This window comes from Grampus griseus (genome assembly GCF_964374135.1).
Source record: "Grampus griseus genome assembly, chromosome: 19".
NCBI classification, from domain to species: domain Eukaryota; kingdom Metazoa; phylum Chordata; class Mammalia; order Artiodactyla; family Delphinidae; genus Grampus; species Grampus griseus.
The window spans coordinates 9,353,531-9,483,917 of record NC_139013.1 but is presented as its reverse complement, the minus strand read 5'-3'; the positions used below and the strand labels follow the sequence as shown (position 1 = coordinate 9,483,917).

Here is a 130,387-nt window from a genome sequence, read left to right as displayed (position 1 = left end):
TCGTTTATGATTGCTTTCATGCTATCATGGCAGAGTTGAGTAGTGGCAACAGAGAACATATGGCCTGCAAAGCCTAAAATACTCATTATCTGGCCCTTTATGGAAAAAGTTTGCTGACCTCTGCAGTATATATGGTCCCTCTAAATTCAGGCAATACCACAGACACCACTAAATCACCATTTACTTCATAACCCTGTAGACACCATTCAAGATCTAGACAGCCTCCAAACATCCACAGATCCCAGAAACAGAAAGTCCTAATCCTAAAAATCCTTGCCCCCCATAATCCCCAATCCCACCTACCCCAATACTTACAGCCCCTGCCGAAATGCCAGTTTCTTGCTTAAAACAACAACAACAACAAAAATGCCACACAGCCCCTAAAACCTACAGAAGGCTAAGTTTACCAACCACCAACACATCTAAAATGTCCAGGAATAGAAGCTACCACATCAAAGGCCATTCACTCTCTATAGATGCAAATGAATCCTGACTAACATATCCAGACCCTCTCAAATCCTGCTTTAAACTTCCAAACCTAAAAATATCCCCTCCAGCACAGAAAGCCTCAATCTCAACGAACCCCTCACAGATTCCCATGCCTAACCAAGAACTCGAACACACACAGCAATTTCCCAACCTCACAGATGACCTGAAAGACCAGTTTCCTGAAATCCTATACTCACCTCAAACTCTTTCTAAACCTCCACATGTATTCCCTAATTCCACAGAAGCCCCCCAACCGCAAAACAACTCACTAAAGCATAAAATCTCCGTAACACATAAAACTAATCCCAAACCAGATATTTCTCAAAAGCCAAAAGGACCTCCAAAATACTCCCAAAGAAACCTTACAAAATGTTAATAAGCAGACATGAGCTTATGGCATGCTCGCTGGCAGTTTTACTGGGTACTGTTCTAACAACTCCTGCTAATCCTCCCCCGTCCCTAGGAAGCAGGTAGTGTTATCAGTCCCTGTTTCCAGATGAGGCACAGAAAGGTTAAATCCCGTGTCCGGAGACAATCAGGTAGGAAGTCGGGAGAGCCGAAAGCCCACGCGTTCTGGGTCCAGAATTGGTACTCTTGGACTCTTTTCTTTGCTTCTCAGTCTCTCCGTGGCTCCCCACATCCTATACCCACCAAACACCCCAATCCACACGGGAGATCCCCTACAACACAACCGAACCTTCCATACTACAACAGAACGGAAACCAGAATCCCAAGGTGCCCCCTAAACTCAAGGGAACCCCAAAGTATCCCCACACGCAAGCAAGAATATCCCCAAGCCCCCAAATATAGCCTCCCCGGAATCCGCCAACCCCTGGGGCTACCCTCGAAACCGAGACACGCCCCCAAAGCGCCCCCACCGGCGAGCCCCGCCCCCTATGGCGGGAGAAAGTGGCTGCACACACGCGTGCGCACGAGTGGGAAGAGGGCCCGCCCCCTCGCTCCTTCCCTCCGGCTGTCGCGCGGGCGGGTACCCGACTAGTTTCCCTCCGCCTCTTTGTTGACAGACGCGCGCGTGAGGCCCCCAGCCAATGAGCGGCGGCCGTTCGGGGCCATGCCCAAATAAGGAAGGCCTTGGCGAAGGGGCCCAACTTCGAAGAGGGAGGAGTAGGCGAGAGGTGACGAAGGGGGGTGTGGAAACAGCCGAGTGCAAGAGAGCGTGGAACAACTCCCAACTTCCTGCTAAACGGAGGGACAAGGCCAGGACCGAGGCCACGGCATTCAAGGAGAGGTTTATTACGACGTTTCCTCTAAACAGGAGCCTTGATTGACAGTTGAGATTTAAAGGCCCAAGCAGTTTAGGGATTGAGACTCCAGGGCGGAAGGAAGGGGGTCTAAAAGCTTTGGTAGGGAGCCCTGGGGGGCTAGATTTCCTGCGGGGGAAACTGGGCAGCGGGATCACCTAACCCTGAAAAACAAATGGGCAGAACCCTGCGATGGCTCCCGCGGCACTGAGTCTAAGCCTCTGGGCCTGGCATTCAAGGCTCAGGCCTTGTGGCCAAAAGGACCTCTCTGGCCAGCCCTTCCAACCAGGCGCCGCAAATCTGACTCTGAGTTGGTACAATAAAAGACTATGAAATACCTCAATAATGTTTTTTTAATATTGATTACCTGTTAAAATGATACTATTTAGGATATAATTGAGTTAAAATACTTAAAATTAACTTCTCTCCTTCCTTTGACTTTTTAAATGTGGCTACTAGAAGATTTTAAATTGCACGTAAGGCTCACTTTATATTTCTCTTGAACAGCACTGGACTAGATCCTTTCAGTGCCAGGCGGACTCAAGAGACACTCAAAGGTGGCCCCACTGCAGGCATCTGTCCATCCCCACCACCCTGCCTACTACCAACCATCCCACACATCAGAGCCAGAAGGGTCTTCTAAAAGTATAAACCTGACCTTGTCCCTACCCTTCTCAGAACCTACCATAACTCCCCAGTGCCCTTGGGAAAAAGCCCAGATACCCCACTGGTCCAGCCTCGTCCTTCCCCACTCTTCCACACCCCCAGTGGACCCAGGTAAGCACATGATCTGGCATACAGAGTAGTTAGGATACTGGGGCCCTGTCTGATCCTCGATAGGAGCTGTTATCTCCATTGTATAGATGAAGAAATTGAGGCAGGACAGGTTGCCTAACTAGCCCAAGGTCACACATAACTGGTGTGACTTCGAGTAGAGGTATGAACCCAGGGAATCTGATTCTAGATTGCTGTGCTCTATTGTTTAATTATATATTCTCTGGGGTCTCAGCTCAGCCATCCCCTGCTCCAGGAAGCTAACCTCCCAGGCTGGGTCAGGCTCCACCTCTGGGCTCCCACACTGGCCTCCTTGATATCTATTTCTCAGAGTCAGCAAGCTCTTTCCTTCCATGGTCTTCGCATCTGCTGTTTCCTCTGACTGGAATGCTTTGTCCCCAGATCTCCACATGGTTCAATCCCTTCTATCATTTGGGTCTTTGCTCAAATGTAACTTTAATGGGCCTGTATCTTTAACAGAGAGGCCTTCCCCGAGCTCCCTTCCTGGAAACCTCCCAACTGCCCAGAGGGGGACCTCTGGGTTCCCAAGTCCCAGCCCTGCCCACTCTTGAGTCATCACTGTCTAGAGATGGATCTGTCTCCTCCACTGGAGAGTGAACCCCCGGGAGGAGAGGAGGGAGGAAGGGTCAGAGGTATCATGCTCATCATGGTGACCCCAGCAACACTGCCCAGCATGGGACTGAATGGATCAAAGCTCCTTTTCCAGAGGCTCCATGTCGTAAACCCCATGAAGCCTGACAGTGTAAATTCTGTTTCACACCCAAGTATTCTATCTGTGTCCGAGGTCACTGGGGCAGAATTTTCTAACTTCCACACACTGAGCCCAGCACAAAGCCCTACGCTAAGACAGCTTTTAGAGAATGCTCCGTGAAGCTCCATTTATTGTAAAACATCAGAAGCCAGAAAGACTGAAAATAAAAAGATGGGAAAAGACGGACCAGGCAAATATGAACCAAGAGTCAAGGAGAGGAGTGACATTGCTGTTTAAAAAAGCAGTAACAACTGACAAAAGCAAAAGGTATTATCAGGGACAAAGATGGTGACAAAACAAACTGACCCATTATACACAAAAGTTCTCAACATACGTGCTCCTAATACTATGGCCTCAAAATATACAAAGCAAAAAACAACAGAATGACACACAGTTTGGCAAATCCACAAATGTAATGGGACACCTTAATATATCTCTCCATAAGACATTGGTTGAAAAGATAAAATCAGTAAGGACCTGAACCCCACAACCAGCACCCTTGCTGGAATGCCCCCGACAATTAGAGAATCCAGTTTTATATCCCTCATCTGACATTCAGAGGTCCTCCCATGTGCTGGCCCTGGGTTGGATGCTGGGGATACAGAGATGACACTGAGTTCACCAGAAAGAGCTCATGGGAAAGGGGGCAGACATCCAAATAAACAATCATGGCCAACATGAATATATTACAGAGCAAATGATCACAACAGCAGTGAACACTGGAGCACTCACCGTGAGCCAGGCTTTGCTGTGAGTACTTTACAAATATTAGCTCATTTAATTCTCACATCATCTTACTATTTTTCATCTCGTTTCAGGGATTAGGAAGTGGAGGCACAGAAGGGCTAAGTAATTGCTGTCGGACGCAGCTCTGTGGCTGAGCTTTGACTCCGAGAGTCTGGCTGACTCCAGAGTGCAAGCAGCTCATTCATTGAGTATACGGAGCACTTTTCCTGGATCATCTTGTTCCTGGATCATCTTGTTCAGTCCACAAGGCCTTTGCACTCTCTGTTCCCTATGCCTAGAATACTCTTCCCCAGGTATTCACAGGGCTCACCCCCTCCTCAGATCACCTTCATGGGACCTTCCTTTTTTTTTTTTTTTACCTTATTTTATTGAAGTATAGTTGATTTACAATGTTGTGTTAATTTCTACTGTACAGCAAAGTGATCCAGTTATACATATATACATATTCTTTTTTCATATTCTTTTCCATTATGGTTGATCACAGGATATTGAATAGAGTTCCTTGTGCTATACAGTAGGACCTTATTGTTCACAAGACCCTCCTTGATTGAAAACTGCAGCCCCTGCCACAGACAGACATACACACTCTCCTTCCCTGATTTACTTTTCTCTTTTAGCATGTGTTACTATCTAATACACTATAAACTTCATAAAGTTTATTGTCCGCTCCCCTCACTAAAATGAAAGCTCCCCCAAGGCTGATACTTTTGCCTAGTTTTTTTTTCACTGCTGTGTCGCCAGCTTTTAGAACAGCGCCAAGCGGTTGGCTACCATTAGTGTGGTCCCCAGAGCGGCAGCCGCTGGGAGTGTGTTAGAAATGCAGTCTTGGGCTCTGCCCTACACCCAATGAATCAGAATGTGCACTTCAACAAGCTCTCTGGGGGATTGCAAGCACAATTAAGTGTGAGAAGCAACGCCCAAGCACATCACAGGTGTGCAGTGCACATTTGTTTGAACAAACCCCTAACACTGCCATACTGTCTGCCTTCTGCACAGTTGCTACTGGGGACCTCTTGTGAAAAACTAGCTGGTCCAGCCGAGTCCACCGGTGGAAATCCTGTGCCCAGGACCAAGGTAGGATGCCACCTCCTCCAGGAGCTGTGCTGGTGCCATCCTAAGCTACACAGGATCTCTTCCTCCTCAGGCCTCCTCTGGCAGCACCTGTCACCTGCCCTCGCTGAATGACAATGACCTGGGTGAGGGCCTCTCTCCCCTTCATCCTCTGGATTTCCGGAAGGCTGGGACCTCTCCTCAAAGGTACAGCTGCTCCAGCCTCCGCACGTGGCTCCCTGGCCTGGTTTAGCATTTCCGGCTCCATCCTTTCCATGGTAGCCAGAGAGAGCTTTCCAAACACAAATCAGACCACAGCACTCCCCTGTTTAAAATTCTTCCATGAGAGGTGCAAGTTGGCAAAACAAAATGAACAAACAAACGAACAAAACATGGCCAGGAACCGTTTCTCAGAAAGCTACTGGAGGATTTGCTTCACCACAGGAAGGAACAAACCAAGAAAAAGGAAGCTATCAGATCAAAGAAATAAGATCTAGCCCAGAAAAAGGCAAAAGGAAGGAATCCCCAGATGAAGGTAAAGGGAGCTCCAAGGAGGACAGCTGTGCAGCATGTGGAGGGAGAAGCTGCTTCTGGCAATGCACAGAGAAAGGAGAAAGGCTGACAGTTAACAAGCTGAGCCTGCGACTTGAGAAGCTGGAAACAGTAGCAACCACAGAATAAGCCAAAGAAGGAAGGAAAGGATAAAAAGCAGATGCCTGACTCCCCCACGCTGAGTCAGGGGATACCCCCTCCCCCCACCTTGGGGTACCTCCATCCCATGGTCCAGGAGGTCAGGGTCGTGCCAGCACAGGACTGGGCACAGAGTGGTGCCCAGGGAACGCACTTGCCCACTGCCAAACAGGCATCGGTGGCAGGACCCCGGGGCTCTGCTCCTGGCCCTGCTCTTTCTATCCTCCACTGTCTCTACCCCGTCACCCCCATTACTACTTTGTCCGCAACCCTGATCCATCCATGTCCCGTTATTGGCTTTGTGGACTCAGGGTCTGCTGGTCTCTCTCCCCCTCTCAAATTTCCCTTTCTGACTAACAGCTGATGGTAGGAATCACCCGAATCCTCAGGAGCTAGAGATCCAGGGTGCAGACAGAATCCAGACAGGGCCTCCGAGCACCCCAGCTTTCCCACTTCTAGGGGTGTGACCGTAGGCAGGGTTTTTATCCCTCTGTGCCTTGGTTTCCCCCACTGAAAAATACAGATAATCACAGTACCCACCCATGGGTTGGCTGCTGATTCACTGAGACCAACCCAGTAGAGCGCTCACTGCCAGCGAGGCACCAAGGAGAGGTTCAATACAAAGGCACCAGGATTATTAAGAAAAGGTGAGACAGAGAATTCCCTGGCAGTCCGGTGGTTAGGACTCCCCGCTTCCATTGCACGGGACACAGGTTCAATCCCTGGTCGGGGAACTAAGATCCCGCAAGCTGCACAGTGCAGCCAAAAAAAAAAAAAAAAAAAGTGAGACTGTTGAAGGGTTATCACTGATGGAGCCAAAGACATCTCTCTTTATTTCACACTCTGAAATGAAACCGATCCTTGTCCCCCACAATAATCAAAATATGGCCATGCCTTTCTTACTGTTGGGTATTGGGTCTCACCTAGTAATTACACAGAATTTACAGAGCAGCTACTGGGTGCCAGACACTGTTCCAAGCATCGGGGACATGCAGGGCACAGGAGACAGAATTCCTTGTCCTTACGGATTGGAGAGAGGGCACAAGGAATAGATAGTAATTTTCAAGGTGCTACAGGGAAACAAATATACCAAGTGAGAGGGATGAGGAGCGTAAAGCAGGGGTTATGATCTTAACTGAGGCGTCAGGAGCAGGTGACAAGCCAAGTCTTTGAGAAAACCTGTGCTTTTAGGAATAACGCAGCTTTACCAGAGCCGCTCGATATATACCATTCGCAATGATAAAAAAAAAATCATTTTGTATGAGTAAGCTTCAGATAAGCACAGGCTGAAAACACACTTAAGATTTGAAGAAAAGGCAAAATAACTTGGAAAGGAGAAACATTTTCTATGAGAAACAAATAAAGGGGGAAAAAGGTGTCACATCACCCCGGGGCACCCAGATGTGACAAACTGGTACAGGGAAAAGTAAGAGGTTGGCAACTTTTCCCCAAACTAACAGGAGACGTGGAGACAAAAATGTACCTGGTACAGGCCCTGGCACATAGTAGGTGCTCTATCAACATGGTGGACTACTCAAGGGATGAACCCCCATTTTCCAGAAGAGGAAACTGAGGTCCAGAGGGGTTAAGTGACTTGTCCAAAGTCACACAGCTGGTGGGTGATGGAGCCAGGATTAAAATCTGGGTGTTCTGGTTCCGGAGCACATGTTCAATAAATTTTTCTTGAAAGAATAAAATTAATCAAAATACTTCACACTTATTAAGAGCTTAATATGCACTAGGCGTTTTATACATGTGACCTCATCAACTGCTTACAAGAGCCTGACGGCTGGAATGTGGCCCCATTTTACATATGAGAAAACCGAGGCCCAGAGGCGGAAAGCAACTTGGCCAAGGACACACAGCAGCAGAGGTGCGGGACAGGAACGTGGTCCTATCTGACGCTGATGCTATTAACCATAAGCTTTCCTATCAGGGTCAGAAAATTTATGGGATAAACTCCGGAAGCCTCAAGACAAATGAACCAAACTGTTTCAAAATGACTGACAAAGTTGCCAAACTGCCCAGTGAGGTCCTAATGACCAAAAAGTTGGGAGAAAAAAAGCACACAGTTGTTAGAAATATTTCATATTCACAGAAATACCTGCAGTTGGGCCAGGCTGGGCATTGGCAAGTGAAATATTTATATTTGGCTGGGGCTAGGAATGGGAATGGGGACAGACTGACTTTCTGAGCACCCCCTCGGGGAGTCACCCTTGGGCTTGGGTGCCCAGGGGTAGAGGGTGGGTAACTACAAGAGTCAGGATATGGGAGGAACCTGGGAGAGAAAGGAAAGGCAGCCTGGCTGATGTCTCCCGCACTGGTCCTTCTCTACTGCCCTCTCTCAGGTCTGTGTTTCCCATTCCCATTCCAAAAAAACGACAACTCAGGTGTATAAAGCACTTACTCCAAGCACTTCACGTGCCTACCTGCCCGAACCCTCTAACCTTCCTAGGGGTTCTGATCCCATTTTATAATTGAGGAGAGGCCAGAAGACTTGCCCAAGGTCACACAGCAAGTAAATGGCAGAACTAAAATTCAAACTGAGGACTGCTTCAGTTCTCAAGTCTCTGCCCTACTCATGACATCGTACGTCAGTACAAGGAGAGGGGACTAAATTACAGTGGGGAGAGCACAGATTCTGAGCCAGGATGTCTAGGTTGGAATCCTGAGTCTATCGTTTAATGCTGGATGACCTTGGGAAAGTTGCTGAACCTCTCTGTGCCTCTGCTTCCTTTCTGTAGAATGGAGAAAACAACAGAACCTACAACTTAGGGGTGTTGTCAGAATTAAAGGACTTAATACATACAAGTAGCTAAGAACAGGGCCAGGCACTTCCTAAACAATAAGTGTTAGCTGGAATCGACTGTGGGGAAGCCCCCCCTCCCGCCCCCGCATGTCTCTGAGCTGAGGTGTGCCCAGCTCAGTGCCGGGGTTTGATATAACGCCCCTGGGGCTGGACTAAAAAGAAGGGAATACATTAGCACCTGTGACCCAGTCACATTCCTGGGGTGGGGAACTTCCCACCAACAGCTCTTAGACTAAGGACTTACCCCGAGCCGGGATGACGATCTTAGGAAGCCTCCTCTCTTCTCAGTGGCATGTTGTTCCCACAATAGATAAGGGCACTGAGTTTCAGAGAGGGGACACTTGCCCAGGTCACAAAGGAGTAGCAGAAGAAAAGATCTGAATGCTGGAATGTCCATACACATAATCCGCTACCCTTTTCTAATTCCATTGGAGAAACGAGAGTGCAAAAGGTCGTCTTTATGGCCCCTGCTGGCCATATTATCCTACAGTTCTGTGACTGTCCAGTTTATCGGGAGTCTCTGGCTGGACTAAGCAAACTATCGCTACAGGCAGGCCCCTCATCTCATGCTCCGCACTCCACCCACAGTTCTGTATCCTAACCTACACACCACTCTATCACTGATTTCTCTCTTCCACCATCTCAGCTTGCCCTCCTGTCCCCAATCCGATCCAGAAGCTCCAACCCACCGCATCCACAGCTGGCCTTTCCCTCGGAGCCTCCAGACCCCCTCATTCATCTAGCACTGACTCCCATGCCTTTCCACATCCCCTACGCTAAACCCCTCGAAATTGCCCCCTTCAGGGCCTCTGCCAGGACGCCCAGCCCCTTCTCCAACTCGGGACTCATTTCCCCAGCTCTGAGCTCCCTCACAATCAATCCCAAAGCTCGACTCTCTCCCCACCTTCAAGACCCATCCCCAGCCCCCATTCTTCTACTATTCCCTCCGGCTCCCATTTCTCCCAAACCCCTCCCCCAAGCGATCTCCCCTCACCCAGTCCCTTCTTTAGCCCCTGCCTCTTCCCTCTCGCCACAGGGTCCCGAACCCCCGCCCGGGTTCTCAAGCGCCCCCGGCCCCGTCTCGGGGTTCTCACCATCTCCCCGCGCTGCAGCTCCCTCGGCTACGCGGGTTTCCCCCACTCGCTCCTCTCCAGCCTCCCCTTCCGGGTTCCCGCCCCGAAGCCCGCTGGGAATTGGAGTCCGGGCGGCCACGGACTACAACTCCCAGAAGGCAGCACGGTCAAGCTTGGAGGTGGGGAAGGAAGCAAACTGGGCGGGCTGAGGAAAAGAACGACTCTAACTCCCAAGCGGTAGAGAGGGGGCCTGATAGCGCAGGCGCACAGAGCGCCCCCGCCAGGCGCACTGGGAGTTGGAGTGCAACCTCCTCCATTTTGGCCCGGGGCCCTTGGAAAAGGGGTTGAGAAAACTGCAAAGGGGCAGTTTTTGTGAGGGGTGGAGAGGTGGGAAGAGCAAGTTTACCGATTTACTTAAACTGATTAACATAATAATTAACAGTGCCTTGTACTTTCTCACTTTCCCATCCATTTTTCCCCCTGGTTTTCTTACCACCACCTCCTAATTTACAAATAAGGAAATTAGCCTTAAGCTTTAGGAGGGAGGATAGCTCCACGCACTAGAAATTTGTACATATCATAGTTAGAAGATTCACGAAGACAGGCACCTTTTTGTATCTTGTTCAAGCACACAGAAGAGTGTAAATAAATGTTGAGTAAATATCTATTGTATGTTAATTATATGCCAGACACTCTGCACAGAACCCAAGAATTATCCCAAATTTATAAAAACTAAGGCAGAAAGAGATTGAAGTTCTTCTCCAGGGCAACACAGCAATAAAGTGATATGAACTGAAATGTGTTGGACTCCAGGGCCTCTGCTCTCCACTAGGTTGCTAGATCGTCTCCCCTTAAGCTATATTTTCCTGTCCATCCTCCTCACGGGCCATGAGAGTGAACTTTCTAAAATGGAAAGTTTGCTATATTAAGGAACATAACTTCATGAGGGGAACTGCTATTAAGGCTCGATTCCAATGGCCCTCCTCTGAATCTTTTCTCAATTTATCTCTCTTTAATGCGACTGTGCCTCACTAGATTCTCACGGTCTGTGAGCCTTCCCAACTGCACTGGGAAGACTTTGGCTAAATTCCCAACTTGTAGCATAGCGCTTGGCATAGGCCCTCATTAGACATGCGCTAAAAAGAAAAGTTGGCAATGGGACACCAGAGGTTGGGAAGGGAGACTGGTCACATCTCCTTTGCTTCCGGAGAATTGGCACTTAGGGAGACTCCGCCTCCTCATTAGGCTCCACTGGCTCAGGACCTCAGAAGAGGTCTGGGGGCGTGGCCTGAGGGGGCGGCACCTGCCGAAAAGGCGGGCAGCTGAGCGAGCGCTGATTGGTTGGCACTTTGGCGCGCACCGGAAAAGACTGTGTCAGGAGGCGCGAGGCCAGGCTAGCTCTGTGGTGGAAGACAGGGCCTTCCCCAGGCGCGCGTGCGCACGGCCACTTGAAGCCTGCCAGTCTCGCACCCAGCACATCTTGGCAGGAACTGCTGAGGGCGTGGCCTCGCCTCAGGAGTTCGCTCTGCTCTCCTCCTCAGGCCTGGCGCAGGAGCCTCGCGCCAAAGGGGATTCGCGTCCGCCTCACGCTTGGAACGTGGTGGCTGAGGCCGGCCTGAGGTTCGCGCACGCAACCAGCCTACCGGGACCAGCACGAGACGCTGTCTGATCAGGCTCCCAAGTGTGGGGCTGGCGCAAAACCAGAAGGGCGCCATTGTGCACGTCCTGAGGCGGGTGCTGGAGGCCAAGGGGAACGGGTCGGGTGACTAGCCGGCCAGAGGGGAGCCTGGGGTCCACTTCGTGGTCGTGGCCTCCCTCTGGGAGTTTCAGGCAGACGGGAGGGCGGTTGTGCCTTGGGTGCCCGGGCCTTGGGGGAGGCAGGACCCGAGCAGCAGAGCCGGAGTTTGGGTTTGAGGCTGGGCCTGGGTTTGGGGATCCACGCTCAGGTTTGAGATACGAAGTCTCTGAATAGCGTTGGGGATTTGGGGGTCACAAGTTAGGATCTGGGGTCTCGGGATTTGTGTCTGGAGAGAACTCGTTTTGGAGATCTGAAGGTCTTGGGTTTTGTGGCTGGAAGCTTTCCTGTTGGAATCAGAGATCCTAGTCTGGGGATCTGGAAGTCTAGAATAGCATTTTGGGGGTGCGGGGTCTAATTTGGGAGGATTGAAGCTTCAGTGTCGAGTATGAGGTATGAGATTTAGGGTCTGGGCTCACAGTTTGGAGCTTGGAGAATTGTTAGGGCCTGCAGTCCCCCACATTGAGTATGAGGCTTCAGTTTTAGAGTTTGGGTTTCAGAGTGGAACTCACGGGTGAGATCTCAGTTTAGGGTTGAGGGTCACAATTTGAGGGTCTGAAGTGACAGTCTGGGGATCTAGAGGTCTTTGTTTTAGGATCTGAGGTCAATTTGGGGGACTGAGGTTTGCTTTGGGGAGATTGGATTTCTTACTTTAGGGTTTGGGTTCTCAATATTAAAGTTTGTGGTCTGTGTTTTTTTCTTTTTTTAATTAATTTATTTTTATTTTTGGCTGCGTTGGGTCTTCGTTGCTGCACGTGGGCTTTCTCTAGTGGCGGGGAGCGGGGGCTACTCTCCGTTGCGGTGCGTGGGCTTCTCATTGTAGTGGCCTCTCTTGTTGCGGAGCACGGGCTCTAGGCGTGCGGGCTGCAGTAGTTGTGGCTCACGGACTTAGGTGCTCCAGAGCATGTGGGATCTTCCCAGACCAGGGCTTGAACCCGTGTCCCCTGCACTGGCAGGCGGATTCTTAACCACTGAGCCACCAGGGAAGCCCTGGTCTGTGTTCTTAATACTAGGATTGGGTTCATATTTGGAGATCAGAAATTAACAGTTTGGGGGTCTAGAGCATCTCAGTATTAGAATTTAGGGCGTTTAGGTTTGGGAAGGGCTCCTTTTTATGTTCTAGGTCCTCACTTTAGGAGTTTAAAGACATAGTTTTAGTACCTTAATATCACAGTTTAGAGATCTCAAGCCACAGTTTTCAGATGTGGTTCCCATTGCAGGATCTGACATTTCACTGTTAAGACTGAAGTTCTGAAGTCAAAGTTTGGGAATCTGCTCCTTTTAGTTTTAGGTCTGGATCGTGATTTACGGGCCCCAATTTGCAATTTGAGATTCATGGACTTCAGTTCAGAGTTTGGTCATTTTAATTTGGTCTCTTGACCTGTGTTTATGGGGACTGGGGACTTATTTTGGGATCTCTGAGTGCTCAAAGGAGTATGATGGGGGAAATGAGGCTGCCCATCAAGCTGTGCATTCCTCCTGGAATCCCAGAGGTCACTAATAATTCTTTCTTTTCCCCTCTTTGCAGATGTGGAATTCTAGCAAGCACTTGTGTTTCCCTGAACAGCCCAGGACCAACTTCCTGGGTCCCAGGAACAGGTAAGTGTTCCCCCGGCCCACCTCCCTCACAGCTCCAGCCACTCTGGTTGAATAATAGTAACAGTAGTGTTTACTGAGCATTTACTAGTTTGCCAGACTTTTTGCTAAGGCTTTTGTTTGTATAAAATCCTTTAATCCTTACAACAACTCCACGAGGAAGTAGGTGCGAATATTACCGCCATTTCAAGATGAGAGAACTCTGAGGTAGTTGGCAAAGATCATCTCTAAGCCCTTGCAGGTTTTGACATCCTGATTTTCTTAAATGCCCTTCCTTCCTTTCTTTAATTCACATATTCATTTTGCCATCAAGCACCTACCAAGTGTCAGGAATCGTACAGAGGGGATTTTCCTAGCAGATTGAGGGTTGGATCAGATTTCTCCCTTCCTCCAAAGTCTGGATAAAGAAGAGAGCCAGAGTTCATCTTATTCCCCACTGTCTTCCCCAGTGACTTCCCGCCCACCTATGTCTTCATTTATTAACTCCAAAAATAAGTGTCTGCTTTGTTCAGGTTCTCTACTTAGGTACTGTGCTCAGAAGGGACAAATGAAGAAAATGAAGAATGCCTCTCTCGCTTGCCTTTTCCTCCTGGAATTCCAGAGGTCACCAACAATGCATTCTCTTTCCCCCCTTTCTAGATGTGGGGTCTCTCTTAGTTGCAATTAACAGAAACCTAGCTAAAACTGGCTTACGCGTAAAAGGGGATTTATTGGATCCTTTAAACAAAAAATTCCGGGGCATCAGGCTTGGCTGGTTCTAGTTGAGGAGTTAAATGATATGGCCAGGAATCTGCCTCTCTTTGCTCTGCTCTTGTCTGTGTTGGCTCTCCATTTGTGAGGGCAAGATGGCTCCCAGCCACTCCAGGTCCATATCCTGCCAACTTGACAAGCCTAGCAGAGAGTCTCTTTCCAAGATCCGTTGACTCTGATTGGTCAAGCCTAGGTTACAACCGCAGTCCTGAATCAATCACTTGACTTCTTGGCTAGACCTTGCTTCAGTGCTCCCTAGTGGAAGGGGAGGTTGGGGTCAGCTTCTCTGAACCATATGGACTGAGAGTGGGGAGGGATCATTCCCCAAAGGAAACTATTACCAGAAAAGGGAGGAATTGGATGTCGGTCAACCAAAAACAACAGTTTTATCAACAGTAGTCATCCAGTACAATACCCCCACCCCATTCTCCAACATCCCTTATCCCTAAATCGTTCCAACAAATGACTGTCTACCTTCTGTCTTGAACTAACATTTCGTGAGCGCTCCCTATGTGCTAAACACCTTCTGGACAAGATCACACTTTCCAGCCACCTCCATTTTGTAAATGAATTATAAACAGGCTCAGAGAGATGAAAGCACTTGCCCAAAGTCACACAGCAAGTGGCAGAGCTGGGATTTCAACCAGATCTGTTTGCTTCAAAAGCTGAACCTTGTAACCAACTATTATGCTGCTTCTTGGGACTGCCCCCTGCTTTGTCCCACTTCGGGACAGCTCCTACTCTTAAGTTCCTGCACATGTTAAAGCAAATTAGGGTCTGGGCCTTGGTTTTCCCATAGCTAATGTGAGAAATTTGGACTGGCTCTTGATTAAGGCTTCTTCCAGCTCCTGCATTAAAAACACATTAAGGGACTTCCCTGGTGGTGCAGTGGTTAAGGCTCTGTGCTCCCAATGCAGTGGACCTGGGTTCAATCGCTGGTCAGGGAACTAGATCCCACAGGCCGCAACTAAGAGTTTGCATGCCACAACTAAGGAGCTGGCAAGCTGCAACTAAGGAGACCACGTGCCACAAAAGACCCAGAGCAACCAAATAAATAAATAAAATATTTTTAAAAACACATTAAAAATTATAGTTTATGACAGCACTGGTATAAATATGAATATAATCCAAGTTGAATTATATTCATTTATTTCTCTTCTGGTTTTAAAAGAAATTAAAACATTCGCAAAGCCCCTAAAAGTAGCACCAGCCCTAGGCACTGTGCTTACACTACCTGATGGATAAGTCAGTCCGGGATATAACAATAAATAAAAGAGACAGGGCTTCCCTGGTGGCTCAGTGGTTGGGAGTCCATCTGCCGATGCGGGGGACGCGGGTTTGTGCCGTGGAGCGGCTGGGCCCATGAGCCATGGCCGCTGGGCCTGAGCATCCGGAGCCTGTGCTCCGCGGCGGGAGAGGCCACGGCGGTGGGAGGCCTGCGTACTGCAAAAAAAACAAAAAGAGACAAAAATCCCTCTCCTTATGTTTATATTTATAAGAAAGAAAGAGAGAGAGAGAGAAGGAGAGGAAGGAAGGAAGGGAGGGAGGAAGGAAGGAAAGAAGGAAGGGAAGGAAGAAAGCAAGAAAGATTTCAGATGCTGATAAAGGATATGGGGATGTGACCAAGAATGTGCTTATTTAGATCAGGTAGTCAGGAAAGGCCTCTAGGGAGATTACATTTAAGCTAAGCGCGGAATGGCAAGAAATCAGCCGTGTAAAAATCGGGGCAAAAGAACATTCCAGGTGGAGGCAATGGTAAAGGCCCTAAGGCAGAAATAAACTTGGCAGTTGAAAGAAGCAGAAAAAGACCCATGTGGCCGGAGCTGGCCTGTTCCCCACAGAATCAGAGGGCAGAGCTGGGATTAGTGGGTGAAAATTAAACAGACTCTGAGGAAAGAACTTGGCTGAAACCAAAACCATCCAGCCAGGAAAGGAGCAGCCTTGAGAGCGAGTGCCCAGTTCCCTGAGGCCCCTGTGAGCAGAGCCCCAGGTCACACCTCTTCAGGACCGCTGCCCAAGAGCGGCCAAGATTTTGCATTTCCTAGTCACCCTTTTTCTCCCTCCAATTTTTTTTTTTTTCCCCTGGAACTCCTGTGTTTGTGCAGAAGGCTCGCTCAGTGCTTTGCAAAACCCAGAGGAAACACCCAGGGACTAGTTGATATGAAACCCTTTTTCTCAAACATGGTCAAATAGCACCTTGAACTTAAATAGACCTGGATACTTTTTCTTCCTGGCTTTCTGTGCTGTTTCTCTTTGGAGTTTCTAGGGAGTCCTCTAGAACAGCAGGAAAGTTGCATGCAGAAAATAAATATCAGGCCAGGCAAGACGTTAGAGGTTAGCCTACGCAGTGTTTCTCCACGGACAGAAACCCAGCACCCACCCTTGCCCCTCGAAATTATGGTTTCCATCAGGAAAGAACTAGAGACCAATTGGTGGTTTCGCTTTTCTTTCATTCCTTCATTCAGCTGACTAATACGTATAGTCTCCTGTACCCGTGGTGGTTCTGGGAGGGTGCACTAGAAATGCCATCCCCTGCAGAAAACACGTTAATGCTTCTCGTTGGGCTTCAGATAAAGGCAAAACTTCATACTGTGAGCCTGTAAGACCCATAAGACCCTGCGTCATCTGGCCCCTACCTCGTCCTCCAGCCTCATCTCACCCCACAGGACTCCTTGCTTTCTGTGCTCCAGACACTTCAGCTTTATTTCCTCTGACTTCTCCATGCTCCCTCTGTCTGAAACATTCCCTCTCCCCCTCCACTGCTGCAGCTCCACTCATCCTTCAGAGCAGCTTCTGGCCAGGTTTCCTTCCTCTGGAAAAACCTCATAGGTTAGATCAAAACCACCTATCACAAGTTTCCATAACACCGAGCAGCACCTCTCCTTTGTCCCCAGGAGGGACATGTGATCCATGCAGTCACAGAGCCCTGAGCTTAGAAGAGCCCAATGCTTGGTTTAATGCTCTGCTCTCACCATCTTGAAATTCGTCACTTTTTTTTTTGGCCAGGCCGTGCGGCTTGCGGGATTTTAGTTCCCGGACCAGGGACTGAAGCCGGGTCCTCAGCAGTGAAAGTGCGGCGTCCTAACCACTGGACCACCAGGGAATTCCCAGAATTCTTAATTTCTGAACAAGGGGACCCACAGTTTCATTTGCAATGCCCCCACCCCCAGCAAATTATACAGCTGGTTCTGGTCCTAGTTGCCATTTTATGTTTATTTGTGTGACAATTTGATGAATGACTTTATCCCCGACTGCATTGTAGGCTCTAGAAGGGGCTGTAGTTGTTTTATAGTCTTCTGTCCCTGTCACCGATCACACTTCCTGGCACATAGTAGGGGCTTAATAAGTAATTGCTGAATGAATGAGCGAGAACGATTCTTTCAGGACTTCAGAGTTGGGTTAGGGAGATAAGTGTCTCCCACACTGCTCCCCCATGTCCTCGAGGGCAGAACAGTGATTCCTCTCCCTTTCCACAGTGTCCAGCACAGGGCCTGGCAAAGAGGGGGTGCCAGTTCGTGGGTCTGAGTAGGAACCAAAGATACATCTGTAATCAAGGAAGTGTTTTGGGCTGGGCAGTGCTGCAGGTGACACAAAGTGTTGTGGACATTCAGAGTCGGGGAGAAAAACAAGGGAGGTTGGGGGAGGCTTCCTCCGGTGGCAGTTGAATCAGGCCCTGAAGGAAGGTGAGATAAGGTTTGGTGGAGACGAGGTGTTTGGGCCTTCCCAAAGAAGTAGCAGGAGTAGTGGCAGCGGTGTGTAATTTGGGAGAGAGACTCCAACGTCTTTGTGTCTCCATCCGTCAGGAGAGAGGGGTACAGGTGTGCGTACATGGATATATTATGAATTATGGATTCAGGGATTAGATCCTGGAAGTTCTGCATCTGCTCAGGAGTCAACTTCTTTCATGCCCTTATTTATTCAATCATTCAGCAAATAGGCGATGACTTCCCGCAGTGTGCCAGACCCTGTTCTAGGTGCTGGAGATACAGCGGTGCCCCCTACTCAGCTCTCCCCCAACTGCAGGGACCAGAGAAATGCATGAGCACAGGGGCAGGGGGACCTGAGCAGAGATACCTCACCTGGCCTGTGGAGTTGGGGTCCATTGACGGGAGAGAACGAAAGGAAGTAAGAGATGAGACCAGAAGGGTCAGGCGGGCCAGGCCATGGGGGGCATTATAAGCCATGTTAAGTAAGGGTTTAAACTTGATCCTTCATAATGGGATGGCATTGAGAGGTTTGAAGTGCTTATTAAGTAACTGATGTATTCAGTCCTATTGGTAGCCCTCTGCCTCTGAAAGAATATCCTCATTCCTTTTGCACAGATGAGAAAACCATAGGCAGGTTTGTGTTTCAGAAAGATCACCGTGACTCTTGTAGAGAGTGTGGCTTGGAGGAAGCCAGATGGAAGGCTGGGAGAACTATGTCAGCACATGGACTAGGGCAGGAGCGAGGGGATGGAGAGAAGGGATTGGAGGAGGAATGGGCAAGATTTGGTGACTGATTGGACCAGGGGATGGGGGAGAGCGAGCAGTGCAGACAATGCCCAGGCTTCTGTCTTGGGTGCCTGGGGCAGGGAGCTTCTCTGAGCTGGGGAACACTGAGACAAGCGGTCTGGGGGGTCAGATGCCAAATTCCATTTCGGATGTCCTAACCCACACCAGCTCTTGCCCCAAAACAGGAGGGCGAGTAAAAACCACACCAACAAACTGCAAGAGCTGGCATTGCTGCTACCTGTGGCCCTGAGGACCAGTACCAAGAAGTTCACCAAGGTAAGGGGGCTGAAGGAGATGAGGTGGATTTGGGAGGCAGATCTGAACATATCAGTGATCGGGTTGACCTCCCTTGTCCTAGGAAACCTAGACAGATCCACCCAGTGACAGCACTGACATGGCAATGGTCCTGACTGGGAATTTCTGGGAGTCTGTGATCCCATGACTAGAAGCCTGGGGGATTCTTTCCTGCAAAGGAGGCAGGGGGAATTGGGAGGGGAAAAATAGGCAAGGTGCCGGGTCAAGGTCATCCCTCTGGGGGTCACGCAGCCTGCATTTGAGCCCTCCAGCCCCACACCTGCAGAACTCTGGGCAGCTCGCTCAGGTTATCAGCCTCTCAAGCCTCAGGTTTCCCAGCTATAAAACAAGAAAAAAATAACTCCTCCTACTCAGCGATATTGTGAGACCAAAGTGACATGATAGCCATGACAGGGCCTGAATAAATGTCGGTTCCCTTTCCGGGTGCCTTCTTTTGTGACTTTGTGGGGATCGTCTCCATGAGGTAGGGATAAAGCTTCTCGGTGCCTCCCCAGTGGCCACTCAATAAATGTCTATAGTGCTGAGCTAACACTTGCTCCCAGGACGAACAACTTAATATGAGACTCAGAGATCTGGAAGGTTTGGTGTGATGTTTTCTTGCTATAGTTTCTCTCATTCAGTCCCTCATTCATTCATTCATCAGCCATTTATGGAAAGATTGTCAGATGTCAGAAGCTGTTCTGCCGGCAACAAGGGGAAGCAAAGAAATTTGAAACCCAGCCCTCCTCCTCTGAGAACTTAGAATCTGGTCAAGAAGATAAAGATTTAGGGACTTCCCAGGTGGTCCAGTGGTTAGGACTTGGTGCTTCCACTGCTGGGGCCCGGGTTCGATCCCTGGTTCAGGGAACTGGGACCCTGCAAGCTGTGTGGCACGGCCAGAAAGAAAAAAAAGAGGAAGATTTGAACGCACAATAACTGATCCAACCTAGAATGTTATACTTGCCTTCAGAGAGGTTCAGGGCAGCGGGTGTTTGGGAGAGATTTGCCCGACCCTAACCCTATCCTTCTCCCTGCCAGCCACAGCCCATCCATCACCAGATCACGCTGCTTGTCTCTCCTAAATCCCTCTCAATTGTAGGTGCTTGTATCAGTTTCCTGTGGCTGCTCTAATAGATTACCACAAACTTAGTGGCTTAAAACAACACAACTTTGTTCTCTCAGAGTGCTGAGGTCAGAAATCCTAAATCAGTCCCACTGGACTAAAGTCACGGTGTCAGCAGGAGGGTCCAGGGGAGCATCCATTTCCTCTCCCTCTGCCAACTTCTAGAGGCCGCCTATGGTCCTTGGCTCACAGCCCCTTCCAAGCCAGCAGCGTAGCATCTTCTAGTCTCTCCTCTACCTCTGCTTTTGTCGTCATTCGCCTTCTCTGCCTTTGACCCTCCAACCTCCTGCTCATAAGGACGCTTGTGATTACACTGGGCCCACTCAGACAATCCAGCATAACCTCCCCATCTCAAGATCCTTAACTTCATCACATCTGCAAAGTCCCCTTTGTCACACATGGCAACATATTCACAGGTCCCGGGGACTAGGACGTGGATGCCTTTGGGGGAGGCATTATGCAGAGCACCACAGTGCTCAAAAAATATCTGGGGGATTTTGCCCTCTGTCCTCCAACATTTGAGTATCTGGTGTGCGTAGGCACTATAAGTTCTTGTCGGGCAAGGCAGAGATGATTGGGACACAGCCTCTGCCCTGGAGGAATGACAGTTGAGTCAGGGCACAGGCAGCATTTCATCACTGACTAGATGACCACATCTCTTCGTGGAATCCTCCCCAGGCCTCAGCCCACTTTCTTTACCATTGATTCTCTGCTGTCTTAATAATCCCACTTCTTCCCCGTCTTCATCCTCCCTTAAATTCATTCCTGGGCCCCCGGCTCCATGTACAACCAGTGTCCCACTCAGTCCCCAGCCTGCCTGACATGCATCATCACAGCTCGTCCAAGGGCTGTGTGACGTGCTCAGTCCACTGCTGAATAAACCGTGGGAGCTATTATGCGTTGTTTTGCCCGTGTTTGAGATTTAGACTTCAGCTTAGGTCCGTGGTATCCTTCCTCACCATCCTGGCTGATTAAGTGCCCCTGCCCCATGTGGTCCGTGGCTTCCCATCCCTCTGACCATCACGGCCCTCTGCACATTACTGTGATTGTTTCCATTTCTCTGATTCCCTTTATCTTATTTTATTTTTGGCTGCATTGGGTCTTTGTTGCTGCGCGTGGGCTTTCTCTAGTTGCAGCGAACGGGGGCTACTCTTCGTTGCAGTGCGCGGGCTTCTCATTGCAGTGGCTTCTTTTGTTGCGGAGCATGGGCTTTAGGCACGTGAGCTTCAGTAGTTGTGGCGTGCGGGCTTAGTAGTTGTGGCTTGCGGGCTTAGTTGCTCCGCGGCATGTGGGGTCTTCCTGGGCCAGGGCTCGAACCCGTGTCCCCTCCATTGACAGGTGGATTCTTAACCACTGCGCCACCAGGGAAGTCCCTCTCTGACTCCCTTTAGATGAAGGGTTCTGCAAAGGTAAAAACCATAATAGATGAATCTCTGTCCCCAGCACCCCAGGGCAGATAACAATAACAGTTGCTCCCCATTGACTGAGAGTTCTATGTGTCAGACAGTGGATGCCAAGCTTCTTAGATACATTTTCTCTCTCTCTCTTTTTTTTTTTTTGAGATGGCTACTTTATTTATTTATTGGCCATGGCATGAGGCATGCAGGATCTCAGTTCCCCAACCAGAGATGGAACCCGCGCCCCCTGCAGTGGAAGCGCTGGAGTCTTAACCCCCGGACTGCCAGGGAAATCCCTACATTTTCTCATTTAATCCTCCCCGCAAGGCTTGTGAGATGAGTATGAGTATGCTCATTTTTTGGTTCGAGGAAACAGGAGCACAGAGGGGTCATATTGTCCAGAGAGGCACAGCTGGCTAATGGCAGAGTGAGTCAGATGTGTCTCATTCCAAAGGCCCACACCCTCCACCACTCTGTCACTCGATGCTCGATAGATGTTTGCTGAATGAATGAATGAATGAATTTCCCTCTGTTGAGACAGTTATAGTTTGCATCGATCTTACCTTCAGGAAGTCTCTGGGATTTGAACCTCTGGTGTAGCCCCTGAGCTAACCTTCCCAAAGTTTCAATTACCAAGCTTTCTTTCTGTCCTGAAATCTGAGTTGATGCCCAGTTGCCTTCTGCATAAAATCTTTGTGCTAGTAATAATAAGTGACACTTTATATTGCTTTACAGTTTACAGAGAATTAGCTTAGTGAATGCCCACCATGTGCCAAGCCTGGTGTTGGAGATACTAAGCTAAAAAGACAGGATTTGCTTTTGAAAAACTCATGGTCTATTTATACAAAGATAGAAAAGGTCTTTTTTTTTTTTTTTAGTAAATTTATTTTATTTATTTATTCTTGGCTGCATTGGGTCTTCGTTGCTGTGCACAGGCTTTCTCTTCTTGGGGAGAGCAGGGCTACTCTTCGTTGCGGTGAGCGGGCTTCTCATTGTGGTGGCTTCTCTCATTGTGGAGCACGGGCTCTAGGCACGTGGGCTTCAGTAGTTGCAGCACGCGGGCTCGGTAGTGTGGGTCGCGGGCTCAGGAGTTGTGGGTCACAGGCTCTGTAGTTGTGGGTCGCGGGCGCTAGAGCACAGGCTCAGTAGTTGTGACACACGGGCTTAGCTGCTCCGTGGCACTTGGGATCTTCCCGGACCAGGGCTCGAACCCGTGTCCCCTGCATTGGCAGGCGGATTCTCAACCACTGTGCCACCAGGGAAGCCCCCAAAGGTTTCTATTTAATCCCTTGAGAAGCCGATGAAGGTGTTCTTTCTCATCCAGATATCAACTAAGCATTTATTGGACAACTGATTTATCAGGCTCTGTGCTGGGCGATTTCACACACACTAATTTATTTCGTCCTAATGATAATCCTCTGAGGCTGAATGAATATCCTCGTTACCATTGCACAGATGAGAAAACCGAGGCCCAGAGAAGTAAAATGACCCGCTCCCAGTGCACAGCCAGTAAGTGGCAGGTTGGAGCCAGGCCCCAAACCAATAATCTCTTGGCTGTGTCACGTTATTCCTTAGTTAGATTATAGCTTCCTTCCCTGGATCAGGTTAAATAAGTTCAGTGACTGTATTATATTTTATGGAACGATTTCACATAAGTCACCTCATGAGACCATCCTTTTTTAAAATTAATTTTTATTGGAGTATAGTTGATTTACAATGTTGCGTTAGTTTCTGCTGTACAGCACAGTGAATCAGTTATACATATACATATATCCACTCTTTTAGATTCTTTTCCCATAAAGGCCATTACAGAGCATTGAGTAGAGTCCCCTGTGCTATACAGTTGGTCCTTATTAGTTATCTACTTTATATATAGTAGTGTGTATATGTCAGTCCCAGTCTCCCAATGTATCCCCCACCCCCCCAGACCATGTTTCCTGATTTGGGGTTGGAAGATTCCTGCTAACGGTTTTGTTGTTATTCTGGGGATCCAGTTCAATCCAAAAAATATGTATGGGTGTTCTTCCTTCACCAGGCTAACTCCTTTCAGTCTTCAGTTTAAATGCTGCCACTTCAGAGAGGCCTTTCTGGACACCCAAGTCTAATTTCAGAGTCACCTGTTATGCTCTTTTATTCATAATGCTTATCACACACTTGATCATTTTTTATGAATTATGAGTTTATTAAGGTCCGCTGCCCTCCCTGGATTGTAAGTTCCATGAAGGCAAACAAAAGTATGTCTAGTTCACCCCTCCACATGGCTCTTAGTGGGTAGTATCTTTTTTAGCTTAGTGTCTCCAATACCGGCCCAGCCGGTATCTGGTGGCCGGTTGGGGGATGCCCGCTGATGCTGTGGGGAAGAGGCGTTCCTTCAGTGATAACTGACTAAGTCACCTCTCGATTCTGTGTGCTTGGGATCCAGAAATCAATTAGCTACAGTCTCTACCCTCAGCCAGTTCAAGGTCAATGGGAGAGAATGATACCTAAACAGATAATTATAAAACACTGTGGCAAGTGCCTTGGTGGAAACAGGCCCAGGGTTTTACAAGAATGCAGAGGAGGGACATCTGACCCAGCCTGGGTGAGGGGTCAGGAGGGCAGGAAAGCTTCCAGAAGGGGAGAACACTGTGCTGAGGCTCAAAGGAGGAGAAGCCAGGGAGGGAGTCTGTGGGGAGAAGAGGAGGGCTTTGCGTGTGCCAAGGGCCAGGGGTGGGAAGCTGAGCAGTGTGTGTCCCCAAAACTGGACCAGGAGGTGAGCAGGCCTGGGTTCAGATCCCAGCTCTGCCACTTCCTCTCTGTAACCCAGCAAGTCCCTTTAACGCTCTGGGCCTCCGTTTCCTTAGCTGTAACCGCCGGCTTACTGGGCCACAGTGAGGACTAAAGAGCAGAATAGGAACCTCTCTGCCAATGGGGGGATTGTTGGGGCAGGGTCCCCGGTCCCCAGCAGCCTCACATCATCTCAGGCCCCTGCTCAACCCTGTCTTTCTTTTGGGGGCAGAAGGAGATTCTGCTGCACGTCCTGTACTACATTCACTACCTCCAGAGAAAAATCGATGCGGCCAAGGCCTTGCTCGAATTCCACACCACCGATGGGAACGGTGGACTGGGGGGTAAGTAAGTTCAGCCGACGTTTCCCAGCGCCTGCTACGTGCCAAGCATTGTCCTGGCTGTCAGGGACGCTGAGTGACTTAGACTGGTCCAGTCCTTCCTGGATCTCACAGCCTGTCTCACGGAACAAGTCAGAGGGATGTCCAAAGTGCTGTGACCCCAGAGGAGGGTGTCTGGGAAGACTGTGGTGGGAGGGGCCTCGGAGCTGGGCCTTCGAGGACAGGGAAGGGGGAACCATGCCAGGCAGAAGAAACAAGGTGAACAAGAGTCTGAAGGCACGAGAAGACACCTGTGGGACGTCCGGGGACAGGCAAGCAGTTGGGTACGACTGGAGGGGTTGTGTAGCACCCAGATGATGTGCGCAGACTCCTGAGCCAGGTCCCAACTCAGGCACAGTCCTATCAGCTTCTGATAGGGACGTGGGATTCCAGAAACCTGCGGGTGACCTACACTGCTCTGTGGCTCAGTTTCCTCACCTGCAAAATGGACCCATACCCCCTTTCTGTGTTTGTTGTGAGGATTTAATGAGTTAATACATGTAAAGGGTGCTGTAACACGGCGCCTGGAACAAGCCAGTCATCCCATGCCGTGTGTGCCGGCTGCTGTGGTTACTGGTGGGAGGAATACACGGGCAAGAGGGGTAGAAGATGAGGCAGGGACGAGATTCTGAAGGGCCTCAAGCGCCTGGCGGAGGAGGGAGATGAAGAAGATGAGAATGACTGAAGGCCTTTAAACCAGAGGAAAGCCATGATCAGAGTTTCTTTGAGGAAGAGGTGCCTGACATCTAGCATGGGGACTTGATATTAAGTAAGAAGCTGGAGTGGGGGAGATGAGTGAAGATACTTTTAGGGGTGATCTGGATGGGAGATGATGAGGCCAATGTAGCACCGTAGCTGAGGGTGTAGACAGAAGTAGGTAAATTTGGGAGTATTTTTTTTTGGCCATGCCGCACAGCATGCGGGATCTTAGTTCCCCGACCAGGGGTCGAACCCATACCTCCAGCCTTGGGAGTGCAGAGTCTTAACCACTGGACCGCCAGGGAAGTCCTTGGGAGACGTTAATGAGGAAGAGTTGAGAGGCCCCAGGCCACCCAGGGTGGGTGCTGGAGCCCCTACCATCTTGAGGAGGCTGGAGGAAGAACTGATTTGGGAGGCGGAAGACGGGGAAGCACCTGGGAGGTGCTGGGTCTGTCTTTCCTCTCAGCCGAGGACAACTGAGTTCTCGCCTGTACTTCTGCCGCCTGGCTACACAACCTCAGCCAGGTCCCATCTCCTCCCGGGACCTCAGTTTCCCCATTTGTAAAGTCAGTCTGGGGACCGTGGCAGCCTCCCTGCTCCCTGTCCATCATGAAGTGCTGTCCAGAGGCAGCATTCAGGATGGATAAGGGTGAGGGCATCTGACCTGCCTCATTCTCCGTCCTGCGCAGGGCTGGGTTGGAAGCAGGCCGCAGGCCCAGCAAAGTGGAGACACTCCACCCCGTCCAGCACCCCACACTCTCACGAGTCCCATCTTTGGGGAGGCTGCCAGAAACCTCGGAAGAAGAAGCCGGCCCAAGCATCAGGTACAAGCCGTCAGTGGGGACAGAAGAGGGTGCAGGGGTTAGATGGGAGCGGGGCTCCTTCTCCAGGACCGTCCCCACTCCCGGGAGGCCCAGTCGGCAATCCTGAGCCCTTGACAAGGCTCTGGATTCAGATGTGCCTGGGTTCAGCTGTGGTGCCTCCTCTTCCTAGCTCTGAGGCCTGGGGGTGGGTCACTCTTCTCCTGTGAGCCTCAGCTTCCTGGTCTGGAAATTGGAGGGCCTGCCACGGGGTGGCCCTCAGATAAGGAGCCAGGCGCATGCCGCTCAAGCAGTGCTTAAGTGATGGGGCACATGGCCAGTGCCCAGGAATGGAAGCTGCTGTCAGCATTTATCATCCCTCTGCCCAGTCATCCATCCCCAGGCCAGGGCAGCAGGGAGTGTGGGGTGACAGAAGGACCCCAGTGAGGGAGGCAAGTGTCCCAGGTCCCACCTCAGCCTTGCTACTAACACTACCTGTCCCTTCCCCTTTTCGAGCCTCCGTTTCCACGTCCTTAAAAAGGGAGTTGGACCTAATCAATGATTTCCAGCTCTGGCTGCACATCTGAATCACTGGGGTGCTTTTAAAAATGCCCATTACCTGTGCCTCACACCCAGAAAGTCGGGCCTCAGTGATCTGGGTGGAACCTGGGCATCAGTATTTTCAGAGCTCGCAAGGTGATTCTAACTTGTGGACAGGGGAAGGGGGTGTCCGACTAGGTGGTCTTTAACTGAGGATCTGGGCCTCTCCGGGAAGGACTGAGTGACCAGGCCAGACAAAGCTTTGAAGCAGGTTATTGGGCCCAGAGCAAAGACCCCCACCTCAGCCACTCTCCGGTGACAGTCAGGCCCCCAGCCCTGTCTGACGCCATCTCTCTGCTCTCCCAGAACGCCAGACCCGGGCCCAGAACCCTCGTCGCTGTCTGGCCCTGGACCAGCCTAAGAAGCAGGTGACCCCATCCCCAGACCAGAGAGGAGGAAACATGGTGGCGACCATCACCCCTCCAAGATGCCTCGACTCCTGCAGTCACCCCAAGGCTGTGTCATCCCCGTCTCAAGGTGACAGAAAGGGAGGAAGATCCTGGCTGACACTGCTGCATATGGCTGAGAACAGCGTCCACTGTGACATCTCAAGTTGGTGTCTTTCCTCTCCACTAACTTAACCACTCGTTTATATACCACTTGTCAGGCACCCTCGATGTCCCAGGCACAGTCCTAGTCGCCAGGGATTCTACAATGGACAAGAGAGACGCTGTGTCGCAGCCTCTTTCCAAGTTTCCTTTTCCCTTCAGGCTCTGTTGGGGGTGTAAGCAGGGGTCAGGGTCACAGAACTGGAGGCAAGAGCAGGGCCGCCTCGTGAGCCTTCCTTCACTTGAAGCAGCCAAACGCTCTTGTGAGTCCCCATCCCTTTGCCAGCTTGCAAAGGTGTGACACCCCCAGGAGGTACGGGCGCGACTGGAAGGCGAGGCCTCAGGTCATCCTATTCCTCTGTCTGTTCCTTCAGCCTTTCCTCCCAGAGCATCTCCTCTGGGCCAGGCCACGTGAGCGGTGCCGGTGACAGTCCAGTGAAGAAATCCCACGCTCTCACTTCCTGGGGTCGCCCAGGAGGCTGTGGGAGCCCCAAGGAGGCGCCTGACCCACCTGGGGAAGGAGGGTGTCCCAGATCTTGAGCTAATCTTGTGACCTTGGGCCAGTTACTTGATATCTCAATGCCTCAGTTTATTTAACTGTAAATGGGTATTATAAAAACCGTACCCTTTGGTAAAGGGCTACCGAGTAGTATGTAAAACTTAAGATTAAAACCGTGCTGCCTTGGTGAGCACTATATACTTGTTTGCTCTCATCATCTTCATCATCATCATTCTGCTTAAGGATTTTATCTTCCTTACAGCTTCTGATAGGGCCGTGGGATTCCAGAAACCTGCAGGTGATTCAGGGAGCCCCCAAACCTCACACAGAGGCCCCAGAGCCTGAGGTTTTGGCTGGGATGGGGGGAGGGATAGGCTGTGGCACACCCCAGCACCTCTCCATCCCTGCCTCTGTGAGTCCCAGGATTTGGGCCAGACACAGGAGTGACCATCCTGACTTGCCCCCCCACCCCCACCCCGTAGGCTGCTGTTGCAAAAACAGTGCCCAGGATGCGGGGCCTTACCCTGCCTTCGAGGCCCAGCAACGGGTTGAGAGGATCCATTTTCTCAACAGGACCCAGCCCCGTCCCAGGTAAGGGAAGCCCAGGGATGTGAGTGGAAGAAGCTGAGGCATTTGGTGGGATTGGCTAAGGCTTGGTGAGAAATGGGGTCAATCACCACCCTCGACTGGTATCTGTGGAGTGAGCACCTCTGAGGGCCTAGCTTTGCGTCAGGCATCATGAGCTCGAGGGAAAGCCTTGCTTCCTACGTGTTGACCAGGGCCGCATCCTCTCCCTGCCTCCCGTCCCGCCCTCTACCCTGTCCCCAGTAGTCACCTGCATGGCTTTTCTAACACACAAGACCTTGATCATGTCAGTTTTTGGCTTTAAGCTATTCCCTCCTGTTGGGTAGAGCCCAGATATCTTAATTAGCATTTGAGACCCTCTCTGGTCCCAGCTCACCTTGCCAGCCCCCTTTCCTGCTCCTCAACTGCAAACCTTACCCTTAACACCACCAAATATTTGCCACTCCCTGCAGGAGCCAGGCCCATGTCCCCCTGGGCTTCTCACCCTTTGTTCCCTCTTCCTGGAAGCTTGATCCCTTCGTCCACCTGGAAAACTACCCATCCTTTAAGCTTAGCTCAGCTCGGTCCTCCCTCCTGCCCTGCCCACCCTCTGTGTCCTCCTCAAAGCCCCATCACAGCTCTGCCCCCGTGTAGTCAGCTCTGATTACAGCTGGCCTCTCCTTATAAGCCCTGAAGCTCCTTGAGGGCGGGCACCCCCCAGCGGCCGGCACGGAGAGATCCCTGTCTTAGTCCACAGTGGGTGACACTGAGACACCCAAAGGGGAAAGGGCTCGCCCCAGGGCCCACGGTGTCTCCAGCCCGGGACTCCAGGTCTGCCTCTTCAATTCCTTCTCTTGCAGGCAGAAGCTGGTGTTGTGCGATTACAGCGAGGAGGTGGACAAGGAGTCCCCAGATGCTGACCCTTGGCTTCCTGCCTGGACCCCAAAGGGCAGCGCCCATGGTGACTGAAGCTCTGTCTGTCCTCCTTGTAGCCTGGAGTGGGGTCTTCTTGGTACCTTCCTTCTGAGGATGTCTGTGGAAGGGGGGAGAGCGGGAAAGGGATGGATGTCCGCTAAGCACAGGGATGGCAACACACAGCCTGCCCACTGTCCCTGAGCCATCAGTTGCCATGGAAGACGTTGCTGATCAATCATTACTCTTTCTGTTGATCCCAGACACTGCCTCAGAATCTTTCTTAACACAGAGCTCCAGATAGCTAAAGTCAGTCTATTGGATCTGGCACATCATGATATTGATTTTTTTCCTGGCCATTCCTAACAAGACGCCAGGCACCGTGCCTCTTAATTTCCTCTTCCAAGCACTCACCACAAGGAACTGACAGTCACCTTTCCCCAGTGTCTGGCACCATCTGCTCAAAGCCAGCTGCTGTGCTGGGGAAGAGGGCAACCTCTGACACACCCTCGAGCCTGATATTTCCTTTTCAGGGAGCCCACTCGCCTTGGGGACTCCCCAGATTGACAACTGGAATGCGACAGGCCACCGGAGCGAGATCCTAGGGCTCAGCCCCTCCCTCTTCAGCTCCCCGGCGAAACTGCAGCCAGAACAGATCCTGGAGGATGGCGCCAAGCACCTGACCCAAGGTGAGCACCTTGGTTCATTCAGAAAAAACACCTGCAGTGACACCCACCAAGTGTGCAGCCCTGTGCTGGCAGTGCTGGATAACCAGGGATGAATCCCAGCCCAGCCCTCAAGGAGCCCACAGCCTGGTGGGGAGCAGCCCCAGGCCAGCGTGGTGCGTGGAAGGCTCCAGGAGCCTGGAATAGGGACCCACTCACTCTGCCCAGGTTGGTGGTTCCCCACGGGAGCTGGCCTGTGAGCCGGATTTGGACTTGGGGCAGAAGATCCCAAAGCCAAAGCCAGAGAAGGGCACTCCGGCTAGCAGGGGCGGCGGGACAGGCACGGTGCCCTGAGAGAGGCGTTCCCGCCCCAGCCACCCCTCTGGCCTCCCTCCCCGCCCCCGACAGCTCTCTTTGAAGAAGTATTCTTAGATCCTGCGTCTTCGCCTTCCGCCTGCACGCTTGAAGGACTACAGAAGAAGGTAGGTGTCTGCCCATGCATCTGTCCACACACACGTCCATCCTTCTCTCCACCTGCTTGATCCACTCATCCGTCCCCTCGACCTTTCAGCTCCTCCCCCACTCACCTGTCCATCCATCATGCTTCTCCTCATCCTTCCAGAGACTCACCCACCATCTGTGCCCTCACCTGCCTGCCCATCCTTTGAACACTCCCTGCTGGCCACCAGGCGCCCTGCTCTGTGCTGGGCCCTTAGAATGAACCAGACACAAAGGATAAAAGCTGAAAGCTGCCAGGTGCCCAGAAAAGACCCCACATAATTTTATGACTGCTCTATGAGTCAGGCTCTCTTGTGAACCCATTTGACAGATGAGGAAATTGAAAACAGCCGGTGACCCCCAGGATCCTCAGTTGGAAAGAGCCTCCTTCCCAGGCCCCCGGGCTGATTTCTGTAGCACCGTCTGCTCCAGCAGTTCAACGTCTGACTGCCAGAGGGGCAGCCCCAGCTCCGGTCCCCAGTGTGTGGCCCCCTCCAGTGTGTGGGAAGGTGGCCCCCTGCCTCAATGAATAGCTGAATCTGCTGTAGAAACAAAAATAGACACCTTTAGCGGAGCTCTTGGAAGTGCAGCCACTGCACCAAGTGCCTCTCGGCCTTTCAGAGGATGTGTAGTGACACCATCTGTGCATGAAACTGAGGCTCAGAGGAGCTAAGACTTGCCCGGGGCATCACAGCTACTTTGCAAGGTGGTAAACTGATGGGATTGAGAGAGAGTGCCCCAGAATAGGAGGCAGAAGACCCCCATCCACCTCCTCTCCAACCCCCTGTGGGAACTGGGGAAACTTAGCTTGAATTTCTGAGGAGGCATCTGGAGGCTGTTTTGAGCCTGAGCTGTTTGTGATGATGCTTGTGTGACCTCCTAGGAAAGCAGTGAGTGGGGGCCATGAAGGGACAGCACTGTCCCCCTCCGTCTCCTCCCAACTTTCTCCTTCACCCCCCAGGACACACCCCCTGAGGCCCCCGAAGACCTTCCCGACTCCCTCAGCCGGTGCCAGTCCTTGGTCTCGCTGGACCACTGCTACCTGTCGCTGTGTGAGAACAGCAAGGAGCTGTGCAGCCCCAGCTCGGAGGACACGGACACAGACTCGGTGTGGAGGCAGCAGGAGGTGAGGGAGACAGAAAGCCATCCGCCTGGTCAGTCCGCGTCTCCTGCCTGCCATCACCTCTCTGTCTCCCACCCAGGATGTTCAGGCCGACCTCGAGGGCCTGCAGTCCTCCAGCGATGAGGATGAGAGTTATACGTGGACCCCCACCCAGCGGGCCTCAGCCCTGCCCGCAGCCGGAAGGAAGGGCAGGGCGGGCAGGGGCCTTGTGAAGCCCAATGAGAGCAAGCAAACCCCCTGCCCCACCCAGATGAAGAAGAAGTGTGTCAACGGCTTCATCATGTTCTGCAGGATGAATCGGAAGCAGTACATCAGGTGGGAGGGCGTCCTCTTCAGCCCTGATTGGGGCTTTACCTCACTGTCCATCCACCGGCAGAGCACGCCACCCACTGCTGCCGACACATTCCTCAGCCACGCTCTCCCGGCCTCCCCCGGCCCCGTGGCACTGGTCAGGGCCCGTGCACTGCAAGCAGTGAAACTCAGCTCAGACTTAGGAAAAATAGGAAACTAACTGGCTTGAATTAATTAATATAATGAACTAATTAATATAATTAAATTAACCTGAAAAAAGAGGAGCCACCTTCAGACGTGGTTGGTCCTTGGGCTCAAGGGACACTGCCCGGGCTCCTTGTCCCCCTCCACTCCGCGCTCTGGGTTGGCTTTGTGCTCCATCACGCTGGGCTGGGCTGGGCTGGGGCAGGCTCTCCCGCAGGAGCTCCAGGCTCGTGTCCTGTCTCCCGCCCCAGCAACCCTGTGGGAGGAGTGCTCCTCGTTTCTAAGATTTCAAGCAAAAGTTCTTGGGGCCGACTTGACATGATCTATCAGGCACCTAGCCCTGAACCGATCTTGCCAGTCTGCAGCCTCCGTGGAGAAGAGGTAGTGCTGGTATTGGAGCGGCGGATACAGGTCCCAGGACACGGGGTGGCCCCTTTCCAACCACCATTTAGTCCAGCTCCCTTCAGGGGGCGCGAAAGGAGGCATCTTTCAGGGCAACACGGAAAGATCCGAGTTCTCAGCTTTGGAAAGCTGTGGCTCTGAGAGGGCCAGGGACCCTTGTGTGGTCACACCGTTGGCCTTCGCCCAAGCCAGGCGAGGCTACAGGCCTCTCCTCACCTCCTCCTCCCTCCTGCCCCAGAGCCTGCCCTGGGACCGCATCCACGACTGCCACCAAGGAGCTGGCCCACCTCTGGCGGATGATGACCCTGCAGGAGCGGAGACCATATTGGTGAGCAGCCCCTGCCCAGAAGGTGTGGGTGGCAGAGGCGAGGCCCCTGCTTCTCATCCTGCTCTGATTTTCAGAGCCTTGAGCTCTGTGATGTTGGAAACAGGTTGGGAGTTTCCTCGGGCAGGAGATTTGGGTGTCACGAGCTCTTACGAAAGAGTTGGGGTGACAGAAGCAGAGCGGCACTCTACCCCTGGCTGTAACTTCGAAGGGCAAACAGCTTAATTCTGGATTTGGACCCCACTGCCCTAAATTTCCTTTGCCCTCTCTGCCACAGGGAGTTTCTCAGAGCAGAAAGCTGGGTCTTAACTTCCCTGTCGCTTGGTCTTCTTCTTCTCTTCCCCTCTTGATGCCCCGTCCCCCCGAAACCCTCTCCTCTCCACCTGCCCAGCTTGCAACTGGCCCCGGAAACACACGTGCACGTGTGCAGATGGTGACAGGTCCTCACGGGAGCCAGTGGCTCCCCCGCTGGGGCCAAATAAAGCCCTGGACGCCCCCTCAGCCCAGGCCCTGGTCACTGCTGGGGCCAGAGCACTGAGGGTGGGACAGAGATGGTCGGGAGGCGACCGAGGAATCCTGCCCATCCTGCCACCTCTCTCCCAGCACCAAAGCGCGCAGGTTCAGTCGCCGGCACAACCGGATCGTGAAGAAGGTCAGCTCCAGCAGCGAGGACGAGGACTGGGAGACCCCCAAGCCCTTCTACCAGCTGCTGGCTGAGAAGGCCCGCCGCCGCTATACCGCGCGTGAGGGCAGCCTCACTCCCTCCGCCACTGCCTCGCAGCTCCTGCAGCCGTGGTCTGAAACGAGGCGCTGGTGGTGAAGAGGTTGTCTCGTCCTGGGCATCACCGCCGCTAGTGCAGAGCCCCTCAGTCAGGCACCCCCAAGTTGGGAGGCGGCTATTTATTGACCCCAGTGCTTTGTGCGTTTGCCTTGATACGGGGCAGCCAGAACTTCTCCCGCCCGGGGTAGCAGGCGTCTCACAGCCCCTTTCAAGCCTGGCCTGGCCTATCAGAGGAGCCGCAGGTGGGGAGGAAGGACCCCCCCCCCCCCCAACAATGAAATGCAAGGAGGTGCAGTTGCCCTCTGCCTGTCCTTTGCCCAGCCCAGAATCAAATGCTTTCACCCAGTTGTACCTCACTCTATGCCTCCGGCCCTGTTCTATTTATAGTTCTATTTATAGATTATTTATTGTTTTTAACTAAATAAAGTGGAAACTGTTACCAGCAAGAGACAGGGCCGGGCCCCTGGTCTCCTGCTTTCTCAGCTCTGCTCACGGCAGGCACCTTCCCAAGCAGCACCACAAATCTGACCTCCAACCCTGTTCCCCCGAGAACATCTGGTCAGAAAGCCAGAGTCTCAAGGTGAGCTTTTTGTGGTTCAGCTTTTCCTTGCGCAAAAGCCGTTGGAAGATAGCCCACACCCCCCGAGGTTCTAGTTGTCTGTTAACTTTATTTTAATTGAAATGAAGGCATAACATGTCCTAGAAAAATAAAGATTTAGGATATAAACTAGACACAGGGGTCAGGGTTGGCCCGAGGGTCAAGGGATCTTTGGTCTGGGGCTGGACGTGCTACTGAGGGCTCTAGTCCAGGAGGAGCTAACGGAGGACCCTGGCCCACAGACCGCACACCCGCATCCCTCGTGGGCAGGAAGGGCCCGGCGGGGAGGGTCCATCAGTCTCCGGGCACAGGACTGCCCGTCCTCCACCCTCGGATTCCCGAGCAGTTCTGGGAACACTGGATGTCAGTGGAGCTATTAATAGTGTTTCAGGGAGTGATAGGGAGAGGGCTCAAGGGGGTTGGAAATCCAGCCATTCGGCAGGGCTTTCAGCTCACAGCTAGTACCAGGTCGAGGGGGGCAGAGCCCCTGAGTCAGGAGCCCCAAATCTCCCCATGTAGATCAGGAGGCAGAGCAAGGAGAGGGCTGTAACAGAGGAGGCGTCCCGTCAGAGGACGTTGCCCCGGACAGAAGTGGGCCTCCAGGGCGTGGAGAGGTTGAGCGGCCGCGGGGAGGGTGTAGTGTGTGTGGATGGCAGCCGTCTTCGTGTTTGAGAGGCTCCCTCCTCCCCGCTGTCCTCGAGCACCATTGTCATGGGAGGCCACGGGGCCTGGCGGGTCACAGTTCCAAGGGCTCTTCCACAGGCACCGACTGTAACTGGGTCAGGACCTTGGTCTCCACTTCCAGCCCCTCGTCAACCTCGCCCCCCGCCGTGGCCCCCAGGAGCAGCCCCTCGGGGTCGGGGTCCGGCAGCCTCAGCACCGTGTGGGGGGCCTGCGTCCCCAGCCCCTTCTCTGCCTCTAGCAGCCCCTCAGTGCCGGCGCTCAGTTCCAGCCCGGCTGGCCAGATGGGCACCGCCGCAGGTGACAGCAGGAGCCCCTCGGGCGGGGGCGCCTGGAAGCCGGGCAGGAGGCCGGAGGAGTCTGGGGAGAAGGGCAGACTGGCGGCGGCCGGGGCGGGGGGCGGCTGCGCAGACAGTGCGCCTAAGGCGTGGGCCTCTGGCAGAGCGGGGCTGGGGGCCACCGGGAGGGCTCCTTCGGGGACTGAGATGGCCGCGTCTGGCTTCAGGGGCAGGGCCAGGCTGGGGGCCGGCGACAGGACCTGGGAGACCAGCATGCTGGTGGGGAAGGTGGCGGTGAGGATGATCTTGCCCTGCTGCACGGCCACACCTGTCACGATGGGGCTGCCAGACACGGGGTTGGCCAGCAGGAAGTTTCCTGTGGGGAGAGGAGAAGGGCCAGGCGCAGAGGTGAAGAGTACGCCGCTGGAGAGCAGGCAGGGAGATCAGCCAGAGGCAAAAGGAGCCCCTTCAGGGTCAGGGTGAGGCCAAGTCTGCGTGGCTCGAGCCTCAGGGTACTGCCTGGCACGGGAGGGTCTGCGACCCACCCGGGATGAGCTCCCCACTCCCCACCGTTGCCCCAGGAAGCCCACTGACAGCGCCATCCCTCCCTGAGGTAACTGTACCCCCCGCCCAGCCACCAGAAAGGGGTACCTGGGGCAGTGGCCGAAGGCAGCTGCAGGGCAGTCACGCCCACCCCAGAGTTTATCAGGTGCACGTTGGCAGGGCCCGGGGCAGCTGCCACCTTCACGGGGCTGCCTGGCCCAGCTGCCAACAGCTGCAGTGGCCCCACAGCCTGAGGCAAGGTCACCACCTGGGAGGTGGGCACCACCTGGGGCAGGTTCAACAGTGGGGAGGTGGGGCCCAGGCCGGCAGGGTAGCCAGGGGGTGGGGAAAGTGGCACCACTTGTGGAGCAGCCACGGAAGTCACTGGTCCTGGGGGCAGAGGAAAGGTGGCAGCCGGCGGGGGGCCAGGCACCACTTGGGGCAGAGGCCCTGGGACCTCCTCTCCAGGCGGCCCTGAAGCAGCCACCTGGGCCCCCTTGGTCTCAGGGGCTTCAGGCTGAGCCTCCTCCAGGCGAACCTCCCCAGTCTGAGGGTCCAGGACCAGGGAGGTCTTGCCCTCGCTGGCCCCCTGGGGGCTGGGCTGCGGTGCAGGGGCTCCCCCGCCCCCGCCGAGCAGCAGGGGGCCCAGGCTGGAGGCCTCGCCCAGGGCCAGGCTGTTGATGATGACGGGGCTCCCATTGAGGAGCACCGCTGGAGAGCTGCCAGCGGCCAGGAAGCTCCCGTTCACCAGGATGGAGGAGGAGGCGGGGCACGGCGCGGGAGGGGCGGCCCCGGCCAGGAATATGGAGCCCTGGGCGGGGGCCTCGGCCGCCACTGGAGCCGCCCCCCTCTCCAGGTCCTCAGGGCTGCGGCTGGACTCGTCCTCCGTAGTCGGGTTCCCATCAGATTCGCTGGCCGGAGAAAGGATTGTGAGTTGTGGTCCCGAATGCTGCGTTTCCCCGCTGGCCAGCCCGATTCCTGCACGGAGCCGGCTGCAAAGTGCTCGGAGGAAGCACAAGCCGCCCACTGCCTCCCCACCTTTCCCCAGCCCAAGTTCCTGTGCACCATTTCAGGGGGTTAGGAAACCTCCTCTCTGAGACCACCCAAGGGCCCCAGGGAGGAGCCTCTGCAATACCACTGACTAAAGGCTCAAGCTTGCCGCTTTGGGGGGAAGGAGGCCCTCCTCTCCCAACTCCTCGGCCTCAGGGCCCCGGAGGCTGAGCAACCAGGCTGCCTGAAGTCTCCTGAGTCGGCCTGAAAGGAGCCGAGTGGCTTTGGAGAGAGTAAGGAGGTAGTCGCCCGCTCAGTTCCCGGTGCCCTCCCCCGACCCCCTCCTCCCCGGGCGTCTGAGGAGTAGGAGGCCGACGCGCAGGGTGGGAGGAGAAGGGCTTGGGTTACAGGGAAACCGGAGCTGGGGAAGGTTCACGTTTCACAACAAAGACAGAAGACGGACCACGCTGTTTGGGCCCTGGGGGGGGGGGGGGCGGGAAGGGGGGAGGTGAGACCGAGCGACGGTCAGGGAGGGCCTGGCCGCGAAGGGGACTGAACAAGCCCCTACGCCCGGTGGGGAGGACAAAGGCCCCTCCTCCTTTCCCGCAACCCCTCATTTTCTCACTGCCGCCCCGAGTCTAGCCGCGGACACGGATGGGATCTGGGACGGAGCCTTGAGTGGAGCAGAGAGAGGCGGTCTCCCGGCCTCCGCGAGAGGAGCATTGGTGTCCGGGTGTCTGGGAGAGCCGGGGCGCGTGCCCGTTCCATGCACACGGATTCCCCGCGCTCGGCTGGCGCCTGAGGGTGTGAGCGAGGGGTGTCCGAGGACAACAGGCATTGGGGGGGGCTGGTGGATGGCACGTCTCCGGGAAAGCGGGACTGGCGCCGCCCGGGTCTCCTCACCTCTTGCAGGGCGCGCCGCCGCCGCCCCCGGTCCGGTCGCGCTGTCGTCGGTTCTTGAACCAGTTGCTAACCTGCGTGAGCGAGAGGCCGGTGAGCGTGGCCAGGCGGCGCTTCTCGTCCGGCGTGGGGTAGCGGTTGCCGCGATAGCAGGCCTTGAGCGCGGCGCGGGACCGCTCCTTGAAGCAGTAGACGGTCTCTTCGCCGTCCCAGATGGTCTTGGGCAGCGGGAACTTCTTGCGCAGACGGTACTTGTCCACCGCGCCCAGCGCGCGGCCGCGGGCCCGTTCGGCCTCGTGGTAGCGCGCGCGCAGGTAGAGGTCCTGCAGAAACGCGTGGTGGGCGGCGGGGAAGGGGCGGCTCTCGAGCAGCCGGTAGAGCTCGGCGTACTCGCCCCGCTGGAAGGCCACCAGGGCCCGAGCGCGCAGCACCGGATCGCTGCCACGTAGGCGCTCGGCCGGGGGCAGTGCGCCCAGGAAACGGCTCAAGCGGCCGGCGTGGCCCGCCTGTAGCAGCGCCTCGCACACGCACGCCACCTGTTCCGGCGAGAAGCGGAGACCCGTGGGCGGATCGGCAGCGGCCTCGGGGGGCGACCCGGGTACGCCCGGGGATCCCGGGCCCTCCACTTTCACCGCCGCTTCGCCCGCCCCGGCCCCGGCCGCCGCCGCTGCCTCACCCTCGGCCGCCTGCAAAGTCTGCAGAAGCTGGCGCGCTTCCTCCTCCTCCTCTTCGGTCGCCGCCGCCGCCACCGCCTCCCCCCCAGCCGCCGGCCCCGCGCTCGGCTCCGCAGGCAAGGTAGCCATGTTTTGCAACTTTGGGAAGTTCCTCCCTCCTTCTCCTCCTCCCTCGGGCTTTCCCCAGCCCCCTCCCCCGCCCGGCTCCCCTCCCCGCACCCCCCCGCAACTTCGCCCTTCCCGATCTTCTCCCGCCGACCCCGCGTCTCCCCCCTCACCACCGATGCCAGGCCCAGTTCTCTATTAGGGTCTCTGTCCCAGTGTGTGTGTGTGTGTGTGCCCGTCCCCCTCCCCGTCTGTCCGTGATTCTCCCTTTGTTTTCCCTTCGCCTCAGGCCGCGCTTTTTGCCTCCCCCCCGCGTGTGCCTCTGGTTCAGGGCCTCAGTTTCCCCATCGGGACAACGGAGAAGGCAACAGGCCGTCCGGGAGGGCTAAGGGCGCGAAGCCGCCTCCGCCCCGAGACTGAGCTTCTGCACGCCTCCGTCTCCAGGGTCCTCCGAAGGCCCCCCTCACTCCCCATCTCGGCCCGCGCTCCGCCCCTCGGAATTCCCGGCTCCGCAGGGGGGCGGATCTGGCTGGGAGAAGGGGCGGGGGAAACGGGCTAGAAAGTTTGCAGCAACTTTTCTTGAGCGTAAGTCCGTCTCTGGAACGGATGCGCGTGGCCTGCGCAGGCGCAGTGGTAGGAGGATGGCTGCGCTAGCTGCCAGCCCAGCCCCCCCTTCACCGCGGCCTGATGGCACAGCTGGGCCACAGCTGGACAAGAGGCGGTGCCTCCTGGTGGCCCGCTCTTCTTCTCCTATTGGCCGGATGTCGAAGCCACGCCCCGCATCCCACCCCCACCCCTGATACGTCCGCTTCGCCTCCCGCTAGCTTGCTGCCAGGCCATTGGCCACCTCCACTCGCCTTCCTATTGGCCCACTGAAAAGCCTCCTGCCCTCAAAGCAAACAGCGGACACGAAGGAATTTCAGAATTTTGGGCAGACGAGAGGGCCTTTTATTCGCGAGGATCGGGGGTGGGGTCCTAGGTGGGGAAAGACAATAAATACCGAGGAATGTCGGGGTCTCAGTGCATCCAAAATGTGGATTAGGGTGCTGGGATCCTGGAGCCTGTCAGCGGGTCGGAGGGAAGGTCAATAAATACCCATACTGCCGAGGCGGGCGGAGCCGGCTGTGGCTCCGAGAACAGCGCACGTGAGGAGGGCGCGAGAGTCCCCGAAAAAAGCGGGGCTGTCAAAAGGTAAAGGCGGAGCTCGCGCTAGACGTTCACCGCGGCAAGAGAGTCTTCCCGGGAGGGCAGGGCCTCATGCACAAGGAGGATTTGTGGTTTGCAAGCCGATGTGGGTGGGGGTGCCTGGAGGGTGAAAGACAGATGCCGAGCCCTGGCCCTGCTGCCTTCTCTAGGTCGCAGCTTGCCCATCCACGTCGGATGCCTCAGCTAGGCCGGAGAAAGGAAGAGGTCCGCGATCCCCCCAGCAGCAGCAGCAGCAGCATTCCCGGCTACAAGCCTCCCTGGAGCCGCGGCCCCGGCTCCTCCCTCCCCGGCCGCCAGGGGGCGGGCCCGGATCACAAGGCTGGAGCTGGGGCGGAAACCCACGCTCGGAGTGCTGTGAACTGGGGGGCGGTGGGAGTGGCTTCTGGGCCGTGCCTGGGTCACCAAACCCTCCAGCGGAGCCCAAGTGGAGGACAGGCTCGGGTTCTAGGGTTCAGGCGGCGAAGGCGGCTCCCGGGCGGGGTCAGACTGTGGCAAGATAGCCGGCGCAGGCCACCAACCCAATGCAGCCCAGGGCGGCGGCACCAGCCAGAGCAGAGGCGAACAGGAGCAAGGAACGCGCCTCCGATAGGCCAGGCCTAGGGACCTGCGGGGAGAGGGCGGGGGTCAGCACTGGCGACGCGGGCCTCTGATTGGCTCCTGGGGCCAGCCCCGCCTACGCCCATAAGAGGGTCCACACACTCCCTGCACCTGCCCCGCCCCCTCACAGCGCGAGTATCTGTGATTGGTCGGCTCGCAAGCCTAAGTCTTGTCCCAACTCCTCATTGGCTGCCTCCTAGAAGCCTGTGTTGATTGGCTGCCCGAGTATCCTCCCTCCCCGCCGCGGGCCCCACCCCGCAGAGGCGCAGCTAAGCAGAGGCGGCTTGGGGTACGTGGAGCTGGGCGGGGGCGCGCGACGGGCGGGCGTGAGCAGCCGGACGTACCCTGGCAGGGAGCAGCAGGTGGCGGCGGTGCATGGGGCCTGGCCCCACCAGCGGGCACTGGCCCAGAGCCACGGCCGGGGGGCCATCTAGCTGGAGAGAGAAGGGACAGGTGACCCGATCCGAGCCCAGCTCGGCACGGCCGCCCTCGGCGGGGTGCAAGAGACAGAGAGGGGAGTCGAGGTCGGGGAGGTCATCTAGGGAGATCTTGGATGGGATTTGGGGAGAGGCCTGAACCGAGGGAGATCTGGTAGATTTGGGCATGAATGGAGGGTGTCTGCTGACTGGAACCTCAAAGAGGTAGGGGTGAGCCTCTAAGTCTGGACAGGGGTACGGGGAGATGGGGACAGAGTCTGCAAAGGGGGCAGCAGGCTTGACGCAGGGGAAAAAGAGGGGTCTTACATGGGAAGGTGGATCCGTGGCCCGGGGACTGGGGACCCCCGTGACAGCTGGAAGGAGAAGAGAGAGGCATAGGGCGCGTGGAGGGACGGAGAAGGGCGGTGGCGCGGCGTGCCCCAGCCTGGGCCCCTCACCCTCCCCCAGGTGTATACACACGCCGCGGGCCCACCTCCCCGCCCACCCCCCCCCCCACCCCCGCCGGCGCCTCAGGAAAGGTGGTGGATGAGGGACTCGCCTGCGGCTCCCCCGGCCTGAAGCAACTCCATCCGCTCCTGCAGCTGCCGGACGTGCGCCTCCAGGTCTCGGTTACGGGCCTCGGCCTCGCGGAGTTGGCTGCAGGGGAGGTAAGGACCATGAGCCCTTCGGGATTTCGGCTAGAGAGGCTGCTAAAGGTAGTGACTGTCCCCGACTCCCGACCCTGACCTGGCGAAGTTCTGGTTGGCCGTTCGGATGGCCTCCAGCTCCTGGCTCAGGCTCTGTCGGGTGAGCACCTCCTCCTCCAGGGCCTCCTGGAGTTCCCGCAGCGTCACCCGGGCCTCTGCCACCGCCTCCGGAATGGCCTCCGGAACTGCCGCTTCAGCCTGGGTATGGGAACCGGGCTTAGGGCTGCCTGTGGCTCCTGGAGCATTCGAGACTTAGGCATAGGTTCCAGGCCTGGGATCCTCCTTTGACCTCTATTCCTGCACCCCCGAGATCTTTCTGGAATCCCCACAGCTCCTGCAGTGATCCAAGCCCCCTCCTTCCCTAACCCAGCCCAGCCCTCATCTCCAGCCTTTAATCTGGTCTCCTCCCATCCACCTTCCACACCAAAGGGCTGTTCCTGTAACACTACACAGCTTGACCATGTCCCTCCCCTGGAGAATCTCTCCGGCCCCTCAGTGCCCTCAGGAGGAGGCCCACCACATGAAAACTAAAGGCCCTGTCTGGTGTGCGTCTGCTGGCCTCTCCAGCCTCCCCGCTCCTCACTCCTCACCCTCCTTCCTCCTGGAACAGCGCAGCCTTACTACCCTCCTTGCATGTTTCAGAGGACACCAGCTGGTTCTCACCTCAGAGCCCTTACCCTTCTCTTTGCTGACAAATGGGTGGTCCTCCTGCTTCTCCAGGGCTTCCCCTCCCCAGAGTTCCCCTCCATGCACACTCACTGACCTGTTTTCATTTCTCTGTGGGGATCATTTCTGACTGAAGTAACCTTGTCTCTACTTTGTTTTCCATCTCTTTCTGTCAAGGAACCTCCCAGAGGGCCTAGCACTCCATGGCGCACACTCTCCCTGAAGGCCTCCGCTTTTCTCTCCATTCGTCCCTCATTGACCCTCTCCTCTAAAGACTCACCGCTTCCTCTGGTGGGGGCACCGTGGGTTCCAGGCTGGGCTCTTGCAATGGCTCAGGCAGCGCCTCGGCCTCCAGTTCCATGGGCGTGGAGCCCGGGATCTCATCATCCCTGGGGAGAGGAAGAGGGCGAGGGGAGGAAGAGCCGGCCTCACGCCGGATCCTCTGCGTTTACAGCCAGGACTCCCTAGCCTGTGCCCTGGGGCAGCCAGACCTGAAGGCTCCAGGCTTGAGGAGGGGGAGGGGCAGAGTGAAGGGAATAAATGGCCAGGCTGGTGAGACAGGTCCTCCTCTTGTTAGGAAAAGGCCTGCGCCTGGCATGGCCTCAGGCCCCTGGAAGCTGGCCTCTGCACCTTCCTTGGGAACCTGGGGTCAGGAAACCCATGTTCTAGGATCTGCCCATCTCCGTCTCCATGTGCGCTTTACAGGCTCCTCTCCTAAGGGCCTCAGGAAGTGAGGGAGACACTCCCAGCTCTGGCCACCTCCAAAGGGGTGGTCTTCAGACTGGGTGTTGGACCCCAAGCCTGACTCTAGACAGCAGCCACCCCTCCCACCCCCAGACCCAGGTGCTGGGAGGAAGACAGATCCTCCCAAGGAATATGAAATTGCAGTAAAAGTGATGTCCCCTCCAACCCAGCAGTCCCTCTTGTAGAAATATGTCTCAAGGACCCAATGACGCTCGACAAGCGCTAAGATCAACCTGCGGCTGTTCATCCAGCCTGGGTCATGGCAGAGGCGGGTTAGCTGAGTCCTGACCCGCCCAGTAAGGAGAACACTCCCCAGCGGGTCAGGATTGTGTTATAGTTTGTTCAAGAAATGGCACTTGCGGTACATTGTCCAATAACAAAACAGATCAGAATACAGCATGTTCTCGCAGCTGGTAAGTACGTGTGCTGTGAGCCAGGGACACACAAGGCCGCTGCTGGCGGCCTTCCTTTTTCTCATCCCTGCTTTCTAATATACTTGTGATAAGCAATGTATTATTTTCAGAATCAATGTTTTAAGAAGGCTTTGTGGTTATGTAATTCAGTGAGTCCGTGTTCTTTTAAGATTGACGTAACAATTCTAAACTTCTTATTCTCTAAGATTTTGAGGTCCCATGACTGTATACTAGAAATCTAAAAGTGGAAGGTCAGAAGATTCCGGAAGGCTGAGCCTGTGACTCTGAGGTTTTACATTTGAATCTAAATTTCAAAGTACTTGTGGTCCGAGAATTTAACGTCCTACAATTCTGGGCTTCTAAAAGCCCTTAGTCCCAAGACAATAACGTTCCGAGACTGACCCTGCAATTCTCCTGGGCACCAACGGGCCAGGATGTGATAACCCTGAGCAGCCTCCTGGGGCCTCTGGAGGCAGGACACCCCCACCCCCACCCCACCCCCGTCCACTCCTCTCAAGCTGCACAGGGTAGCACTTACCCAAGGGCCATGCAGGAATAGGAGGAGTAGCCCACGAAAGGCAGGTGGACCCCCAGTGGCGTGCCTTCCTGCATATCCGACAGCGTCTCCTATAGGAGAGAAACACAGATGTGAGGTGACCAGCGGCAGTCAGGGATGGCCCCTCACTCACCCCTTCCCAGTCTTGGCTTAAGTGCCCTGCCACCCCCCCACCCCAGCCTGGGGTCTATCTAAAGTGGACCCTGCGTCATTTTCTTTCATTACATCCTGCTGCTTCCCTCAGGGCACTTGCCACAGTATAATTATATACTTCTCCAGACTGTAAGTAGATGAGGGCAGGGACCAGGGCTGACTTGGTCCATGTGTGTCCCCCGCTGTGCCCCGCACAAAGGCAGTCAGGCTGAACAAGCACGGGATAGCTCATACGACAGCTGAGAGAGAGATGGCCTAAGCAAGGGAGAGTCCTCTATGGTGCTTTCTCACCTCTCATCCTTCCAGGTCTCAGCTCAGATAGCCCCCTCCTCCAGGAAGCCCTCCAGGACCTTTCATGCTGGGTCAGGAGGCCCGCCCCCCTGCACCCCCCACCCCCATCTCAGCCCTGATCTCTCTGGGGCATCATTGTCTGGGGACAAGTCCGTGTCCTCCACTGGACTGTGAGTCTAGGTCACTGCTGGGTTCCCAGCCCTGGGGCCAAACAGAGCAGGTGTTTCTGGGGAAGGAATGATTTCAGGACCCCAGGAGGAGGGTACTCTCCTAACCTCAGTGTTACGGCGGTCGGATGCGGGGGTACCCTCTGCAGACCAGGGATCGATCGCAGGTACCTACCCCTCCCCCGCTCACCATGGCAGTGAGCCCGTCTTCCACCACATCGAAGTTGCATGTGTCTGTGGCACCCTCAAAATCCGGCGTAAAGGGGGGCGCGCTGTCTCGGAGGCTGTCCCAGTCAAGGCCAAAGAAAAAAGGATGCTTCTGGAAATCGCCTGCTCCATTCCGGCCCAGGCGCATCTCGGGGGGACACAGCAGCTGCTGGATGAGATCGCGAACCTCGTCGGGGACTCCTGCGTCTGCCAGCGGTAGAGACAGGTGCTCCTGCTCAGAAGGAGGGGAAAAGAGGGGATGTTACCTGGGAGCATGTGCAGAGAGGTCAGGGGCTCCCCGGGCTGTGCTCACCTTGTAGTGCACGATCTTGCCGTAGGTCTCAGCCGTGGAGTCGGCGTAGAAGGGCGTCTGCCCATAGAACATTTCATAGGCGAGCACGCCCAGCGCCCACCAGTCACACTCGGGCCCGTAGCTGCCAGTCCCGGGCCCACCGCCCACGGCCTGCAGGATCTCGGGAGACAAGTAGTCCGGGGTGCCCACAGCCACCAGTGACCGCACCTGAGCCAAGAGGATCCGAGCTAGGCTTGACCCCGCCCCTCCTAGCTCTGGCTCCGCCCCCTCTTAACACTACCCTAGAGCTTAGTCCCTCCTTTTGCCTGTTCTAAGCCTGAGCCACAGGCAGGCTACGGCCTGGGTCACCTCCTTCTTTCCCCTCCAAATCTAGTCCTGCCCTCACCCTGGCTCTGCCCGCACGCCTCAGCCCCGCCCCCACGCTGCACCTCGGGTTCCTGCTCCCGACCCGTCATTGGTAGTCCGAGTTGCCCAAGAGCGGCGCACCGCTCACCGTTCCATCCGCCCGCAACTTGAGGCAGGAGCCAAAGTCGGCCAAGCGGATGTGGCCGCAGCGGTCCAGCAGGATGTTGTCCGGTTTGATGTCCCTGCGCGGAGGGAAGAAGGGAAGGGAGAGGGATAAGTGAGCCTCTCTCCTGCCATCTCACCAGGCTCCACCCCACTAGGCAGCACCGCCTGGGCCCCACCCTCTTAAGGACCACTCTCTCCAATTCCCGCGGCCTTCAGCCCCTGCAGCGCCCACCTGTGCACGTAGCCCAGCCGGTGCACCGAGTCTATGGCCATGACAATCTCGGCCAGGTAGAAGCGCGCCATCTCGGCCGGGATCCGCTCCCCAAACTTGCTCAGCAGCGTTAGCAGGTCCCCGCCCACGTAGTACTCCATGACCAGGTACTGGGAGGGGGCGTGTCACGGGGGTCGGTACCTCGTCTGGGCGCCCACGGCCGATAGCCCGGGACAAAGACTCCCAGAGACGCCCCATCCCTGGGCAGAGACTCCGCAGCCCCAGCCCCAGCCCCAAGAGATCTCCCAGGCCAAATCAGAGACACGCCCACCCCCAATCATCGTTCCCCCACGATGTCACTGGACAGAGATTCACTTCTCCCACCCCCGACCAAGAGAGTCAGGAAAAAGAGAACTCAGAGACCTCCCGATTATCCAGGGTATGGAGCCCAGATACCCCCTGCCCAGTGGCTCCCACATAGACTCTAGAGACTATATCATTCCAGGTAGTGCCCCCCGGAATCAACCCGGGGAAAAAGGCAGTAAGGGACATCTCCCATCCCGGGAAAGGAAGGCCAGCTCCTACCACACCCAGGGACTGCCGCATGCATTTCGAGGCAGCTCCCTGATCCTAGAACTTCCTCTGCCTGCCCACACCTCGATAACTGACAGCCTCAGGGGTGGGGGTCCGCCTCTCTAGTCGCCCGGCCTGGGGCTCACCAGGTAGTTTTCGTCCTGGAAGGCGAAGTGCAGCTGCGTGATCCAGCGCTGGTCCCCGTTCACCAACACATCCCTCTCTTCGCGGAAGCACGACACCTGCGGGGCACCCGGAGGAGCTGAAGCGGACGGGGGTGGGAGGACGGAAGGGGGGGTCCTCAGCACCCTGCACACCCAGCCCGGCCGTCACCTCGCCTCTCTTCAGCATGTCCCACTTATTCATGATCTTCATGGCGTACACCTGGCCCGTCTGCTTCATCTTCACCACCGCCACCTGAAAGCCCAAACAGGGTAATAGAGCGGAGGTGGCGGGGAAACACCAGGCCTCCCCCAGATTGGATTCCACCCTTAACCCGGGCCAGACTTGGCCCCGCCCCCACTCGGCAAAGCCACGCCCATTGGCCTCAAGCCCCGCCTTAGGGTCTAAACTCAGTCATTCATCAATTTCTAAGGCCCCACTTCCGGAACTCCAACATCCCGCCCACTGCAGGAAATGTCAGGTCTCTAACCCCACTGAGCTGCCTCCGCTGCTCCAGGCTCACCTCGCTGAACGCCCCGCGTCCGATCACCTTCAGAATCTCGAAGTCATCCCTCTGCAGTCGGGCCTCCTTAAGCCTCTCCGCGATGGGCTCCACTGGGGGGGAGGGGGCGAAGGGGCGGGGATAAGAACCGAGAATCCGAGGGACTGACACTGGAGACGAGGAGAGACAGTCCCACCTTCTGTCGCTGAGTCTCCCCTGCCCGTGCCCCTCCCCTTAGCACTAGTTGGCCTCCTAAAGGACTTTACATAAACATTATGTGAGGCTTTGGGGACCCAAAACTGCTCTTGTACAGAGAAAAGTGGGATGCCTGGGAATCCCTTTCTGGGACAGGACACTGGGCCAGAGGGCTCTAGGGGGTGCAGGATGGACAGGGTGAGGTAACAAGTCTGCCGAAGGGAGGCCCTGAAGAACAGAGGAAGAAGAAATAGGCCCAGTTCTTAGAGCTCCCTGGGCTTCCGGGCCCCTACTCCCGGTGACCCCGCCCACCCCCAGGGCTCTCATTCAATCTGTTTTGGGTCATGGCCCAGAGCCTGCAGTTTAATCCTAGGCTCAGATACTGGTGGCTCTTGGACCACACTCTGGGAAACCCTGAGTTTAGGGCTAGGACCAGGAGAAGCAACGGGAGAGGGAGACAAAGCCAGCGGGGATCCGCATCCCGGCTCCAGGGCTGCAGGCACAGTCAAGTGTGCTATCTCTACGCTCTCAACTCCAGGAGGAGGTTTTACTGTTACCCCTTATCTACAGATGAAGAACCAAGGCTCAGACAGGTGAAGTCCTCTGCCCAAGGTCCTACAGCTAGCAATGTTACAGAGAGCAGTTTGGGAGGGGGAAGGTGGAGAGTGGAGGCAGGGGGAGAGGGAAGCCTGGACTCCCGGAGGTGGAAGAAGCTGGGAGCTTCTGAGGCAGGAGGGAGAGAGCAATGGGTGCAACTAGGAATGAGGGAAGATACAGTGGGTTATGGAGAGGGTTCGGGGTTCAGGAAGAGTGGGCCAGCAGGGAAGCAGCAGCCAGGGCCCAGGATGGGGGAGGGAGGAGAGAGCCAAGACACTGAGCCCTTTTAAGGCAGCGGGAACCCAGGCCCCCTCCCCCGCCCCAGCGGCCTGGCAGGGGAGGGGCCGCAGGATGCTGCTCGGGCCACAAAAGGAGTGCTCCTTACAGGAGAGCTGCCCCCACCTCAGGTCTCAGTTCATCCTCTGCAAAAGAGGAGCTGAGAGAGTTACTAAGGGCTGGGGGGATGTGGGGAGAAGGTTCTCCCAGAGGCCAAGTGGTCTAGCCCTTGGCCTCCACCTTCGCATCTGCAAAATGGGGAGAGAGAAGCAGGGCCTGGGTCAGAAAGAGATGGACACAAGAAAAGAGGGAGCAGGAGAAGGCAGAGAGACAGGAAACAGGGACGGGGACAGGGACACACAGAGCCTAAGGACCAAGAGCAAGCCACTGAGGGACAGACCAGTGGAGGGACAGAATGGCAGATGTTAGAGAGGCAGAAACCCAAGTGAGCCTGAGCCTGGGCCAGGAGGGAGTGGGGCAGACAAGGCAGGAGGCTGAGGCTGAAGATGAAGCATCTTCCCTCTGGACCTGTCTCCAGGGGAAGACTTGGCCAAAAGGGACTTTGGGTGGAGGAGGAACCTACAGAGAAAGTGGGCCCACTCAGAAGAATCCTAATTCTTCCTCCTCCAACCAGGGAGTGGAGGGGGTGCTTGGTGGGGCCTGTGTGCAGAGCTGGTTCTCCCCGGGCCTGCCTGAGTCACCGCGCCCTCCCAGTGCCTGGGCACCTGTTGGAGCAGCTGGAGAGGCTGGCGCCGAACACCTGCCCGTTGGCCGCGCCCCTGGCAGCTGCCCTGTGCTATCCCTTCCGCTTGCCCCTGCGATCTGGGGAACCAGGGTGGAGGGCCACAGGGCCCATTTTGGTGGGGAGGGGTCCTAGAAGACAGGGCTCCCCAGCATGTCCCTAGGCCTAGACTCGGGAATGGGGTGCAAGGGGACCATGAGAGGCTGTGCCCAACCCGGCTTACCATGGCTCCCAAGTCATGATTCTGAGTCATGGCTGCCCTGGCCTCTGCTCATCTCACTCTGCCCTGCCAGGGTGGCACAGGGGTAGGAATATGTCGCCCCAAGACCCAGCCCCAAGTTCTGGGCCCCTGAATGGGAGGTTTTCCCCGTGTCCGTCCTGCCCCCAACACCCAGCCCACACCCACCTCCCCCCTCTGCCCTGCCCCCACCCCCGAATCTGTGGGGCGCCATGCAGGTAGGTAGGCACTCACCCCACTCCAAGAAGTCGGCCACATACTTGTCCTGGGCCAGGTCGGACGCGCCCAGCTCTTGGTGGACGCCCAGGAGAAGGTCGAGCAGGGGCTCCAGCCCCAGGAAGCTGGGGTCCAGCACCAGCTGCTGAAGCCGCCTCAGCCGCACTTCGGCTGACATGTCGGGCAGGCAGCACCATGGCCCCCTCCCCGGGCCAGGGGCTCGGGGTCCTCCCGTCACGGGGCCTGGAGGGCCCTGTCCAGGCCCTGGGGCCCTGGCTGCATGTCTGCCTGTCCCTGGCTGTCCCCTGGGCCTCTCTGGCCACTTCTCTCTGCTGGCTGCTAAGGCCTCCTCCCCTTCTCCCCACCCCTCGGTCCGGCCCCCTCCAGCCTCCCAGCCTTAACCCCTCACAAGCCAGGCCCCCCCAAGTTGCTCCTTCCAGGGCCCCTCGGAACGCTTCAGTGTGAGATGAGGGGTGGTGGAGAATCTCTACCCTCAAACTACCCCACCACTGAAAAGGCAAAGCACAGAGGAACACTACAGGTATGACAGACGCCAAAGATGAGCCCTCCCATTCCCCAGAGGGGACCAATTGAGGTTCACAGTGATTTGGTAACACCCCTCCCAAGCTCTCGAGTTGGGAGGGGGGGAGAAAAAGGGGTGAGGCCTGGGAAGGGGGGCGGGAGGCCAGGGCAGCTTTGCGGGTGACTCAGCCAAGGAGGCAGACTTTGGGATGGTTTAAATTTAGCCCTCAGGCCCTCTGCTTTACACTGACTTGTTTTTGGCAGGAGATGGGGAAGGGGTGGTGAGAGAATCGGGAAGGGAGGCCCTCAGGAGCCAGGATCAGGGGTGACCCACTGGCCAAAGCCTGGGGGAGGCAAAGGAGCCCCCAAAATAGCTCCTTGGACCCTGGCAGTGCAGCCACATTCCTGCCCAGGCTAGGATTAGAAACAGAAACATTTCGGGGGGTGGAGGGTAGAGCGGGAAGACACCACTCCCTGTGGCTCCAGAGAGCCAGCCAGGAGGGATTTTCACTGTTCTTTCCAGGGTGGACAGTTCTCCCAGAGGAAACCATGGTCTCTAATTGGTCCTGGATGCCTGGGCCCGGCCAAGCCAGGCCTGAGGCAGCAGAAGGCCAGGGCCTATGCCGTGGCAGCTCACTCTGGGCATCTCGGGAGCTGCCTGGCGGGGGCCCCTATAATATCTGGACACTTTGAAACAACTTTTAAAACTCCCACTGAAGACTCTGAAGAGGGGGTCCTGGTGGCTCTCTTCCCTCCGAGAGTTTGGAGTGGGGCGAGGGATACTCTCCTCTGTCTGAAGGGCCCTGCCCGGGGCTGGCCAGCGGCAGATCCACCAGCTGTGTGCCTCAGGCACATCCCTCCTCTGGTTCTCAGTTCTTCCTGCCCTCAAAAGGGGGTCTGGGGGCGAGGCAGGGCCTAGCGCTTCCTCTGGATAAAGTGGACTGATTCTAGGGCTGCATCGAAAGCACCCACACACTTCCTCCATACCTCCGCGGAAGGGAACAGAGACGCTGTGAAAACAGGGAACTTTAGTATAAATAAGAGGTCCTGGGGGACAGCGAGGACCCCAGGGGCTTCCATAATTTAACATTCTTCAAAAGCACAAGTAACAGCAAGGGCAGGGCGGGGGCCAGGGGAGGGGTGGGCCACCCCCTGCCCTGCACACAGGACCGAGAGGTGCACTGCAGAGCTGGGGCTCTTGTGGGTGGGGAGTTTCTCCCCCAGGAGTGACCAGTCACATGCTGGGGACAGGGATGAGGCTAACACTGATGTTTCAGAGGAAGGGGTCATTGTACTTGGCAGTGGGTGGGGACAAGGCTGAGGCCACACGGGCCACTACATCCCCCCAGTGTCTGGGTCAGTCTGAGGGACCCTCTGCCCCAAATTTGAGCAGGGAGAGGGACCGGAGCAGTCCATCCGTCACGGTTAGTCTTGTTAATACGTTGATCCATGAGGTCAGCGGGGACGGTTATGCTAGGAGCTGGGGGCATGGGGTGGGGGACCCCGACATCCATGGCTTCACACTACTGTGCCGCTCGGGGAGTTGCCTGGTTGGGAGGAGATGCCCTGGGGAAGATGAGAGCGGAGACAGGAGGGGGTTAGAGACAGCCTGGGGCTCTCACCAGTCCCACGGGGCGGGGGTTGGGGAGGGGGGAAGCCAGCCTGGAGTCCCCCAGGCTGCTGCCACCCTGGCCTTGCCCTTCAATCCACCCCAGACCACCCAGACAGGCCGCTGCTCTAGGCTCAGGAACTTACATCTCAGCTAGCTTCCCTGTCCCAGCAGGTGGCACTCTTATACAATTAAAGTCCTCAGGTGATCCTGAGCAAAGAGGATGGGGTAGGGGTGGAGGTAGGGAGGAGAGGGGGAAACTGGGGTCCCCTTCTGACTGCGGAGAGGGTCCTAAGATTCTGGGAGGGAAGAACTTAGGGACAGTCCTACCTCTACCACTGACTTGCTGGGTGACCTGGGCCAACTTCCTTCCCCTGTCTGGGTCTCGGTCTCCTCGTCTGTGAACTAGGGAGATAGAGGGATCTCTTTCAGGACTTACCAGATTCCCCAAATCCCAATGCCCCTGCCTCTGAGACTGTACTTTAAGTTCTAGGGATTCAGGACCCTACAATTCCAAAACTGCTCTTCCAGGGAGCCAGGCACAGCCCTCAGATCTGGCATCCTGGGCCCCAGAGCCCAAACCCTTAGGAGACATCTGAGAACACAGGTCCCAAGTTATAAGGCACCAGGCCCACACTTCACCTTACTAGCACCTTTCTGAACCCCATGGCCTACCCATCTTCAAGCTTCCCTGCCCTAAGAGGTGAGAAAGGTCATAAAGAGGCAGTGACTTGCTCGAGGTCACACGGAGCAGAAGTGCTGGACTGGACCCTGAGCCTGGGATCCCACAGCCCACGCCTCCAGCAGTGGGCTCGGATCCCAAGAGTCTGACACTCAGGCTGGAAGCTGGGTGCACAGGCTCAACCTTGCCCATAGAGCTCAAACTGCAGTATTAATAAAATTTCACCATTCCGTAAGATCTAGCCATGCTGGGCCCACCGGCTGCCCTTCTGATAACTGGCCATGTTCTCCACCACTCCCAGATGTCTCTTATGCCTGACCCTCTCTCTGCTTACCGTTGCTTGCCAAGCGTTCTAGAAGTCACTCTAAGATCTGAGAAGGCTTGTTCCGGGACACAGATTTCCATGGCTTCCCCTCATCCCACACAGCTAGAGGCTGTGATGCTACCAAACCTGTCTGCCAATGCCCGCCTCTGCCTGGGTCCCAGGTGGGCTGGTGTGGGGTGACTCACCACCTTGCCCGGCCGGGCCCAGGTGCAGATGAGGCCCTCCTGGCAGGCGGTGATGATGCAGTCCTCCAGGAAGAGGAGGACCGTGAGCCGCTCCTGGGCGATCTTCTTGCACACGAGCGGCTCGAGCAGCGGCACCTCGTGGATGCGCGGGCACAGCGCGGTGCCCAGCACCTTGGCGGGGTCCAGCCGGCTTCGGGGGGCGGGGCCGCTGGGCTTGTCCCCGCCGCCCCCGCCCCCACTGCCGCCCCGGCTGATGTTGCCCAGGCTGTGGTAGCGCTTGTGCTCTTTCTCGGCCCCCCGGTCCCGCCGCTCCTGCAGCGTGAGCGTGGCAAAGCGGCCGATGCTGAAGGGCGTCCCCGGCTCCGCCGCCGCACCCGGGCCGCCCGCCTTGCCGCTGCCCGCTGGGTGTGGGAGGCTATTGGACCGGGACAGTGAGCGGGGCAGGGGCCCGGGGCCTGGCTCACCACCTCGCGAGCTGCCGGTGGCAGGCGGCGTGGTGCCCGGCGTGCCGGGGAGGGTGCGGGTGCGGGCCAGGGGAGGGTGAGGGTAGAGCACGTCTTCGGTGAGGTCCCACAGGCAGAACTGCGTGTCCTGGCCGGCCGAGCCGAAGCGGTAGGTGATGGAGCCGGCCTTGGGCAGCGGGGAGAGGGGGGCGCCCCCGCCCGAGCCCGTGCCCGCTGCCTCCGGCTCCTCCTCCTCCCCGCCACTCCGCTCCCCGTCGCCACCGGCAGCAGCCGCCTCCTCGGCCCTCGTGGTGTAGGGGTCGAAGGCCACGGCGTTGACCCAGGACTTGTGGCCGTGGCCTCGGGCCACCACGCGGCCCTCGGTGAAGGACCACACGGTGACCAGGTCATCTTCACCACCCGTCACGACGTAGCGCCCGTCGGGGCTCCAGCACACACAGAGCAGGCCCCCGAAGTAGCTCTTCATGAGCCCGCGCAGCAGCATGGAGTCGAAGTGGAAGACGCGCAGGCAGCCGTCCTGGCTGACGCAGGCCAGGTGCCGGCCGTCGGGCGAGAAGGCGAACTCGTTGAGGGGCCCCTCGCCCACCGCCCACTTGGCCAGCGGGTTGCGGGGCGCCTTGCTCTTGGCGGCGTAGACGGCGAAGCCCTCGCCCTGCTTCAGCAGGCTGTACTGCGGTGGGGCCGAGGCGCATGGGTGGCTGACGTTGTACAGGTACAGGTGGCCGCTGGCGTGGGATGCCAGGAACAGGCTCTCTGACTCAGGCAGCCACTTCAGATATGTCACCTTGGTCTTGTCGATAAGCCGCTGCCAGGGGAGAGAGCGGGGGTTGGGAGAGGGCCATCCTCCCGTGGCCCACCTCCTCCCCAGCCTGCTTCCCCGGAGAAGGTCATCGTAAGTGGCCCGGGCCTCCTCGGAGAGGAGGGACTGAGGGAAACGGACAGACACCAGGTTAGGGGAAAGCAGGGGGAGAAGGGCTGTGTGAGGGGAGCGCCGTGGAGCCTCGATGTCCCTTCTTCGGCAGAAGGGCAGTGCTGCCTTCCAGAGAAGTCTCCTCTAACCCCCTCCGCCATCCTTACCATGTCATGCTTAAGGCAAGATATTGAGTCACGGAGTATCAGCTCCCCCAAGGAAGGTATCTTTGTTTATTTGGTTCATTGTTCTAGCCCCAGAGCACGGAGCTGTACCCGCAGGAGGTGCCTGGAAAGTAGTTCCAGGACACCTGAGTGACAACCCCATCCTGGCAGCCACGCATCTTTGCTCCTTTTTGTCCTCACAACTCACCTCCAAACCTGCAAGAAATCCTGTGGGCTTGATCTGCAAAATGTGCCCAGAACCCGATCTCTTCTCACCACCCCCAACTCCAACCACCCTGGTCTCAGCTGCCGTCAGGCCTGCAACGGCCTAACTGACCGGTCTCCACCACCTGGGTCTCTTCTCTGCACAGTTGCCAAAGAGATGCTATTAAAACCTAAGTCAGCACCCGGCACTGTCTCTCCCATTCTGAACACCATGGCAGCCTTTCTCAAGCAGGACTCCGGGGAGAACCAAGCTCTAAAGCCCTTTGGCATCCACCGTCTGTAACAAAGTAACTTCTTTCCCAGATACCCAAGTTGCTTCCCATTCTCCATTCTCTGGAGAATTTAGAAATTAAATCAAATTGTTTCTGTGTTCTTGGCTCAGATGAACCCCAGTGGCGAGAGGCTCTAAAGGCCAAGGTCTTTTCCATGACCTGCCACACCCTACCTCTCCTGGCCCCTCCGAGTTGTTTCTCGGAGCTCATCTACTACCCTCCCCCTCAACACTGCTCTGGCCACACAGCCTTTTTGCTGTCCTGCTTCCGGCATTTGTCCTAGCTGTTCTGTTCCCTCTACTCAGAATGTCCTTTTCTCCAATAATTTGTCTTGCCTCCTTTAGGAATTTATTTCCATGTCACCTTCCATGAGACCTTTCCTAACCTCACCGAGCACTCCCCATTCGCCTTCCCTGCTGGATTTTTCTCCACGACACTGACACACAGCCTACTTAGTTATTTGATAACTATCTGTCTCCTCCAGCTAGATAAAAGCTCCACAAAGGCAGGGCCCTCTGTTTTGTTCACCGAGATGTAGTATTCCCAGTGCTTAGAACGATGCCTGGCAAAGAACGAATGCTCAATGAGTATTTTGTGAATGGATGACCTAGTCCACTTTAGTCCATTCCGTGTTCCACTCACTCCCCTCCGCCATTCATGCACTCTGTACATTTGAAACACCTTCTCAGAACAGAGAGAAAGAGATAGAGGACAAGAGTAGTTCTGGACACAGATAAGGCCTTTCACTGGCATTTCCCCTTCTGCCAGGTCCACCCAGGACTGAGCAACCTCCATGTATGATTTTACAACAGTCCCGTGAGGTAGGGATGGGAATCCCATTTTGCAGAGGAGAAAAACTGAGGCTAAGGGAGGAACAGTCACTTCCCAAAGCCACACAGTGAGTAGATGGTGCAGCAAAGATTTGAATCCAAAGCCCACAGGGCCCAGAATTTGAAAAGCAAGGGCTGTGGCTTCAAACAAATCCCAACCAGTGAGTAGCTTCAGTTCTCTAATCTGCAAAATGGGTATCACAATCCTAACCCATTGGTTGATGAAAACTCCAGGAGTAATGTGTTCAGCATAGGGCTAACACAGCATAGGGCCTGGGCACAAGAGATGCAACCGTCATTATTAGCTATCATCACAGCAGCTGTCACCCCAACCTCCATGTCTATCAGTCCATCCCCCATCTCTCCCTCATCCTGCACCCTCAGGCCTACACTGCTTCCCAGGCAGCTGCAGTCTCATGGCAAACAGTGTATGGGTGGGTGGGAACAGGAGCAGTTCTGGGCCCTGGGGGCCCACAATCACCTCCTCATTGAATAGCTTGCTGGTGTCCTTCTTGATGAGATCCAGGTACTGCACTTGACCGGCTGAGAATCCCACCAGCAGGGAGATGGTCTCTGTGGCAGCAGTGAACTGGTTGAAGTCGTGGCAAGTGGGCTGGGTGCCCTTATAGATCCGCTTGTCAATTGGCTTGTTGAGGTCAATGGACTTGGGTGGTGGGAGAAAACGAGTTAATGGCTTCTACCACTGAGAGGAAGGAAGAGGGTGTTGAGGTTGGGGGAAAACCACAAAGAGGAAGCAGGGTTAAATCCCTGAGGGGAGTGGGTAGGTGGATGGGTGAGCGGGGAGGGAAGGGGCAACCACAGACAGGAAGGAGCACCCAAATCACAAACAGAGGAAAAAACCAGGCAGGAAGCTTTGCCCCCTGCCACCACATGAGACCACAGTGCGTCCTCCCCAAAGTTGGACACCCCCAACTTCTGGTACACCCTTGGCCACAGTGTCAGTTTCAGGGCCCCTGTAGTCCCTGAGCTCCAATTCCTTTCTGTAATTTCAGCAACTCCCCTGGGTCTTAGCACCACTATATTCCAAGACCCTCAAAACTCAGGATCATCCAATCCCCAGAATTCTAAAGTCCAATGTCCCAGGATTCTCCCCACTTTGGAGTCCTTAAATCTCAGCATCCCCATCACAGTTCAGGGACCCATTAAACCTCATGGTCCCCCAAATTTTAGGTGCCTTCATCACCTCTGGGCTCTCAGGATCCCCATCACTTCTGGGGACCACCATAAACTCCAAGGGTCTCGTGTCCTCTGGGACTGACATCACTTTAGAGACACCCATCACACCTGAGGATGTTCCCTCTGGGATCTCATTATCTCCAGATCTCCCATCAGTTCCGAGATTCTCATTTCCTCCGGCACCCTCATTACCTCCAGAACCCCAAGTTTCTCTAGGATCCCATTCACCTTCAGGATCCCTATTACCTCTAAGCCCCCATTACTTCCAGAATCCTCCTCACCTCTGGGCTCCCCAAGTCCCCCCAACACCCCCAGACAGCAATACCCCTGGGCTCTCCATCACTTCTGAGCCTGCATTTCCCATCACCTGCAAAATGCCTGCCAGCCAGCACCTGGGAGCTCCCCATACCATCTCGGATTCCCCATCACCTCCAGAACAGTCACCATCCCAGGACCCTCACGCATAACCTCGGGATCTCACATGATCTCGAGGTTTCCCAGCACCTCCCAGCACCCAGGGAGCCTCCCATCACCTTTCAGAATCCTGTATTACCTCCAACAATCCTTTCCCCTTAAGATGTCCGTCACATGTAGGATGCCTATCTCAGGGCCCCCTATCATTCAGGGACTCTCCTGTCACTTGTGAATCACCTCAGGGATCCCCATCCTCTCAGCCAGCACCCAGGGCCCCACGATGCGGGCCGCTCACCCGTTGGCTCCCGCGGCGACAGCAGCCCGGGTAGAAATAGAGCTCGCGGCCCAAGTTGAAGCAGACGCGGTCTCCCCCAGCGCCCAGCCCTGCGGGCGTGGCGGGAGGCTCCCCGGCCCCGGCGCCGTCGGGCTCCCCGAGGCGCACGAGGCTGAGGCGCACCGCAGGCAGCGCGGGCCCGGGCCCTGGGCCTGCGGGCGGAGGGGACGGCGCGGCGCCCGCAGCACCGGGGCCGGAGGTGGAGGCAGGGCCGGGCAGGGGCTGCTGCGGCGGCTGGGGCGGCGCCGGGGTCTGGGAGGAAGCCGGACCCGACCTGCGAGCGGCGCCGTCGCCGGGGAGCAGCTTGTAGAAGCCCTCGCGGGTGCGGAACTGCGACTTGATCTCCGCACAATCCCCCATTGCAGCGCCGGGGCCCGAGCCGCCCTCCGCGCCGCCCGCCGCCATCTTGGGCGACCCCCACCCCAGCCCAGGGCCCCGCTAGTGCCGGACAGCCGCCTGCCGCCGGGCCCCCTGCCGGAAGCCGTGGATCCGCACCGGAAGAGGTGGTGTCGTCGCCCGGGCAACGCCTCTTCGATTGGCAACAGGGTAGGGAGGCGGGACGAGCTCCAGCCGTCGCTCCGGTAACGGTTCTGGACTGAAGGCGGGGCTACAAGGTGGGCGCGGCCTTCGTGCCTGCGGCCGACGTGGTTGGCTGTGGGGGCGGGCCCCGTAGGGAAAGGGGCGTGGCCATCAAAAGAGCACAGGTCCCTAGCAACGGCGCTCTGGGAACCGTTTGCCTAGCAACGGGAGTACCCTCAAGAGAAGGCCTCATCCAAACCTTGTCCTTCCCATGACGTCACAAATGACTCCAGGTGACCCTGGAGTCTCCCGAAGACTCCCAACATACACCCTCCGGTGTTTCCCACTTACATCTTAAAGTCCCAGACTGGCCACAGCATCTCCAACCATTCCTCCCCACCCTAGATGATCCCGCAAATCCCACTGATCTCCATTGCCTCCATAAAACTCCAAGGACTTCATCTAACCCACTACTGATTAATACTAACACCAAACATCTCCACATTTCCCACCAACCTCCTATGTATCTCCATAACTCCACAATCTTCAACAATCTCACTCGGTCCTCCGACACCCACCAAAATTTTATTGATCACTGCAATGTCCCCAGTGTCCCAATAATCCACTAGTAACCTGAAATCTCTTCCTGATCCCATCAGCCCCCTGATAGCCAGTGCCCCTCACTTCTTCTGACACCACCCTGCCCCCATCACAGATCTTCCTAGACCCACTTATTCAATTGCCTCCCAGATTTCTCACTGGAATGTCCCAGAAGCATCTCACACTCAACAAGTCCTGCAATGAAATTAACATCTTGGGCTTCCCTGGTGGCGCAGTGGTTGAGAGTCCATCTGCCAATGCAGGGGACACGGGTTCGTGCCCCGGTCCGGGAGCAGCTGGGCCCGTGAGCCATGGCCGCTGAGCCTGCGCGTCCAGAGCCTGTGCTCCGCAGCGGGAGAGGCCACAACAGTGAGAGGCCCGCGTAACGCAAAAAAAAAAAAAAATTGACATCTTACTCCAAATCCTGCTCCTCTCCTGTGTCCTCATTTTAGGGATGGCACTGACATCCCCTCCAGTCACCAGGCTGCAGAACTCAGTGTCTCCCTAGACTACTGCTATTTCCCTTCACTCCCTGATTCCAGTCCCCAAGTCTTTTGCATTCTGTCACCTGAATTCCTCTGTTCCAGTCCATTCCTCTGTGCAGCCCTGGTCTAAACTCCTCCTCTCCTGCTTGGGCCCTCCCTGTATGAGCCTTGTCTCTGCTCTCCCAGACTCCTGTCTCACCCCTCTATCTGCCCTCCACTTGGCATCTAGAGAGGTCTTTCTAAAGCATGATAATGATCAGGACCCTGCCCTGTTCAAAGCCCATCTGTGGCCTCCCTAGGGTTCTCAGGACAAAGTTCAGCCCTGGGTAATCTGTTCCTGCCAACCTCTCTTTCCAGCCTCATTTCTCACCACTGACTCCTCACACCATGTCCCAAAAATGAGGTTTGAGAATCTACCCCAACACAACACACTCTCTCTTGCCCTTGGGTCTTTGAATGTCCTGTTCCCTCTGCTTGGTATGGCCTACCACTCTGTTTTTGACCATTTATGAGCCACCTCAGGAGCTCTGTCAGTCCTCTGGGCTCCCCTATCTGGGTTGTCATTGTCTAGGGAATGTGTCTGTCTCTCCTGTAGAGTGTGAGCCCCTGGAAAGCAGATCTGGGGCCACTGGGTCAACGCTGTGTTCCCAGCACAGGGCTGGGTTGACCCGGGGCACTTCAAGCGTTGTTTGATGGCCCGATGAATGAATAAATGAACAGATGGGAGAGACTATGCCGGGCAATGTCTGTGTTCCTAGCAAAGTGCCACTGTCCTGACTTGGAGGCCATGTCAACAAACGTGGTGAACAAATGAATGAGTGACTCGGCTGGAATGCCCTGAGGAAATTTTATTTAGAGCAGCTGCCTTCCTCTTCTACCCCTGCCCTCTAGGGGCAGGAAGCAAACCAACAATGAAAAAAAACCAAGCTAAAACTGTGTATAAGGGAAAACCTGCTATCTACCTGCTTGAGGAAGGGGGCTATGGGGCCTCAGTCATCCTGGCCCTCATCCTCCTCTTCCTCCTCTTCCTCCTCTTCCTCTTCCTCTTCCTCCGCGGCCGCCAGGGCCTGCTCCTCCTCCACCGTGGGGTCGCTCATCTCCACGATCTCCGGGCCGCTGGGGTACTCTTGCTGAACAGGGGCTGGCAGGGACGGGTTGAAATTCTCAGGACTGTACTTGTGGCCCCAGCCGATGTAGATGTTCTCAAACTTCCTGGAGGGGCAGAGAGATGCTGGGAAATCCTCCCTCAAAGACCCCAGCCTGGACTTTTGTTAAAGGTGGGACCCAGCCTAGGCATGGCATGCCTGCAAAGTTATGTGTGGTAGAGTGGAATGTGCCCACCAGGTTTCTCCGTTCATTGGTTCTTTCAGGATTCACTTAGCACTTACTAAGTGCCAGGTCTTGTCTAGAGCCGCACTGTCTAACAGCACATGTAGCTGTTGGGCACCTGAAATGTGGTGAGACTGAAGAACTGAATTTCTAATTTTATTTAATTTTCAAATTTCACTTGTGGATTCTTCTTTGACCCATTGATTATTTAGGACTCTGTGGTTTAATTTCTACATACCTGTGAATTGCCCACATTTCCTTCTTTTACTGATTTCTAATTTCATTCCAGTGTGGTAAGAGAAGAAATTTTATATGATCAATCCTTTTAAATTTATTAAGACTTGCTTTATGCCTTAGCATTTGGTCTATCCTGGAGAATGTTCTATACACACTTGAAAAGAATGTGTGTTCTACTGTTGTTGGAGAGGATTTTATTTAATTTTAATTCACTTAAACTTAAACAATAAAACTGATACTTCATTTATTGGAAGACATCTAAGTATGTCTGGGACAACCTGGGTACACGAATCTACTTTTTCAACTGTAAGTGTTGTGAAATCTGAATACAGGTCAAGTATTTCTTTTTTTTTTTTTCAGGTCAAGTATTTCTGATGAAAATTTAGTACCCGAATTGAGATGTACTGTGAGTGTAAACTTCACCCCAGATTCTGAAGATTTCGTATGATAAAAAGAGTGTAAACTAGCTCGTTAATAATTTTTACATTATTGATTTCATGTTGTAATGAGAATGTTTAGGATATTTGGGGTTAAATACATTATTACATTTTTGTTTATATTGACCAGCACTGGTCTAGATATGGGAACCTAGCAGTGAACAAATTAGACAAGAATCCCTGCTGTGGGGCCTACATTCTAGAGAGAGGAGACTGACAATAAACAAGAGCATAATTGGTTGCATCCCAGGCCCACCAATTCACCTCTCCCCAGAATTTTAATGGGAGAAGGAAAGAGGAGTAGATGGGGGGAAAGGGAGCGGACTAAGAGACAGGGAGAGAAGCAGAGAGTTTGCCACGGGGAGCACTTTGGATTTGACCTTATTTTCGTAGCCTTGCTCTTCCCTCGAGAATCATTTTCCTCCGGGTCTTCCTCGGAGCCTTCAAATACACTGCTTCCTTGGAAGCCCCTGACCTCTGCCAGCCCCGGTTCCTGGGTCCAGGAACCAGCAGCCTCACCCAGGAGGTTGTGCTTGCTAGGAAGGCAGAGTCTTGTGCTCCAACCCAGACCCAGGCGATCAGAACCTGAGCTTTAACCAGAGCCCCTGGTGAGTCCTACCCATTCACAGTTTGGGAAGCTCTGGTCTAGAATGTCCTTCTGCCTGCTTTTCCCCTAGTTACTTCTTTTTTTCCCCCAAAGATTTCCGATCAAGGCTGCTTTTCTCAGCCTTGAATCCTTCCTTGATCCCCTCAAGATATGGCAGGTATGAGCTGTCATTGGTCCCTCCACTCTCCCTAGTGGTACTTCTCTTAGTATGTAACAGGATATTTCAGGGGGGTAAGGGGGTGAGGGAGGGTGAGGCTCGATGCACATCTAACACCTATGCTTCCTCTGCCTGCTCCCAGAGTAGGATCCGTATCTGCTTTTTCAACAAAGTACTTGGGGCCCAGCGTACAGCTGGTAAACGGTGACATTCAAGAGTCTTTTATAAGGAAGAAAAGTGGCGAGATGGATGCATGGTTGCGTGGTGGATGGGAGGGTGGATGGGTGGTTGGGTAAGTGGGGGTTGGAGGATGGGTGGGTGAGTGGAGCTCCAAGTTTGGATCCTTTGCTTTCAGAGGGATGCTGGCAAGTTAGGGTGTGGCCAGAAGAAGGGCTCTGGCAAAAGCAAGCATACCTCTTCCATGCTTCTGGAGGCGAAAAAGACATTGTCAAGAATGTGGTTAAATTATCAAGATGATGTAAACTCCCACCTTGACTGTGAAGCATAGTATCGAATACAGTGCAGGCTGTTCACTGATATGGAGAAGGAAAAGCTATGAAAAACCGTCATGCCATCTGCTGGACAGAGCCGGTAAGTGCATGCCCTGTGGCTGCAGGCTACGCTCTCTAGTGGCTGAGCAGAAAAGCTGGGATGGTGCCTGGTGAGAGGCTGAGGGACTTGTCTCGAGTGTGTAGCCGAGGTGGGAGGATGTGGGAGTGACTTCCACCTGCCAATCTTTTGGGAACAGCTGGTGGGGGATCCTGGTGGGGAAGATCTGTGCCCTTAGAGAAAAGATCCTTCAGATTGGAAGAACTGTGGAGGAGGCCCAGGGAAGGAGTTAGCTTCCCCAGAGATGAGACTCTGCCCATCAAGGCCACCCCAAAGGGGACATCTGAGTCCTGTCTGGCTCCATGCCTCAAACAGCAGGAAAGCCTGGGCCAAGGGGCCAAGGTATCCACGTTTGAATACTGCACAGGCAGTGTGATCCCTGAGTTAGTCCCTTCCCCTTCCTGACCTTCCATTGTTTCATCCCAGGGGCTCACACACTTGGTATGGGATTTCTCATTTTAGCCCTAGTGGGACCCCTGGGAGCTGAGTGAGGAGGTTAGCCCCTGGGGGCTTCCTGAAGGGAGCTGTCCCAATCTCTGCCCACCCTGGTGAGTTGCCCCACCCGGCCTGGCTCTGATGACGTTGTAGCGGCGCCCTCTGCTGGGAGGCACTAGGAGAAGACCTACTTGCCACTGGCGTAAGCATAGGCCCCTGGCCAGAGATTGGAGCGCACGACAGCCACGGAGTACTGTGGACTGAGGCTGCAGGACAGGCGGGCGGTCCAGGGTGACATGTGCATGATTTCTGTGGGGGAGCAGAGAGCACCAGGTAGGTCAGAGGCTAGGCTGCAGCTCCCCCTGCCCTGCACAGCCCCCTGGAGGGAAGGTAGAGAGGAGGAAGAGAGGGAGCAAAGAGGGAGGACAAGGAAGGGCCTGTGGGGCCAACAGCATTGGTGTCAATGTAACCCGGGCTCTGACCACTCTCTCACCGTGTGGCCCTAGGAAGCCACTACTCCTGTCTGAGCCTCAGTGACCGCACCCGGGAAAGGAGGCACTTATCTCACCTCCTTTGTAGGGTGGCAGTGAGCCCTGAGGCCCCGACAGGGGAGCTACTGTGATTCTCCTTCAAGATTGGCCATCAGTTTGGACCAGGGATCAGAGGACAGGGCACAGGCTCCAGGCTCATGGAAATCGGGGTCCACACCCAGACTCTGTTCACTCGCCCACTCTCAGCCTCTCCTTTCTTCCTTCAGATGCCTGAGATCCCCACCTCAGGAAATTCTTGTCCAGTCTTCCAAAATCCAGCTCAAGTCCTGCCTCCTCTGGGGAGGCCTCCCTAGCTATCTCTCCCCCTCCCCAAACCCATATGGGACTCGAAAGACCATATGTCACCATCTGGACCATTGCCACGTGCCAGACAAGGTTCACATGATGGACACATTCCTATAACCCCATGGGATGCCCATTTTATAGATGAGAACACAACCAAAGCTCACAGAGGTGCCCCCCGCCACCAGTCTCGCTGCCCCTCCCTTTCTCCCAGTCTCCACCAGAGCTGTGTGTGAAGTGGGGGCTGTTACCTGCATCTTCTGAGAGTGGCGTCAGCAGCGGGGGCCCGACCTCCTGCCCCGCCTCGTCTATCCCCTCATCTGCTTTCTCTTCCTCCTCCCCCAGCTCCTCCTCCTCCGTCTTCTGCAAAGGGTTCACCCAAGTGCAGCGGCCCTGGAGGTGGGGAGGAGGTCAGGTGCTACCCCCAGGGCACAGAGTCCGGCCTGTACTCTGGGAGGAGGTGAAGGACCAGGCAAGGATACTGGGGATGGGTCCTGTTCTCAGGGACCCAGAAGTGGGTAGAAGGACAAGGTTAGTCGCACAGGTAGGAGGTGAGGGGGAGAATGGGCTGAGAGCTGCAGCAGTGAGATGGGGACTCCTGCCTCTCTCAGGTTCTGTGGCCTCCATTTGTGCATCCTTTCATCCATTCATTTACTGTATATTTAAGGAGCACCTACCATATACAGGCACTGCTCTCAGTGCTAGATATGTGTCCTTGAGAAAAGAGACCACCCCCAATGTCTGCCCTTGTGGAGTTGACATTTGGCAGCCCAAATGATCTTCTGTTTGCTCATCTGTGAAATGGGGGTGTCATGGGTGCCTCTCTCATTGGATTGTTGCTGGGTTGCAGGAGGTACTGAAGAGCAATAAATGTTTGTTGAATGAATGAGTGAACCTAAGTGCAGAGCATGTAGCAGACTTCCGTTTCAGCAACTATGAAATGCAAATGACCATTGTACCCATCTCAGAAGCAGTTATTTGGATTCAATAAAACATTGTGGAGTCAATCAATGTTTATTGAATAAATGAATGAATAAAAAGTTCCTAGCACACAGCAGGTGCTGCCTTGAGTGAATAAATAAATGTATGTAAAGTTCAGACACACTAGGCATTCAATAAATGCAGGTCCACCATCTCTTAACCACAATTCTGAAATCTGAAAAGCTTTGAAAACCAAAAGTTTTTCCATAAGTCATTTGGCAGAAACCCTGACCTGAGTGATCAGAAGCTCTACAGTTTTGCAGCAGAAATAATGATGCCTTTGAATACGGGCTGCAGCCCCAGCCCCTGCTTGAGATGTTGCGTAATACGTAGTATGTGCACTGTGTCACTTTTTTAGTGTGTGTCACCTTTATTTTATTTTTTTAAAGTACTTTTATTTTTCTAAGTACCATTTTTTTGGCCGCACCAGGAGTCTTGTGGGATCTCAGTTCCCCAACCAGGGATCAAACCCGGGCACCCCCCTCCGGAAGTGAAAGCACTGAGTCCTAACCACTGGACCACCGGGGGAATTCCTGTCACCTTTTTAAAATCTGAAAAATTCAGAATTCCAAGGTGCATCTGGCCCCAAAGGTTTCTGACAGGGGACTGTCAACCAGTATCTGTTGAATGAACGAAGGAATGGATGAATGAATATTACTGAGCACGAGGCCTAGCTGCCGAGCAGGTGCTTGCTGTCTTATTTTGGAGTCACACCTGGTGCCACGACCCGCGGGGAGGCTGGAGTCTGGCCCTCACCTGTGGCAGGATGTGCTGCGTATGATGCACCCAGTTGGCCATGGAGTCCACCAACTCGAGGACTGGGATGCCCTCAAAGTCGGGGTTCTCCTCGTAAGAGTCGCGCCTGGCACCGCCCTCCTCCTCCTCGTCGCCCTCCTCCTCGCTGAACTGGTAGAAGCCGAGGGGGCTGATCTGGGTGGCGGCCGAGATGCGGGCGATCTGGGCCCTCAGGTAGTTGGCCTCGTTGCCCGGGAAGGGCGGGTAGCTGATGACCGGCGCGTCCAGGAAGCCAGTGAAGAACTTCTTGATCTTGCGGGCCTGCACGATCTGGATCGGCGTGACGTGGGGCAGCCTCACCCACAGCTGGCCCGGCTCGTTGCACACGAAATACAGGTACTTGTTGGCGCCATTTCGGCTCTCTTCCTTGGGGACGACGGGCGGCGGCTTCCACGTGGGCTTGGGGATGACGTCGGCGGCCTTCTCCTCGCCCTCGTCGCCCTCGTCGCTCTCCTCCTCGGCGTGCTCCTCCATGGCCTCGCCGCCCTCCATCGTCTCCTCCACCTCCTCCTCGCCCTCCCGGAATTCCACCTCAGCCACCAGGTAGTTGCGACTGAGCCCCAGGATCTTGCCCCAGAAGCGGCAGGTTTGGATGGGCTGCTGCCCCACTAGCTGCTTCAGGGCCATGAAGATGCGGAAGCTCTCGTCTGAGCTTAGGCCCACGCCGGCCTGTTCGAGGTAGAAGGCCTTCTCCATGATGTTGGGCACGGCAGTCCCAGCCTGCAGAGGGCGGGGCGGAAGGCAGAGGGAACCAGGCTGAAGCCCTGCTCCCCAGCCTGACTTCTCTAGAGTCTACAGAGTGAAACGGCTCTGTAACCCAGTTGCTCGTGCCACCGTTTCTGGCCACTGAGATGTAGGGATAAGTGTGCCAAGGAACGATGATGCCTAAATTGTACAGTTGATGTAAAAGATTTGGGGACAAGCATCCTGAGGTTTTTCCTAAAGGTATACACTGCATTCCCATTTTCTTACAAGCTCCACTTGTGAACAACACAGTATTAAAAGGAACAATTACTGCATCCTCTTCCTATGTCTGCCAGACTGCTTCGTTGTTCACAAATGCCTGAAGTTCCTGTCCACAGGAGGATTATATGTTCCCACCCCCACCCCACTGCATTCAGGAGTGGCCATGTCACTTGTTCTGACCACTTGAAATGGCAGTGAAAGGGACACGGGTCATACCCAGGCAGGAGCTGTAAGAAGCAACGTGGGTTGTGCTCTGCCTTCTTTTCCCTGCTCTGCAACTGTGGAAGCCTGTGTTACAGTGGCACTTCCATCACCCTCCAGCTCAAGGGTCTGATAAGCCAAGCCCCCTTGCCAAGCCTGGATGGGCAGGTAGTGTGAGTGAGAAATAAACTGTGTGGTGTTAAGTCACTGAGATTGTGTGGCTGTTTGTTTGGGGTTTTTTTAATGTTTATTTATTCTATTTTATTTTTTGGCTGCATTGGGTCTTCGTTGCTGCATGCGGGCTTTTCTCTGGTTGCAGCGAGTGGGGGCTACTTTTCCTTGTGGTGCCTGGGCTTCTCATTGCAGTGGCTTCTCTTGTTGCAGATCATGGGCTTCAGTAGTTGTGGCTCGTGGGCTCTAGAGCGCAGGCTCAGTAGCTGTGGCACACGGGCTTAGTTGCTTTGCGGGATGTGGGATCTTCCCAGACCAGGGTTCAAACCCGTGTCCCCTGCATTGGCAGGCGGATTCTTAACAACTGCGCCACCAGGGAAGCCCAGGCTGTTTGTTATCTCAGCTTGAAACGGCACGCCCTGACTAATGCTCTACAGGAGGAGAATTGTTATTTTGAAAGGGATTCTGGCAGTTGCCCTCAATCTTTTTTTTTTTCCTTTTTATCATGCAGTCCAGCTTGTGGGATTTTAGGTCCCCGACCAGGGATTGAACCCACGCCCCGTGCAGTGGAAGTGTGAAGTCCTAACCACTGGACCACCAGAGAATTCCCTGCCCTCAATCTTAAACGCAGTGCAAAAGCTTGTCTGCCTAGGGGTCTTTCCTGGTGGCACAGTGGATAAGACTCCGTGCTCCCAATGCAGGGGGCCCGGGTTTGATCCCTGGTCAGGGAACTAGATCCCACATGCATGCCACGACCAAGGGTTCACATGCCACAACTAAGGAGCCCACATGCCACAATTAAAGGAGGCGGCGAGCCGCAACTAAGGATTCCTGGAGCTGCAATTAAGAAGCCTGCCTGCCACAACTAAGACCCCATGCAACCAAATAAATAAATAAAGCTTGTCTGCCTAATTGATATTGACACCAGCAACTCAGGGACAGGGTCAAAACTTAATCCCAAGACTCACTGTGCTGCCAGCAGGGAAGATAAGGGAATGAGCATGGAAAACTCTCTTTGGGGTGTGTGCCTGGCCCATGAGCCAATGGCCATCACCCTCTTTCTGGTAATGTCTTCCACCCACTTGGCAATGGAGTGGCCTCACCAACCGTGATTAAGTGATATCACCCAGCCTTCTGGCCACTGGTGATTGGAGCAAGTGAGGACTAATGCTCCAAAGTGGCAGATCAGGCTCTCCTTCTCTACCTCTGCAATTTGTAACTGGGTGGAGAGAAAGTACATCTGGAGTCTCCCTGCCTAGAAATTACTTCTTTGGGATGGCTGGGTTTAAACCCGGGTTGGTCTGCCTCCAGAGGTCATATTCTTAGTCCCTACTCCTTAATTCCTCTATTAACTATGGTCAGAATCTTCCTTCCTCTTTCTTTCTCCCAGTTTCCAGGAAGATCCTATCTATGATCTGGGAGAAAAGATTTCCTAGTGGCAAGTAGATGAATTAAAAAAAAAAAAATTCAGGAACTGTGGGGCAGCTGTATGCTGCCGTGTGAGGAGGTAGGGGAGAGAGAGGAGCAGAGGTGAGATATGGGCACTGAGATCCCTGAATACCAGCTTGGCCTGGGGCCCAGCTACATTCCTGCCCTTGGGTTTGACGGCACACGGCACCGTCCTCAACCCCCTTCTCCACTGCTTGCCTTCTCCAGTCACTTTCCCAGAGCCCCTTGCAGTCAAGGGATAGTTATGTGACCCAATCTGGCCAATAAGATGCAAGCAGAGGTTTTCTGAGGTGCTCCTGGGAAACTTTTGCTCTCCTGATGTATGTATGTATGTATTTATTTATTTGGAGGGCCACACTGCATGGCTTGCGGGATCTTAGTTCCCCAAGCAGGGATTGAACCTGTACCTTCAGCAGTGAAAGGGCAGAGTCCTGACCACTGGACCGCCAGGGAATTCCCTTGCTCCCCTTGTTTAAAAAAATAAAGGGGGAGGGAATTCCCTGGTGGTCCAGTGGTTAGGACTCAGCGCTTCCACTGCTGTGGCCTGGGTTCAATCCCTGATTGGGGAACTAATATCCCACAATCCCGCAAGCCACATGGCTCAGCCAAAAAAAAGAAAGGAAGGAAGGAAGGAAGGAAGGAAGGAAGGAAGGAAGGAAGGAAGGAAGGGAGGAAGGAAGGGAGAGAATTTATTTTTCTTATGTTTTGGTCATGCCGCACGGCATGTGGGATCTTAGTTCCCTGACCAGGGATCTAACCTGAGCCCCCTGCAGTGGAAATGGAGTCTTAACCACTGAACTGCCAGGGAATTCCCCAGAAATAGGATTTCTAACCAGGCTTCTATGATGCTGAAAACGGCTTTCTTGGTTTGGGTGGAGTGGAGGGGAGGGATGAGGGAAGAAAACCCTCAGTGCCCCTTCACTGCGGAGCCAACTTACCAGCTCTAGACGGCTTGCACCTATTAGGTGTGAGAAAAACTATCTCGTCTAAGCCACTTGTCTTCATTTCTGCGACAACTATTTCCTGTCTTAAAGTGATCTGTGTTGCCAAACAAGTACAAGAATAACACTAAAGTTAGTTTAAAACTATAAATGTGGGCTTCCCTGGTGGCGCAGTGGTTGAGAGTCTGCCTGCCGATGCAGGGGACACGGGTTCATGCCCCGGCCCGGGAGGATCCCACGTGCCGCGGAGCGGCTGGGCCCGTGAGCCATGGCCGCTGAGCCTGCGCGTCTGGAGCCTGTGCTCCGCAACGGGAGAGGCCACAACAGTGAGAGGCCCACGTACCGCAAAAAAAACAAAACAAAACAAAACTATAAATGTGAGGATAGTCAGGAACTTTTCAAAACAGAGGTGCTGTGATGGCGAGTCTTATGCTACCAAACAGCCAAACCTGCTATGCAGCGGTTGTACACAACAAGCAGGAGAGTCCCAGAGCAGAAAGCCATCTACAGAGCAAGGCACAAAATAGAGACTCCAGAAACAGACTGGAGTCCGTGCCGGTGTAAATAAATGGTAGAGGTGGCATTTTCAAAGCAGGAGAAAGGATGGATTTTTCCATAAATGCTGTTGGGGATCATGGAAGAAACAGAAATTCTTTGCATTTGGAAGAAACAGAAAATGAGAGAAATGAGAGCCCTTCCTCCCCTCAGACAGAAAAACAAATACAAAATGCTGAATCATGGATTTGAGTCTCTTCCTAGAAACATGCACAGGCCACAAACGCCCACAATTTTGCCCTTCTACAGACCTCCTCATATTAAAAACTCCAGCTCAAAAAAAAAACCCCCCAAAACCCCGAAACCAAAACCAAAACCAAAACCAAAAAACCTCCAGCTCCAAGTTCTAAGGGGATGGGACCTCTAGGGACCAAGCGTTCGAAGAGGGCGGAGCCTCTCTCAGGATTGAATTTTAAGGGGGCGGAGCCTCACGGGCTGTGGAATTCTAAGCAAGTGGAGCCTCTAGAGGCACAGCGTTCTAAGGAGGCGGGGCCGACAGGGACTTGCGTTAGATAGGGGTGCGACCTGGAGGTGTGGGAGAGGAAGGGTGCAGTTCTAAGGGGGTGCGGCCTCCCAAGGAGAGACTGCTGATCTGAAATTTAAAACCATATTTTCAGGTAAGACTGTTCCTCATGTCTAAGACTTGGATTCCGACCTGCGCTCTGCTCACCCAAGGAAGGGCTCATTCCTTGGTCAGATTGTCGTTTCCAGTTCTCTCACTATCCCACCCCACTGTCGCCAGAATCCTAGAATTTCAGAAGCATAAAACGTGAGCACAGACCAACAGCATCAGCAGAGATGGCAGAGGTGATAGCCCGGGCTTTGGAGGACATAGTCCTGCCTTCCTAGTCCTGTCTTTTCTAGTTTCGAGTCCTCTAAGTCCTTCCTCCACTTGCCTTACAAGGTTGTTTCAGGGAGGAAACGAGCCCATGCTCCTAAAGCTCTTAGCCGGGGTTGGCGGGGGGGAGGCTAGGAGGTGTCAGAATTACGATAAACAGAGTTCTCAACAAATGTTTCTTAAACGAGTGAAAGAACATTTCAGCCAAATTTTAAGCCGTCATCCAATGCTGGAAACAGAATCGTGGAATTAAATATTCTGAGGATAGTAGAATGTTCATCAATCATGGGTGGAAGAGTTCTCAGCGGGTCTCAACTTGCAAAAGAGGAAACTGAGTCCCGGGGATAGGAGGCAAATTCAGTGTTGAGAGACTCCAGGAGTCAGTGGGTTTCACAGAAAACATCCACAGAGCAGTTATTTGCAGAAAGGAGTAAGGGATGGTAGGAGAAATCAGCCTCCACCTCCATGTGGCGCTGGAGTCAGCTTTCTACAAAGCAGAGCTGTCCAACCTTTCCTCTGCTTCAAACCCTCCCATGGCGCCCCAGTGGTCTCAGGAGAAAGCCCAAGCCCCTTAGCCTGGCGTTCAAGGACCTCTGTGACCTGGTCCCCAACCCACACTCTGGACTGAAATTGCGTGTGTTTCTGGGTGGTGCTGTGCGCTCCCTCCCCTCCAGGCATTAGCAGGAGCTGTGCCTAAACCCGGGCCACCACCGCTCTTCCCCACCGGTTCACTCACTGCCTCCTCCTCCATCTCCTGTTCGGCCTCGCTGCCGCCGCTCCGGCTGAACAGCACCTTCTGCCTCTCGGCCATCTCATAGGTGGTCTGCAACTCCGGGTCGTCCCGAAGCGTGTCCAACTTGGGGTGGAACCACTCCCACTGAGTGGTGCGGTTCAGCGACTCCAGGAGGAACAAGGGGTCCTCGGGCCGCTGGTTCAGGATCTTGGTCAGTAGGTTCACCAGGTGCTCATACCTGCCTCCGGGAGAGGGGAATGGAAGGTGGGGGACTCAGCTTACTGAGCTTGCTGCTGTGTTTCTGGCCCTGTGCCTGGCTCTGGGGACACAGGGAAGAGAAAAGGTCCCTGCCCTGGTGGAGCTGATGGTCTGGTGATGGAGACATATTAACCGAATGTGCAAAATATATAGTGTGTTGGGGGTGGTAATTTATACGGAGACAAATAAAGCAGGGAATGGGGACTGGGAATGCCAGGGATAGGAGATGGTTTACAATTTTAAATAGGGAGGCCAGGGAGGGGGCATACCATGCGAATATTGGAAGGAAGAGTATTTCAGTCAGAGGGAACAGCATGTGCATAGGCCCTGAGACATTTTATGAGTCTAACATAATCTTGATACCAAAACACAAGGAAACTAGGAGAAAGGAAATTCCATGTCATTCTCATTTAGAAATATAGATGCTGAAATCCTAAGCAAAATATTAGCAAGTGACATCCAGCATTCTCAAAAGGATGACACACCATGATTAAATTTGGTTAAGAACAGGGATGCAAGACTGAACTGATATTAGAAAAACAGGAAAAAATAATTCAGCATATTAACATGTTAAAGGAGATATGTAAGATCACCTCAATAGATGCAGAGAAACTGATAACATTCAACAGCCATTCATAATTTTTAAAAACCTAGCAAACTAGGAATAGAATGTAATATTTTATAATCTTATAAAGGGGAGCCACAAGTAACCTGCAGCACACACCAAACGTAATGGTAAAAGACTGAATATTTCTCCTATGAGATTGGAAATGAAGATGCCTTCTTTCACCACGTCTATATAATACTGCACTGCAGGTCCCAGCCAATGCAATCCGACATGAAAAAGGTAAAAGAATTAGAAAGGAAGAAGCAAAACTGTCATGGTTTGCAGATGATATGGTTGAGAATGGAGTGCAAAGGCCCTGAGCTGAGGGTGTGCCTGGCATGTTGGAGGAACACTGAGGAGGTCTGGAGTAGAGTGAGGAAGAGGGGTTGTGGCAGGAAAGGAGGCCGGAGTGATAACAGTGTCATCATGGCTTCCAATCACCTGAGTCAGGCACTGTGCTGGGCACTTGAGAGCAACGTTGAATTCTCACCACAATCGTACATCTGGGGAACAATTACGATCTCCACTCTCCAGATGAGGAAACTGAGACTTAGAAAAGTTGAGGTCATGAGGTCACACAGTGGTAACACAGCCAGGATTTAAAACCAGGTTGGCCTGATTTCAAAACATGTATGTCTAGCCCTCTTCAGTGTGCAAACCCTTTGGCAGCAGTCCTGGGTGTGGTGGAGGGCCATCATTGAATTGGGAAGGGTAAAGGGGAGTGAGACTTTGGCCAGGGCTTTACAATAAGGGACCTTGAAGCTCCTGAGGGCTGGGTACTATTGGGGAAGAGCTGGAGGTTAATTTTGACTAGATTCTAGGATCTGAGGTAGGAGCTGACTAAAGATGAAGTTTGGGGAGGGAGAAGGGGCTGAATCATATTGGGCCTTGAAGGCTGTTATGAGGAGCCTGAACCTTCTCCTGAGGGCACTGGTGAGCCACAGCAGGCTCGGCGCATAGGAGGAATGGGAGTCAGCTTTGTGCTTTAGCAAGACCTGTTACTTCAAACTCTTCTCTCACTTCCTCTCTTCCTCCCTTGGTTCCAGTCACACCAGCCTCCTTGCTGTTCCTCAAACACGGCAAGCTTCAAAGCCTTGAAGCTCACTGTGTTCTGTATCTGGATGACTCTCCCTTCAATTACCTGCAAGATGCTCTCCCTTACCTCCTTCAGGTCCCTGATCAAGTGTCACTTCCTCAGAGAGGCCTTCCCGGACCTCACACTATTTAATATCCCCTCCCTATCCCCCTTACTCTGCCTTATTGCTCACCTTAGCTCTTATCATCACCTTATACCTTACTATATTTATGTCTGCTCTCCCACTAGAGTGTCAGCTTCATGAGGATGTGATGGGGGGCTGAGAGGTGTATTATGACTGCAGCTAAGTGGCCTTGGCAAGTGCCTTCCTCAGGCAGGTAATTTTAGTGGATAAAAGGGCCTCAGGAGCCAAATCACTTGTGTTGAAATCCTGGCTCTGCCACATCTTAGCTGTGTTACTTTGGATATGGGACCTAATTCCTCTGTGTCTGTTTCCTCTCCTGTAAAATAGGAACAGAAGATGTACTAATCTCAGCCATGAGAACCAGATGTTTCTGTGTGAAGTACCGGCACAGTGTCTGGTAAGTAAATGCTAGCTATTGTTAGTATTTATTCCCCGACTCCTAGGCTGAGTTAGAGGCCCCCAGAGTGGTCGCTGGTTCTCAATGAGGAGCAATCTCGTCTGAGACCCCAGGCCTGAGGCTGGGCCTTGCCTGGGGCTTCTCCCTGCCTGGGCCCCTCCCTCTACCCACTCCGGGGGGGGGGCCCCTTTCTCACAGGCTGAGGTCGCAATTGACGCTGGTCTGCAGCAGATAGGCCTTGGCGTTCTGCACGGCCAGCTCTCGAGGTTCTGGCTCAGTCACCTCCACATTGAAGGGCATGAAGCCCGGCTCAGAGGGCGAGAACTGGAGCGCAGGGTCATCCCGTAGGTAGGGCCCATGCTGGGTGTCCTGGCTGAACTGCAGGTCTTCTCTCTGGTACCTGGTGTACTGGCCCAAGAGGTCAGCCCGGGGCTCCTGGTAGGCAGACTCCAGTTGCTGGAGTAGGTTGCCTTCGCCCTGCTGTAGCTGCTGCAGCATTAGGCTGGCGTTGTGACTGGCCTGGAGCCTGCCTTCACTCAAGTAAGTTTGGGGCTGTACCTCTGAGGGAAAGCCCGTATTCAGGGAAGGGTATTCAATGCCCCCCCGCTGGGCTTCCTCGGCCTGAAAAATAAAGTTCTCATTTGGGGTCAGACTGGCCTCTTGTGACCAGCCCCGGCTGATCTGGTTCGACACCATCTCCTGACTGCCGCGCAGGATCTGAGCGTCAAGCGGTATCTGCTGCACCTCTTCAGGGACTGTGAGCTGGGGCCTAGAGTGTTCCCGACTGCGCCGCCGCTCAGAGACCTGGAAATTCCTAAGGCTGGAGGTCGGCTGAGGAGGGGGCTCAGGGTCAGGTGGTAGGTCTCCCATAGTTCAAAGGGATCGCAGACTTCTAGGAGGAAGGCTTGCAGATAGGCAGGCCAGACCAGTCGCCCGGCTTGTGTGTGTTCGGCAGCCGCTAGGCCAGCGGTGCCGGTTTCGAAGGAGGGAGGGGGCGGCCCGTTACTAGGGGAGGTCGCGCGGAGACGCTGGGGCCAAGAAGCTGGTTTCCGCGCAGGCGCAAGAGCACGCCAGAAGGGCTTCCAGTTTTCCAGGGAGCTCCAGGGCACGCCCACTAGCTTCTGCAGTTCCACAGCTGACACGGAGGCAAAGAAGAGACTGCACCCTTGCCCCAGACCAGCGATCTTTTTAATTTTTAAAGGCAAAGCACCGCCGGTCAAGCCCCTCCCAGGCCTCCCTGAGCTCCCAGTCCCACTCCCCTTCCCCACCAAGCCCCGTCAGCTGTTCCCCTTGGTCTCGGGTTCCCCGGCTTCCTCAGCAGTGGGGCTGGGAGTCTTCACGGTGTCTTCTCCGGCAAGGGTGAGGGTCTGGGGGCTCCGCTCTTCCTTTGAAATCAATCCGCCCGCTGCAGCTTCCTGGTGACAGGAAAATGGGGAGCGGTCAAAGCGTGGTCCCACCTCCAATATTTCTTCAGGCCGTACCCTTTCTGCCCCCTCCCCGCCTTGGGCACTCGGCGCACACACTTAACCCCAGGCCCCTGATCTTTCTCGTCCTCTGTTGCTCTGAGGTGGTCATCTCTACCTTAGGTAGGGGTCCCTCAAGACTAGAGTCCAGCAGTGCAGCTTCAGTCAGCCCCGAGTCATCATCCATGCTGATGAAGATGGCCGGGGTCTCACACTCAGGCCCCTCCTCCCGGAAATCAATGGCTTCCTCCGGCTGGGGAGGGCCTGGCCGGGCCGAGGAAGAGGACAACGACGAGGAGGACGAGGAGGGGGCTCCCACTCCCCCAGGCTTCAGCTTCTGTTCCTCCTCCAGCTGCCGCTTTAAGGCCTTCTCCTGGGCCAGCCGCAGGCCGATGAGGTCTTGAGGGGGGCGGGGGGCCGGGGGCGGTGCCAGGGCCAGGGGCTCTAAGTCATCCTGGGGGTGGGGAGGGATACACAAAAGCTCAGGGACAGGTGAGACGTAGGACCTAGGCTGCTCTCAAGAGGTTGGTGGGAAAGAAGACAGAAACCGTCCTAAGGCAGACAGCAGACTGGGTATAGGGAGTAAGGGGCAGCTGTCTCCCCATCCCCAGTTCCTTTCAGTAGAAGCTCGGCAGAGATATGGCTGGAGTGGGTAGGAGGGGACGGGGCCTTTCTGGCCTGGGGAGGGGGCTGCAGGCCCTCACCTCTTCCAGGGGCCCGGCAGGTGCTTCCTTAGTCTCTGGCTCTTGCTTGCCGCTGGCCTCCAGGATGGTCATGATGGAGTTGGGGATGTGTGCTTGCTAGAGGAAGAGCAGGATGGGGGCGCTGCGGACAGCTCTGACCCAGAGACGCCCCACCTCACCCAGATCCTTGGTGTCCTTGACCCTCCAGAGGCCCAGACCTTCATGGCAGTGCAGGGCTCCCCTCTGCCCATCCCACCCAGTCCCCCAGGGCTGGACCCATGGGGCCACCCACCCCACACCCTGGGGTACCTGGTGGGGGGTGAAGGAACGGACGTGGGCCAGCAGGGGCTCCCGGAGCTCCGGGCACTTGTCAAAGACGGCACCCAGCTGCTGGGGTGGGAGCTGCAGGATGACCTGGAAGCTCTGGGGCTTGGTGCGTTGACAGCACTTGATGAAGCCCTCCCACACCTTGGGATACTTCCACACCTGGGCCAGGCAGGGAGGAAGCAGTCATCAAGGCGCCTGCAGGCAGCCAGCCACTCGAGAAACCGGCAGAAAGACCTTGCCAAGATGGCAACGCCTCATTTCTTTCACAGCAGCCTCTAGAGGGCGACATTAGCCCTGCAAAACCTACGAGGCCCAGATGCGGGGACTTGTCCAGGGTCACACAGGTACGGTACCAAGGGGCAGAACCAACATCTGAACCCAGGTCTGTCTGAATCTGCACTTAACCTCTAAACCAGATATTGCAAAGTAGCAACCTGTGGCCTAAATTCAGTCTGAAGGCTTGTGCATGGGGTTTGTTTTTTGTTTCATCATGGTATTTCTAAAAACAATTTCTAGCTTCTCCTGAAAAATGGAACCATCTTTCAGCTCTAGTATGCATCCTGGCTGGATGCACAATGGTGGGGGGCAAGTGGCGGCCATACCTCTCCTGGGATGTGCACCCCCTGAAGCCTTCTGCTTGCTTCTACCACCCAACAGCCCTTACTCATCACATTGCCACCCTATACCTGTCTGACTCAGTGACCCCTAAAAGGTTGTATTGTCTCAGCAGAGGGCAGGACAAAGGAGCTGGCTGTCTTGGTAGAGCTTATTCTCTGCATCACGGCTCCCTTGGGGTAGGGGCCAAGCAGGCTGGAAAAGCCCGGGGTTTTGCCTCAAGTCTTTCTGTAGTGTGTCCTGCTGCAGTCCCCTGCTTGGGAGACTGGGGTAGTCAGGGGTGGGTTACCTGCTTCATGATGAGGCGGGAAAGGATGTTCATGACGAAGCCCCCCAGGCGGGGGTACATGGTCAGGGACTGGATGACGGTCCTCATGAGCAGCATGGGCAGGGGACTCTGCTCCATCAGCTGCTGCATCACCACGGCCAGCACCTCCGATGTGTACACGTTCCGCTCCGCAAAGCACAGGTTGGTGGCTGCGAGGAGGCGGAGAGTGGGCCTGTCCCCTTTGCCCAGCTGCCCCCTGGGAAGTGGGAGCCCCACCCCTTAGAGAACCTCAGCCCCATTATCTGCCCGTGTGAGGGGAGACCCAGCCCTGACTTCCTGAAGCTCCAGGCAAGACAGAAGACTTCCCCCACCCAGCAGAAGGTCTCCTTCTAAGGGGACCCTGTGGCCTGGTCCTTGGAAAGCCTGGGAGCTGGGTCTAAGGGAAAAGACACTTCCATCTCCTAGAAGCCCCACTGGGCAGAGTGGGAAGACTTTGGCCCTCTCTGTTTGGGGACAACCCCCAGAAAGGGTTAGGTGAGAAAGATATATTGCCAACCCCTGGGGGCCTATTCTGGCTTGATTGGTGTGGCATGGCACCTCCACCCCTACTGGAGAGGGAAACAGCTTTAACTTCCATAAGTAATCCCATAGGAGACAGAAGAGATGGTCTCCACCAGCAGGCTGGTCAAGAGGTTGCCCACTCTCAACCCAGTGCATAAGGGCTTGCGCTAGTGCTCAGGTGTTACCAGGTGTAGGATTATGTGGAAGGCACGGTCCAGAGTAATGAGAGAGGGGTAAGAGGAGGATGTCTGGGCATACGATGAGCTCCCCAGCTCAGCACCCAGTGCCAGGAAGGGCCCAAGGAGTGCTGGTACAACACAAGCACCCACGAAGGCAGGCAGACCAGGGAAGGCCCAGGGGTCTGTTCCCTCAGGAGTGGGTTGTGGTACCCCCAAATCAGTGGTGCTCGGATCCATTGTGTTAATGGGGAGACTCCGGGAACTGCCTCTGAACCCCTTCTTCCCCAAACACCACTTGCCATGTGAGTCTGTCAACCAGGAAGTTTTTATTGAGCTAGAAGAGACCCCCCAATCCTTGAGAAGCTAATGGAGAACAGGGGTGGGTGCCTATAAATAATGGGGGGTGTGGGGCTCCTATAAGGAAAAGGGGGAGGATGGAGGCATTACAGGTAGACAGGCAGGGAGGAGGCTGGAGGCAGGGTAGTGAGGATATCTAGGCTGAAGGAGCAGAAAGGAGAGAAGATGAACAAAGTGCAAGAGGACCTGTCAGAAACCGAGGCTGTTCCTCCTCCCTTCTAGGTAGCTGCTGGCTTCTGCCTGCTCGGCCTAAAAGCCTCCAAAATCAACCCTCTTCCCTCTCCTCCCCCTCAGCTCCACCCCAGCCTCCTCCTGGGCCTCCCACCCACCCTCTAATCCACCCTCCATACAGCAGCCTGAGGGGTCTTTCAAAAGCTCAACCTGGGGCTTTCCTGGTGGTGCAGTGGTTGAGAGTCCGCCTGCCGATGCAGGGGACACGGGTGCGTGCCCTGGTCCGGGAGGATCCCATATGCCGCGGAGCGGCTGGGCCTGTGAGCCATGGCCGCTGAGCCATCGTGTACCGCCACAACAGTGAGAGGCCCGCGTACCGCAAAAAAAAAAAAACTCAACCTGACCCTGTACCTCCCACAGGCCCTTAAGTGAGCAAGTCCACACTTGAACTGTGGCCTATGAGACCCTGTGTGGGCAGGGCCTACACGGTTATAGCCTGACCTCATCTCTTGACCAAGTCCCCTCCCCCAAACTGCCAGATCCAGCCAGGGTGCGCTCTGCAGTTCCAGAACCAGGCCACGCTAGCATCTCTCCTGGCCTCTGCAAACGTTCTTCCTGTCTCTGGGATCATCTTCTCTCCTGTTACCTCACCCCTATTCATCCTTCTGTGGTCTCAGCTCAGGTGTCCCCTCCTCCAGGAAGCCCTCCCTAACGTCCCATACAAGGGAGAGTCAGTGGCTGCGCTGGGCCCCCTGTCCCAGTCCTGTTCATTTTAGACTGTTACTCTGGGGATGGCCTGTGAGCCCCAGCAGGGCAAGGCCAGGACTGTCCCCATCCCTGTTGTATCCTCAGCACTGCCCAGCAAAGGACTGAGCAGAGGTGCTCAGTGAGTTTTCTTAATCACTGAACCAGTCCACTGGACAGGTCCAGTTGTAGAAAAACTCACCAGAGAAAAAGGGTGGTTTAAGGGGAGAGTGAATGCCAGGAATGACTGCTTATACTGCTAGGCACTGGGGATTCCACTGGGGCCCAAAACAGGACTAGACTTTGTATCTGGACTTTGTATCTAGAGCTTACAGTCAAGTAGGGTTATTAGTGCAACTGAGAAAAGCACTGGTGCCTGAGCAGAGAAGCGTGCTCTGGGAACTGACTGGACTGCATGCTGGCGATGAACAGCCGGTAGGGTGACCAGTTGAAGGGTTGCCAAGAGCTCACCAATATAGAGGCTCTGTGTGGGCCTGGGTTTGTAGGAAGAAACACGTGGGGTTCTAAAGGCCAGGACTTGCTGACATCTCCAGGGCCTGGTCACTGGCTTCATGTGTGACCTGTGCTAAAGCCCTTTTTCTCCCTGGGCCTTGGTTCCCATGTATAAGATCAGGAACTAATCTGGGTCCATGAATGGGCTTTAGTGAGGTGGCAGGGGTGGGTGGGGCCTACACGGTTACCACCTGACCGCATCTCTTGACCAGGCCCCCTCCCCCAAACCACCAGACCCAGCCAGGGTCAGCTCTGCAGTTCCAGAATCAGGCCATACTAGCATAATCCGAACCTCTCAAATTGTACATAAAAACATGTGAGGGTACCGTCCTTGGGAATGGGCTCGTAACTTTCCAGAGATCATCTAAGGGGCCAGGTCGTGTAAAAAGACTGCTCCTGGAGTCTCAGCTTTGAGATACTTTTCACTTTACTGCTTCCACTAGAGGCCTTAGTTCCTTCTCAGTTGTAGCGTGTGTTTAAAATTTTCATAAGCTCCTCTCTTGACCTAAAAGTTTCTGAGAGAATTTGCTGAGGAAGACTAGGAAGTAAGTCACTGAAGAAGCTACTTCAGGCTAAACATGAAACACATAAGTGACAAGGAGGGAAAACCCCGTCCCCGCTTTTAAAGGAGAGTGGAGGAAGCAAAGGACAGTTGTCTTCCGAGAAGAGCAGGGGACAGTATGGGCTTCCACCTGTGGGGGAAAGCATGGCTTCTGGACCAGAAACTTCTTTCAGGGAGGAAGTGGAGGGGAGCGCTGGGGAGAGCTGAGGGAGAGAGATTGTCCCACAGGAGGCAGTCCTGGGACCCAGGATGCCATCTGCAGGAGGAACCAGCAGGACCGGGTTTCCAACTCAGATCCACCCAACTTCAGATTCTGTTTTTTTGCACTATACCACTTAGCTTCTATGTGGCCCTGAGCAAGTTACTTAACCTCTCTGGAACTTCCATTTCGTCTACAAAACGGAAGTCAGCATACTTCCCAGGTAAAGAGTGGTGTGGACTGGCAGGCAGGCCTGTAAGGTACTGAGGAAAGCCTGGCTCAGAATAAGTGCTAGGTAAACAGTGACAGCAGCTATTATGAAACTGCTAACTGCGGTGAGCCCACCAGGTTGCCACCAACTCCCCTGCCCTGGAGGCACACTCTCCAGCCTCAATTGGAGGCCAGACTAGACTCCTGGTCCAACAACTGCCCTGGTGCACTCTGTCTGCTCTGCCGGCTGTGCATCTGCCCAGCTTGGCCAAGGGCTCTGCTTACTTAGTTCCTCAGGCTGGTGCTGGGAGGGAGGGGCTCCCCACCCTTCCTGAGGACTACGCTGTGTCAGTGCACAGTGGGTGCATCAGTTCCTTAGGTGGGGGGAGGGAGAAAGGAAGGACAGAAGGGGGAGAGAGGGAGAGGAACGAGGGTAGGTGTCCGGAACTCTGAGATGGGGCTGCAGGCAGCATAATCTCCGACTTGGCAGATTCCAGCAGGGGCACGTGGGCGACTGGGTTCTTCCCCAGGTCCGAAGTGGCCAGACCACTCAAGGGGGTTTGGGGGGAACGCCTCACCTTTGATGATGGACTTCATGTCACACTTTGAGGAGTCGATGTTGTGTAATGCGATGAGAAGCTCTCCAGGGTTCAGGGGGGACAAGGCTGAGTTCCCTTCACCTGCAGCAGGTGGGAGTGGCGGGGAGGTGGAGGAGACAGTATGGAGGCCTAAGAGACAGGTCCAAGTCCCCCCAATTGGGGGGAGCGGCAAATGAAGACAGGCGCCCTCTGGGATTAGGGGTACAAAGGGCTAAAGTAGCGGAAGGAGGAGACTGAGAACGCAAAAGGAGGGGCCTGAATGCAACAGCAGCTAGAAAGCCATCCTTCACAACCGGAGGGCATCATCAGAGGCCTTCATTGTGCTCTCCTCCTCCCCAGCACTGGGCTCCTACCCTCGTTAGGGCAACATCTAGTGTGATTCGGCTGCTCTCCCCCACACTTGCCCCAGGCTGGGCACCCATGAGGGCAGAGCTAGGACGAGCTCATCCCAGGTGCCCAGCACAGCACAGATACTGAGGGGAATTCGCTGGACAGGAAAGGCTGGGGCAGGCAACAGACTTGCAAACAGTGCTTGAACTGAATGCCACAGTGGAGGAGGCTGGGGGAGATGGCAGTCTTCTGGTGGGGTTTTGAGGGTCCCAGTCACTCTTGTGTGTATGTTTTAAATCACCAAATTACATGTGGAACAGACAGCCTCCACCCTCCTTAGCTCCAGCCACTGGAGTGAGGGGTGAGGAATCTACCCTATGCCACTTGGTAGTCTTTCTAGGTTGGAAGTTTTCTTTCTTTTTGACCAGGTCAAACAAAGACCCCTCACCCACAGCTGGAGGGGTTCAGGCAAGAGCTAAGGAAGGGCAGGAGTGCAGCCCATGTTTGAGGAAGAGTAGTTGGGTCCTAGAAGGCAAGACGCTTATAGAGAGTCAGACCTCAATTCCACAATTTTGTCCCCATTGTGGATGAAACCATCATCCATGTATCACAGGAGGGTGACCTGGGAGCTCTGGGAGAGACGTTGAGATGTCGCCAAGTCTGGACGGTAGCCCCAGAGAGCAAGATGAGCCCCCACCCCTTCCTCTCTAAAGATGGCATCCCTCCCCCAGCATGCCGCATCTCACCTCCAGGACCCCTTCCTCCTGCCACCTGAGGTGGGGTCTCCTGGGGGAGCTGGGGCACAGGGAGCCACGGGGGAGGGATATGAGGGCCAGGGCTGAGCTGGCCTCTGGTGGGGAGGAGAGCACATCACCTACCGTGCTGGGTGCCCAGCAGGCGGTTGAAGACCTCCTTCACCACTATGGGGTTGAGTTTGATGAGCTTTGGCAGGGCCTGGATCACTTCCTTCTACAAGGACAAGGCAGGGGAGGCAGGTCAGAGACACCCGCCCACCTCCTCTAAACAAGCCTCCCCACTGCTCACCCTGGGGAGGTGGGGGGCAAGCTCTGGCCTCACCAAGCCCCTTCAGTGCTTTCCTCCTCTCACTTCCTCTGGTCCCTCAAGGCTGAGCTTTCCCAACTCTCTGGGCCTGACTCAGCCCCAGCCTCATCAACCCCCATCTAAGCCCCCTGGGCCAGCTCAGTGATTCCTCCTGCAAGTGGAGGAGACGGAGGCTCACCCAAGGTCCCACAGCCTGTTAGGAACAAGACTGAGCATGGGCAGCGGATGCACATCCTCAAGGGGAGGTGCCTCCTACGCTAGGAAGAGTGCTGCTTCTGTGGTTACATTTAGGTCTCAGGACAATCTTGTGTGTATGGGGGGTGGGGGAGGCGAGGAGGGTGCATCACTGTGATACTCACTTGACAGAAGAAGAAACTGAGGCTCAGAGAGGGGAGCGGCTTGCAAAGTGGACATTGACCCAGACAAGCCCCAGAATGTGTTTACAAGCATCTGACATGGGCACCTGCCTACCTCCTCCCCACCCCTGCCCTACCACGTCCTCGTCAGTGGGGGCATCGAGGCATCCAGCTCCATACCTTTTCCAGCCCATTGAGCACAGGGATGAGGAAGCGGACGTCGGGCAGTCGCTTGTGGTAGAGATCCCGGACCCGCTTCACCAGCTCTGGGGAGGGTGGGACTGCAGGTAGAAGCAGCAGGAGGCACAGGTGTTGGGGGTGGTGGGGTGAAGGTGAGCTCCGAGGAGGAGGAGAAATGGTGGTGGGTGTGGGGGGGGCAGGGAGGGGCAACTCCATTTCAGAGCAGCAGTCCTTGGCCCCTTGCTTTCTCAAGTGCATTTAGCAATACACTCTTCCACATGGAGAAACTGAGGCCCAAGGATGGGGAGAGACTCACAAGAGGGCCAAGCATCTGGGGACCCAGCAGCTCTGATCCCCAGGCCCGGGGAAGGGGAAATGGGGAAGACCTGGGCAATGGAAGAAAAGGATGAAAGGTAGGGTCCCAGGGGGCACCTTTGTCCGTGAGGCTGTGCAGACAACGTGTGACCAGTGTCTCTGCCCCCTTGGGACAGTTTTCCACCAGCAGGAGCAGCTCGGGCGAGTTCATGCCCATTCCTCGGATCTAGATGTAGAGAGAGGGATGACAGGGAAGGCCCGGGTAAGGGGCTAGGTGATGTGAGGACGATGAGGGGCCCAGGGTGAGAGCTCGGGGAGGCCCAGGTGTCAGGGGCCGGGTGGATGCTGGGACTTGGGAGTAAGAAGTGGTGACAGAGAGAGTAGATCTTAAAAGTTCTCAATAGAAAAAAATCGTTAATTCTGTGAGGTGATGGATGTAAATCAAACTTATTGTAATAATCATTTCCCCATATATACATATATCAAATCACTATGTTGTATACCTTAAACTAAGATAATGTTATATGTCAATTATATCTCAATAAAACAGGGGAAAAAAGTATTGGTGACAGCGTTCACAGAAGTGGGGGGAAGGGGAGGGAGCGTTGGGCAGAAGCATCTCCGTCTCTTCCACCCAATCTCACACAGACACAGGCTTCCTGCAGCTCCTGAGCCTTCACCCATGCTGCCCTTCTAGGCAGACCGTGCCTTCTCTCTGCCATCTCTGACTTAACCTGAGCTTTAATGCCCAACCTGTCCTTCGGTTCCTCGGTGAAGACTTTTCTGGCTTCTGTAGGCGCCCTGCCCACCCACCTCTGTGACTGCCAGGGCCCTGGCTTGGCTGCGTGCTCAGACCAGGGCTCGGACCTGCTGCTGCTTCTGCAGGCTTCCCCCCAACCCACCACAAACGCCAAACACAGGGAGCAGAGGGCCAGGCTTCAAGGGTTCATGCCTTCCTCTGCCCCATAAATCTTTACAATTCCAAGTGGAACTGCCAGTCTTTGCCCTCGAAGAGCTCAGAGTCTGGTGGGCTCACCTTGAGAATGGGGAGAAGAATCTGCTTCTTCCTCACACCGAGCCTATTACCCCCACATTACAGGTAAAGACACTGTTGAATCTGGGGGGTGGGTATGTGGGAATTAATGTACCACACTTTCTCCTTTTGTTTATGTTGGAAATTCTCAGTAATAAAACGTCAGCGACAGAAATATGAAAAAGTAGTTTCAAACCCAGCTACAAATCGGAACGGCAGACGTTCTGAATTTTAGGGGCCAGTCTGTAACTGAGATGCTTCTCTTGTGGGTGACCCTGGGGTTCCAGAGAGGAGCAGGAGGGACTTAGGCAATGACAACTAAAGATTCCTGTCAGCAAGGCAGGGGAAGGACAGCTCATAAATGATAACAGTGACACAGATGTTTACATGCATGAGGTCACGGAATCCCTCCAACAAGCTTGGGGGACTGAATTGTCTTCCCCGTTTTTACTGAAGGCTGCAAGTTTACGCAGTGAGAAAGTGAGAGGCGGAATGTGAACCTAGGTCCATCCAACTCTAGGCTCTTAACTGCGGGGTTACCCTGCTGTCTTCTCAGGAGCAGATGGAAGTGTGGACTACCCGCAAGTGACACAGCTGCTCAGCCTGGGGTGACAACCCTTAGTGCTCAGCACACACAAGGAGAATATACCAGGGGAAGGGCTGGAGTTGGGGACTGAGCCCCACCCATGGGTGGGCAGAGCCTGGTGGGCTCAGGGGCCTCACCGGCTGTTCGATGACCCTCAGCACTGTCCTCTTGATGTCAGCGATGGCCTCAGTGTACACGGCTGCCAGCTCATGGATCAGCTTGTGGTTCTGAGGCAGGAGGGCCAGGTAGAGGTACAAACACTGCTTTACTGTCTCCTCAGTCCAGGGCGCTGCCACCTCTAATAGGGCAGGGGGTGAAGATCAGGGCGGCCCCACTCCCCTCCCACCCCCAGCATCTGGCTCTTCTTGGGGGACAGGCACATAAGGGAGCGGGCCTGGGAAGCAAATTGTTTGGGCAGGAAACCAATCATCTGGGAAATGGGGTGGAACCAGGACTGCTCCCCTTTCAGAAGTCTCTGCACTAAATTCCCATCTGGTCTCCTCTGACCACCAATCCACAAGGCGGTGAGAGAGATCTTTCCAAGTTCTGACCCTGTCCCTCCCCTGCTCAGTGCTCCCACGACTGTCCTATGCCCTTAGGATAAACCCCCAGCTCCTCACCTTGCTCCACCTGCCAGGTCCTGTTCAGGGTGGCCTTGCCTCTGGGGTTGTGTGCTCTGGTTACACCCTACTTTTGACAGTCCCCCAGGGCCCCCATTTTGGAGCCTTTGCACGTGCTGCTCTGATGCCTAGAACACTGCTGTCCAACTCCTCTTTCTGTACCTCCTCCTCTGGGTCTCACATAGCCAGTACCTCTCCTGGGAAGCCTTCCTGGCACCCAGGCTGCACCAGGGCTCCTGTGCTCCTCGAAGGCCCTGTGCTTCCTACCACAGCCTGAACCTTCCAATTTAATGGTCCCTTCCCCTGGGGCCCGGGTCTCCCTGTCTGCAATTCTGGAGGACCCAGAGCTTTGCTGAGGAAATTGGCCTGCGATGATCCGGCCTGGCCTTTCCTGGAGCCCCATCAGTGTCTAGCTCTCCTTGTCCTCGGCTTTCAGCTCAGCTGTCTACTCCTTCAGGATGCTCTCCCTGACCCCTCACGCTGGGTCAGGCACTCCCTCTGGGCTTCCACAGACTCCTAGTTTCGCCACCTGAGGCCTGCTCGTTCTGGTTATTACTGTCTGGCTGTCTTCTCTAGCAGGCTGGGAAGGGCTCAGCTTAGATCCAGCTCTGTCCCCAAGACCCAGCCCAGAGCCTGAGACACAGCGGGTGCTCAATACACCTCTGAAGAACCTGCACCAAACCTGTGTCCTTGTCGGCTCCAAAGAGCACAGATGGCGGGTTGGGGTGGACCAAGAGCTGTAGGTAGTTGAGGGCAAACTTCTCCACATACTCTCGTAGCTGTTCCTTCTCGTACATGCGCTTGATGAATAGCAAGGCCTGGGAACGCACCTGAGGAGAGAGTGGGGGAAGATGGTGGAGGGGAAGACAGTTGTTCTGAGCTTGGCAGCACCAGTGTGAAAACAAGCCGAAGTCTGAGAGAGGCCCAGATGGGCTGACTTACCTGTGCCCAAGACTGGTCACCGGCTTGGAAGAGAGGTTTCCTGGCCAACCTCAGGGCCCTGCACCACCTCACCATCTACCTGCCCAGCCCCACCTCTTATCGTTCTTGCCTTGCTTGCTTTACTCCAACCAGAAGGAGTTTTCCTCAGTTCCTCAAAAGTAACAGCGTTCTCCCTGGCTTTGAGACCTGGCACAAAAGGTTCCCACTGCCTGGCGTGCCTGTCACTGGCTGTATCCTATTTCACTCAGACATCCCCTGCTGGGAGCCATGAGGACAGGGCCTGGTCTGGGGCAGTGATTTGTCCCCAAAAGCACCACAGGGCTGAGCCAGGGTGTACAGTGAGGGTCTGCTGAATGAATGGACACAAGACATCAGAAAGGAACTGGCAGGAGGCTGGAGCAGGGTGGACCAAGGGCCCTCTCAATCACACACATGCACACATGCTGTTCCCTCCGTCCAGGGAACACCCGTCGACTAATATTTCAGGTCTTGGCTCACACGACTCCTCCTCCAGAAGCCTTCCTTAGACCACCTCCCTTCCTCAGCCTCCAGGGTTCCGCCACCGCACACCCTACTCCACTCCTGGCACTGAACACACCGTGCGGGCCACAATGGCTCCCCTCCTGGTCAGTGCTCCCCCAGGTCCCAGCACACCACCAGGCCTTGAGAGGGGCGCACCAACACGGGTGGAATAAGAGCGAAAATGGGACTGTCCTTCCTGGGAGGCGGTGAGTGTATATGTGTGTATATTCTAAGCAGCCTCATGCCATCGTAAATGGAAAAACCACCACCACCACCAGAAAATTGTTGCAAGAAGGACATTAGGCCCAGAAACTTTCAGGGGAATGTGGAAAAGACTGGGCTGGTTACTTGGGACAGAGGAAGGACTGAGTGTAACCCAGCAAAGGGTGACGGGGGATCACCTTGTCCTTCTCATGGGAGCTGAGGTCTAGCAGAACATGCAGGTACTGGAACTGGCGGGACGGGCGTTTGAAGATCAGGTCTCGAAGAGTGGACATGCCCAGGTAGGTGCGACTCTGCAGCAGGAAGGAAGGGAACCAGAGCTGAAGGCACCCGCGGTGTGCCTTTGGGGTGTCTCCCTTGCTTCAGTCAGATCTGGTCCTAGACAAAAGCTACTGGTCCCTCACAGAACCCCCCGCCACAGGCTGCAACAAGTCGGGCTCCTGCCCGCACCACAATGTTGGGGATGCAGGCAGATCTGCCGCCCATCCTCACCTCATCCTCACAGTACTTGCGAATCACCTCCAGGGCACTCTCAGTGATCAGCGGCGCCTCCAGTACAACCTTGGTGAAGATCCTTCCAGAGAGGGAGGGACAGTGAACGGCTGCAGAGAAGGGGCCCCCTGGTTTCCCTGTCCTGCTGATCACAGCTCACAGCTGGCAGGCCCCCCCCCTCACAGAGAGCTCGCTCAACCCCCTGGGTACAAGCTTTGGAGGCAACAGAGCAGGGTTCAAACGCTGCCAGGTGGGTGTCTTGGGCAGAGACTGCCTCTCTGAAACTCAGTTTCTCCCCTCTGTCAGATGGGGATTTCTAGCTGCGGGCTGAGAAGGCCGTTTAATACAGCAATGGGAGGGAATGATGGGGGCTGGGAAAGGGTGTTGCTATTTTAGACGTGGTGACCACGAAAGGCTGCTTTGAGATGAAACTTTAGTCAATGCTGGCAGATGAGGAAGAGCCAGCCATGCAAAGAGTAGGGGGACAGCATTCCAGGTAGAGAGAACAGTAAGTGCCAAGCCCTGAACTCATCATGTTTGAGGAACAGAAGACTGAAGGCCAGCCAGTGCGGCTAAAGATTGGGGGCAGGGGAAAGCAGAGAGGTAAGAAAGGAGGCTAAAGAAGTTGGTAGGGATTGGATTACACAAGGTCTCATAAAACATAGTAAGAAAGTTGCATTTTATCTGGAGGACAACTGAAGGTTTTTAGTGGGGAATAACAACACGGTATTTATATTATAAAATGTCACCTGCGCTGCTGTGTGGAGAATGGATAAATTGGAGGTCAAGGACAAGGAGGAAGCCACAGAACTGATTCAGGCAAGAGATGGGGATGGTGAGAAGTCAACCCCCAGAACAAGACTCTGAAACAGGCACTGTTATTTATTCTATATTATATGAGAAAACGGAGGCCCAGAACTGAGTGACACAGGTCAGTCAGAGCAAGCAGCAGAGCTGGGAAACAAGCCCCGGGCACGTGACCCAGAGCCTACAGTGAGGTGACATTGTCTGCGTGTGGGGAGAGTGGGGAGAGAAGGGGGACTTGGGATGGGCGCATGGAGGATTGACTCGGGTGCCGATGAAGACAGAAGTGGTCAGAAACTAGAAAGAAAAGGCAGGACACAGGTGGGGGGACTCTTGGGGACAGGAGGGTGCAGGGCCATCCCCCTCACCCATCCTTCTGGTCTGGCTTCTCCTGAAGGCCGGAGAGCAGGCGGATGAGGCAGTCCTCATACTTGTCCAGGGTGCCCGCGGCACCAGCTGCTAGGTAGGTGTTGTACTCCTGGTAGAGCCAGGCAAAGGCCAGGTCCAGGCGGGCCCGCACATCTTCCAGGATGAAGGACAGGACCTCGGCCTTCAGGCCCGAGTCGAACTGAGTCACCAGGCTGGCCAGGATCTTTATGCGCACCTGACGCGAGCAAGGGTCTGTGTTGGCGCGGGGGTGGGCAATCCCAGGCACCCCACGATGGTGCCCTGCAACTACTCCCGCCCAGCCTCAGGGACCCCCAGAGCAGACCCGGTGTTAAGTGAGGAAGGAAAGGTGAAGAACCTTATTCTCGGTAGGTCTCATTTGTATGGAAGAAAAAAAAATGAAAAGGGAGAAAAAAAGTAATCATCACGGAATAAAACTAGAAGTAATCGCTAAAATTTCTAGGAGTAATATCTAAATTGTAAATATATGAAATTACAAATATCTAAAATATATCTAAATATCTAAAATGTATCTAAAATATAAATATCTAAATTTCTAGGAGTAATATCTACATACTTAGGTACACAGAAAAAGATCTTGAAGGATTCCCTTCATTTGTACATTGGTCGCCTCTGTGGAGGGGATGGCATGCAGTGCGGGCCAAAGGAGACTTACAGGCCCTCTGTGGCCTGGAAATATTTTTTTAACAGAGAGAATACGTTCATATACTATTTGGTTAATTAAAAATAAACTTCAAAAAAATAGGGAAAAAGTCGCTCGACTGAGGTTACAATCCCAGGAAGTGGCAGAATCAGGATTTAAAGCAGGTGTGTGAGTGTTTCTGAAGCTAACGAACAAGAATACTGTCAATCACAAGGCAGAAAGAGCATCATGGCAGCCCGCACTCGCAGGGCTCTTCCTTGCAGCCGCCCTGTGCTGAGTGAGAGCGCATGCGTGTCCACACGTTTCCTCCTCCTTGTCACTTGTGTGGAGTTGCTATCTCTTCGTTTTATGGGACGACAGAGTAAGGCTTGGAGAAGTGGCCAGTGAACGGCAGAGCTGGAATCTGGAGCCAGGGAGGTTGACCCCGGGGCCTGTCTCTCTGCTGGGATGTGAGGTAGACTCTTGGGGAGAGGGACTGGAAGGATGGGCTGGGGGGTACAGAGGCACACCTGGGCTGCCCCGCTGCAGGCCACGGCCTTCTCAGCCCGCAGGATCCGCTTCACAGCGCCCAGCTTCATGGCCTCAACCTGGGCGTCGGTCAGGGGCTTCAGCACATCACTCAGACGGAAGATTTTCTTGCGCCCGCCGGCGCCTGCCAGCCTACATGGGAGAGTAGGGACAGGGACACGGTGACTCGGAACACCCTTTCTGGAGCCCAGGCCCACCCCAGGCCATACATACAAAGACACCCCCCACACTGTCTCTCCAGCTCCCCTGTGACTCTGAGGCACGGCAGGGCGCAGGGTAATGGGAAGGAAGAGGATGCTATTTCGGTTTTGTAAACAGCATCTCAGGGAAGGCCTCTATAAGGAGCAAGCAACGTGTGACTGGAGATCTGAGTGAAGCGAGGGAATAAGATCCACAAATATCTGGAGGATGAGCTTTCCAGGCAGAGGGAACAGGAGGTGCAAAGGCCTTCAAGTGGGAACCTGCTTGGCTGTTCAAGAAATACCAAGAGGTTGGTGTGACTGGAGGAGGGAGGAAGGGGAATGGAGAGCTCGGAGGGGCAGCATATCAGGCAGGGCCTTGTTAGCAAGTCTTGGCTGGGGACAGGGCAGGGACTGGCTGGATTCTGTGGTCTTTCAGGCAGGTAATGATGAGGACAATGACGGCAGCAACCAGCAGCTCTCCCTACGCGCTAGGATCACGCTCAGCGCTTTCTACATCATGATCCCTGTCCCCCCCAAGAGTTATCTGATTTAATCATCTAACCATCACTGTGAACTTGTTTAGTTCTCCTTCATCCTTAGAGAGAGATACTATCATCCCATCCCAATTTTAGATATAAGTAAGGGGTGTTTTTTCTAAAAGAAAACAACAGCTAAGCCTTAGTGGTTAGGGCATTGACTCTGGAATCAGACAGACCCTCATCCAGACCGATCTCTGTTTATCTGTCTTTGTCTGTCACACACACACCAAGAACCAGGCCTCTAGTCCTGCACCAGCACCTGCAAGGGGACTCACCGGGGCTGCGTGACGGGGATGATGGGCTCTGGCCTCCTCTTGGCCTGGGGCGCTTCCTCCTCCAGAGTGGACATGGAGCTCAGGGAGCCCACTACCGAGATGGCCTGACCCTGAGCTGACAGGCGCCGCTTGATCAGGACACTCTCAGGCTTCACCACCTTCTCCTCCTTGGGCTCCTCCTTGCACTGTTTGGTCTGCTCCACGCCTGAGGGGGAGGCAGCAAACGGGCTCTTGGCATGTCAGACCCACCCGCTCCCACCCAAGGACCTCCTGTGAGACAGGCTCTACTCTAAGCCTTGTACACACAAAACTCATTTAAATCTGCAAAATGCCTTTCTGGAGCAGGTACCTTCTTCATCCCCATTTTGCAATACAACAACGGAGACTCAAACTAGAAATGTCCACTCACTGCCGGTGGGAGTAGTAAATGGTATTGCCACTTTGGAAAGCTGATGAGCAGTTTCGAATAGCACTGAACATACCCAAACTCACGACTCAACAATTCCACTCCTTGGTATAAACTCAAGATAAATGAGGGCACATGTGCATCAAAACACCTATACACAAATGTTCGCAGCAGCTTTATTCACAATGGCCAAGAACTATAAACAATCCACAGGTCCATCAACAGAGGAGTGTGGATAAACCAACAGTGGCCTATTCACATAATGAAGACTACTGAGCAATAAAAAATAAACTCTTGGTTCACACAGCAACATGGATGAACCTCAAAAACTTATGCTGATGGGACCTCCCTGGTGGCGCAGTGGTTAAGAGTCCGCCTGCCAATGCAGGGGACACGGGTTCGATCCCTCATCCGGGAAGATCCTACATGCCACGGAGCAACTAAGCCTGTGCGCCACAACTACCGAGCCTGCGCTCTAGAGCCCGCAAGCCACAACTACTGAAGCCCGTGCGCCTACAGCCCGTGCTCTGTAACAAGAGAAGCCACCGCAGAGCAACAAAGACCCAACACAGTCATAAATAAATAAATAAATAAATTTATAAACAAAATAAAACCTTATGCTGAGCAAAATAAAATAAGCCAGACTCTATGATTCCATTTATAAGAAGTTCAAAACTAGAAAAAACAAATCTGTGGAGACAGAAGTCAGCACAGTGGTTGTCTCTGGACAGGGGATGCTTTGAGTGTCGACTGGAAAGGAGCAAGAAAGAATTTTCCAGAGTGCTGGTAACAGTCCTTCTCCATCTGGGTGATGGCTACACTGGTGTGTTCACTTTGTGAAAACTCACTAAAGTGTATACTTAAGAGCTGTGTGTTTCACTGTACATAATTTATACCTCAATAGTATTATTAAAATGGGAAACCACCTGGGGCTCAGAGAGGTTAAGTAACTTGACCAAAGACACACAGCTATTAAGTGGCTGAGGTAGTCTCGTTCAACTCAGACCTCAAACCCAGGTCTGCTGGATTTCAAAGCCCAGGGCCTGAAACTATTGAGTGGTCACTGTATCTATGGGACCTGTAACTATTTACACCTAAGATAGCATGATTTTCCATTTGCAGCACTACAAAGAGGTGCTCTTCCACTAAGGAGAACCCAGTGGCCACAGTGCCAACCCCTGGCCCTGGTCAGCTCCATGTGACACTCACCTGGCCCCAGTCCTGCGGCCGTCATCTGTGTGGCCATGAGCCGAGCCAGGTGCTTGATCTGGGCTTCAGTGCCTGCTGACTCCACTGGGGTGTAGATGGCTTGGAAGGAGGCGGGCATGGCCTCAGGCAGGTACACCATGCTGATGAGGACCTGCAAGATGCCCAGGAAAAGGAACCTTCCCTTACTTATTGACTCAACAAACATTCGTTCCACACCCAGGCCAATGCTGGCGAAATGGCAGTGACTAGGACAGACCTGGGCCTGCTCTCATGGAGCGCAGATTCTTGCACAAGTCAGAGAGAAAACGAGTACTGATGCAGTGTGGTGCACGAGAGAAGAAGTAAAGGGTGCCACGGGACACAGTAAAGGGTGCCAGGGATGGCTTTGGCTCCCCAGGGCAGTGGCACATAGGCTGAGAATTGAGAGAAGGGCCAGAATCAGAGTGACACAGAGTGAAGTCTTGCAAGCGAGGGGTTGGGGGGTAATATATTCCAAGTACAGGAAGGCTAAGAGGCAGCAGAGCTGGTACCCTGCCTAGTGAGCGGAAGGAGGTTCAGTGACACAGTATAATATGAACCAGAAATTGACTTAAAAAAAAAAAAAATCAGTATCCTAATAGAGCACATCCATGTCTGTCAGGAATTGGTAACAAAAGATAATCTCAAACTCCCTACAGGCTTGGAAGTTTAAATGCATGCTCTTAAATAATAATAGAACAGAAAGATAATAAAATAACTACAAATCAAAATGTGTAAGATACAGCTACAACGGTACTTAGATGGAAAATCAGATCCTTAAATGCTTACACTGGAAAAGAAAACTGAAAACTAATAAGCCAAGCATTTAACCTTGGGGAAAAACATTCACAGAAAGTAACATGAAAGAAATAAAGACAGCAGAAATAAAATGGAAAAGGTTACAAAAGATTATCAACAAAACTTAACAGCCAGTCCTTTGAAATGACTGAAACCAACCGAATCTACAGCAAGAATAAACAAAAAAAGAGGAAGGACACAGTATTAGGGACAAAAAAGTGGTACATTACTACAGAGACAGCAGGTATTATAAAAATAAAAGAATCTTATGAACTTCATGCTGATAATTTGAAAAAGACAATTTCCCGGAGTGTGACAGGGATAGATAAGGTACAACAAGTTAATGGAAGCCAAATCAGACAGGGTCTAAGGCAAGTTGAATTTAAGTTTTATCTGGAAGGAAACAAAGCTTTGGCAGGGATCTGAGCAGGGGAGCATCATGACTTGTACTTTACAAACATGCCTCTGCCTGCCACAGGGAGAGTGGAAGGCAGAGCCAGGGAACAAGCAGGTAGTTCTCTGTGTGAAAGGGGTGGGGCCTGGAGAGGGCATGGGCCATGGGGAATGGAGAAGAGGGGAAAAACTCGGCCTGAGGGGGAGGCAAAGAGTTTAACTCCCAAGTTTCTGGTGTGGAGACGAGAGGCATGTGTGCCAAGAACACAGGAGGGGCCATGGGCCTGTAGAAGAGTCGGGGGAGAAATTTCACAAGTTTAGTTTTGAAATGTTAAGTCTGAGGTGCCTGTGAAACACCCAAGGAGAGAAAGATGCAGGAGGTGGCCGCATATCCAGGCCCAGAGCTCACCAAAGAGATCTGAGCTGGAGAGAAAACTCCTCGCCACCCCAATCACCCAACAACTAAGCCCCTTGGAGGCTCTAGGCAGAGAGAAGGGAAAGCTGATGGTGACTGCTGTTGAGCATGGGAAGAGGTATTTATTCTCCATGAGCACCCAACAGAAAGGTCTCGGTGCTGCTACAGCCAGAGGACTGATGTGAGACACCCCACCACTCCAGCTCCCCTCATCAACTCAAACCAGTGGTTCTTTCACTTTGAAGCAGGTCATCTTTGAAAATCCAAAGAAAACACTGGTCATCCCACCCCACCGATGCCAATCCTACACCACTTAGCAAACAAGTCATGGGGTTCACTCTCCAGTTAACAGACCCTCCTTGCAAAGGAGAGGAGAGAGAGTGCGAGTGCGTGGGTCTAGATGGAGACTCAGAAAACCCAAAGGGGGATGGCGGGGGCAGTGACAAGTAACCTCCTGAAGGAGTAAACATCATGCAAGAAGAGGTCCATCCAAAGCGAGGAAGGCCCACTGGACCACACCCTCCCCACACTGAAAACAGAAAAGTGTTTCAGGTCTGATGTCATCTGGAAAGGGTGCGCAGTGTGGAGCGGAGGGGCAGAGAAAAGACTAGAGACCCTTCCTCCCTGCCTGGTGGGAAATGGCCCCCACCCATCCTCACCAGATTGGCCACATTGTCAGGTGTCAGCAGAGGCTGTAGGAACTCGGCTGTGATATCTGTGTCTGACTGGCCTGAGATCTGGGCTGAGGCCTTCGAGGTCGCTGAGGGGCCTGGCTCCAAGTCCTTGTCCTCGTCGTCTTCCCCCAGGTTGGGCTCTGGGATAGAGAAGGAGAAAAGATGATGGCTCTAGAGAGGGCAGCAGCCCTCCCCTCCTCCCAGGCACCCCCAGTGGTCCCTGCTCCCAGGCAGCCTCAGCAAATAGAAGCAGTGCAGCAGATGAAGACCTCTGTGCCAAATGACCCTGGGGAACTACCTGCCTCTCTCTAGGCCTCAGTTCTCTTCATCTGGGAAATGGGAATAAGCCATACCAGCCTGGCTGATCAAACTAAGCTCCAAAAGACAAAAAGGTTAAGTAATAAGTTCACAGAGCTTTACTGTTTAAAAACACCTAAGTTTGAAACAGTGCTCAACCTCACCAGGAATCAGGAAAATGTAAAAACATCCTAATAAGACAGCGAATTTGCCTATATGATTGACAAAAAATAAAAAGGTTAGTAGTGACAGTTGTTAATAGGGGTGTGAACTGTGGAAACGTAAACTGGTATCGCCTTTTGGAAGGGCAGTTTGATAGTAGGTCAATATTTTAAATGTGCACACCTCTTCAACACAGCAATTCCACTTTTAAATATCTACGCTAAAAACTTACAGATATAGCTAAGGTAAGATGTACAGAGAATTCACTGCAACACTGACTGTACAGAGATATGGCATACAGCTTCTATCAATAACAGGCTGGCTGACTACAAGCACAGCAGTTCTAGCTCAAGGGAAAAAACTAACGTGAACCTTAGAGAAAAGGCTTTGTGTGCAAAGACGTTCCTTGAAGCTGTATTTATAAGAGTGGAAAAGCTGCAATGTTCAATAGAGTAATGATTTAAGTAGATTAAGGCAAAAATATGATGATATGTTATGCAGTCTCTTCAAGTTTGTGACACATGTAACAAAGAGTTGATACCCTGCATTAACTAAGGGCACATACAATTCAGTTACAAAAGGCTGACCAACACAATAGAACGGGCACTTCACAGAAATACAAGTAGCTAATAAATGTGAAACCACATGCAGCCTGACTCCAACATATGCAAAAAAGCAAGCTGAGACCTAGGATACCATTTCTACCCAGAGAGTTAACAAATGTCCAGGGCTGGTAAGAACGGGTTAACTGGCACTCGCACACTGCTGGGGTTGTATACGCTGGTGCGATTTTTTGGAAAACTGCTATCAAGAATTTAGGGACCTCCCTGGCAGGCCAGTGGTTAGGACTCTGAGCTTCCACTGCAGGGGACATGGGTTCGATCCCCGGTCGGGCAACTGGGACCCCGCATGCCTCACATTGCGGCCAAAAAAAAAGAATTTAAATGCACCCAGCAGTAATGGACACATCCACGGCTCAGATCTTGGTTTCTGAAACTATTCCCTACTTAAAAGAAACCAGAAAAAAAAAAAAAGAAAGAAAGAAAAGGAAAGAAACCAGGGCTCCTTAGAGAAATGGCTGATTGAAGGCTGGGGTAAGGAAAGTACATGATGAGTCTAGAACACCTTGTTATGCCAGAAAGTAAGAAATGCTCAAAAGAACTTACAGGACACATTAAAGGGACACAGGAGCCAGCTCAAAGGCTCCTGCTACTAAATATAAGGCAATTTGAGTAACAAAATGAGTAACAACAATAATGGATTATAACCCAGAGAATAAGTAAGAATCCAGAAGTCCACACTAATAATAAAGTAGGAAGAAAAAAAGAAAGCTCTTCCTTATAGGAAAATGCCAAGTAATAAATGTAGAAAGAAACCTTTTTATAACCATTACAGTAATAACAGATGCAGGCAACAATCATTAATGGATGCCAAAACCACACAAAGTTTGAAGCAGAACTAGTATTTTACATAGTTTTAAGTATCTCTTCTCAGCTTATTATTTACAAAGGGAAAAAGGGTACTTTACACTAGAGAAACCCGGCGGTCATCACTTCGACCAAGAGATCAAATTCCCATCACCAATGATGAGACAAACTGACATCATGTGCCTCCTCACAACACACAGAGGAGGTCGGGGCATCACTTCTGCAGTGTTCGTGCCAAAAGTGCAGAACCTGAATCCTATCAGGAGGCAAGAGCAGACAAACCCAAGAGGAGGGACATTCTACCAAACAGCTGCCCTGGACTCTTCACAACGTCAAGGTAATGAAACAGAAGAAGAAGGCTGAGGAAATGATTTGGGAGACTCAAGGCATGTGACAAGTAAATGGAATGTGTGATCCCCACCTTGTGAAGGGTACACAGGAGTGTTTGGTATTATTCTTGTAACTTATCTGCAGGCTCGAAATTATTTCAAAATGAAAAGTTTAAAGTAATAGAAAAATAAAATTGGTTGGCAAAAAATAAATGTATAAGCTCTCTGCCCCATCAATCCCACTACTGGGAACTTGTCTCATGACTTGACACGCATGCAAGACTGTGCACTACAGCAATCTTCATACTTTATAAAACTGGGCACAAATGAAATGTCCACCAACTGGGGGACTGGTTAAAGTGGTCCATGTACCCTATAGACTATTATGCCACCATTACAAGGATGCAGCAGATCTCCATGTGCACATAAAGAAACAACTCCAAGATAATTCCTAAACATATAAGGTACAGAACGCTCTGCCTTGTGTGCTTAATTAGGGGGAGAAAAATAGATCCCTACCTCACTCCTTATATCAAAATAAGTTATTTTTCAAAGTGAAAAAAAAAAACGAAAACAAAACTTGATTCTTTTTTTTTTGGCTGCATCATGGGATCCCAATTCCCTGACCAGGGATTGAACCTACACCCCCTGCAGTGGAAGCACGGAGTCTCAACCACTGGACTGCCAGGGAAATCCAAAACTCGATTCTTTCATAAATGTTCTAGAAACAAACGAGCACTTAAAAAAAATTTTTTTTTTTACAGTAAGGGAGGTTGCCATGGTCAACACTATTGATAAATAATACAACCATTAAAAAATTACTTCAGGGACTTCCCTGGTGGTCCAGTGGTTAAGACTCCGCAATTCCACTGCAGGGCGTGTGGGTTCGATCCCCGGTTTCGGAACGAAGATCCTACGTGCCACATGGCACAGCCAAAAAAAAAAAAAAAAAAATTACTTCAAAAAGAGACTTGATTTATAAATGAAACACAGGAAAGGAGAACTCTATACATATAACACATATGAGGCATTTCTGAAAGAAAATCTAAGTGTTAATACTTGTGGAGTGGTTACTTTTGGGGTGAGGGATGAAAGAGAGACTATATTTATTTTACTCCTTCCTGTATAACTTAAGTAACTCATAATTACTTGTAAGTGTATTATATTTTTCAGTAATTTTACTTTGATATCACTTATCATATGTCACCATATTTATACAACATAATTTGTAATGTAAATTTAGTTTACAGTTTCCTGTAAATAATTACACATTTCGAACGTGGTCAGTCCCCGCCACCACCTCCTGCCAGGACTGATTCAGCTCCTCAGCTCACCGAGCTTCATCTTCTTGAGTGTGGAATCTGAGTCGTCTCGGGGCCGCTTGCGGGCATCCTTGCCGCTGGGCATGTTGCGGGCGATCTCAGCCTGAGGTGTGCCCAGGTCTACCAGCAGGGTGGTGATCTGAGCCTGGAACTCCAAGGAGGCTGGGTGCTTCAGCACACTCAACAGGTGCAACTTGAGGTTCTTACGCACGCTGCTCACCTGAGATTTGGCCAGCGTTGGGGGCAGGTTGGCTGTGAGGAAAGTAGCAAGAACTTCGCGCTGTGGACAGAGCTCCTGGGGTCCTACCACCCTCACTTCCCAAGCCCCATCTTGGGCAGTGGTGGCGGACATCTCCTAGAAAAGTTCTTTCGCTCTCAGATCTAATGTATGGCCTTCCCCCTGTACAAGCTGATACGCAAAACCCTTGAGAGGTCTCCTTCAGTATCAGTCAACCTTAAAACAACGAGAAAACTCACCTTCCCTTTCATTAAACATAGTCACATCTCCCTCCATCTCTGGTCTGGAAATTCCAACATGCTTGCCCTGGGGAAGGCTATAATCACCTCCAGAATGTCCCAACTGAACTGCCACAACAGTTCATCATTGGTCCCTGACACCAGAATGACTTTCTAATGTCTAACGATCACCTTGACAAGTAAGCCTCCCCTGTTCCAGAGAGAAAGAGGATGCCTGCAATCTTTCCTGCCCAGCATCCCTTCCCACTTCCTCAGCCAGCAACACTCCCATTTTCCTTTGAGGGAACCACCTCGGCTCCATTCTCAGTCCAAGTGGGCAAGAGACTCAGGGCTGGTAAGAACACCGCAATCTCTTGGCCATTGTGACTGGCTCAGAGATAGGCTCACAATATCTTCTTGGCCAATCAGAAACAATGAGCCCTTGGACCTTTGCTGGAATGATTGGGAAGAGACATTCTCTTTCCCATGGGGTTGCCAAGGAGATGGAATGGAAGCCTGTAACAACTGGGGGCCATCTTTGCTACCTCAAGGAAAGAGACACACAAGAGCCAGGAGATGCAGAGGGATTCATGATCTGCACACACTCATGCCTCAACTCCAGACTTTTCAGTTTTCACACATGCACAAAAGTAGAGAAAACAGTATAATGAATCACCATGTACCCATCAATATTTTGCTGATCTTGGCACATCGATCCTCCCTGCTTTTTGGGGGAGAGAAGGGAAGAGCTGGAGTATTTTAAAGTACTTCACAGACACCAACCAGGTCATTTCACCCACACATACCTCAATATTAAAATCAGCTTTGAACCAAGTTTCTGTCACACGCAACCACCGAAATATACATGTCTAACCTAGAGAATCCTTCCCTGTGTCCACAACCTACTAGACTGATGATGCATCCCTTATGGGCCCACTACCTAGCTCACATTTCCTCAGAAAAGAGGAGACTGGTCTGTGGACAGGCGAAGGGGAGAAGGAGGGGACCAACTTACCGTGCAGGGTTTCATAGGCCTGAATCACCTCAGACATGAACATGGGCCTCTGGCGGGCAATATTGGCGAGGGAGCCCAGGGCTGTGGTCAGGTTGATGGAGGAGATAGCGGGGTGCACCATGAACTTGAGCAACTGCTCTAAGGCTGCCTTGCCTTCTTCCCACAGCACATCTAATGAGGGAGAGAAGAGAACCAGTTAGTAGGGCCCTTTCTCCCTGGCCTCCAGAGAGAGCAGCCTTTGGGACCAAAAGGAGAAAGATCCTCATACATGGATGGCTATGAATGGCTGAAAAAACACTGAAAATTTAATGGCTGATGCGTCTGACTATAAGACTATTAATGAGTATAAAAATCTAGAGCTGATGCTCAAAGCATGGGCTTGCAATAGTGAAAAAGTAGAAATAATTTAAAATATCCAACTATAAGGAAACTGACTGTCTGAACTACATTGATGTAAAACTTTGAATATGTATATGTCTGTACACACACAGACAAAGGACTGAAAGTTCTTTTTATCACCACGCTCCTTGATCCAGTCACCAAAAGTTAACTCTTAACAACTGTGAAAGATATCTTGACATTTCTTACACAAACATACTGGATGTCACATTATCTGAAATAGTGAATAAAAAATAGAATGCGATGTAACCATACTGTGAAATATTTTGTAGCATCTGAACATGATATTGTTAGGAAAAGAAGTAACAAGATAATTTTGTTGAGTTTAAAAGGTTGTCAAGGGACTTCCCTGGTGGCACAGTGGTTAAGAATCCGCCTGCCAATGCAAGGGACACGGGTTCGAGCCCTGGTCTGGGAAGACTCCACATGTCATGGAGCAACTAAGCCCCTGTGCCACAACTACTGAGCCTGTGCTCTAGAGCCCGCGTGCCACAACTACTGAAGCCTGTGCACCTAGAGCCCGTGCTCTGCAACAAGGGAAGCTGCCGCAACAAGAAGCCCGTACACCGCAACGAAGAGTAGCCCCAACTCGACGCAACTAGAGAAAGCCCGCATGCAGCAATGAAGACCCAACTCAGCCAAAAATAACAAATTAATTAATTTTAAAAATAAAAAGGTTGTCAAACAACATATAAGAAGAGCTAATTTTTGTGGAATGCTTACTATGCCAGCCACGTTAACTCACCAAATGCTCATACCTACACCCTAAAGTAGATGCCATAATAATGACCCCCAATTAACCAATGAAGAAACAGGATCAGAGAGAATAGGTCAGTTGCTCAATGGTAGAGCAGAGATTCAAACACAAGCCACTACACTCTAATGCCTCTCAGTTGAAAGTATAAAGCATGGCCCTGTTTTCTGTAAAAACAGGGCAAACCGACACAGAAACTATGAATATATACATATAAATATCTTTGCATAAAAAAGGTCTGAAAGAAAACAATACTCTTAGCAGTATTCATCTCTGGTAAGCAGGACTGGGGGAGGGGGTATTTTCCCTTTATACCTCTCTCTATATTTATTGCTTGACATTTCAGTAACGTGCAGCTACTACTTCTATAATTTGCAATTAGAAAAACTGTAAAACTAGCTAGTATTTACTACTAAGTGCTCACGTCTTCATGGAACCTCCCAACAAACCTGTGAAAGGGGTACTACTATCACCTCCATTTTACAAAAAGAAGATAAAGTTCAGAGAGGAGTAACTTGCCCAAGCTCACATGAGTAAGTGGTAACACTGAGATTTGAACCTAGCATCAGGGCTCTTAAGCACTGTTTTAAACTGACTCCAGAAATGAAAAACCAAGAAAAAAGGGGGTGAGGGGGAGGAGGAGGAGGAAGGGAGCCAGTGCAGTGACTGACAAATGGCACCAGCTGATAGGTGGCACTCACTGTATTGGATATAGGGATGGTCACGAGGGATGCGGTCCAGGCTGATGTCGTGCTCCTGGCGTCGGGGCACCTCCGAGTCGGCCATGCGGGGTGACAGGGTGACAATGAGGCCCTCCACAAACTTGATGGCGTGGGTACGGATGCCGTCATTGTCGGAGTCCAACAGCAGGATGATGTCCCCAGCCATGGCAGACACCATATCCCAGCAGGCTTCCTGGAGCTCGCTGATCACCCGTGACTTCACCATCCACTGCGAGTGGGCCAGGGAGGGACGGACGGACGGACAGACAGATGGGGAAAAGATATCAATCACCAACTCCACCAACTCCCAGAGATCCATAAATGATGATGAATACATTCATTGGGGAAATGTTCACTGAGTTACAACTCTGTCTCTGGCCCCATGCTAGGTGATGCTGGGGACAGGACCCAGTGGTGACCAAGCCAGGTCTGGTCCTGCCCTCACGAGGTTCACAGATAGTGACAACCCAGAGTGATGAAGACTCAGATCTTAAGGAAGCCAGAGGAACAACAGTGCCAACCTCACAAGGTGGTGGCAGAGATTAAATGGATTCATTCCTTTCATTAATGTTAATGTACATCACATTAACAGTGTGGACCTGGCTGGCCCATCCTGGTCACAAAGGAGGTACTCAGGGAATGTTTGTTGAATGCACACATGAATGGACAGATGGATGGAAGGATGGGTTAATGGCAACTCCCTGACCATTAGACATCAGAACCCCTTTGTTGTCTTTTCTTAGAGATCAGCAGCACGCCTTGCTCATAACGAATCGGATCTGATGCTGGTTTTGAACCCTAAAAGATGAGTCTGTAAATGAGACCTGTCGGGCCGGGACAGCCCCAGGTGGGGCGGGAGCTCTCACCTGCAGGGCCACCTTGTAGAGCTGGGTCATGGTGAGGATGGCCTTCTTCACCACATTCACATTCTCATCTCTCAAGAGCATGTTGAGATTCGCGATCAGTTTCAGCAGTAACTCAATGTCTCGCTTGCTAGGGGATGGAGGAAAAAGGGCAAGATCAAGGTGGTCTTTGGGCAGGTGATGGGAGCCTGGGGTCCACAAGGAAAGGGAAATCAGGGTCAGTGTGTCAGGAGATTGGAATGGAGGTGGACACTGTCTTGTTTGCCAGCACAGCTGGAAGCTGAGAACAATGCCTGGCACCTTCAGACAGAGCTGACCCCAAACGCTGTCTAGGTTGGTCCTGTAACCCCCACTGTTCTGTATTATTAGGGCCCTGCTGTTCACATAAGGTGCAGCAGAGCCAGACAACTGTAAGTCTGGATAAGCAACTGTGTCTTCTAGAACAGCTCCTACCTCAAGGCTTGCTGTGAAAACTGCAACAACACATGTAAAGCTCTTAGAAAAGCATAGAAAGCATTCAATAGATATTAGCCATTATTACTTTAAAGCACTCTATTTTATGTAATCACGGTTTTGTTTACTAATTTGTTTACCTAAGTCTGAGGGCTCTGAAAGTGGGGGACCCTTTCTAGTCTGAGTACTAGCAGAGTCTCATTTTTTGTTGAAGGAAAAAATGAAAGGCCTTCAATAAATATTTATTCAGTGGATGAATAAATTCAAGGCTACACCTAGAGCTCAGAATGTGTATTTTCATAACACGTTACAATCTGAATTTAATAATTAAGCTAATCAGTCAAAAATATGAAACTCAGCCATCAACTACATGAAGGCAGGAACGATACCTGTTTTTATTCACTGTTATAGTCCTACAGTCTGACACAAATGCCTGGCACATAGCAGTTATGCGATACATATCTGTCGAACAAAAAGTTTTTTGGCAAACTCAGAAAACTTACCACAAATTGTCCCAGTAATAATCTATAAAAATTTTGAATCACTATTTTGTATACCTGAAATTAATATAATATTGTAAATCAACTATACCTTAAAAAAAAAAAAGACAAAACTAGTGGTTACCAATGGGGAGAGGGAAGGGAGGAGGGGCAAGATAGGGATAGGGGGATTAAGAGGTACAAACTACTATGCATAAAATAAATAAACTACAAGAATATATTGTACACCACAGGGAATATAGCCAATATTTTACAATAACTTTAAGTAGAATATAATGTATAAAAAATCTGAATCACTATGTTGTATACCTGAAACTAATATTATAAATCAACTATACCTCAACGGAAAAAAAAAATTCTCCCAGTAAAAGGTGGAGACTGAGAATTTGGGCAATGGTGTTAGGGACACAGGTTAAAATCCCAGCATGGCCACATACTGGCTGTGTGACCTTAGGAAACTCACTTCACCTCTCTGAGTCACAGTTCTGTCTTCAGTTAAATGTGCCAAACAAATAATCCAGTGTCATTTTGAGGATCGAATAACAAAGTAGGTAAAGTATTTAGTACACCAAGGGAAGTAGCTGAAAAACTGTCAGATGCTGTTTACAATATGAAGGTATAGCCGATAGTCCTTACTGATGATGCAGGTGTGAAGTGTGGGAGAAGTAGAGGGACTGTAGATGAGTTCAGGATTTCGACCTTATTAAATATTTGCTGGGGAATCACCATGCATGGGAGGGAGAATGGGTCTGAGAAGCAGAGGGCAAGACTCTCAGGGCAGGGCCAGGCACCAAAGAGGCTGACTCCAGCAGGGGTGTTCCCAGGGGCTCCCTGCACCACCCCATACCATGCCTCCTCGATGAAGCCGATGACAAACTTGCGCACTTCAATGGACTTGTCTGCTTGGAAAGCGATGATCTCCTGCCAAGGTCAGGAAGAAGGTAGGTCAGAGGTGCCCCAGGATCCATTCCCTTATCCCTACGCCCACACCCTTTCTCTCCTGTCGGTCACTCACATCCAGGAAGTTGTCCAGTAGTGTGGGATCTTTGTTGATGATCAGCTCCTGGACCTGGAAGGAGATTGGGGATGGGAAGGAGGAACACACATATAAAACCAGGGTCCAATCAGTGCAGATAGGAACATGTAGGAGAAAACAGCATGGGGGTAGGCAGCAGAAAAGCTCAGTTCAGATCCTGGCTCTGCCACTCCTACCATGGCCTGGGCAAATGGCTTCCCCTGAGTCTCAGTTTGCTCTTCTGTAAAATGGGAATCGTAAACAACTTATAGGGCTGTTGTGAGGCTTCAATAAGAAGATGCTACAGGGCGCAGGTCCTGGTGGATAGTGAGTACGTGTTACAGATGGAGGCTAAAGAAAAGAGGGAAGTGCTGCAGGACTCCTACCTTCCTGAGGCTCACCCAGCAATTCTCTCCACTCTCCTTCTGTTTCTACTCCCCACTCAACTGTCACAATTCATCGGGCATTTTATGACAATGAGAACACATTTTCTGAGGCCCCTGTACCTGCCAGGCTCTTTGGAATAAGCCCTTCCCAAAAACATTCTCACAGAAGCTCACTGCCTATGACCCAAGGCACTGTTGAACAGCCCTGACAACCACTCCACAAGGGAGGACCCGTCAGGACCCCACTCTACTGCTGAGGTGGAATCGACTACCCAAGGCCACATGCTGAACAAGTAGAACTGGGGTCCTCACCCAGGCAACCTGACCTCCCAACCTCTGAACTCCACCTGCCTCCCCAATTCCCCATGCCCTATTTTGCTTCTGTACAAGCTATTATGCCCTCTGGTCAAGACACTCTCCCTTTCTCACTTAGCCTGGTTCTCTCCGTATCATCCAGGTCTCAGCTCAGACATCCCTCTTCTAAAAAGCTCTCCCTGACTCCCCACCGCTAGGCTGGGTCAGAAGCTCTCTCTGGGTTCCACACCCCTCTGGGCTCCTCCATCCCATCCCTGCCTACTCTGGGTCCTCACTGTCTGGTCACCTGCATGTCTTCCCCACTGGACAGGACCCTGGCAGAGAGCAAATACGAGGATCAAGAGCATAGAATTTGGAGTCTGAATCCAGCATTCAAGTCCTAGTTCAGCCAGCTGCTATGAGTGACCTTGGGCTAGTTTAAGCTCTGAGACTCTGCTTCTTTCTCTATAAAACAGGGAAGAGCCCTGCCTCATAGAGTTTTTGTAAGAATTAAATGACAGTGTGGCCGAATAGCACTGAGCACCATGGCAGGCATATCCCAAGTGCTTAACTGTGGACACTAGTGTTATTACCAGTGTCTTCTTTTCGAGAGGTTCCCATCCTGGCTCCCCTTGTCCTGCTTAGCCCAGCGTCACCCCCTTCCCCTCACCTGTTTGAGCACTGTGATCTTTGAATCATTGGTGATCAGTGCTGCCTGGTTGAGGAGATCCACCACCTGGAAGGAAGGTGAAAGGCATGTGACAGTACTCACCTTGCCAGCCCAGCCCTGACGGCGCCCCCTGGGTTCTGCCACCTAGAGGTGGATGGCCCAAAGACAGGGCCTGTGCCTCCCCACTCCAAACCCCTCTCTCCATACTCACTCTCTCTGATGTGGTCATGCCATCAATGCCCGGCCCCTCCTCTTGCGTGAAAAACTGTGATGCCACGCTCCGGCGAGTGACGCTGTCCCCACTGCTGCCTGCCATGGCTGCTGCCTGGTACTCCCTGGAGAAGACAGATCAAGCTCTGCACCTTACCTCACTAGCTGCAAAGGGTTCAACCCTCCTTTCTAGCCTGTTGGATCTTTGTTGGGTCTTTTGAAGCCCCTCCCCCTTCCAGAGTCTGGATCAGACTGTACGTGTCCATGAGGCTACAACCTGGGGGAGACTGATGTCTCCCAGCTCAGAGGCAGTACCTCATGGAGTACCGAGCCTCACCTCCAGTACTTTACACGTAACGGGCTGACCACAAACACCTGCTGAAAGACTGAACAAATGAACACAGAGCAGCCATGCACTGGTCTCAGTGCCTCCTGTCTCTCCATCAGGGCTGTACTCTGGACTGGACACCAGAGCAAGCTTTCTAAAACATAGCTCTGAGGAGCTCCAGTCAGAGTCCTGTACATCGTAAGTACTCAATACATCAGAGAAGGCCTAATTAAATTATATCTCTGCCATTTTCTGGATTACTATGGAGTTGTGCTTTAAAAGGCCGGGGGCGGGGGACTATTGGGCATCTGTCCCAAAGTCACACTAGCAAAATTAACAAATAAGAAGGGTATCAAATACAGCACTATTCCTAATAGCAAAAGACTATTATCGGGCTTCCCTGATGGTGCAGTGGTTAAGAATCCGCCTGCCAATGCAGGGGATATGGATTCGAGCCCTGGTCCCGGAAGATCCCACATGCCATGGAGCAACTAAGCCCAAGCGCCACAACTACTGAGCCTGCGCTCTAGAGCCCGTGAGCCACAACTACTGAAGCCCGTGTGCCTAGAGGCTGTGCTCCACAACAAAAGAAGCCACCGCAATGAGAAGCCCACGCACCACAACAAAGAGTACCCCCGGCTCGCCACAACTAGAGAAAGCCCGCGTGCAGCAATGAGACCCAACGCAGCCAAAAATAAATAAATTTATTAAAAAAAAAAAAGACTATTATCAACACAAATGTTCTCAAATAGGGAGACCGGCCGAAAAACTATGATACATCCACATAATAAAACACTATGTAACTATAAAAAGGAATGAGGGAAGGAAAAAAAAAGGAATGAGGAAAATCTCTATATACACTGATAAACAGTGGGCTCTAGCACATTTTAAGTAAAAGCAAGTAAAGTGAAGACAATGTTTACTGTATGCTCCCTTTTTACAAAACAAAGGAAAATATGTGTATATGTTAAAAAAAGAAAAAAAAACTGAAAGGAAAAACCAAAAAATAGAAAAGGGAGAATATAGTTTTTTAAAAAAAAAAAGATGTATCTCAATGTATTATCTTCATGAAAAGATGACAGTGACAGCCTGTTGCATCACAGAAGAATGTATACAATTAAAGTGACTTTTGTCAAGTTTGTGTATGTATACACAGAATGACCGAGGCAAGAAACCACTGGGTCTCAGCTGCCTCTTCTGTAACAGTGTTTCTCTCTCAGAACTATTTTGAGGAGTAGATTAGTTTCAGAAGGCTACTGCATAAACTGTTAACAACAATTTGAGGAGGGTGAAAAAGGTGCACCTTTTAAAAGAGATATACTGCACACAGCAGTTTATTCAACAGGTATCTGCTGAATGAATGACTATCCAACAACCTCCTTCCTAGTCTCCCTGCTGCCTGTCATCCCCACATCTTGCTTAGAGTCAGAGCCAACTCCTCACCAAGACCTAGAAGACCTTATGTGATCTGGCCCCTTCTACTTCTGCCCTCATTTCCCTCTCAGCTCTCCCTGCTCCAGCAACACTGGCTTCCTTGTCATCATGCCAATCATACCCCTTCCTCCAAGCCTTCTCCTCCAAGGGCTTCTCTTCTTTCTGCCTGGGATATCCCTCCCCTCACAGCCTGGCACAACTCCCTCCCTCCTTATTTCCTTCAGGTCTCAACTCAAATATCCCAGCAGTGAGGTCTCTGACTATCGCATTTCAAACTTCCATTTCTTCTCCGTCCCCATCTGTGTTGCTTTATTTTTCTCCATGGCATTTATTATCAACACACCACATATTTATAAGCTCCATGAGGGCAGAGATGTGTGTGTGTGTGTGTGTGTGTGTGTGTTCACTTTCTCTATCCCCAGCACGGAACAGAGCTTGGCACCTAGTAAGTATTCAATAAAAATCTGCAGAGTGGGGCTTCCCTGGTGGTGCAGTGGTTGAGAGTCCGCCTGCCAATGCAGGGGACACGGGGTCATGCCCCGGTCCGGGAAGATCCCACATGCCGCGGAGCGGCTGGGCCCGTGAGCCATGGCCACTGAGCCTGCGCGTCCGGAGCCTGTGCTCCGCAACGGGAGAGGCCACAGCAGTGAGAGGCCCGCGTACCGCAAAAAAAAAAAAAAAAAATCTGCTAAGTGAATGCCAAAGGGCTTCAACAATCACTGGGCTTAGTATCCCTACCCTTTGGCTCTAGAATGCTTGAAAAATAACAGCTAATATTTACTGAACATTTAATACGTGCTGGACACAATTCTAACACATATAGTAACTTAGCAACTTATTTAAACCTCACAACACCAACTCTTTGAGGTAAGTACTGTTTTTTTTTTTAATAGGGGTATAGTTGTTTTACAGTGTTGCATCAGTTTCTACTGTACAGCAAAGTGGAGTTCCCTGTGCTATACAGCAGGTTCTCACTAGTTATCTATTTTATACATATTAGTGTGTATATGTCAATCCCAATCTCCCAATTCATCCCACCCCCCCTTGGTGCCCATAAGTTTGTTCTCTACATCTGTGTCTCTATTTCTGCCTTGCAAACAGGTTCATCTGTACCATTTTTCTAGATTCCAAGGTAAGTACTATTTTTAATTTCCATTTTACAGATGAGGAAATTTGAAGTCCAAGGAGGTAAAGTCACTTGATCAAAGGCTCACAACCTGTAAGATGTAGACCTAGCAGTATGGCTGCAGAATCCAGCCTTCTCACTGCTGTGGTGGACTGCCTCTCTAAAGGAACTGCTTCCCCCTGCTAGGTCTGTTCCCAACAATCCAGTATACTGCTGTTTCCCATCAGAACACTGAACTTTTTCATGATGAACCTTTCACATTGATCCACCCAAACTTTTTACCATGTTCTTCCTCTTCCACTTTTTGGTTTCTTTCTTTATTTTTTAAACGTATATACATATTTCCTTTTCTTCTGTAAAAAGGGAGCGTACGATAAACACCGTCTTTCATTTCGCTTTTCACTTAATATATGCTGGAGCCCACTCTCTATATTTCATTCCTTTTTTGCCCCCCTTCCCTCATTCCTTTCTACAGCTGCATGGTATTTTATTATGTGGCTGTTATCTGTTTTCCTCCTCTGCCAGTCTCCCTACTAAAGAACATCTGGGGTGTTTGTAGTCTTTTGCTATTACCAACAATCATTGGTTCCCCTTCCCTCCCGGTCCCACCGCCCTACTCCCACCTGGGAATATGACGACTCCCCGCATATACACAGAGTGGCCCCACGAAAATCGTTCATCATTCAACGAACATTAACTGGGAGTTTTCGGCGTGACAGCGCTGTACTGGGAAACGCTGAGCTCATGGTCACAGACAGAACTAAAGAGCCACACAAATAAAGGTCCAATAACAAATGAGACCCCCCGCCAAGTGACATGAAGGAAAGGCACAGGAACCTATAAGAGCGTTTAACAGGCGGATTTCGGGACGGAGAGCGGGAAAGGAGGGCTTCGCAGAGGAAGTGACGTTGGTGCCCAGACCCGAAAAATGAATGGGAGTCAGCCAGGCGGAATGAGTAAAAGGATGTTGCAGACAGAAGGGACGGCATGTGCAAAAAGCCTGAGGCGGGAAGGCGTATGGCGAGTCTGAGGAACCGAAAGGCCAGTGCAGCTGTGCGACGTGAGGAACGAGCAAAGAGGCAGAGCCGAGGCCGGCTGGGCGGACGCGCCTTGGGGGCCACGTTGGAACTTTGCCCTGAGGGCACTGGGGAGCCACGGGAGGGTCCAGAACTGGGGAAGAAACTGGGGTCCCGAGCGTCACTGCTCCCTTCCCCTCTCAGCGTCCCCACTCCCCCCGGCAGCGCCCCTGCCCTTTCAGGGTCCTTCCTCCCTTCGTCCCCGGGCCCCCACGCCGCCCCCCCTCTCACCGCGGCTCAGGCCTCCGTCCCCCTCGCGCCCCCTCAGCAGCGCCTCTTCACAGACACCGCCGCCATCTTCCGCTCGCCGCCGTGACACTGCGCATGCGCCGTGCACGGAGGGTCGCTGGGAAATGGAGTCCACTCTGCGGCAGTACCCCGCCCCTACCTTCGGCCGCGCGGCCGGCCTTCCGCTCTCCGCTCCCTACGACGCCGGGGCAGCCATTCATTTCCGGCTTTCGGGAGCCATACCTCCTGGGAAATGTAGTCCTTTGACGGGGTCAGGAAGGAAAGGGGGATAGAGGCTTATGGGAAATGGAGTTCACAGTAGTTCTGGGTCCCTGGACGGCAGGTGTTAGAGAGAGTGGAGAGTCCGGGAGGCGAAGCTCTTAGGTCTGGAAGGTGGTCTGTTTCCTCAGCGGGGTCTAAGCAGAGGCCTCGATCCCTTCAACCCTTGATCCTGACCATTTACACAGTATGGAGCATTTCCAGCTATCAGAAGCTTCAGTCTTCCAGTCCGTCCAATGGAAAATGTGGTTTCGAGGAGCTCCTACAGGTTCTTATAGTAACACATCGGGACCCATGGAGACCACTCGGCTCTGAGCTTCCTTTACTCCGCGGCAGTCTTGCTGGGCTCTGGCTGTTCGCCTGCTCCTGTCGAGATGATGAACCCCCTGGATGGAAGGGCCCTAGAGTTCTGCCCTCGAGGCTTTTAGTATCAGCAATGCCTCCCACCTGTAGCTCCTCACTCGTTCAGCCATCTCCAGCTCTCGCGTCCCCGGGCTGCGGCTCCCGGCGCCTGAGGTCTTTCTCCTCGCAATCCCGCAGGGGGCGCCCCAAACCGGGCGCACCGCCCTCGGGGAGGCGGGAGGGGAGCCCAGGGCGGGCGAGGGCGAGGGCGAGGGCGGGGGGGCTGGGGGGGGGTGTCCCGGCTATAAAGCGTGGCCGCCTCCCGCGGCGCCCGGGAAGGCTGGGACCCTGGGCGGTCGGACGGACGGGCGCCGGTCGGAACTCAGGCCGTGCAGGCTGAGAGATCCGAAGCGCTTGGTTCCCCCCCGGGCCGGAGCGGGGGCGGGTGGGGGCGCAGGCCCGGGGGATGCTGGGCTCGGTGAAGATGGAGGCCCATGACCTGGCCGAGTGGAGCTACTACCCGGAGGCGGGCGAGGTGTGTCCTCGGGGATGGCGGAGCGGGAAGCGGGGGTGGGGGTGGGGGGGTGGGGGGCAGGAATCAGGGTGCGGGCCTAAATGGGGGCAAGAACCGGGGTGTGGACTCAAGTGGGGGCCCCAAATAGAATTGGGGAGCGGAGGAACTAGAGACACGGAGACCAGGTGTAGGAGTCAGGGACAGGGGACAATGCATGGGAGCGCGGTTTAGGCAGGCTAGTCAGAGTGAGGGCTTAAACGGGAATCAGGAAGATTTAGGCAAGGGTCAAGTCATAGCTTAAATGTGAGGGCTGTGTGTCAGGGACCCAAAGTACAAGGAATTAAAATTAACAGACCAAAGATGAGACTCAGAACTCCGGGATACGGACAGAGCTGGGGGATTAGGAAATGGGGTTCAAAACTGGGGAAAATATAAGGGACTAAGTGATGGGAGAGGGAGGTCACCATTAAGAGAAGTCTGAGCTGGGAGCTCAGGGTTAGAAATTAGTGTTAAAGATGGGGGTCTGGGGTAGAAATAAGAATTGGGGTTCCGGTATACGGATTGGGGCTGCGACTACGTCAAAGTCAGACATGGGGGTTGGTGAGATGAAGGTGCTCAGAGACGAAGCTTGGTCTGGGGAGTGTGAAATAACAGGTGATTTAAGAGTTGGGGCCCGGATAGATAGGGGTCAGAGTCGGGATCCTGAGATCAGGGCATGTCGGCAACAGCATTGGCAGTGGAGGGGTCGGTCTCCACCCCCGCCCCCCATCCCTACTAATGACCCTCACCCCTCCCAGCTGAACTTCAGTGGTTTAATTGTTATCAGAGACCCTCAGCAGGGATTCTCCTTGTTGGAGTCTGGAGGGTTTCAGATTTCGCGCCCCCCATCCCCGCCCCCACTCCACCTTCCAGCAATCTCCACTAATTGCTAATGTCCTCACCAGTCCCATCTCAGACAAGATTTCCCTGGAGTAGGGGGCAGGGATGTATCTTAATTCGCTCACCCTAGCCGCCGGGAAGTCCCTCCCCAGGTCTAACTTCCATTCCTCTTGCTGCAAGGACTCCTTCTGAGCGTGCTCTCTGCCTAGTCAACATTGTGAAGTGGAGGGGTCCTCGTCAGAGGGTTATGGGGGGTTTGGATACCTGGGTTTCTGATGGAAGGGGACTGTGGGCTTGAGGTGGGGTATGGGACTGGAATGGTTGAGTTCTCCAAAGAGACCAAGATCTGGGGTTTACAGGGGCCCCAGAGCGCCTGAGTCCTGGGTCTGGGGTTTGAAGCTGTAGGGTGAGACTCCTGAATACCTAGGCCTGCGGGGCTTGGCAAGGTGCCCAGGAGGGGCCAGTCCTGGGGCTGTGGAGGTGTGAGGTGCACGTGGGGTGGTGCAGAGAAGGGATTGGGAGTGTTGAGAGGTGGAGCCTGGGCAGCTGGAGATGTAAGTTACATGGTGGGGAAGGCAGAGACCAGGTTGGAGGTGGAGACTCCCAGGTATTGGGGGATCCCGGCTGAAGCCCCCACATAGTTCAGAGTCTGGGGACCTGATTTAAGGGTACCAACTACAAATCAGTGTTCTGGAGGCATATCTTAAGAAGTAAATTGCAGGGGTCTAGGCTGAAGGAGTCATTATTTGGGGCAAAACCTGACGTTTGGTAGGGGACAATTTGTGTGGAAATTGTCTCTGAAATTGAGGGACAGTCTAGAGATAGTCAGCATTTGAGTGCGTATTTTGGAAGAGTTGACATGTAGGGGTCTGGAAATGGACATAATGTGTGAGGGTCTCCTCAGCTTTCCCATCAACCGAACCACCTCCTCCCCCTGGGTCAGAACAATGTGGGGAGAAACACGTGCACTCACTCAGCGACTGAGAACTGAAGGGGCCTCCAAACTGCTTGCCCACCACACCCACCCTCCTGTTGGGGTGATGTTGACCTCCCCAGGCTGGCTCCCTGTCTGGAAGGAAACTGGAAAGTTATTGCCCTAAGACATCCCCACTGGCCTCTGCTTCTCACAGATCAGCTGGTCCAACTGCTCCCCAGTTTTATAGGTGGAAAACCTAAAGCCTCTTGGCGTGCGGGGGGAGCCGCTTGAGGTCCTAGGCTGGGACCAGGGTTAGAAAGGAGCTTGTAGCTTCACACTGCCCCCTGCTCCCTGTCACACCCTCCTCCAGAGACAATAAGGAAATGAAAGGGGAGAAATTCCAGCCTCCTGGGGTGGGCGTGCAGGTCCCCTGAGGGCCTCCCCCCCAATCTCAGCCCCGCCCTCGCTGGGGAGATCCGGTTCAGACCCGGACACTGGGGGTTCATCCCAGCCCCAGGCATGTGAAAGCCTAGGGTGGATTAGGGCAGCTGGAGTGCTTGAGGTCAGACCTCAAAGAGGACTTCCGGGTGGATGGGGAGCCAGAAGAGAAGGGCTCTGGGGTCCCAGTCTGTCTTCCTCTGTGATACAGGAGAGTCTGACTGAGTTGGAGAAATGTAGGGGGTTGTAGAGGGATTTAGGACCTCTCTGTGGATCCCCTGAGTCCATCACCTTCTCCCCTCTCTCTGAAGGACCCTCTTCCCTTACTCTTAGGGAGGGGCGAGAACCGGCCAACCCGGGGGCGGGGTGGGGGGGTGGGGGGAGACCAGTGCATGGGGGAGGGGAGTAGCTGTGGCTCCAATTTCAATGTGAGACTTCTGGGGAGATGGTGGTGCTGAAGCAAGGGGCAGAGAGATGCAAAGACGTGCTGAAGGGGAAAGAAAGAACAGGGTGGGAGAGGAGTGGGGTAGAGAGAGACAGAGAGAGAGAGTGCCGAGGCAGGGAGAAAAAGATGTGAGAGATGATGGGGGTGGGGGATAGAGGGAGAGAGAGATGGGGTATGGGAGAGTCACAAGGAAAGAAAGGCAGAGGAGGGGGAGATGAGAGAGAGAAAGACAAGGAGAGAGAAAGGGAGAGAGCGTGGGGAGGGGAGAGAGACAGACGTGGGGAGGGGATGAGGGAAGGAGTATAGAGGTACTGAGACAGGGAAGGAGATGCACAGATACACACAGAGCCACAGGGAGATTCAGAGACATAGGAGAAAAGAACTACCTGGAAGTCATGTGAAAGAGAGAGGGGAGAGTTTCTCTACTAGAACGCAGACCTGGGTTGCTTACCACCTGCCCCTGACTCCTTGAGTGACCCTGGCATTTCCCTTTTCTCTCTGGACCTTTGGATGTGCAGACACTTAAGTGACAAGGGAATGAGATGGGACACACTGATTCATAGCAGAGGTGGCTCCCACCAGAGCTATAGCACCCCCCCAGTGCCGTGAGACCACCCTCCCTCAGGGGGAGGGAGCAGGGCAGACAGGCAGATGGAAGATTGACAGAGAAAGGATGGAAGACGGGATGAAAGGGGTAAATGCAGACAGAAAGAAATCACCATCCACCATGCTTCCTATTTTCCTTGCTTATCTTGTTCACTTCCTGCTAGACTGACAGCTCCCTGAGGGCAGGCATTTCAGTCTGTCTTGGTCACTGCTTTTATAGCTTGATCCAGAACACCGATCTGGAGCCAGACTGCCTGGATTCAGAATCCCCGTTCTTTTCCTTTCTTGTTGTGTGACCCCTGGACAACCTCTCTGATCCTCAGCTTGCTCAGCTGTAAAATGGGCATGATAGTGCCTCCCCCATAGTGTGGTTGTAAAGATGAAAGCAGACCTTTGCTGTGAAGTGCCTGGAGCAGTGCCGGCACAGAGTAGGGCCAAGAAATATTGAACAATTGAGAGACTATATAGTTACTTACAAAGACATAGCAATGTCTACTATATTTCACTGAGCTAAGAGGCACATTTTCTCCCCATTGAACATATCTGAAAATGGAATGGGTTTTACAGTCAATGGTGTCTAGGGATTATAATTGACAGTGTTTTTTTCCATTCTTATTGATACTTAAAATAATACTGCAGCTTACGAAGTGATATCTTAGATTTGATGATATTATAATAAACAGACGACATATATTAGGTAGAAATATGTGAGTTCTGATTTTCAAATGCTTTTGATCTATAAAAACTGTAATTGTATAACCTAAAAGATGATGGCTAGATGGACAGAGAGTACACATATAAGGACTTCCCTGGCGGTCCAGTGGTTAAGACTTTGCCTTCCAATGCAGGGGGTGCGGGTTCGATCCCTGGCGGGGAAGCTGAGATCACACATGCCTCGCAACCAAAAAACCAAAACATAAAACAGAAGCGATATTGTAAGAAATTCAATAAAGACTTTAAAAATGGTCCACATCAAAAAAAAAAAGTACACATATAGATTCCATTGTTAGATAAATCAGCAGTTCTTGATTTTTTTTTTTTTTTTGTCTCAGGACCTCTTTACACTCTTAAAGTTATTATTTTGCCTGTGTTGGGTCTTCGTTGCTGCACGCGGGCTTTCTCTAGTTGCGGCGAGCAGCGGCTACTCTTCGTTGCGGCACGTGGGCTTCTCATTGCGGTGGCTTCTTTTGTTGCGGAGCACGGGCTTCAGTAGTTGCGCACGGGCTTCAGTAGTTGCGGCGCATGGGCTCAGTAGTTGTGGCTCGCGACCTCTAGAGCGCAGGCTCAGTAGTTTTGGTGCGTGAGCTTAGCTGCTCTGTGGCACATGGGATCTTCCCAGACCAGGGCTTGAACCCGTGTCCCCTGCACTGGCAGGCAGATTCTTAACCACTGCACCACCAGGGAAGTCCACCCTCTTAAAATTATTGAGGACCCCAAACAGTTTTTATTGATCGAGGTTATGTTGATTGTTAACAGCATTCAAAATTAAAACTGAGGCGTTTTAAAAATAGGCATTAATTCTTTTTAAAATAGCAACAATGTGTTAGTATAAGCAATGTATTTTTACTAAAATAACTATTTCAAAACATTTAGTGAGAGGAGTGGCACAGTTACATTTTTGCAGATCTCTTTAGTGTCTGGTTCAGTAGAAGACAGCTGCATTTTCCTAGCTGCTTCTACATTTGGTCTATTGCAATATCACCTGTCATGTGGCCTCTGGAAAACTCTGCTGTACGCTCATGAGGGAAGGAGAGTGAGAAAGGCTAGTCATATCTTATATCTTTCATTATATGAAAATAGTTTTGGAGACTCCCCCCAAAAAAGTCTTGGAGACTCTCCAGGGTGTCCTGGACCACACTTTGAGAACCACTTAAAGTGTGAGCTTCAGTATATGGGAGCGTGGGGGGATGGGGTCAGGGAGGGAGGTGCACGAGGAGTGGGGGAAGAGAGACTTCAACAGACAGCTGTTTACAGAGGAGGCAAGACAGATAGACAGATGGGCAGACAATGGGTCCAGTGACCCTTTGCTTACCAACAGAATCGAGACTCACCACCCGCTGTTTCTCTTTCTTTCCCTGTAGGTCTACTCTCCGGTGACCCCAGTACCCACCATGGCCCCCCTCAACTCCTACATGACCCTGAACCCTCTGAGCTCTCCCTACCCCCCGGGGGGGCTCCCTGCCTCCCCACTTCCCACTGGACCCCTGGCGCCCCCGGCGCCCACAGCACCCCTGGGGCCCACCTTCCCAGGCCTGGGTGCCAGCAGTGGTGGTGGCAGCAGCTCAGGGTATGGGGGCCCGGGACCAGGGCTGGTGCATGGGAAGGAGATACCGAAAGGGTACCGGCGGCCCTTGGCACATGCCAAGCCGCCATATTCCTACATCTCGCTCATCACCATGGCCATCCAGCAGGCGCCGGGCAAGATGCTGACCCTGAGCGAGATCTACCAGTGGATCATGGACCTCTTCCCCTACTACCGGGAGAACCAGCAGCGTTGGCAGAACTCCATCCGCCACTCGCTGTCTTTCAACGACTGCTTCGTCAAGGTGGCGCGCTCCCCAGACAAGCCGGGCAAAGGTTCCTACTGGGCCCTGCACCCCAGCTCAGGTAACATGTTTGAGAATGGCTGCTACCTGCGCCGCCAGAAGCGCTTCAAGCTGGAGGAGAAGGTGAAGAAAGGGGGCGGCGGGACCTCTGCCTCCAGGAATAGTGCGGGGTCAGCCTCCTCGACCACCACCCCCGCTGCCACAGTCGCCTCTCCGCCGCAGGCCCAGCCTCCAGCCCCCGAACCTGAGGCCCAGGGTGGGGAAGATGTGGGGACTCTGGACTGTGGCTCACCCCCGTCCTCCACACCCTATTTCACTGGCCTGGAGCTCCCGGGGGAGCTGAAGCTGGATGCACCCTACAACTTCAACCACCCTTTCTCCATCAACAACCTGATGTCGGAACAGACACCAGCACCTCCCAAACTGGACATGGGATTTGGGGGCTACGGGGCGGAGGGTGGGGAGCCCGGGATCTACTACCAGGGCCTCTATTCCCGCTCTCTGCTTAACGCCTCCTAGCAGGGGGGTGGGAACGTGGTGGGTGGGGTATGGCTGTAGCTCACACCATCAGGCTCGTGGGGCCTGATCCTCCTGGGGACACTTTGCTTGTCCTGTCAGTTAACATCTTGGCTGGTCTGTTACTCACTGTGGTGACTGCCATCTCTGTGGGCATCGCGTTGACCCACTGGCTGCTGTGATAACTGCCATTGACATCCTGGCGGGCCCGTTGAGTACTGTGAAGACTGCCATGTTGATTGATGTTATTGGTTGATCTATTGGGTATTCTGATGGCCACCGTCTGGGATGACATCTCGGTTGGCCCTTTGGGTGCTGTGATGCACATCCCCTTGGGTGATCCTTTGGATGTGGTGGTGACGCTGGCCCACTGGGTGCTGTGATGGCCACCATCTTTACTGGCTGACATAACCAGTGTACCACTGTGCAGCATGATGGCCACCAACAGCCCCTGTGTTGGCCATGTCATCACTGTCTGGTGTGAGTTGAGTGAGGGATGGAGATGAGGATACTCCTTGGTTTTTTTCTGGAGCCCATCCCCCGCTCCGGTCCAGGAGAAACCAGAAAGGACTGGTTAGGGTGTGGGGAATTTCTACTGAAGTCTGGTTCTTGCCTGGGAAGCGGGATACTGGCTGTGTATGACCATTAAAGGCACCATTTCTGCCTCTTACTGAATGTCTCTTTTCCTTGGCGAGTGGGCCCTTTGAGGCTTGAACACCTGAATTGCTGTCCCCTGTCCCCTCTCCTTCCTGCCCCCAAGAGCTGGCTGCCTCTGGGGGAAGGGCTGGGGGAGGCATCGACCTGACCTTTGGCTCTTTGCTGTCCCTGACCCCAAGGACAGTTTGCTCACAGATAGCAGCCCCTGCAGCAGTGGGGCCAGGGCAGCAGGAGGAGGTGTCTGTGCAGTGACCAAGGCCATCTCCCTACCCCCACTCTCCAGACACATGCCCCTAGCCCCGAGGTTCAGGGAGCCCAGGGGCTGCTTGGTTTTTGGTTAAGCTAGGGAGGAGGAGAACGGACAAACAGGGCGCTAATTGAAGGAGACAGGGTGTGTGCTAGTTTGTTTGCATGCGTGCGCCTGTGCCTCTGTGGGTCATAGGACATCGCTACGGCCATTGAGGTCCCTGTGGTCTGCTGCAGGGTGTTCTCTATTGTTTGTGTCCCTCAACTGTCTGAATTTGTGTGTCTGTTCCTCCCCTGGGTATGTGCTTACTGTCGGTGTCTCGGGATATCAGACTCGTGTGCGTGTTTCCTTTATTGTTTTGTGTGTGTGGTTCTCTTATACACCTATCCCTGGGACCCCCTGGGTCTCACTCTGTTGGATGTGTGTTTCTGTATGTCCATTTGTCTACACACTTGCTGCCTTAAAGAGTCTACGTGTGACTACATTGGCGTTGTGGGTCATTTTGTGTTTCATGTGTATGTCTGGGAATCAGCATGTGTTTGTATTTTTTTTAAAAGTATGTCCGTTTTTGTGTATTATGCCTGTCTTTGCTGTGTGCCTGTGACTGCTGTGGCTGTGTGTGAGCGTGTGTTGACTGGCCCTGGTGTGTCTGTCTCTTTCACGTGCAGGTGTGTGGGAAAGGAGCTGGGTCCTCCTTCGGGTGCTGGGGGCTTCTGGGAGCCTCTGGGTTTGGGGTTTGGGTGTTTCTATTCCTCCAGGTCTCTGCCTGGGCTCTGAGTCTGATATCTGTGGCTCAGATGTTCCAAGGGATGGCTCTGTGAAACGCAACTGTGTTCCTCACACCCTTCGTTTCACAGAGTGGAAACAGAGACCCAGAATGGGAAGGGACTGGGCCAAGGTCATTCCGCCACGCTGGAGCGGGTGTGATTTCCTTAGTTTGCATTTGTCTTACTTGGTTGTTGGCTCTCTAGCCACTCGTTCATTTAGTCAGTCAGTCATTCAAAGACCAAAGGCTGTCTCTTTATGTTCGCACGCATGTGCGCATGCGTGCGTGCATGTGTGCGTGCGTGTGTGTGTGGTTTGTGTGAGAGACAGACAGAGAGAGGGAGCGGGGGGCGGGGGGGGGAGAGATGTTTCTCCCAGTTCCTGTGTGTCCATCTTTCTCTGTTTCTTAGTGTCACCTATGTCCCTACCTCTCTCTCTGTGCCTTTACGTCTGTCCCTTGGTTTATGGGAAAATGCTTGCTCATCATGCCCTGTGCCTCTGTCTCTCGTATTCTCTGCCTTGCTCTCTCTCTCCATCTGCTCCGTGGCTTCGACTCCGTCCTCCCTCTCTCTGGGCCTCTGGATCGCTCCCTCCTTCCCTTGGGGGCTCTGGGTCTTCCTCTCTTGGGGTCCTCCTCCCCCCACTCCTTAGGCTCTCTGGCCTCTCTCCTCCTCCTCCGGTCTCTCTCTCCCAGCTCCCTGAGTTTCCGCCTCTACCTGCCACCTCGCAGGCCAGGCCCTCTATTTCTGTCACCGTGCCAGCCCTGCCGGCTGCGTGTCACCCCCCTCCGCCCCCTGCCGTGCTGGCTCCCAGTCAGCCGTCCCACCAGCCTCGCTGTCCTGGGCAGGCTGGGGAATTCCTCCTGGTTCCTGGAAAAAACAACTGGTGTCGAGAGAAAGGCCCTCAGTCTCCCTGGGTGCCCACCCCCCTCCCTCGGGCCTGGGGGTCTCTCCCAGAGTCATGCCGGCCCGAGGCAGGAAGCCCTGCGGTTTCTGGCTTCTCCCAGGCGGCCTCCGGATCTGGCCCCCGCCCCCCGGCCAACAGCCCAAATATTATTCCGCAGGAGGAGTCGGTGGCAGCGGGAGGAGGCCCAGGCTGAAAGAGGCTTTCAGGGCAGCCAGGCCTGGGGCTTCCTGTCCCCAGGCTCAGGCCTCAGGCCGCCCCAGTGGGGACCTCAGGTGGCCGGAGGGGCGGGTGTTGTTGTAGGGTCCTGGGGGGAGGGTGGGGCCATCCGTCAGGGTGTCTGGTGGCCACCGGCTCGGCTGGCGTGGGCAGGTGTGACCCCTACCCCAGGGACAGCCGGCTGGTGGCCAGCAATGGAAAAGTACAGCAGTCAGACATGGGACGCATGGACAGACATGAGGACGCTAGGGATCAGGGATGGGGGATAGCCATGGGGACACAGAGAAGCCTGGGCTGGGACAGATGGACCTGGGCACGGCTTGTGGGCTTTAGGTGACATAGTCCAAGGGAGGGGCCGTGAGTGGGGAAACAGAGGCCAAGGCAGGGTCCCCCCTGTGGGCAGAAGATATGAGATGAAAATAGTAATAATAATAAATAATAATAACAGCTACTAGGGCTTACCATGTGTCTGGCATTATGTAAGCACCTTACAGAATCGATAGACCCAATCCTTCCCCCCACCCATTTTATTATTGGGGAAACTGAGGCATGATGAAGTGACTTGCCCAAGGTCACACAGGTAGTGAGTGGGGAGCTAGGACTTGAACCCAGGCTCAGAGCCAGTGCCCTTAACCAGGACGCTATTCTAGAGCATAGGAGGGGCAACAGCGACACAGCAGGGCCCTGGGGTCCCAAGCCCTCCGTCATGGTCACCGCCACTCACACCCTGCTCCTGGAGGCCGAGGGGGCACCCCAGAAGCCAGCAGCCAGGGAGGTTTATGAGTCTGTGTCAATGTCAAGGTGTTTGCAGGCTTCTGTGTTACTCTATGACTTGTCTGCTCAGTGTGTGAGTGTGTGTTGTGTGTGCCTGTACGTCTCCGTGTCAGTGTCTTCTCACTGGGTTTCTGTAGGTGTTGCAGTGCTGTGTCACTGGGTATACATGTATGTCACTGTTCTATCATTGTCTTCTCTGTGTCTGTCACTGTGTCTTCTGTCCTTGTGTTTTGTTGCTGTGTCTCTAAGCCTAACACTATGTTTGCCCATCCTTGTGTCCTGGTCTCTGTCACTGTGTCTATTACAGTGTGTCTCTGTCACTGGCTTCTGTGTGTCTGTTTATGTCTCAGACACTCTGGGTCTGCCTATATCTGTCCCTGTGTGTCACCGTGTCTCTCCCCCTATGTGTCACCATCTACCCAGGTGTCACCGTGTGTGTTACTCACCACCCAGGCCACAGGTGGGCGTGTCGGGCCCACTGGTGCCCAGAGCTGGGGCCCAGCCCATCCCACCCTCACTCTGCCATGGGCCAGGCTGGGCGCCTGTTTGCAATGACTGCCCCAGGTAAACACCAAGATCCGGAACCCAAGGGCCACCTCCCTCACCTCCACTCCCTGCCCCTTAGCCTGCCCTGGACTGGGCTGGACCAGAGCTGCACAGGCGGTGCCCCTAAACTGGAGACGTGCCCTGACCCTCCCCCACCCACGGTCACCAGCCTTCCCAAGCCCCCAGCCTTGGCCCTGCCTGCCTGCCGGCTTCTCCCTCTCTCTGTCCCTCTCTGGATGTCTGCTGGCCTCTCTGCTTCTTTCTGTCCCTACTTCCTCTCAGCTGGGTTTCCCTGTGGCTCTGCCTTTCTCGGGGGAATGACCCGTGTCTTCCTTCTGTCACTGCCCCTCTACCTCTGACTTTTTCTGTCTTTTCTCAGCGAAGTTTGATTTCTCTGCTTTCCTGATCTGTCTCCATTTGAGCCAGTCTTGGTTTCTAACTCGGCGTCGCAGTCGGCCAGTCTCTTTCTGTTTGTCTCTCGCACTTTGTAAGTTTCCTTCTCGCCCTTCTGTCCCTGTGTCCCTCTCAGCTCGAGCCTCTCAGTCTTGGTCACTATCTCTGTGGGTCTCTGAGCCCCCAAGCCCCACAGGAGCAGACCTCTGCCATATCAGGGTCCTTAGGGAAGGGTGTGGCCCCCAGCCTCCTACCCCAGCCCACTGGTGTGTGTGTGTGTGTGTGTGTGTGTGTGTGTGTGTGTGTGTGTGTGTGTGTGTGTGTGTGTGTGTGTGTGTGTGTGTGTGTGTGTGTGTGTGTGTGTGTGTGTATTTAAAGGTATATGTACATATTATTTATATTATTTATATCTGTACCCGGGGGCAGGAGGGGCAGACACTGGGGCCTTTGTGTAGCTGCTGCCCACTGCCTGCCCGCCCGCCACTCCTCTCCCTTCGTCCCTGCCGCCCGCCCGCCCGCCTCTACTCCCCCCTCACAGAAAGGTTCCTGTGAGGCCTGCCAGCTTCCTCTGCCTGAGGTGTGAGTGGGCACGCCACAGGGCAAGGCGGGCAGGAGGGCCCGGGGAATTTTTCCAGCTGCAGGGAAGGTTTCCGGGTGGGGAGGGTTCTGGAAGGAATAGGACTTCTCAGCTGAGCTGCTGTCTGTCTGTCTGTGTCTGCTGTCCCTGGGCGTCCCCGGGTCCTTACCTGGCTTCTCCCTGGGAGTCTGTCCATCCATCTAATGTCGTTCTGACTCTTTGTCGATTTGGGTCTTATCCACTCGTGCACACACTGTCATTGGGCATCTGTGCTAGGCCCTCTGTTGAGCCCTGGACACAGAGGTGAACGGGATGCTGTCCATCCCAGCTGATTCCTTGCTTTTTCTGTCTCATTTGCTTCATCCCTTCCCTCAGTGCTTGAAACCCTCTACTTGTTCCCATTAAAACTAAATCCACAGTCCTTACCATGGCAGACAGGGCCCCCAACGCTCCCTACCCTACTATCCTTCTGACCTCAATCTTATGACTCTCTCTCATGCCATAGCTGCACTGGTCACCTTGCTTCTGGAATGAACCAAGCTGGCTCTCACCTCAGGGCCTTTGCATGTGCTGCTATCTCCCTAGATTGCCCGTGGCTCACTCACTCACCTCCCTTAGTTTTATCTCAGTTTTTTTTTTATATAAATTTATTTATTTTATTTTTGGCTGCGTTGGGTTTGTTTTTTTTTTATTGCTGCACGTGGGCTTTCTCTAGTTGCAGCGTGCGGGCTTCTCACTGCGGTGGCCTCTCCTGCCGTGGAGCATGGGCTCCAGGCACGCGGGCTCAGCAGTTGTGGCGCACGGGGTCAGTTGCTCCGCGGCATGTGGGATCTTCCCGGACCAGGGCCCGAACCCGCGTCCCCCGCATCGGCAGGCGGACTCCCAACCACTGAGCCACCAGGGAAGTCCTCATCTCAGTTTTACGTCCCACTTTTTTTTTTGGTCCGGGCCACGTGGCTCATGGGATCTTAGTTTTCCGACCAGGGATCGAACCCACTCCCCCGGCAGTGAGAGCATGGAGTGCTGACCTCTGGACCGCCAGGGAATTCCCCCACCTCCCTCTTTAAAATACCAGTCTCCATAATTCTCTGTCTCCTTTCCCTGGTTTATTTTTTCTTAGGATTTACCGCCATGGCTGTCACATTTCATGGGTCTGTATCTCCCACCTGAATGTCAGCTCCATGAGAACAGGGGCTGCACTCTGTTCCCTGCTGTATCCACAGCACCTACTGCAGGGCTTGTCACACAGTGGATGCTGAATAAACATTTGTTGAAAGAAAGGAGTCCATTAATTTATCCATCCTTTAAACTTGCCAGTGCGGGGCAATGCTGGGGACACAGTGGTGACTGAGACAGCCTTGGCCCTGCCCTTATGGGGCTCACAGTCCAGTCCCCAGACAATAATGATTTAGAATGCTCAGGGCTGGGATAGGGGAGTGGGACCCCAGAAATGGCACCTGACACAGACTGAGGGTCAAGGAGGGCTTCCTGGAGGAGAGGTCAGCTGAGCTGAGAACTGGAGGGTGAGCCGTGAGCCAGGTCCTGTCATGGGGACCAAGTGACTAAGACAGACCCAGCCCTGCCCTTCTTCACAGAGCTCTGTTCTCCCCCTCGGTCTCATAGAACTTTTGAGTCTGAAGATGTCTTAACTCTCTAGTTCAAACCTGTACCTTTCCCTGATTTCACAGCCTCCCGCCTTCCCTCCCTCTCTCCGCATCTCAGTCTCTCTTCTCTCTCCTTCTGTCTCTATGGTTGGCATTTCCTCAGTGTACCTCAGCCTCTCTTAACCCATCTGGATATTTCTCTAATTTTCCTTCCTGAACGTTTGTCTCTGTTTCTATCTCATCTCCCTCATCTCCGAGCGAGCTCCTTTTCTCTCTCTGGGTCTCTGTCTTCTCTCTCTCAGTGAGCTGGTCTCTTTACATCTCCCTCCCCACCTCTGTCGTCTCCATCTTTCCCTGGGTCTCTCTCTGTGTCTCTGTCTCTCCTTTCATGAAGCCTCTTCACCTACTCACTGATGCCCCAGATCAATCCAGAACCCCTCCACTCTGGCCCCAGCCTGGCACTGAATGAAGAGGGGCTGATCCAGGCCCCTACACCCACACAGTTCAGGCCGCCTGCTCTGTTAATAGTTAACCCAACCTCTATCTAGAATACACACCAGCCAGGCTGGGGGGTGACTCCCCTGGCCCCTACCCACCCACCAGCTGTTCTTAAAGGACCAGGTGTCCTCCACAGCTCTTTAGCCCCCACTGGGGCACAGCGCCCCCGTGTCTGGAGGCCTCTAGCTCTGAGGATGGGGGAGGGGAGCTACCCAGTACTTGGGTCTGCAGAGCTGGGTCAGGAGAGGCCACAAGGTTGCCCAGGAGGGCTGCCCAGGCACGGAGCTCCATCCAGCGTCTCCCTTGCTCCTGGCTTATCGCCTGGTATATTTAATCAGGGGTGGTTTTCCCAGCCCTGCCCAGAGCCCAGGCTGGCAGTGCCAGGGTGACAGAAAACCTGAGACCCGGTGGCTGGGGGAGGGGACTCCTCAGTCCGAGAACTGAGGGTCCTCCAGATGTGGAGGACCAAGCCCTAGAGTCCCTAATATTTGGGAGTTGGGACATGGGGGTCTGCGGGATGTGTGGGAGGGACACCTGGATAACCAAGATGGGTCAGGACGTTAAGGTCTTCCAGATTTAGGTGATATAACATCTGGGTTCCTGAGACCTGGGGCAACCTAGGGTCTCACAGCCGTGTGACAGGGCTGTGCGGTGGCAGGACACACTGTCATTCCCCATCTCTCTGTCCATCCGTTGGCCTTTGCGCCCGGCTTTGCCCCCTTCACGAAATCGCCACCTCAGGGTCGCGGGGGAGGCCGCTGGGGTGCGGGCTGCCTCTTGGGGCCTCCCCCTACCCTTAACCCCTGCTTTGCCGCAGCCGGCTCAGGCCCCGCCCTCTGACGCCAGCGAGCAGGAAGTCCTGGTTAATAATCAGCCCGCCGGGACAGGTGCGGGACAAGGCCGCGCACATCAGAGGCGACCGCGGGGGGGAGGGCCTTTTACCCGGCCAGTCACGGTGTCTTAGGGCGGCCGCCGTTGAGGCTGGTCTCCAGAGATGGGCGCGCAGTTCAGGGCACCACCAGAGGCGAGAAGCAGTCACCTTGTTTCCAGGGAACCTGTTAGTGTACCTCATGAGGTAAATTTCCTCTTTCCTCAGGCAGTCCCTCTAGCAATCTGGCCTAATTCTCTCCGTGCCTAGCAAGAACTCGCGGCCCGTCCCTTCTGGGAAGCCTCCGGATGCCCCTTGACCCTCCCCGTCGGTGGCACTGAGTCCTCCACCTTCGGGGGAGATACAGGGGATGGGCCAGAAGGGAAGGCTAGCTCCCGAGCTTGGCTGTGGCTCCCTCGCAAGAGCCTTAGTTCTTAGTTCTGAGCCTTAGTTCTGTCATCTGGAAAACGGGCTGATGGCTAGAACGCTTGACTAGTTGGCCAGCATTTATAAAAACAGCCGGGGGGCCCACCTGAGTGAAGGGCGCCACCTGGAGGCTACAAGGCAACGTCCTCTCCCCTGCAGGATCAGTTCGGTCCCAAAGGGGGCGCAGCATCTCACGCAACTAAGGGACCAAGAAGGAAAAAACCCATCTTTCGGTTTATTGAAGGAGGGAGAGGGGATAGGGGAGAGGGGCAATAAAATGCTTTTGCTTCGTTTATAAAGAGCGAGATTTCAGGAGGCCCCTTCTCAAGGAGGGGCGGGGACACCTCTCCTCCAACTACAAGCAGCAGCAAAGCCAAGCCAAGGAGGGGAGAGGGAAACCGGAGGGGTCAAGGGACCCCAAACACCCCCTCGGACAGAAGCCACAAGTTTTCTCCCCCCACCCTCAATGCATCTACCCCAGGGGACCCATCTGGGATAAGGAGGGGACCCATCTGGGATAAGGAAGGGGGTATGTACACAGGCGGGGGAGGCACTGGGCTGGGTGGGAATAATTTATCCGCAGCGGCGGTGGGTGGCAAGGGCGGGGGCGGATGGGCAGTAGACTCGTGGCAGTGGTGGCCTAGGGGTCCCGTTCTTTCTTAACCTTGATGTCTCCAGCAAGGATGGTGGCGATCTCGCCTTGCATGAAGGCCCAGGGGACAGAGGAGCCCACTAGCGGGCACTTGTCTCCACTGGGGCAGTACACCTCCCCAGCAGGACCCTGCGCCTTGATGAACTCCCGTGAGCAGGGAAAGCAAAACTTGTGTCCGGGCACTGAGGGGCACTGGACGAAGTGGGTGTCTTCCAGCCGCTCCCGGCACAGGGTACAGCACAGGGGAGCCCCAGGGGTTGCCCCAGTGCCGCTACCACCCCCGCTAACAGCTTCCGCCCCTGCTGTGGGGCTAACTTCTGCCTCACCGTTTCGGGCCACCAGACGATGCTGGGCTGGAGGCTGGGCCGCAGAGGAGGCTGCGGGGCTGGCGCCCCCTGTGCGCACAGGGCCCCCACCCCCTGCAGGGTCCTTGGGGGAGTGGCCAAGGGCCTCGGCCACGTTCTTCAGGGCGGCGATTGGCGAGGGCACAGCAGGGGTATCAGCGGAGAACGGGCCACCGGGTGCCACCCAGTGCCGCTGCTGCTGCTCCTCGGTGGTCATCTTCCCAGATGCCTCGCCCTCGGGCTCAGGGGACGCCTTGCGACGGCGCGGCGTGGGGGCCAGATTCCGGGATGGGGCTCGTGGGGGTGGGCCACAAAGAGCTGCAGGGGCTGGCTCTGGATACTGCTGGGGCAGGGCCTCGGCGGGAGCTGGCTCGCGGAAGGTGCGGACACCGTCGGTTAGCAGCTCCCCCAGCTGGCGCCACTCCCCTGAGCCGTGTCGGCGTTCATACTCGAGGTACTTGAAGCCTGATGAGGCCAGTGCCTTGCCCGGCTCCCGCAGAGCATCATGAAACATCTGGCGAGCCACGGCCAGGACTCCAGCATACACGTTGCCAGAACCACAGGGGTATTCGGTGAAGAGCTTCAGCTCGAACTCGTAGCCTGGCGGGCGGGCAGTAGCATCGAAGGCGAACACCCGTCCCACCAGCCCGTGATCCTTCTTGAAGCGGACATTGAAAGGGGCGCAGGCAGACAGCGCCAGCAGCTGTTCCCGCACGGCTTTGGGGCGCCCATGCCATTCCTCTGCCCGGCCCCTCATGGCCTCGTTCAGTTCTGCCAGACAGTCCGCATTCCTCTGCTGCTTCTCCTTCTCGAAATCGGAGCCGAAGGCTGGACGGGCAGGACTCAAGCCGGGTGCCAGCGTCAGACCTCGGCTTCCCAGGCCAGACACCGCAGCTGCCAGCAGCCCGGGGGGCACCAAGCCGGGCATGGAGCCAAGCAGGGCCCTTCGCGCCCCCTCCGCCACAGCTTCCTCGCGGCCCAGTCCATTGGCCAGGCGGGACCCCAGGGTGTACTCCAGGGCGGGCGAGGGCAAGGGGAGGCGGCCCGACGATGTGGCCCTATCATAGCGGTCCTGGCCTGAGACAGCGCCGCCTGTCCCCGACGGCTGGGGCTGGGCCTGTGGAGGCGGCAACTGAGGCCCCTGTGCAGCGGCGGCTGCCAGGTCCTTAGTGGTCGGGTGCTTGAGGGCCGGGGGCCCCGGCGAGCGGCCCTCGGGGAGCACGTGGCTTCGCTTGAGCTGCCGGGCGGCATCGATGAGCAGCTCGATGCGATCCGCGCCCTCGAAGTTCACGCAGCCGCGGCACACGGCCTCACTGAAGTCCCACACCATGGCCCACGGCATCTTGGGCAGGTCGCACAGGTAGCACCACTGGCGGCGGGAAGCCTGCACGGACGCCATAGCCCCCGCACGCGCGCCTCCGAGCCCCCGCGTTCCACCCGCCGCCGACGTTCGATCCGCGCCGCCAACGTTCGATTCGTGTCCCCGGGACAGCGCGAGCCACGGTCGGGCCTCTGGCTCGGCCTCCCCGCGGATCCAGGCCCGGCCCCCCTTCCCCGCCCCCTGGGCCCTAAGCCTTTTTCCTCACTCCCGCCTCCTCAAAGGCAAGCAGAGGCACGTCGGCGCTCCCGCCGGGTCCGAGCTCCGGGGCGCGGCGCACAGCTCGGGCCCCGCGATAGGCCGCGGGCGCCGCCGCCTCGGGCTCCCGCCGCTCCCGCCACTGCCGCTGCAACTGCCGCCGCAGCCGCCGCCGCCGCCGCCGCCTCCTCCACCTCCTTCTGCCCCAGAGGCCGCTACGCAGGGAAAGTTACATAACGCGCCGGCAAAGCCTTCTGGGAAACGTAGTCCCTCCGGGGCCGTTTCTTAAAGGGGACCGCCGGCTGCCGGAGGGTAGGGGCTCACAGCCTCTCCGCTGCGCAACCTTTACCCCTCCTCGCCGGGGGGGCAGGGAGTTTGACTGGCTCCAAGCAGCTCGAGCAAAAGGGTTGGGGACGGGGATGTGATACGAATGGTGAGAGCCACCACGTATTCAGAAAGTGTAGCGGGCGGACTGGCTTCCGGACGGCCAGTCTCTGCTCCGACTTGCTTTGCAGCTTTAGACAAGTCTTGCCTTCTCTGAGGCTCAGTTCCCCGCCCTTCAAAGGTGGGCCAATGACCGGTTACGAAGGCAGCAGCTCCTGGGGCGGGGCGGAGGGGCCTTAATTGGACGTTTTCGGGGGTGGGGGGAAGGGAAGCTGTCAATTTAGTGTTGGGCAGGACCGTCCACTTGGCACTTCGTCTTGCCCAGGATCTTGGATATAAGCCTCTGACTGGGGCCAACAAAAGCCGGAGAAAGGAGAGGACTGACGGTCTCAGCCTCAGTTGCTTTATCTGTTAAAAGGAGTGGTCGAGCGCCCCTCTCTTCCAGCTCTGCGGGCGCGCTCTGGTCTCCAAGGGGTTACACTGTCAGTTTCTCCGCCCCCCCACCCCAACTTCACTACAATTCCCAAAATGCTCTACGGGGCGAACAAACTGACGCACTTCCGCTGTCTAGGAGGTTGGGGGAGGCCTTCCCGATTCCCGCTGGCTGTCCATAACCCCCCCCCGCCTCAATTTCGGGGGGATCTTTTCGATCACCGGGTGAGAGGGTCCTTACACCCTCTAGGGCTCACCAATTTGGGGGGCGGAAAGGAGGCCAGAGATGGCAACATAGTTTCTGGGGAGAGCGAGAGCCAGACCACCTTTCTCCAACCTTGGGTGCTTACTACCTGATAGGCCCAAGCAGGCTTTGGCGACCCCCATGTTTTTTTTCTTCCTGGCGATGGAACACTGCAGGGCAGGCTTGGAGAGGGGGCATGTGGAGGAGAGACAGGTCTCCAGCTTCTAACCCACATCAGCCTCTTCCTCTCTCTAGGCCTGGGTCTGTGTTAAGCGCTCAAAAATATTTGAATGACTTGCCAGGGTTGCATTCATTAGTAGTTTTCAAACTAATCAGGGAATGCCTGCCGCCACTCTCCCTCATCCCGCTGCAACCATAGCAGGTCTGATTTTATGTTACCCAAATTTCAGACTCAGCATCACCATTTTGTTTACCACCTGTATTATTAACATTTTTCTTGAAGTTGACTCCTGTGAATCAAACACTATTTACTTTTGCCTCATCCTAAGCAGTATTATGTGCATGATCATGGGTTTTATGTACTAGGTACATTTTTACAAAATAAAACTACATACACATATAACCATAGAACAGTTAAAAAGGCCATCCACATATCGCCTAAAATTGTCTTTGGGCCATTCTTTAGTAAACAGTAGTTGGAGTCAGGAGTTCTGGCCGGAGGCTGGCTTCAGGTGGACTGGATTGGCCCCTGACAAATTTAGGGCAAGTCCCTAAACTTCTCAGGAAAAAATGGAGACCCCCTAAAATCGGCTTTTCATTGGGTACCTTCAGGTTAAAATGCAAACATGCAAATAAATTCTTAGCATGGCACCTGGC

The 130,387-nt window shown here is 53.9% G+C and overlaps 8 protein-coding genes across 20 annotated transcripts; 2 read left to right on the top strand and 6 right to left on the bottom strand.

Moving 5' to 3' along the window:
• Positions 1-12,989: 12,989 nt before the first annotated feature.
• On the top strand, positions 12,990-33,210 carry MEIOSIN (meiosis initiator; the record flags this gene model as incomplete). The annotated part of the gene is made up of 14 exons (XM_082676551.1): positions 12,990-13,060; positions 18,486-18,576; positions 24,113-24,224; positions 25,649-25,783; positions 26,666-26,911; positions 27,669-27,704; positions 27,889-27,997; positions 28,831-28,931; positions 29,416-29,571; positions 29,956-30,029; positions 31,007-31,171; positions 31,248-31,483; positions 32,304-32,393; positions 32,994-33,210. The coding sequence occupies 14 exons, from the start codon at positions 12,990-12,992 to the stop codon at positions 33,208-33,210; spliced, it is 1,839 nt and encodes a 612-aa protein (XP_082532677.1).
• Positions 33,211-33,862: 652 nt separating this feature from the next.
• SIX5 (SIX homeobox 5) lies at positions 33,863-37,964 on the bottom strand (the record flags this gene model as incomplete). Its single annotated transcript, XM_082676329.1, has 3 exons — positions 33,863-35,104; positions 35,380-36,182; positions 37,165-37,964. The coding sequence occupies 3 exons, from the start codon at positions 37,962-37,964 to the stop codon at positions 34,506-34,508; spliced, it is 2,202 nt and encodes a 733-aa protein (XP_082532455.1). The 3' UTR covers positions 33,863-34,505.
• Positions 37,965-38,745: 781 nt separating this feature from the next.
• Positions 38,746-49,221, bottom strand: DMPK (DM1 protein kinase). Of its 7 annotated transcripts, XM_082677870.1 has the most exons (16): positions 48,617-49,215; positions 46,897-46,955; positions 46,356-46,447; positions 46,004-46,087; positions 45,817-45,912; positions 45,119-45,267; positions 44,870-44,963; positions 44,377-44,583; positions 44,032-44,295; positions 43,228-43,316; positions 41,813-41,921; positions 40,907-41,064; positions 40,719-40,816; positions 40,487-40,533; positions 40,088-40,173; positions 38,749-39,750 (listed from the first exon to the last, which is right to left on the bottom strand). In XM_082677870.1, exons 1-16 carry the CDS (start codon positions 48,793-48,795, stop codon positions 39,591-39,593), a joined length of 1,971 nt encoding a protein of 656 aa, XP_082533996.1. In that variant the 5' UTR covers positions 48,796-49,215; the 3' UTR covers positions 38,749-39,590. The 7 variants fall into 7 exon arrangements, with proteins under 7 accessions (XP_082533997.1, XP_082533996.1, XP_082533999.1 ...); XM_082677873.1 differs by lacking the exon at positions 46,897-46,955 and having other exon boundaries at positions 44,047-44,295; positions 48,617-49,214; XM_082677868.1 differs by lacking the exon at positions 46,897-46,955 and having other exon boundaries at positions 40,088-40,177; positions 44,047-44,295; positions 48,617-49,213.
• An 814-nt stretch (positions 49,222-50,035) lies between these two features.
• Positions 50,036-57,190, bottom strand: DMWD (DM1 locus, WD repeat containing). Of its 7 annotated transcripts, none has more exons than XM_082676615.1 (6): positions 56,693-57,190; positions 55,268-55,450; positions 52,386-53,190; positions 51,922-52,233; positions 51,060-51,134; positions 50,196-50,686 (listed from the first exon to the last, which is right to left on the bottom strand). In XM_082676615.1, the coding sequence occupies exons 1-6, from the start codon at positions 57,134-57,136 to the stop codon at positions 50,589-50,591; spliced, it is 1,917 nt and encodes a 638-aa protein (XP_082532741.1). In that variant the 5' UTR covers positions 57,137-57,190; the 3' UTR covers positions 50,196-50,588. The 7 variants fall into 7 exon arrangements, with proteins under 7 accessions (XP_082532737.1, XP_082532741.1, XP_082532742.1 ...); XM_082676616.1 differs by lacking the exon at positions 51,060-51,134 and adding an exon at positions 50,876-50,939; XM_082676611.1 differs by lacking the exon at positions 50,196-50,686 and adding an exon at positions 50,036-50,130 and having other exon boundaries at positions 51,922-53,190.
• A 2,134-nt stretch (positions 57,191-59,324) lies between these two features.
• On the bottom strand, positions 59,325-73,961 carry RSPH6A (radial spoke head 6 homolog A; the record flags this gene model as incomplete). Its single annotated transcript, XM_082677745.1, has 6 exons — positions 59,325-59,547; positions 62,338-62,455; positions 63,231-63,372; positions 64,717-65,475; positions 70,613-70,847; positions 73,288-73,961. The coding sequence occupies 6 exons, from the start codon at positions 73,959-73,961 to the stop codon at positions 59,325-59,327; spliced, it is 2,151 nt and encodes a 716-aa protein (XP_082533871.1).
• Positions 73,962-74,266: 305 nt separating this feature from the next.
• On the bottom strand, positions 74,267-110,064 carry SYMPK (symplekin scaffold protein). Its single transcript, XM_082677608.1, has 27 exons — positions 109,964-110,064; positions 105,770-105,893; positions 105,559-105,624; positions 104,209-104,262; positions 104,041-104,114; positions 102,244-102,370; positions 101,357-101,606; positions 99,503-99,673; positions 98,044-98,283; positions 94,480-94,634; positions 92,197-92,347; positions 90,582-90,786; positions 89,567-89,717; positions 88,375-88,610; positions 87,203-87,284; positions 86,890-87,003; positions 85,707-85,854; positions 84,542-84,702; positions 82,903-83,011; positions 82,471-82,571; positions 81,751-81,841; positions 80,522-80,623; positions 76,469-76,656; positions 75,547-75,723; positions 75,259-75,354; positions 74,673-75,008; positions 74,267-74,506 (listed from the first exon to the last, which is right to left on the bottom strand). The coding sequence occupies exons 2-27, from the start codon at positions 105,872-105,874 to the stop codon at positions 74,369-74,371; spliced, it is 3,828 nt and encodes a 1,275-aa protein (XP_082533734.1). The 5' UTR covers positions 105,875-105,893; positions 109,964-110,064; the 3' UTR covers positions 74,267-74,368.
• An 863-nt stretch (positions 110,065-110,927) lies between these two features.
• Positions 110,928-118,111, top strand: FOXA3 (forkhead box A3). The gene is made up of 2 exons (XM_082676328.1): positions 110,928-111,116; positions 116,461-118,111. Exons 1-2 carry the CDS (start codon positions 111,048-111,050, stop codon positions 117,442-117,444), a joined length of 1,053 nt encoding a protein of 350 aa, XP_082532454.1. The 5' UTR covers positions 110,928-111,047; the 3' UTR covers positions 117,445-118,111.
• A 7,945-nt stretch (positions 118,112-126,056) lies between these two features.
• Positions 126,057-128,654, bottom strand: IRF2BP1 (interferon regulatory factor 2 binding protein 1). The gene has a single exon (XM_082677940.1). The coding sequence runs from the start codon at positions 128,311-128,313 to the stop codon at positions 126,559-126,561; it is 1,755 nt and encodes a 584-aa protein (XP_082534066.1). The 5' UTR covers positions 128,314-128,654; the 3' UTR covers positions 126,057-126,558.
• Positions 128,655-130,387: the final 1,733 nt, after the last annotated feature.

Excerpts from the sequence above, each read along its gene's own strand:
- DMPK (XM_082677871.1), bottom strand. The coding sequence starts at position 48,776 with ATGTCAGCCGAAGTGCGGCTGAGGCGGCTTCAGCAGCTGGTGCTGGAC. Across the intron at positions 46,088-46,355 it reads GACGCGGGGCGTTCAGCGAG|GTGGCGGTGGTGAAGATGAA; the intron begins GTGAGCCTGGAG and ends TTGGGCTTTCAG. Across the intron at positions 45,913-46,003 it reads ACATGCTGAAGAGAGGCGAG|GTGTCGTGCTTCCGCGAAGA; the intron begins GTGACGGCCGGG and ends GGTGCCCCGCAG.
- DMWD (XM_082676611.1), bottom strand. The coding sequence starts at position 57,136 with ATGGCGGCGGGCGGCGCGGAGGGCGGCTCGGGCCCCGGCGCTGCAATG. Across the intron at positions 55,451-56,692 it reads GTCGCCGCGGGAGCCAACGG|TCCATTGACCTCAACAAGCC; the intron begins GTGAGCGGCCCG and ends CCACCACCCAAG. Across the intron at positions 50,131-51,059 it reads CCAGCAAGTCAGTGGTAGAG|CGTCTCTGTTCCCTTCCGCG; the intron begins GTAGGACTGTCC and ends CTGTTTTCACAG.
- SYMPK (XM_082677608.1), bottom strand. The coding sequence starts at position 105,874 with ATGGCAGGCAGCAGTGGGGACAGCGTCACTCGCCGGAGCGTGGCATCA. Across the intron at positions 104,263-105,558 it reads AGATCACAGTGCTCAAACAG|GTCCAGGAGCTGATCATCAA; the intron begins GTGAGGGGAAGG and ends ATCTCCTTCCAG. Across the intron at positions 83,012-84,541 it reads TGAGGGTCATCGAACAGCCG|ATCCGAGGAATGGGCATGAA; the intron begins GTGAGGCCCCTG and ends CTCTACATCTAG.
- FOXA3 (XM_082676328.1), top strand. The coding sequence starts at position 111,048 with ATGCTGGGCTCGGTGAAGATGGAGGCCCATGACCTGGCCGAGTGGAGC. Across the intron at positions 111,117-116,460 it reads ACTACCCGGAGGCGGGCGAG|GTCTACTCTCCGGTGACCCC; the intron begins GTGTGTCCTCGG and ends CTTTCCCTGTAG.
- IRF2BP1 (XM_082677940.1), bottom strand. The coding sequence starts at position 128,313 with ATGGCGTCCGTGCAGGCTTCCCGCCGCCAGTGGTGCTACCTGTGCGAC.